General features: G+C 38.4%; 1 protein-coding gene and 2 long non-coding RNA genes across 4 annotated transcripts; 2 read left to right on the forward strand and 1 right to left on the reverse strand.

The window, feature by feature from the left end:
- Positions 1-5,608: 5,608 nt before the first annotated feature.
- LOC306984590 lies at positions 5,609-85,767 on the reverse strand. Of its 2 annotated transcripts, XR_013794566.1 has the most exons (5): positions 85,724-85,767; positions 84,653-84,836; positions 81,769-81,876; positions 6,748-6,896; positions 5,609-6,474 (listed from the first exon to the last, which is right to left on the reverse strand). It is a non-coding gene; the product is annotated as an uncharacterized lncRNA (long non-coding RNA). The 2 variants fall into 2 exon arrangements; XR_013794567.1 differs by lacking the exons at positions 5,609-6,474; positions 6,748-6,896 and adding an exon at positions 48,620-48,805.
- LOC306984574 lies at positions 12,323-13,855 on the forward strand. The gene is made up of 3 exons (XR_013794560.1): positions 12,323-12,460; positions 13,169-13,215; positions 13,721-13,855. It is a non-coding gene; the product is annotated as an uncharacterized lncRNA (long non-coding RNA).
- Positions 59,108-62,199, forward strand: pou4f4 (POU class 4 homeobox 4). Its single transcript, XM_079586140.1, has 2 exons — positions 59,108-59,392; positions 59,829-62,199. The coding sequence occupies exons 1-2, from the start codon at positions 59,273-59,275 to the stop codon at positions 60,735-60,737; spliced, it is 1,029 nt and encodes a 342-aa protein (XP_079442266.1). The 5' UTR covers positions 59,108-59,272; the 3' UTR covers positions 60,738-62,199.
- Positions 85,768-144,179: the final 58,412 nt, after the last annotated feature.

The following is a 144,179-nucleotide window of genomic DNA, read 5'->3' on the forward strand; positions in this document are numbered from 1 at the left end:
TTGTCACATTGTCATCCGTTGTTCCAACTTGACCCAGTACTGCATGATGGTGTTCTCAGGGTGGGAGGGCGATTGATGAAAGCTTCCTTACCTCTTGACTTGAAACACCCAGCAATCCTCCCGAGAGATAGTGTAGTCACACGTCTTATCTTGGATTACTGCCATGAAAAAACTCAGCACCAAGGCAGAGGACAGACCCTCAATGAGTTGAGAGCAAGTGGTTACTGGGTTGTTGGCGGCAGCAAAGTTGTGGCAAATCACATTAAGCAATGTGTTACGTGCAGACGAGCTCGCAGGTCAACAGAGATGCAAAAGATGGCGGATCTACCAGCTAGCCGTGTTGAGCCCTCTCCACCTTTCTCTTATTGTGGGATAGATTGTTTCGGACCATTTCTCATCAGGCAAGGTCGTAAAGAGCATAAGAGGTATGGTCTCATAATCACCTGTTTCTCCTCAAGAGCAATCCACATAGAGATGCTGGAAGATCTCACAACTGATGCCTTCATAAATGCCTTGCGGTGTTTTATAGCTATCCGTGGAGCTGTAAGAGAGATCAGATCGGATCAAGGGACAAATTTTGTTGGGGTGAAAAATGAGCTGACAAAAGCTTTGAAAGAATTGGACAAGGACAGATTGACTGCTTACCTATCCCAGAAGCAATGCGACTTCATAATGAACGTACCTGATGCCAGTCACATGGGAGGGGTTTGGGAAAGGCAGATCAGAACAGTTAGGAGCGTTCTAAGCTGGGTTCTTTCGCAGAGCTCGGGGAGATTGGATGATGCTTCCTTGAGAACTTTCTTCTATGAAGCCATGTCGATCATTAATAGCCGCCCACTCACCACAGATACAATTAATGATCCCAAGGGGCTAGAGCCACTCACTCCAAACCATTTACTCACCATGAAATCCTCCATTCCTCTGCCTCCACCAGGGAAATTTGTTCAAGAAGACCTGTACGGAAGAAAAAGGTGGCGGAGAGTACAATATCTGACAGAGCAATTTTGGAGTAGATGGAGGAAGGAATATCTGACAAACATCACTCTCAGACAACGGTGGCATACTCCAAGACGCAATGTGAAGATTGGGGATATCGTCATCGTCAAGGAGGAAGGGGTTCCGCGCAATGAATGGAGACTTGGAAGAGTGCTTGACGTTTGTGAAGATGAAGATGGCCTGGTGCGAAAAACCACAATACAAATAGGAAATAGAAAGTTAGGGAAAGAGGGTCAGCGACTTACTAATCCATCCATTCTTGAGCGTCCTATTCACAAATTAGTGGTACTTGTAGAAAACAATTAAACCCTATGCAATGGAACTAATCTATTTACTCTTACACAAGTTGAGAGTTTAAAGTACCAAGAGTTTAAATATTAGACTTGATGTCAAGAGTCAGAGAACATTCTATTTGGTTCTGAAATTACTGAATTTATTCTAACTTTTGCATAAGTTCATCATAAATTATAGTAATTTGGTGGGAGTGTAACTGTCAAAGGACAAGTTTTTTGTTGATATGTGTATTTATGTTTTTTGTTATGAATGAATGAATGTCAATTTGAGTTTTGAATTTAAAAACAATTGTGATCATTCAGAAGCTGATATTTATAATGTATGTCCTTTGTTTAAAGTTAGGGGTTCTTTAATATTTACGTAGAGAACGTAATGTGTCACATGACATGGTTCAGTTTGGAGCGGGTCTGCGTCATTCTTGGGTCAGAACAAATATGATTGCAGAGAAACGACATGTAGTCGGGAAAATAATTGCTTAATCTGCATGGTTTGAGAGGCGCACACGGTAATTTACCTTTATATTTGTTTCATAATGTTTATAATGTTGTTTATATTACTTTACGTGCACGATGTGATGTGCTATTCATGATGTTGATTGGATTTGTCGTATTTCTGTTGCCACATTCATTTGCATATCATCGGACATTGTCACGAGAGAGTTGTAAAGGACTGAGAAATGCATATTTTGAATATATGTTTCCATTTCTTGTAGTTTTCACGGTGTCGACGGTGTCTACAGAAAAGAGAGAGAGATAAAAAATAAACAACAAAAGACATCTGTATGAAGCGTGGCCTTTATTCGTCAAACCAGTGCAGCTATAATGTATATATATAATTGTATTTTAACAATTGCTATAAACAAACATCTAAACCTTTCCATTATATTTGTTACATTTCAATTAACATATTTTTTTTCCATGAATTAAACCATTTTCATCTAATCCTGACCCACACACACGTTCAGTTCCTCCCTGTGCTGACTGTCCAGACATGCACACTTATATTGATGCTTTTATGCCATAAGCTCCATCAGTGACAGATGTAGATTAACTAGACACAGACGCACAGTAAAAAAAAAAAAAAACACACACTGATAATGTCCCGTTCTCACAGCGCAGCCCTTCATCGGCCTCTCCTCGGGGTGGATGCGCAGTGAAGATGGAGCTTATAAATACAATCAATTTCTAAGACAACACACACACACACACACACACACACACACACACACACATAAGTAACAAAATACTAGTCTGACATCATTCCATTACAATTCTTGTACAATATAGTTGTTATTAAATTATTTTCTGTATTCTATAATTGCAGAGATTTTCAGCAGTTTCTCTTTGTTTCACAGTAACAGTAACACAGCAGGGAAATAGCTGTGCTGTAAATCAGTCAGAGCCTCCAAGACATTGCTGTAGACAAAAAAGATGTGTGAACATTCCTAATAGTTTATAAATCACTGCCAAATGTGATTATAAAGAATATGCTTTTGCAAAAATGAATTATGTGGTGTGTGTGTGAAGTTTTGTTAAAACTATTTAAATATTACACAGGAAAGAAAAAAACGGTACTGTGAATACTCAGAACATTCTCTTGAGTAATAAGAAATGATGATGTTTGAAAACACTATAATTTTCATATAATAATATAATGTAATAATTTAATATTAATATAGTTTTATAGTTATAGTGTTGACTATACTTTAATATACTATATGATATATTTAATTTAGTTATTTTATCATAATTTAATATTCATGATTTTAAGTTACTAACATTCATGTCAACTTTTCAATGTCTGATATGAAGTAAAAATTTACTTTATAAAATAAATGTAAAAAATTCTTAAAAATGTATTGAAATGGATAGTTTTTTTTTTTTTTTTTTACTGCTTAAGTTTAGTAAATATCTAGAGGTAAATATGTAAATATTATATATTGCACATAAAAGTTATACATTTTTACTTTCAACATACAAACTGTGTGATTAGTTTCCACGGTTGCATAACCTCATTTGTAAAAACTACAAAATCTGAACTCCGTGTCCATGATTGCTACACCCTTGGGTTGTGCCCATCTACAATAATTCTGCTTCCATTCAGCGAAACAATATAAAGTATTATAACAAGTAAAAATTAGAGCCACACCTTTTCAAAACAACCATTTTAAAAACAGTTTCATTGTGCAGATTAATGAAAGTTGATAACGCCCAATACTATAAAAAAGATTTCTATATGAAAAAGGACGGAACTTGATAGTGACAAAGACCTATAACAAATATTTCCAAGTCAAAATACTACATATTCTACACTATCCCAATTCTACATAGCATTTAATTTGGCAACTGGCAAGAGTTATTATTAAATAGCCTATGTTATTTATCAAAGTTGTGTTTTACAGTTTTTCTCATTGTTTACACACAAATACTGGTACTTGAGACACAACATGTAACTCATGCACCAACCCCCTGAACCAATTCTGCTAAACTACAAGAACAATTCCTGCTTTACACTCAAATTGCAGTTCTATCAGAAAGACTCGGGAGAATAAATGCTGTGACAATTAACATTTATTAAGAGCTCAGCAAGCAATCAAGTTCTTTGGCGTAGGCCCCGTCCGAAGCTTGCACTCCTAGGGTTCGGACTCTGCGTATCCTGCCTGAAGACGAAGGCAGGGGCGCAGCCGACCCCCTGCAAAGAAAGGGAAGGAGCCATCTGGTGGTGGTGGGGTGGATGGAGGAGAAAGACATCTTGGTGTTATGTGGAGGATGGAGGGAAGGACCCGTCTTGGAGGTGGTGGGGAGGGTGGAGGCGACACCATCTGAGAACTCAGACGTGTGTAAGTACCAACCTTTTATACCAAAAGTATTAGGATATGATTGGATGAGAAGGTAATAAGTTACGTAACAATTGAGTCTTCCCGGCAGAACTTGCGCTAGAGCTTCATTTCTAAAACACACTTTTTTCAAAACACTACACACGATTCTCTGCATTTGGCACAATTTTCATTCAGAAAATGTATTGTTTTCACAAGGAACACACTGCCATTCAAATATGCACACTGACTCATCACATGGACAAACAGAGCTTTAGCATAAAAGGGCAACAGGTGAGCTCTTCAATGGAGCAATTGATGCCAACATTGGATTAAAAAAAATGTTTTTACTGTAACTGTATACAGTAAATTCTTCTGTTGCTTTGTATGTAGACCACTGTATGTACAACTTTGTGTTGGGATGTACACTGTGTTGTTTTTGTGAGGGAAATAAAATATATTTGTTACCGTGTATTTGTGTGTTTTGAGTATAGAAACAATATTCTCAAATATTTTACAACACACTTATGTATGTACTGTCTGTAGTAAGCGTAACACTGAACAAAAAAAGGCCTAAGTCATTATGATGAATGGAGAAGAAGTGTTTTCCATTCATCACAGTGTTGCATTCAGCACATCAGTGTTCAACTGGTTCTTATAAATGTCTATTCATATGATGGTTTGTGTGTGTCATTTAAAAACAAAATACAATTTTGAGAATAAATAACATTGTTTTGAATGTAAAGTTTAATTTTGCAGGAGAATTGAGGGGTTTTGCCCATTGTGTGTGTTTTTTTTATTTATTTGTGTGTAGAGTTCTGAGAATATGAGGCATGCTTTCAGAAAATGTGTGTAAACAATCGAGAAAAACTGTAATGTACAATTATAATGTAGTTTATAACAACCTCAATCCCAAGAATCTCAAGAAGTCAGCAAAGTTAAGACAATAATGAAACACTTGAATAAGATAATGAGCATCACTGTCAATCAAAGTAAACATGAGGATATAAATATGGCCATCTAGAATTGCCTTAATGTATTATTTAGTGTGTCCGAATGTTGTTTTAGAATTTTGCAAGTAAGGAATTCCAAACATAAAACAAACACAACAGAACTACTGTATATAAACGCTATTCACATGAGCATGTTTAAACTGGAGGATTTCTACTTTCATTCATTTGATACGCTATACTCCACATAGGAAGAACAGACATGCCAACTAGATTCTGACCTGATGCAGACATAGCTTAAGCGGACTGATAGCATCTTGTTCTGGAGCGAGGTTTACGTAAGTAAGGTCACGTGAAAATAAGCGGGGCAGCCAGAAATCTGCCCCAATGGCTGTGAGAGCGCGCTACAGTTGCATTTTTTTTTTACCACAGATTTACACTGGAAATGTGTCGGGGCGCTGTAGAGCCAAGAGGGCTCCGAGACTGGCTGCCCCGCTTAGTTTTTATAAATACATGCCTGCCGAAAGGAGGCTGGCGTGCACCACTTATTCAGCTTTGTTCTTCGGAGCCGAAGCACCACATCTCTTATGAGAAGCGATTTTCCATTCACCTTAAAAGGAAACGACGCTGCTCACAAGCATATTCAGCGTGCACAGATAAGTGCATGGAGTTCCCCATGGCGCATTAGATGTCTTTCCGTCTGTGTCACAGTTATGACTTCGGAAGAGGAATACTCGCCTGGACTTCCACTCTCGGATGTGATGGCCCAGTCTGAGGCTGACGCCAATTTGGCAGCCATGCTTGGCCAGGTGGTCGCGAGCATCAGGCTTGTGTGGACTCTTCTGCCCTGCCCTGAAAGTTTATGGTTGGATGATTGGTTCCTGGTTTGGAGCACAATATATTTTCCCGGAAATGCATGGAAGTCATGGAAAGCACATTTTTCTGCCAAAACACTCTGGCTTTTCCACTGTCAATGGTGGGGCGGTGTGGGGATAATCTGTGGTTCCACAGGTGGAGCGTGTGATTGCAGTGCATTTGTCAAAATGACACCACCTGGAGTAATCGTCCGAGGCTCCCAATTCCTGGAGGAATCGTCCTGGGCCATCCTGCAAGTCTACCAGGCCAAAGCAATGAAACATCTGCACAAGGGCAGTTCCTATTCAGAGGCTGAGTGACGACTACGGCCTACACGTCACGTAGGTTACGGCACAGGCTCTGGGTCGAGCTATGTCCACATTCGTGGTCCAGGAGCGCCACCTGTTGCTTAACCTGGCGGTGATGCGGGATGCAGAGAAAGTGCGCTTTTCTCAACGCCTCCAACACCCAAGGTGGCCTTCGAAGTGCTCCTGAGAGGGGCGACCCAGGCCAGTGACCTTCTTGCCAGCCCCAGGACTGGGAATGGGCCTTACTCCCGATACACTGTAAAAAATTATTTTCATGATTTGTTATCACAACTTTTTATCTTTTGTCAAATCAACTTCGATAACTAATGTGTGAAGATAGCATACAATTTTGAGTTTCTGTTTTTTAAACCATTCTTCTTCATTGTATTAACTAAAAAATTTTATAACAACGAACTCAAAATTTTAAAGCAACAAGGTAACTTGCTTTTTTAATTTAAACCAAATTTTTTTTTTACAGTGTAGAGGGATGGGAGGAGAATTTTCTTTTCCATTTATTTTTTTTGGTCACCTTTCATGGTCACCAAAAGAGCAGCTTCCTCTTTCCCTGGGTCCAACTCATACACTTGATGCTTGTAGTCCTCGTCATCACGACAGCCAGACATAGAACCTTCGAGGGGACAAGAGCACTTTGCCTCGTCTCGTTCTGGTGCAACAGGTCTGCGCAGAAAGACATGTAAGTGTAACAGGCTACAAGGAAGCACATCTTCTTCAACCGTCATCTACCCCCTCAACTGCGGGCCTCCGGAGCAAGGTAGGTGTTCTGGTTAGAGGTCTACACAGAGCACCCGAGACCCGAGGACCCAGGACCCGACCCAGGACCCGTCTATATTTAATCAGGAAATGGAGGTTACAACAGTAACCGAGACATTTTTGAAAGTTTTGTTGTTGTTGTTGTTGTTTTATTATATTTAAAAGTTTTTAATCAGAAATATATATTTTTTCTTGATAGCAAAGGAAATGTATCAAACAGTTTGTTTTTCCAACTAGCCCAGAACTATAGAGAGAAAAGCTCATTTAAATGAATAAATTCTGCCTAATATTGAACTTCTGGCTGCATCCCAATTCACATATTACTAAATGGTATGGTTTACTAAAGTAGAGCACATACTTTTGCCATTATGGGCACATCATGTCTTACAATAGCGCTGTGCCACTCTATTCATATCCAGTCATTATATTTCATTATAAATATAAGATTTAACTGAAAAACTCAAAAGAAAATCCAAGATGTTGTTCTTCAAGCTTGATACTACCCTCTGCTGTACAGCTGAGAAAACATATTTTCACATTACCTTTTGTTGGTTTGTTATAAGCTGAATCAAAACATTGCAAGCTGAAACAAATCATCTATTTCATAATTTCAAAATCAACTGACACTCAACATGAAGATCTGTGCCAAAGCATTAAACACTAACTACAAGTCGTGCATGACTCAATCAGATAAAAAGTCAGAGTCATTATAAAACGTTGACAGACATTCACAGTCATCACAGGAAACCATTCACTTCCTCAATATCTTCGCTTCGCTTCAGCCAACACTTTATTGCTGAAATATCTAAAGTGGTTTTCCAGCCCATTTTTGTGTGATCTAAAAAGCTTAATAGTTTAATTTGTTTGTATATCAGCCCAAGGTTCAAAGCATACATCTCTCAGCAAGTTTTACACTTCATCATTATATTAATCTTTTATACTAAAACCCACAAAGCAAGAAGTAAGCAATATGCACTTAACTCTATCCTTTCTCAATATTGTTTTAATTTATACAGAACATGTATTCAGCAGTTTCTGCACTCTGTCCATAAGCGAGAGATCTTATTTCACAAATAAATAATAAATAAAATAAGAAAAACATTAATTTCAAATAGCAAAGGATAGTGATTTAGTAATGAAGAAACATAACTCACAGTTAAATAAAACTGTTATAAATTGTTAAGGAAGGAATCATATCCTGTAATGTAAATGACTGAAGGTAAGAACCGGGAAGTCTAAAGAAGGGACTTTGACCTGGCACTAAATCTATCATCCAGGCAAAGTGTAATGATGAATGGAAAGACAGACAGAAAGGTTGATAAGATAAACTGATCTCAAAAACATTAAGAAGCATGTACTAATTCGGATTTCATGCTGGGTGGAATTTTCTAAACAATGTGCTGCTGATGGACACTTGAGAGTATTGATTAGCTATTGTTTCAGTGTTAATCAGTTCATTTAGAAAAATCTGCTGTCTCTTAATATGCAATATTTTAGTGGGAAGCAATGCCATCGTTCAGTCAGAAGTGAGGATCAAGTTACTGTGTGTACATGATTTGGTTACTCTCACATTACCAGACTTTAGACTATTGGCATCAAGTCTGGTCAACATTTGCAGCTTATTCTTTCCAATCGCTTTCTACTAATACAGGATATTTGTTTGTTTGTTTCTTTAGATATACTTGTACATTATAATATATTTTATTAGACATTTAAGATATGATTGTAGAATTGCCTGGACAATGATATGAACGAAAGCATGATTTCTGGCCTGTGATTTACACTGTATGTCTCACTTCAGTTGAACTTGCCATGAGCTTGCACCTGTACAATTACATTAAGCTGTTCTGTTTACATGGCCATCAATATGTTCTCTTGATAAATGTTTCTTTAAAAAAAAAAAAAACAGACCAATCGGCACGCCACTATTAAAAAGAATCCCTGAAACGTTCAGGAATTCATTTGGGCAAGTGAAAGAAGATGGGCTTTAAGAAAAATGGGAGTTTGAAAAGTACCTAAATGTATGCTCATGGGTCAGAGACTGTGTAAGAATGAAAGTTACTGTAGTTGGTCTGGTGGCATCTCGGCTTTCCAGACAGCAACATAGTGTCGGCCCAGATCCGTGACTCGAGTGGTGTTTTGCAAAGAGGAGAAGACTTTTTCCACAACAATATCATGTGCAATATAATGTGTGATTGTGTTCTGTTATCTAAGATCAACAAACATCAACAAATATTCCTTATACGTGCAAATGTATCAAGTTATTGTTATTCTGACATGTGAAACTACCATCAGTTTGTTTATGTTTTATGTGACATTTAAAGCTGCAGTCCGTCGTTTTTCCTCTTTGTCGCCATCTCTGTTAGAAATCTGCAATTGCAGTTATTCGCGGAATTATTAACTGTGCGTGGGTAGTAAATCGGCATGAAACAGCGCGGATGAACACAATGTATTGAGGCTGCCGCGTCGCTGTGGATACTGTAACGTTACTGTCATCAGCAATCTCAGAGTATACTTTTTGAAAGTGTCAACATTAGAATTTTCATCGGAAAATGTCATCTGAACAAGTAAGTAACATTCACTTTTGTTCTGACCAAATTCGGGGGGTGGGGGGAAGCATTGCAGTAGCTATATCATGCTGATTAAATCTAACGATTGCTTATATCACGTCAAAACGTGAAAAATATATATATTTTTAAGTCTTTGGGTTTTACAACTGGTGAATCTCCAGTTGTCACTGGTGATTGTCGCTTTAAACTTTCGGGATCCGCCATACCAAGTGCTAAGCTAAATCTCCACCATCATCCACACACGCTATATAGCCGACTAGCCGGGGACTCATTCTCTATGTGTACAGAAGTGACGTAATGACGCAAAGACATGCTCGAAATTCCCGCGGAAATCCACCAGTACCACTGGAATTAAAATCATTATTACAAGCTTACCGTTTTGAATCGAGGTAAGGCAAGCAGATCGTTTTGAACACTGGCTGGTTACGTTTTTTTTCAAAAATGTCTTTTTTGATATTTTTAAACCCAAAAAAGTGCCGGACTGCAGCTTTAAGGTAGATAAATCTAATCAAATATAAATACACACATGAAAATTAGTGGAAAATGTCACCAGTAATTAAGGTTGGATTATTTAATAGACATAGCCTAGTGGTTTCACAGACAGATCTTAGATTAAACCAGGTTAAATTAGGACATTTATAGCTTTTATTACATTGCTAGAAGAAAACAAAAAAACATTATAAACCAGCTCAAACATGCATTTTAGTCTGAGACATAAGCCTTGTCTGAGAAACCGGCCAATAATGTGCTAAAATGTGATGAAAATGCACTATAAACCTATTTATCAATATAATCTTAGGCTTGTTGCGAGGCTTTACGTAAATTTCACACGCAGTGACAGATCTGACTTCAACTACGATTTAAATAGTTTAAACTTTAAGTCTCGAGTTCTGTTCTGTGATTAAATATCACAGTGACCAACGTTTGTAATAATTCTTAAAGGTACACTCTAAAAAAATGCTGGGTTGTTTTAGCGAAATTTTTGGTCAAATATGGACAAAAACTCAAACGTTGGATCAAAAATGCAATTTAAAAATGTAACCCAATGGCTGGGTTTGTCCATATTTGACCCAAAATTGGGTTAAAACAACCTAGCATTTTTTAGAGTCTAATTAACCATTTCAAAATGTATGTCTGTTATAAAGAGAAATAATCACCCCCAAAAAATAACAAAAATACCCCCCCCCCATACACACACACACACACACACACACACACACACACACACACACACACACACACACACACACACACACACACACACACACACACTCGGGGACCAACATGCTTTGGATTCAGTATTCAGTGGTTGTCAGTGAAATGAGGGGGTAGGGAGAAGTGCTCCCTAAGGCTCAATGGATTAGACACATTCTCTCTGGAGGGGTCATTAGCCCACACTGATTATCTAAAGATCCAGTGACCTGCCTCCTCCCTCTCTGGACACCCTTCACCCCCATGGGGTTCAGGTAAAAAGAGCAGGGGGTCTGGACAGACGAGGAAGCCTGTCATCTGATATCACTGTCTGGATTTTGTGTTTACAGCTTAGACTGAGGAATAAATACAAGATGACGATGGTCCAATAAATAAGAATGATTATAATATAATAATATTAAGCAAAATAATGCCATACTAATTATAACATCAATCGAGCATGACAAAGATGAAAAATAACAACTCTACAATGTATTATTAGTGGTGCTTGCTAAGTCAAGGGAACCATTATTATTAGTCATACATTTGAAAAAAAATTAAAACAGAATAGCAACACCTTGGCAAGTCGCCACCACACTTAATGGATCCTTTTCACAGACTGTGATGATGTATTTCCACAATAATTACATTTGTAAATTTAGCAAAGTTATATAGCCTATATATATTGCGCCATATTTCCCTAGGATAAAATGACAAATGGTCGTCAACGCATTAACGCAAGTTTTTTCCTCTATTGGAAAATGTTTGGAATGCAACAGTGGAGTTTTTCTTTTGCAGTTTGAGCAAACGGGAACACAATAATTATATTACTCTAGAAGAGTAAATGACTCTAGAAGTTCACCATGTTGTCACTATAAAAAAATTGCTGCCTTAAATTGTTAAGTACAGTCAACTTGGATGTTTAAGTCATTTCACCTTAAATTACATTAAACTGATTTAAAATTAGTCGAATTTTGTATAACTTATAAAAAAGGTTGAAAATAGCTTTTTTTGATTAGTTAAAGCAATGTAAAAACATACGTTGTCATAACTTATTGATCATAAAAAAATTGCAGTGTAGTCTGAACTTGTGAAAAAGGTCCACGTGGCTGCAAGTTTTTCATAAACAAGCAGATCTGACAGCTTTATTAGACATTTTGGGAGTAAATTTGGGGAGTAAATGTACCAAATGCTGATTTGGTACATTTACTATTATTAGCAATGCTGAAAACAGTTGTGCTGTTTAATGTTTTTGTGGAAACCACACTGTAAAAAGTGCTACACCCACAAAGTTGGTTTTATATACTTTAAATAGTTGTAATCTAGTTAATTTTATTAGTTTTATAATAAAAAGTATCAAAATACTTCCTCTTGACTTAAAATATAGTAGTTTTTATATAACAATATATTTTAAATAAAACCAATGCAATTTATTTAGGTAGTGATTTGTATGTGGTTGTTGTGTACAATAAATGTTATAAAAGTGAGTTGACATACACAATTTATTTGAGCAGCTGTCGATGTGGCTGGTGCGTTCATAAAACGTAAATATTTTACATTTTGTATAAGTTGGCATCCCTTTTTCATTGGCGCGCACTTTGAAGAAGAAGAAGATGATTGGCGCGGACTTTCCCAGGCAGATGCACTATCTTCCTCGGCACCTCAACGGTTTGTTCGCTGCAGCGAATCTGTATTGGACTGTATAACACGGTAAGTTGAGCAAATTTAGCCGAATGACTGGTGATGTAAAGTCACGCGAAATCGCTTAACATTAACGTTACTCCATTAGGGAGCTGAGGTTATAGATTTGCAAATTGTACTGTAGCTAGCTATACTGCACACATGGCAAGCTAAGATGGCTGCACAGCCGATCGACAGACAACAGCGGTTGAGACCGTGTTAATATACAATTACATTTTATACATTTTAAATTAAATTTAAAAAAAGTGCTGTAGTCATGCCTAGTTATGTGTTTTAATGCACGTTTCTAGCAGCACCTGCTAACATCATCGCCACTGTAACAACATTTGTTTTTAAAAAAAGGCTGAGGTAATAATTATTTGCACAAATGCCCTAGATTGCACATAAAATTTTGGGATCATATGCGATCGAAACGGTCGCAATTTCGAGCCTTCAGGCAATAGTTGTGCGGGCAAATAAGGGAAAGTAAGATGGTGTTTTATGGACAGCCGGCAAAACAAGGTAACGTTAGCCGTGTGTCAGAGATTCTGTTAGTAACGTTATACTTTTGCATTAGTAAAGCAGATACACAGATTAAACTGTAGAGATGTATGCTTATTAGTCTGTCTGATTTTAGATAACGTTATTTGATCCACGTTTTTTTTAACGTTTCTTAAATAAGTTACATTTACCACTGATTTTCAATCTTATTCTAACAAACATTTTCCTGGTCTTTAGATACCCAAGCGCGTTTGTTACCTGGGGTCTTCAAGCTTCACATCCAGGTAAGAAAAACTTCAGAATTTATACAAATACAGCTATAACTATTCACAGGTAAGTAACACATAGGTAAAATTCTTTCGACGTTTTTATGTACCAACCACCAATAGAAGGCAGATATGATCACCTTTTCTGTCTCCTCCCCACAACAAACAGTAAAAATCACCAAATAGAGCAGTTTATTATCAGTCAGTCTTTCCCTGAGGCAGTTTGGTAAGCTGTCAGTTGCCACTAACATTTACTCAACTGTTTTTCTGTGACCATTTAAGATCCTGACATGTGATGACTAAAATCCTTAATCTAGTTAAATATATTGTTGGACTAAAAACTACCAGGCTTTAAAATGTGTATCATAAAAATTTAATTGGAGAAAAAGTCAATTAAATGTGGCTCAAAGTATATAACTGTTTTTTGTTGACATTTTAATACAAACAATTACATATTGCAAGAATGCTAGCTAAACAATGCCAGACTGAATGTAAAAATATGTTGTTTTGTCATCTTTTTAAGGCTACATCATCAAAATGGAGGCAGCTGTAAAATTTCGAGTCATCCTGGACAATAGAGAAAAGGAGAGAAGTGGTCCTGAGATGCCTGATTGAGTACATGGGGGAGAGACAGGAAGACCTTATCAGTGTCCACCACGTATGTATTGGGCTTAAAGCTACTTGTCTATTTGTCTGTCTGTCTGTCTCACTGAGCACAGGTATGTCTAAAAGACATCTTTTCAACATCTTTGTCACAAAAGTTGTATGTTGAAGAGACGTCCACTGAAGAGCAAGAATGAAAGTTATGACGTCTTTTTTTGACGTGTTCTGTCACCCGTACCATGGGTGCAGCAGCGTAATGATATGACGAAGCACTTGCCGTCAACAAACCAACGTGACGACCTGCTTGCACACGAGCGTGCCTTGTAGCATGGAGACATTTGTGAGAGACAATTTAGATTACATTTACTTTGGTGCTGATCCCGAACCGTAATTATTTGGAAACCTAATTTGCCGCCTAAAAACTACACAAACTTAGTCCTGGTCATGTTGGAAGTTACCGAGCTGGGGACTATTTTCAGGTGCTTCGTCATATCATTACGCCTGCACCCATGGTACGGCCGCACAGTTCCTTGATTCTTACGCCGGAATGAGAGTAGTTCCTAGCCATATAGGCTTGGAAAATCGCAACTTTTCATTTTCCGTCGATCTTAGTACACGGTTTAACTATAGAAGAGTCAAGTTTTAAATAGGAAAAATATTGAAACTCGTTGGTCATTTTGAAAGAAATGCTACTGGACTCATCAGAATCAATGATCTATGCTAAGCTATGCTAAAACTGGTACCGTCAGACCCGGAGTTCGGCTGAATGGATTCGAAAACGGTAAAACTCAACTGTTTAACTCTGGGGGAGTTGTAAAATTGGCCTATTTCCAAAAAAAGTGGAGTATCCCTTTAATAAACAGTAATGTGATGAGTAATGGGATAGGCAAGGACAATTGCATTGTTTTATTGTAATGCATCCTTTGAACCAGAATAAGACAACACTCATGCTACAGTAGATCATGATAGTTTAGTACCCACACTCTATGGCATTGTCATGGTAGACTTCACTCTGGTCACATGCTCTAGTCACAGTATCAGTCTAGTATCCACCACCTTTAGCAACAAAAGTACAATTTTAACTTTGTGTCTTCTACCTGTCTGCTATATTCATCTCATTACCTGTTTGTCTGACCAAACTATTGATTCTTTTTTTATCTCCTCCAATAGAATCGTGCTGAAACAGGTGCATGCTGAACTTGGCAGTTGCCCACTGCAAATTTACATGTGCCATCATCCCGACACGATTGGTATTATCATAGAAGGACAGCCCGTGGTCAGAGATGTCAAACCTGTCGAAAGCATGCTGCCTCCTGTTTGGACATACCTATGCTCTCGACCTCAAGTATCCCTCAAAATTGGTGTATACTTTTGAGATCAGAGGCTTTTTGTGGGATTGGACCCCATGCGATTTTTACCTTAAAGCATGTTCCTTTAAGACTCAATTGACAGGTACAAGTTGGTCAGGTAATATAATTTCCATGGTTATTTTTGTTCAAAATAAACAAAAAAATGTAATAATGTTTGACATTGCAGTTCCAGTGTGATACAATGTGATTTTATGGCTCACATTTAACTTTATCCAAACATTGCAGATTGAGCAGTTTTGATATTTCAATGCACTTATACAGTGTTTGTTTTATATTATAAAATGTGCGGGCACATTTATTTGCTGTTTTGTACTAAAAGTGACACTGGTTGACATTAAATAAATGTTATTGTCTTCAATCTATCTTCTCATCATCTTTTTCTTCTTCAATTGAATTTGTAATTGTTATTGACAAATTCTAAAGGGATTCAGTGCTTAGAATAGACATTTAGATTTATTTTCTGAGGTTATAGCCAGGACTCAATTAAAATGTTTATTCACATATGATTAGGTTAATTTGACTAAAAAAATAAAGTTCATAAAACCTAATTAAAATGAGTAGAGGTTACTTGTAGCAACCCATAAATACATTACCTGTACCAAGAAAAGTAGGTTTATCTAACTGAGTAATACTAGTACTATTAGTTAACTCAACTTGATTTTATTGCATTCATATTAAGTAATGTTACTGTGTTCAATATACTTAAAAAAGGCTGCAAGTTGACTCAACCTAAAACATCCAATGCAGCCACTTGCCTCATTTTTTATAAGTTAGATCTAGGTATTACTTTTTACAGTGCAGGACATTTTCTTTTTCAAGTTCAAAAGAACTTGCATTTATTTGAAAAACAAATGTTTTGTAGCCTAACATTAAATGTCTTCCCTGTCCTTTTTTAAATCAATTTTTAATGCATCCTTGCTGAATAAAACTATTAATTTTCAAATCAATGAATCAATCAATAAATGAATGAAGCAATCGGTCGGTCAATCTTACTGACCCCAAACTTTCACGGTAGTGTAGATTCAAACGTCTTTTGTTGCATTACCAGAATAATGTCTCCAGGTGGCAGTAGATGACCAGAATTCAGTGACTGGACCGAAAGCAGAAAGTTGCTTCTTGTTTGTCAAAGACGCACTTGGCAAACAGCCATTTTTATATTAGTGACATTAAATGTGTGCTAATTAGCACCTGATGTTCTCTTCATTAAGATCACTCAAGCAGTCCCACTGAGATACTCTGCATCACATTACAGATTGTCAACATTATGCTGAGCTGCTTAATGAAGAGCAACCCCCCCCCCCCCCCAACTCCCACCACACACATACACAACACACACATGCGTGTATAAACATAAACAAACACATAATACGTCACATTGCTGCTTGCCTTGTTGCTTGATATCTTGAGGTGAGGGAGTCCTAATTAATTAGTGTTGTGTGAATATACATTTTAACTGTGTGTGCTTTATAAAAAATGGCCCAAAATTCAGATAAGAACTAGCTCATTTACCTCCCTTCACATGTGTCAAACATATGTATGATTTAAAAAAAAAGAAACTTTGTATCATACATTTAAAAACACAAATGTGAGCATGCACGGTAATTCCCTCCACGCATGGCACAGTCAGTGAGGGTTCATAAGGGCTGGAAGTCCAGAGTCTTTCCTGCTCTAATCGCTCCGGCACCATTAGCACAGATCCATTAGAGCACTCGTTCGTTCTCCATCTTCCTCCACCCCTCTCTTTAGAGCACCTCTGAGACACTCACTGCAGATCACAGCATACAAACAGGTGCTCGGGTGGCTTTCTTTTTGTTGCACGTGCCATTTGTCTGTCCAAAAATTCAGTTTTTCTAATTTCATAAAAAATTTATACTACACAAGTTACTATGCAACTTCTATATCAGCATATAATTCTGAGTAAAAAGTATTTATAAAAATTAAATAAAAAAAATAACATGCATTATAATAATATCTGTAACTGTATTCAATATGTGCTGTATTTGAAATCACCCCCTATGCCCTCATTCGCTATTCCCATTACTCCACTAATATCCACTTGAAGGAGTGAATGAAATTGAGTGAGTGAATTCAGACACTGAGTGCGCCGGAAGGACTGCCGCTTTTGCATAGTTTGAGCTTGCTGTTTAATAATCATTTGAAACGTAGCAAACTGGCAGCTCCTGTAGTAATAAAAGGATTTATCTTAATCTCTGCCATGGAAACTGTCATGTATTAACATTAATCAAACAATTTAATAAGCAATTAAAAAGCAATTTATACCTGTATGTATTAGACCAGCGGTTTGTAAAATTAATTAATGGATGGAGGGGTGTAACGATACCATCATGTCACGATTCGATACATATACGATACATATTCGATACATATACACAATACGATATTATTGCGATACTTCAATCAAGACATGATAAAAGATGAACAAAAATGTTACCCTTGATTAAAATTATAAATTTGATATTACATTGGGGTGTAAATGAACAGGCTTGTACTTGGTGCTGGAAAGCCAATACTGGGTTTCCAGTATACTGACCGGTACAGGACAATACTGACACCAGAATAAGAATATTCATGATTCTGAAGCTAAAAATACAGAATTATTTTAGACGAATATGCGTGCGCTCTGTCACTGACTAGATATATTTAAAATAATGTAGGCCCATTTTTACTGGTAACATTAGATATTTGTCATTATCAGGACCTACAAATATTCCCCCATAGCATTATTATACATTATATTCAACATTAGATATAGCAGTTTAATGTAGTAGTGACACTAAAACTTTTGGGTGACCTATCCACGCTACATATTGTTGAATTTTTGTATTGCGATATATTGTTACAGCCCTAATGGATGATTCAGCTGCAGGCGCCATCTTCTGGTCAGACGCTTACATCCGAATGAACGAGACGGAAGAAAGTTAGAGAGGGAAGGACACAAACAAATTGGATGTAGTGTTTAATAGAGTTGTAGACCAGAAACGACAAGCAAAAGTCTATTCTTTTGGAAAACCTTTATCGAGAAGTTCTCCCTTTCATGATAGACATCATAGCTGTGTCGGATCTAAACGGCAACATTGGCTCATCCCAAAGCGTTGAATTGAGTTTGAAAACTTCCCATCCTCTGATCTAACGCTTCAAAACAACAGCTTGTCTTATATATGGCCGCAGACGCAGATGGAGATGGAGCGGCTCTTTGTTCCAGCACAGCGGGTATCTGATGTTACATAAGTCCGACTCAACACCTGTGCCGGCATCCCGAGAAGAAGGGCCTGCTACGGCACAAAGCCGAGGAAACATATTTATTTCATTGCAAGATCAAGCCTTGTCCCTGTAGTAAAATTCCCATACAGTGTCAGCTTCTGAAGATACATTTTTCATAGGGCACCATGTGCCTTTCTGTCACTCACAGCTGCAGGGCATTGGAACCACAGGATTATATGAGGGGAGGGCAGAGGGAGGACGAAAAAAGGAAAGATTAAATATTTAAGTCTCACTCTTCCACAACACCAGGAGCCACTTGTTCGGCAGTCTCAAAAGAAAGGGGCCGAAGCCCCAAGATCAAGGGGTGGGTGCCGGGGTCACTGCCTTGTGGACTTTGGAGGCAGAAAATCACATGGCCTGTCCGTCAATCCAGGCCTAATGATCTCCTGCGATGTCATTATTCTCTGCGGTTCGGGACCGGGATATCGAAAGGCCTTATTGGGAAGGAGCGGATCAACATGTTGCTGTAGTGAATTTGTCAGGCTGATGCTGGTGAATTGAAAATGGAGGCCAATGTAGCTTGTCACATCACACACAACAGCCTGTCAAAATAGTGAGCTGACTCACTGAGCATCATCAAAAATGAATTGCAGCGTGAGCTTGACATGCTGCCACACAAACGCATGGATCTTCACACACTCCGATAACACTATAGGGCTCAAACTGTGGCCTGTTGTGCATAGCAACACTGACTTCTAAAATCTAGACTATTCCTCGCTATTTCTACAAGGAATATTCTGGGTTCAGTCAAAGTTAAGCTCAACCGACAGTGGCATTTTGTTGAGTACAGCCGAAAATAATTGGACAAACTTTACAAATAATCAAAGCACTTTCAAACAAGGCACTTACTGCACAAAAAAAGTTAAATGGAGCCAATTTTTTTGGATGGTTTAAATACAAAAATGCGAAACTTATAATTTTATAAAAGCACTCATATTAATTTATCTCTGTTAAACTATTATTTGAGCTGTAAAGTTATTATTGATATTTTTACAGTTGTTTTAGGGTTTTAGATCTGCTATGCTGCTTTTGTTACTGCTGCTGCAAAGTATGGAACTTGCCACTGCTAATACACATGAATTGCCAACGCTAGCTCATGACCAATTCTGAGTGAGTACGAGGCTTTTTCGTACGAATTTGTACGACCTCACTCGTACGATTTGTCTAAATCCCAGTGATGGGTAGGTTTAGGGGGTCAGGGGTAGGTGGGAACCTCTTAAAGTATGTACGATTTAGCAAAAAATTTATGAATTCGTATGAGTGAGGTCGAATTAATTCGTACGAATTAGCCACCTCGTAAAATTTGCACGAATTGCCGTGAGATCGGGTTGGAAATGCTGCTATGAGCAAATAAGACATGCTGCAGCTGTACAAGATACACGAATCCCCCCGTATGCAGATCTATACAGGTGGAGCTGGGGAAGGTGGAGGGTTACTGAAAGCCGCACCGCACTGCGAACAGCAAACAATAGCCAAGAATTTGAATTTGAATTTAAGCAGCAAGCTCATTGGATACCAATACAGTGAGAAGCAATAGAGAATAATGTAATTGCAAGCTGGTTAAAGAATTTTCTAACATGCGCCATCTAGAGTTTCATGATAGAACTTTTACAAAAACAGTTATGCTGCTTGATACTGAAAACTGGTATTTGTTATCATATTATTTTAATTTGTTATCAAAATAGTAAACACACTATTAGCAACAAATGGCGTTACGCATCGGTACGGTTCGCTTTAGCTCGGTTGCTTTTCCACTGCAGTTAGTACCGCTTCAAAGTGGGTGGGACTGATCGTTAATAGTTGTAGGTCCGGTGATAGCCGTGTGCGGCTAAGAGCTGTACTACTTCCGCTCCTCGGCAACCAACGAGAGGAACGTCTGCACCTCGTCCACTGACCACGATTCAGCCATTTCTTGTTTGATTTTTTAAAACTTTTTTTGTCAAGTAAATACTCTAAAAACAGGTGCTACCGCGTTGGCTGTTGTCTGGCTATTTAAATCTAGCGGGTTTAGTGTCTCGTGTCGCAAATACAATGACGCTGAAGTGACGATTCTGTCTGACCAATCAGTGATCTGCAGTGTTTTCACGTCACATTATAGTATCGGTACGGTACGCTTGGAACCTCAACAGAGGTGGTACCATTTAAAGCGAGCCGAAGCGAGCCGTACCGTACCATGCAGTGGAAATGCGCCATAAGTGAGCCGTACCGAACCGAACCGTACCGTACCATGCAGTGGAAAAGCGCCAATAGTGTCGGCCCAGATCCGGGCCACAACTGGTACATGTGGATTCAAAACGTACCAGGTGTGGGCCGGATCTGAGCCGACACTATGTTGCTGTCTGGGAAGTGCAAATAGTTTGCTGCAAATTCCTGTTTACTGCACTTTTTTATTATTTGTTATTTACCTATAGTGGCTAATGAATCGGTAGTCTCGCGCATTCACAGAAAACAGCTTACTTCCGCGTTGCAGAATAATGTGGAGAGCACCACTTTTACTTAAAATACTTCAACCGAATATCCCGTAGGAATCGCCATTGAGACTTAAGATCAGCTAGTAAGTAATCAAAACACCCCTCTACACTTTTTTCACTGGAATTTTATTTTGCCCTAAGTCAGTGCACTGCTTTTCATATGGGCGAAAAGGGAATTAATGGATTATCTTTATGATACACATTCAACGAGCAGTTTCACTATTAATAACGGCTAAAATCGTTTTCTGCCTTACCAGAGAAGCTGCAAAAGCTGCTGATCCCTCCAGTCTGGAGAGATGTAAATGTAATTCATGTCAGAGAGAGTTTTTTTTTTTTTTTCTACTTGAGCGAGAGGCAGAAAACAGCAGCGAAAGGCTCCATTAATGGGACCCAGGCTAAGGGCCTTAAATATTGCATAGACAGCAGAGTGAATCATTTCCACCTCACTCTCTCGGCAGTGTGCCCCGCGATTAACACACACACAGGTCCACAGGTCTCAGGTCTCGTTAGAAGGCCAAACCTGACCTCTATAATACTTTTTTTTTTTCTAATAAAGATATTTATTACAAATCAGTTTGTCTCTTAAAGAAGTGATTGTTTTTGTCAATGTTAAGCCTTCGTCTATCACAGCAGTTTTTCCGACAAGTGGAAGACGAGAGTGGAATACAGTAATTAATATTAATTTTTTTATTTGTTATTGTTACTAATACTTCGATTAACACTAAATATGGAAATTTAATGAAATGAAGGCAAGACAGGCCAGGTAAATAAGGTAAACCAATTTACTAATATCACAGTACTTCCCCAATTCCCCAATTGTATCTATCTATCTATCTATCTATCTATCTATCTATCTATCTATCTATCTATCTATCTATCTATCTATCTATCTATCTATCTATCTATCTATCTATCTATCTATCTATCTATCTATCTAATATATCTATCTCTTCACTGTAAAAAGATTCTAACCTCCCCAACTCAAACATTTCTAGTGACTGGTCACATCTAAATTTTTCAATTGGCCCAAGTCGAATTCTGCCAATTTAATTTTATCAGTTTGCAGAATTTCACTTGGGCCAATTGAAAAATTTAGATGTGACCAGTCACTAGAGAATTTTGAGTTGGGGAGGTTAGAATATTTTACAGACATACCGGTATTTGAGTTAAAGGTTTTGCAGAGGGAATCTCATCACTTCATGATTCAGAAAATACTATCAACAGACAGAAACATTTTTTTAGGAATAAAATGTTGCATAAAATCAGACAAATTATATATTAACAAACTCCTCTGTAAAAAAAAAAAATACAAATATATGGAGATTTATGGCCCAGTAAAAGGAAAAAACTAATTTCGAGAAAATAGTCTTTGAATATATTCATTATTGTTTAAATCTACAGACGCAAAAAGATAAAATACAATATTGGGAACATTGGTTTCCACTAAATTAACATATTATTAAAAGCCTAACCGTCCAAAATTAAAAAATGTACCACTGCATGAAATAAATGTTTTTGCCTGTTGTGTCTTTCTTATATGTGTTCTAGCTAATGCTTCATTGGTTTTGTGCTGTATATCTTTCAAATATCACTTCTGGTAAGCCTAAATTAAATATAACATCCACCTAAGGTAAAATAAAGAAATAACTTGAATTTGTTGAAACTGTGTTTCAGTGCCCATCTTTTCATATGAAACCAGACATGAATTTTCAGGACATCAGAGATTTCAAATGATTAAATGTTGTTTTCCATCATTATGCCAGAACACACTGTTGACACCGATAATAGAGCGTTTGGGCGGAGGTGGAACGGTTACTGGCGAAAAGAAGGACAGGCATGAATAAAAGGTGTGTCAGATAACCACACAAAGCTGACAGACAGCAGCTCAGCATATGTTCCATTGGCCCCAAACTGTAGCGTTCACTGAAGTCATCAGCCTCCCACGATTTGCGTACTTTACCCCATTCTGTTCCCTTTGAACACACTCAGTAGGGCTCTCCATCAATCCCTCATTATTAAGCCACTAGTGTCGTTACCCAACCATCAGATGATCAATAAATGAACCGTGCCGACGGCTAGCGCTCATTCTCATTGTCTCTGTGGAAGAGAATAGGGTTTTAAATACAAATATTTTCTAGATGTTTGGAGCTGAAAATTAGCGTTTGGCAGAAATGATGTTAAAAAAGAATGCTTAATAAAATAAATAATTCTTGCACTTCCATTCCTATTTATTTAGCTCCCAAATAAATAAATATATATATATATATATATATATATATATATATATATATATATATATATATATATATATATATATATATATATATATATATATATATTTTTTTTTTTTTTTGCTCAGTTAAGTTGCACCTTCCACAGATGATTTACTTGGAATTGAAAATTCAAACATCAGATATGCTTCACCTCAACAAACTACGACAAAACAAATTTTAACCCAAAAACCGTTCGTGGCCAACATATTTGCATGAGGACTCTCATTGAACCGTCAGGGTGTTCCGGGGAATGACAGGTTTGTGGTTGCAGTTCCTCTTTTTGTTCCTCTGCAAGATTAATCTCAACTTTTTATCAAGCATTGTCCAACTTAAGTTAACATGGCCATATGAACCGTGCAGCTCTCACGCTGTTGTTGTGCTGTAGGGATTGACTGGCTTCAGGGCCTAAACATGCCACCCTGAACTCACTTTATATTCCACATCTGCTGTGGTGGGAATGACAATGAAAATGTGGCATGTTGTTTTCTTTTCCAGTGAGGCACAACAATAAGATTACAGCTCCCATTTAAAATCTGTCACTGGTCTATTATAAGGTAGTTTTTTTTAAAATATGAAGCCACACTGAATACAATGGCTTGTTCATGCGGCGCAAAGCAAGATGATTACAAAAAAAAAAAGTAAAATATACCTGCACGAATCTACATACCTCGTCCAACTAGTCCCGAAATCAATAATTAATTTTTACTTCATTTTAATATACACTGCCGTTCAAAAGTTTTGGACCGGTAAGATTTTTTATGTTTTTAAAATAAGTCTCTTCTGCTCATCAAGGCTGTATTTGTTAGATTAAAATACAAATAAAAAACTGTAATATTGTGAAATATTATTACAATTTAAAATATCTGTCTTTATGTGAATATATAGTAAAGTGTAATTTATTCTTCCTGTGATCAAAGCTGAATTTTCAGCATCATTACTCCAGTCTTCAGTGTCACATCCTTGAGAAATCATTATAATATGACAATTTAATGCTCAACAAACATTTCTCATTATTATCAATGTTGAAAACAATTATTTAAATTTTTATTTCAGGATTCTTTGATAAATAGCAAGTTCAAAAGAACAGCATTTATCTGAAATAGAAAGCTTTTAACATTAAACACTACCGTTCAAACTTTTGCGGTCAGTCAGAATTGTAATTACATTTTTTGGGGGAAAGAAAAAAAAAGAAATCAATACTTTTTATTTATCAAGTATTGATTAAATTGGTCAAAAGTTACATTAAAAACATTTAAATGTTACAAAATATTCTATTTCAAATAAATGCTGTTCTTTTGAACTTTCTATTCTTCAAAGAATCCTGAAAAAAATTGTACACAACTGTTTTTAACATTGATAATAATAATGAATGTTTTTTTTGAGCATCAAATCATCATATTGGAATGATTTCTGACACTGAACACTGGAGTAATGATGCTGAAAATTCAGCTTTGATCACAGATCAAATATATATTAAAATATAAAACAGTTATTTTAAAATGTCATAATATTTAACAATATTACAGTTTTTTTGTTGTTGGATGCGGTCTTGGTAAGCAGAAGAGACTTCTTTAAAAACATTAAAAATCTTAACGAAAAACTTTTGAACGGCAGTGTATTTTGTATCTTACCTTTTATAAATGAAATATAATACAATTAAAAACAACACAAAACAACTCAAGTTTGTGCAATGCAAAGCTTAAGGCTATGAAGCAGTAATCAGGAGTTTATTGAAGAAAAAGTTAATAGTTAGTTAATAGAATTGGACCCTAACCTAAAGTATGACTGTTGTTGATTATTATTTTTAAGAAAGAAAGCAAGAAAGAATTGGGAAGTATTTGGAATTGAAAGTATTATGGGGTGTCCCGCTCGGTCCGTGCGCGTTTGCCGCGGGGTCCGGTGCCGTCGCACCAGTTGCACCGCCCAAAAAACGTCCCTGATTAAAACACGGGGTTCAGAGTAATCTGACACGATTTTAATCATGAATTCCTTTATGACCCATTAACCCGCAATATGAACTTCCCCACTTCCACCCCCCTCCCCCCATATATTGCTCAAATCAGCGTTGTTTAGATCTATCATTGTCAACACTAACATTCATTAGACGCCTTAAATGACTGCTATGTGATGGAGTCGGATCAGGGTCCCTAAGGATCTTGCTCTGTGATCCAGGTAATGCCGGATCACGGCTGGATGACGGGGCCTCGCTAACAAGAGGGGACTGTGTCATCCATCTTGGGAAGTGCTCCACAGACGTATTGATCCGGCAAAGGCGCAACTCCCATGAAAGCTGTTCCTTGACGGATTTCTTACCGAGAGCACGTGGCGACAAGGCTCTGGAGATGTCTCTCCTTGTCCCAGAGACGAAGCGGAATGCCGTGCCACTTGGGGGAAGGTTTCTGGATGTTCTTCCCATGTCAGGACTCAGGATTCCTTCCAAGTAAAGTGGACAAATTACACGTGGCCAGTCGATAGCGGTCACAAATAATCTAGATGCACAAGTACTTATTGACACAAGCTTCAATAAACCTGCATGAGTGGATTTAAATAAAATACCGCCATTAATCAGCACGCTTTATCACTAACCACAGGTTAGGACCAGTGCCAGTCTTTCTTACTATCAAAGACTGACTGGCTGAATCTCTGGATGACATGAATAATCACTTTCGGATATGGACCGCAGGGTACCACATTTGTTTGTGGCTAATCAGCCATGCATTAGCTAACAGTTTGATGCATTTAAACCAATCTGGCAACAGCTCTGGGCATTTGGGAATAGGGCCGAAACAATCTGCAATATAAAGAGGCCATCACAATATGAGATCAATTTGGTTTTTTTTTAATATACATGTTCTATAAACTCATACAAGACAATCCGACAAAAGTCTGAGACTTGATCCGTGGATCCGTCCACATTAAAATTTGACTTTTTTTTATTTAAACTTGAAAACAAACAAAGTTTTAGCATTTTGATCAATTTAAAAAAATGAAGAAATGTTTTTATTTATAGTCTATTGATCAAATACAATCAAACAAATGTTATAATATTATTGATCATGTGAATTCCAGTGTGCAAAAGTTAGCTTTGAGCCCTGCTTTCATTGAAGCACAGGGGAGACAAACCACATGCTAATTAATTCTTAAATTATTATGTTTATGCTGGCAATAAAATGTATTGTATTGTATTTATTGTATTGTAAACTGTACATACAATAACAGTCAAAAGTTTGGAATCTTTTTGATATATATATATATTATTTTATTTTCATCATATTAGAATGATTTCTGAAAGATCATGTGGCACTGAAGACTGGAGTAATGATGCTGAAAATTCAGTTTTGCATCACAGAAATACATGACATTTTAAAATTGTAAACAGTTCTTTTAAATTGTAATAATATTTCACAATAGTAGTTTTTACTGTATTTTTGATCAAATAAATGCAGCCTTGGTGAGCATAAGGTACTTCTTTCAAAAACATCAGTTCCCCCTGTGGTGAAAATCAAGACTTTATATGTCTATGTGTTGTTTCTCATATGCTTAAAGACAAACCATGTACAAATTCATAAGTCAACACCATTGCTGAGTATTTTCTCCTTAAAACTGCAGTGAACCAAAGACCGTCTCAAATTTGAGAAGTCTCAGGCCCTGTTACACGTACATAGTTATTTTGAAAAACTGAGACATTTCCCTTCGTTTGTCCCCTTCGTTTACAAGCAAACGGAGAATTCGCCTCTGAAAACGATCCTTTCTAAAAACTCCGGCCAGAGTGGAGATTTTGGAAAAATTAGTTTGCATGTAAACTTTGAGTGAGTTTTAGGCAGCCGACATCACAGTATGTGACTATTTTCGGGATTCTGATTGGCTAACGTGGGCTTGAGCTTCTCGTTACACTGCCACCTACAGGTTTGGCATATACACGGGTTCATGTAAACAAACACTTTTCTGAAAACTGACAGGTGTGCAACGATGTTATTTTTGAAAACGGAGAGGGCTGAAATGTCCATTTATGAAAATAGCCGTCCACGTGTAAACGTAGCCTCAGGTTTGAAATCGCTGGTGTTTCCGATGTCACAAACTACCTTGTAACCAATCAGGTAAATGAGTGATCGTTTACTAGTGGATCTCTGAGCTGGTGTGAGTGAGTGGAGGCGGGGCTAATTTGCATATTCATAGAGCCGCGTATACTAAATGAGGCAAGGGTAAAGAGTTACATTCAAGCTATTTTAAGGCGTGAAGAAACTTTCTTTCAAAGAAAAAACATTTAAATGTGTAATTTTGGTGATCAAGGATGAGTTTTAAGGGATACAATTATTGACTCCAGGAGAATGTTTAAAAATATATTTTTTTATTCTACTTACCGTTTGACCGGTGGTGTAAATCTACAGTAGAAGGGCATTTACAACCTGGTACTAAAACTATGAAAGGATAGTCCTTAAAAAATTAGTGTCTTCAAGAGAAGCATGAGTCATATGGTCTTGTCCGCCAAAGCATTATTTCTGTTGACCACCCTGAGGGCCCAACAATAGTGGAACAATGCATGTGACTGACTTTACAAGCAAACAGACAGAGGGCAATTCCTTGAAAAGTGCAGTTTAAATTGCCCACCAACGCTTCAGTCAGTGATTTGCCTATACCTCACAAAAGAAAACCCAAGACAATGCTGCAAGCCACGCGCAGCAAGACAGAGGGTGTAACATTGCACACTGTCCGTTTGCCCACACAAAGAGTGACAGAAACACAGAAAGAGAACGAGAACAGCAGGACAAGGGAGATGACTCTCTTCATTCTCTGTCAGGCTTCAAAGTGCTCATGCATCTGCAACAGCTGCTTGACCGGCACGCACAGAGAGATTAGGCATTTCTGAGCTCTTCAATTTATGTCTTCTCGTCGATTTGCCATTCTCTCTAATTGTGGCACTCTTACTGTTTTGTCCACAGTGTTTGAAAGCAGTTGCCCGAGGCAAGTTAAATATGAAATCTGAATAGAGAAGAAAAATATTGCGGATCTACTCAAGGGTTGGTGATCAAGACTATTGAACTTTGGGAGTTATTGAATACACTGTATGACGTAAATCAAAGAGATGCCTCCGTCTAGTTTATGTCGTACAACAAATGTATTAGTGAAACATTTCAAATAAAAAGAAACAAAACAAATGTTTTTGTTGTATTGTTTGGTTTGAGGGTCTGCAAAGTAAAGTAAATTTAGATGGTTTATATTATGGCTAAATAAATATAAAAAATAAATAGAAATAAAAGTGTATCTGATCCACCCCGTGAAAGGAATGCAATATAAAGTTACTACTACATTCAACGTGACCTGTATTAATATCTGTAAGAATTTGTACATGGCTGCAGTTAAGTGTGCAAAGTGTAGTTCTGGAACACATACTGTGCATTGTTGTTATAATGTATAAAAATCAGTGTATTGGACAGCTTCTAAACCTTAAAGCATGCTTCATTATGGGATATTACAACTATGAATATGTATCTGTTTGTTATCTTGCAAATTCTCTCTCTTTAGCCAATATTCATGACTCTAAAAAGTTTACATTTTAGAAGCTCCGTTCATGAGGGTAAGCAATTTTGTGTGCATCTACCAAAACCTAAAAATATGCATGCATAATTATAAATACTGATGACAGATTAACATAAAATGTCTCTATAAAAGGCTTCGGTGCAGTGAACGTGAATAACAACTCCACATGGACTCCTGCAGTGGCAGATTTGTTCTGCACTTGTAGTTGCTGACAGCGGCCCATGGGTCCTATTGTCTCTCTGTTCTCACCGCTGAGAAGCGAGAGCCTGGGGTCAAAGTTGAAACGGGACTTGCCAAAAAAACTCGTTGTTCCACAGCTGACCCTTTTTACCCTTCTCACACAGGTTCTTTTCAGTGGAGACCCAAAACACAGCAACACACTTTGTTCTGTGTCAGCTCAACTGTAGTTTAATGACTAGGCTAAGCATCTAATTAGATGGGGAGAAACACCACCCCAATATGGTCTATGTTTCCTCAATTCGTCCGGGCAACTGGTGTCAGGCTTCCCAGCTGACAGGGCCCCACGTGACCCTTTATGAATGGCCGTGGGGGTAGAGGCCCCCTGGACACCCATCATATGGCAGGCCTGAGGGGAGAGGAGGAGGTGGTTACTACAGGGGCAAGGCAATAAAACTAATAGAGATAGTTACAGTCAGACCCTGTCCTCCACTTCCCCTCGGGCAGCTTTTTTGATCATCTAGCCCTCTTTTACAGCACTCGCTCCATTTTGAGGTACCATTTTAGGTCTGTGTCCAGCTGTGCTACTAGGCAACATAGTACACTCTTAAAAAAGTGTTATTTAGAAAGTCAACTTTAGACATTCTACTGACTATAAGTAACTTTGCAACTACATGTTCTCTCATTAATTTGCAAACATGTCAACTAACTCTCCTTAGTAAACTCTTAGGCTATGGTAAGTAGAATAGGTTGACATTCTTGCAAAGTTACTAGTCAGATGTCTGTTGGGGAAGCATCAAAATAAAGTGTTAGCAGATATTAGGCAGACATTCTAATAGTAGCTCATATGTTGATCAGTTACTCGTAGAGGAAGAATGTCTAAAGTGGGGACTTTTGAAATAAAGCGTTACCAAAAAATGGTTCTAAAAAGTACAAGATTAGGGTTCCTCCAACCCTTGGTCGTGAGATAGCTTTGGGTTCTTCGGCTTGTAACAATAGATCTTAAAGTAAGGACACATCAAACCGATGCCAAAGATCTATCGCTGATGAAAGCCGACTGTGTTGTCAAAAAAGCTGCGCTTGAACACACCATCAACTAGCATGCGAGTACTGCATCTATTTCCGCAGATATATTTGTCTATATTCGTCATTCAAAAAGGGAAACCGACACTGCAGGCTTCAGATACACAAATCGTAAACAAAGCAGCACGTGCTTACCGTTTTGAATATCAATCCTGCTAATCACTTTCTTTATTCCACTCCGCTCATGTTAATATTGAAAGGAACACTCAGGTAAGATGACATAAAATTAGAACAGCCTTCAGACCGTTTTGACTTTTTTGCTTGCTGTTTTGCTATTATTCTCATGCACTGACTCATTTACTAAGCTGAACAGCCAATCAGAGTTCTCTCTCTCACTGACGGCACGACGCTGATTCTACATGCTGACTAGAAAACTATGTCGGCCAACGCTCAAAAACGGCCCACCGTTGCCCGATGGCAAATCGTCAGCTTGGTGTGTCTTGGTGTGGCTTTATGAGCGAGAGAAACAAGTGCGCAGCCATCTTTAGAATTTTTGGATTTGAACTTCTATTTTTGTGATAGCTCTGTATATTTTCTATGGCATCGGTGTCGAAGAATAATTAGCTAGTGAAGTGGATTTACCTATTGTAGAGTTAACGAAAGTTATTATGAGCATAAATGGGCTCAAAGCCCACGTTTTAACAAATGTCAGTAGACCGGGTAGATATTAAAACGAGCGGTTCATTCATAAAATCGTAAGATCTTACCTTCATGCTGTGGAAATGCAAATCAATACAAACCGGAAGACAGAACACAACGAGTGCAGTGCTGAATAGGGGTGGGGCTACATAAAGTCTATAGAACTCTTTTTGGTGCTAAACAGAATCCTTAAAAAGAACCATGCTTTGAAAGACCAAACGTAGCTGTTGTGAATTGACTATATGAGCCCTTCACAATGTTAAGGAAAAAGTTATATAAAGTCATATAAATGGTATAGCTTTAATGTTTTTGTGACTGGGCGTGGTTATGCATAAACCCAAGTTATATTTGAGAACCCTAACAATATGGATTATAAATTTAGTATCTCTGTAACTTGGTTGATTGGTGGAGAAGAGGAGAGAAATGCCCTCAACCACTGTAAAAATTGCTGTAAAAAAAACCGGCCAAATTTTGACAGTAACATGCTGTTTTCTATTAAAACAGCAATAAACCGTAGAAAAATGCATTCTGGGTGATATTTGTACTTTTCGAGAAAGTAGCCTACAGGAATATACTGTGAATTAACAGCACTCAAAGTCGACACTCAGAGGCTGTGTTCAAAATCACACCCTATACCCTAATTCACTATTCCCTACATTAGTTCACTAATATAGTTCACTTGACTGAATGAATAATTACATAGTTAATTCAGGTAATTTTCTAAGTTAATTTAGACACTGGTGAACACCTGCTGTTAACAAGCAGAATCACTGAAGGAAAGAGGAACAAGAGGAACAGAAAACAAGATGAAATCAACTGAAGATAAAATATATTAAATATCTGAAGATCTCAGCAGAGGAGGATTAAACAACTCCACAAACAGCATTACCAGCTTCACTTATTGCAGATTTACTTTATTTCTGTCAGACGTCTACAGAAGTTCTTATTAAAAGGTGACAGAGGTGTAGATGTAATTTTATTTTCATTTGATGTTACCATGATGGTTTTCAGTGTTTGCTTTAGTTGTGCTCTTGACCCTTAACTTTTGAACATTACTCTATCTTTGACTGCCGTAGCTGTGTCTTCAAAATACATTTGCTATGGCAAAAAAAGCTGAAAGAAAACATGATTAGATGACAGTGACTATTTGCTTATGGTCACAATCATCGTCATCTAGTGGCTCAATTTACTGATCTTTTTTATCGTATACAGCATTTATATGGGTGATATTTTGTATTTTTGATCATGGAATCACTGGAATTTTACAGATAAGTACTATCTGTAAATCCGTTTTGACAACCAAAAAACATAATGGATTTGAAAAACGTTTTGAATGTCTATATCAGCCAGACACATAAGACATCAATAATCGGCGTATGAATCTCAACAATGGTGACAATTAAAGTTTCATGCTGCAATGCATGTTGGGTACCAGCATAGTAAAAAAAATAATCGTCAATTACTCCCTGCATGCATTGCAGCATGAATAAATTGTGCAGCAGCATTGTCTGGTTATTTTCTTATTGTCTTATCTGCTTTTATTTTCGCTGTTGGTTTTGTGTTGACTTTTAGTAGCGCGTTTTATGATGTTCCGATTTTATATCTTTTTTGTTGATTGTCACCATTGTTGAGATTCATTGGCTGAGTCTTGATGTCTAACTGAAATCGTAGTTAGATATTTATTTAGTGAATGATGAGTTTAAAAATCCTTCTTAAATTATTGTGTCGGCTGCTTGATATTTTGCTTTAGTTTCACAGTGTAGTAATATTAAATTAAGCTGTATTAAAAGACATATTTTTTATAAAGGATCAGACTCTGGATGAAATCGGTGAGCTGAACATTATGTGATGACATAACTTTCAAAACATAGCCAGGAACACCTGATCTCATTTTTGTTGGCTTTGCTTCTACCACAACAAATGTGTCTTATAAACACACAGTTAAAGGAGCCAAATAAGAACTAATTTGAAGTCAAGTCATTTATTTTTACCTCACATTCTTTCTTGTGTGACACACCTGAATGAAAGGCTCACTATGCGGGGTCATTATGCAGGGTCATTATGCGGGTCATTGTCTTCTCAGGTGTGAAGCACTTACTATTAATGATGTGTTGGATCAGTCACGCCCCTGCGCATATTGCCTTCCCAAACAAAAAGTGTTTTACAAAATGTAAATCAATATATTGTTTTATGTGAATGATTAGGCAGGATGATTTTCAGATAATTTTGAAGGAAAAACTCTAGGCGACAACATCCATTACTCAAAAGTTCTGCTAACACATATTTACTATGTGTTTTGTGGCGTAATTTCAGACACTTTAATTTTTTGTTTTTTGAATAACCATGCATAAACATTATTCTCTCAAAAATACAAACATGTACATGCATGTTGCTCACGTATTATGGTAGCCCTGTTTGTGATAAATAGAGTGAAATTACACCTTTGCCATTAACCCGTTTAATCCCACCGGTCACAATTGTGACCGCATATTTTTTCTTATTTCTGGAAGCTCTAAAAGTGTTGTTATCGGCTTTGGGCAAGAAATTCAACGTTTAAAAGAAAAAATTGATTGTTTTGATTAAAATTTATAAATGTCATGTGACTGGTGTGAAAGGTCACATGACTAGATCAGTTTATTTCCTGCTTGCACATCTAGAAGAAGATGTCTTCCTCACACTACTACAAAAAGTAGTATATAAAACATCTTAATTAACAGATAGAACTATCAAATTGTGTACATATATTCTTTAAAGGGTCTACTACTGATATATTTTGAGAATTATACTCCTGCATATATATTTTGCTCGTAAGACACGTAAATTTGTTAACGGTCACAATTGTGACCGGTAGTATAACACAGTGTTTCAGTTGAAAACACAGGTTTTGGCTGTTAATCCTAGTTATCAATTGTTTATTATTACACAGTTTAAAACTATCAGATGTGTTGGACCTTCTAGACGTACGTGACCCCCCCCAAGTGCTGTGTGCAGCAAACAGACGCAATTAAAAGTGCCTGATAGTGATGGATCAGATAGGGAGTACCAGGGTGAAACGGCCTATTTGCCAGGTAGATTATTGAATGGCGATGCAGAGGTGAAACATCTGGAGGATGAGGCAGATGTTCATGAGAACCAATTGGTGTGCGCCACACATCACCACAAACAACCCTTTCTACAATGTACGGCCCATCTTTAGTGCACTGAATGAGTGTACACACATCTCCCTGAAACTGGCCTATAGGCAGGGCCCAAGTGTAGTCCTTGGTCTACTCTTGCCCATAGAGGTCTAGCCGAACAAGCGGAAGTTCATCCAGGGTGTAACTTTGTCCCTGACAACCTTTTCATCTCACTAAACCTCCTTCGTGAAATGACAAAGCGAAGTTATGGATGTCTTGGAATGTGTTGCGTAAATAGGCCTAATTGAAGAATTTGTATGAATTCTGACTATGTTGTTTCCCACCGGTCACTATTGTGACCGAGTATAAAACCTAATATTTCACTAACTTAACCAAAATAAAATCAATAAGGGCATAAAGTTTGTGTGTTAGGGAGGTCTAAGGAGTAAAATGCATGTATTCAAATTGCAAGAAAAAATTTGGGATTAAACGGGTTAATATGTTTATAAGCAACTAAAAAAAGCACAAATGTCAGGGCATGTCAAAACATCTCAAGGACCCCAAAAACACCTTGGCCCCCAGAGGGTTAAAAAAAATAAACTAAAAAGAAAAAAAGGACAGTAGGACTGCAATTATCAATTTAAAAGTTAATATGTATATACATTTTAAGAAGGATTACGTGTGTAAAGTATAGTTGGATCGTTGAGCTTCTGGAAATCAATAATGAGCAGGTTTTGAAATAACTGTTTTGACAGATTCAAACAACAAAAGGGCGGGAATAAAGAACACTGAACTTCAGCATGCAAGGGTTTTTCAGGATGATAAGGTACTAAAAATAATTGGAACTATGTGTAAAGAACCTTTAAAGAACCATCTTTTTACCTAAAAAAAAAAAAAAAAATGTGTATATTCATTCCAAAAAGCCTTGAGCATTCAATAGCATTTAAACATTCTGCACAGGTGCACGCTCTACAAAAGGATGTGAAAATGCTTTCAGACAGAGATAACAGCACAAAATCACATCGCTGGTGCTCACGGATAAAACAGGTTTGATGCAAGAATTTCAGCTCCCCTGAAATTCTTTTATGAATTAGATGAAGTTTACCCCAGATAACACAGGCCTCGTCCTTCAGATGCACACTAATACAGCCGCATGAAAAGACAACAGCTCGTTCTTGTTCTCCAGAGGAAGAAATGACCAAATCAAACACTATTTGAGCTGCTACACAAATACTTCAAGTGACTTTCCAACATGCAAATCGAAATCATTTTCCTCAGCAAACACAGGCACGCACAGTCGTTGAGCCGGTGTGAAACACATTTATTTGTTGACGTTGGCAATGTTTTTTTTCTTTTTTTTTCTTGCAGATTTGCAACCTTGTATTGGATCTCTTCAGTTAGAAAAGGCTGGGTGGTTGCCCAGGCTTTACAGAAGTTCCAAACTACAGACAGATGGGAAGAGAATATCAGTTTCCTCTTTTGTCTCAGTGAGGAGGATTAGGAAAGGATGAGAGCAGGAGGTGGAGAGATTAAAGACATAAGAGCGACAGAATGACCGGCTCTTAGAGAAGAGCATTCCACAACACAAACACCCTGAAGAGAGTCTGCAGGACAGTTATTCAGAAGGAGACGGAAGCATTTCATATATGCTAGCGGAATAGATACATTAATAAATTAATAAATATTTTGTTTTAGGTTTATTTACTTTAATTTAATATACTTTAATTTAATTTGTGTATAAAGATTTTCAGGTAAAATAGCTAAAAAATGCTTGAAACAAGATACATTTTCTTGAGAAGCAACTCTGCATAAGATATCAAGGCTTGTGTTCATAGATTAGAATATACAGTATCATGAATATAAGCGTATTTTGTCTTGCAGCACTGGCAGATTTGTTCACTCGTTTTTAAATTGTTTATAAAACAAGTGTAAAAAAAGAAAATTCACAAATAGAAATAAAACAGATAAATAAATTCCCTGAAAAACAAGTCTTAATATCTTATGCAGTGTTGCTTCTCAAGTACATGCATCTTGTTTCAAGGATTTTTAGATAGTTTTTAACTAGGAATTAAATAAAATAGGATTTTTTTTTAATAGGATTTTAAAGTGACATGTTTGATAGCCATAATAAAATTTAATACACCACAAAGCAAGCACTGTGAAAAAGATTCAATGGATCTTTTACAGTTTTTCTCAGTCGCTTTGGTACATTTCTCGAATCATCCTCGACATTTGCAAAACAGTAAGTGCATTTCTCAAAACAATTCGTGCAAATAGCAAAACACCATTACTTGCCAAAGCCAGACTCATGCTCAAAATCCTTAGTTCATCTCTCAAAAGCAGACATCTGTGTCAATGAACATGTCAGTGCCATCAGAATGACAAGTCCTTGTGTCATTGTGTACGGATAAGACAGTCAAATTGCTTAGTCATGTTGTCAATATAACAGTGTACTCTGGAAGGATGTTCTGATGTAAACTATGGCCAAAGTTTTGATGACAGTTACTGTATTGTAAATTGTAGGTTACACCTTAGTGTATGTGGGAGTTTGATTGCAAGAGACTGGACAAGATTCACATTTACGCTTTTACTGTTTGTACTGTAATTTGTTGACAGACCATGCCATTGCGATACAGAAAGGAAAAGACACTTTTGGGAAACAAGGAAAAAACACACAGAGAAAAAAAAACTGTACATGCAGTGCTGTAGGAATTACCGTGTAGTCTTCCTCCTGACGTTCCTGTCCGTTGGGCCACAAACTCTCATCCACATCCCAACGAATATTTTCTATATTATGTCATATATTATGACATATTATGACAACTTGTTCAACCAGTTTGCATGTAAAGACTTATGCTATGAACTAATGCCTAAATGTTGCACTGGGGTGTTCATGTCCAGCAAATCAATCTAATAAAATGAATTAAGTCTTAATTCCTTAGTGTTGCTTTTGGAGCACATGCATCTTGTTTCAAGGTTTTGGAGATGTAACTAGAAAACAAAACGTATTAAAACAAAGCACTGATAAAGATTTTATAAATGTGGCACTAGGGTGTTCATGTCAAGCAAATCACTTTAATACCGTGAAGGTAAAACTAACCCGATCTCACGGCAATTTGTATGTATTTTACAAGGTGGCTAATTCGTATGAATTCATATGACCTCACTCGTACGATTTTTGCTAAATCGTTCATATTTTACGAGTTGCCCTATTCGTATGAATTCGTACAAATTACCTACCCCTGACCCCGGCCCTAAACCTACCCATCATTGGGGTTTAGACATATCGTACGAATTCGTACGAATTTGCCTCCTCGTTGGTGGTTGGTGGTGAGATAGCGTTGGTAAAACACGTAATCAGTTAATCCAGTCTTTACACTATTCTTCCCCTTCCCCACACCCTCATTTTAGCAGCATAGTCGTATTGGCGATGTATTTACACAGTCATCTCCTTTAGACATATACTAGTTCCATATCCCAGTGCGGGACACAACAACAAGGTTTCTCGGCCCAGCAGCCCACATTTAGGCAGAGCTCTTGTTAGGCGCTTGTTGATGATGTTAGCATGCTGGAGCTCACGGCGTCCATCCCTGACTGCCCTCTGGAATGCCCTCCTGATTGTGAGAATGTGTAACGAAGCAGTGCCATTTATTATACATCAACGGCATCACTTATTCATCTGCCCTGTCTGTCTGTAAACACTTCAACAGCCTCTGATCGACACAGGCCTAACCTGTGTGTGTGTGTGTGTGTGTGTGTGCGTGTGTGTGTGTGTGTGTGTGTGTGTGTGTGTGTGTGTGTGTGTGTGTGTGTGTGTGTGTGTGTGTGTGTGAGAGAGAGAAAGTGAGTGAATTCACACTGTGTTATACACATTTTGTTAAATGTCTGTTGTATTGTTTGAGCTACAGATGGTTCAATATGTTGTCAGCATCTTCTTCAACAGATATTTGTGCTTGCCAAGATAAAGTCTTGGAGTTAGTGCCATTAATTATTTAGACACAACAATAAAGTCATTGTTTGTTTACTGTTTAAGTTGAATAGCATTGCCCGATGTATGTGCCCTTGCCTTGCTAGTTGTTTGGAATAGGACATACTGGAGATAACAGGGTTAAATGGTCGGATGAGTGGGAATCTCAGTCATTTTTAGGGAACTGCATTGGCAGGTTAGTCCACTGCCAGCGCTGCCCGGTCAAATCCATGGAAGCTTATGCGAGCTTATCCTCGGATTATCCCGCAAACTGGTAATAGATACAGCTTGCTTAAAGTGCGCTATCATGAATGACTGAACATGAATGATTTGTTCTCTTGTAAAGGAACTTAGCCGTTGTAATGACAGCACCTCAGTTTTTTTCTGGTTAATTGTTTTACTGTAACATAAAAAAAAATTGTCAATAATGCTGTCACGTTTTGGTTTTGTTCATGTCATGTTTCTGTCTTGTCATGTGATCCTGCCATGTGCCTTGTCATTGGTTAATTGTCTGATCATTATTCACAGGTGTCCCTTGTCTTATCATTAGTCAGTGTATTTAAGCCCTCATGTTTGCCATGTGTCTCAAGTATTGTTATCTGTAACCACTGTTATTTTAGTAAGTTTCTGTTCATGTCTTCCTTTTGAGTTTTGTTTGGTTTTGTTTATTATAAACTGCACTTGGGTTCTCATTTACACTTGCCTCCATTGGATCCCTTTTACAGATGCTCAATATTTCTATAGCACTGTTAATAATTAATTATATATTCAATAACCAGTCAAAACAGTTTACTCAAAACGGAAACTGTTTTATTTTAATGCACATAACCTCACACGTGCTGTAGGTATGGAACCCCATTTCTGCCTTAACAATAAAAAGGTTTTGTTCAATGGCATTCTGTATCCATAAGGTGTTGTTTCTGAATGCAAGGTGGCAGAAGAAAAACCAATGAAAAGTATCACTGATGTAGCAAAGAAAACTGTTGAAAATCAGTATTCAAAATTAGAATGAAGAATTAAGGAAAGTTACAAGAAATTACAAGACATCTGTTTTTGTCCAAACTGTTGCCAAGACTATCAAATGATTAAGGGAAAAATCGCAAAAAAATGTTTTCATCTTAAATGCTTTCATGTCATTGTTCCACAAATAATCTCCCACGGCACACACATGTTTGAATATCAATCCAAATTTGCATTAGAACCCTTGTACAAATACAGACCGTTGTGCCGCATGTGTTTGGTTACTCTAATGTTACCGCTGTTGATCCTTCCTTATCTTTTCAGGCATCTGATCATTTTATAAACTGTTGTAGAAGAAAAATAAACTGGAGAAGAAAAAAACTCATGCTTTTGTGAATAAACAGTGAGGACGGAGACACTAGAGTCCCTCTGTTCCTGTCTTCCCCTCTGCTTCTGTCAATGCCTTCCCTCTTAATGGTCTCTGAAGTGCTGATACAGTATCTACAATAACAGCATTTTAATGTGCGAGTGAGTGAAAGGGCTTGAGCATCACTGTGGATGTTATAAAAATCAACAATATTGAGTTTGTGAGCTACCACAGAGATAGAGACCATTAACATAGGCAGCAATTATAGATAAATTTCAGATAGATAGATAGATAGATAGATAGATAGATAGATAGATAGATAGATAGATAGATAGATAGATCAACGCTATCTCACGACCATTTCTTACGAATTCGTATACGAGTGAGTACTAGGTGGCTAATTTGTACGAATTCGTTCGAGCTCACTCGTACGAATTCATACGATTTGTCTAAATCCCAGTGGTGGGTAGGTTTAGGCGCGGGGTCAGATGTAGGTCATTCGTACGAACTCATACGAATTGGGCAACTTGTACAATATGTACGATTTAGCTAAATATTTCTGAATTCGTATAAATGAGGTCGTATGAATTTGTACGAATTAGCCACCTCGTAAAATACGTACGAATTGCCGTGAAATCAGGTGAGTCCCATTGTTTTAACATATTCTAAACTTTAAAAAAGAAGCCAAAGCAAGAGGTAAACATTTTTCATTGTATTTTGTGTACAAAAAGCAGAAGGCAAGTGCCACACTGGCCTCTGGTAGTTCTGTTAAGTGCAGAAGGCTTTCCCTCTGTTTTCTCCCTTTACCTTGCTCATCATTAAAAATTAAAAACTCCATTCCCAGCTAATTGTTAGCAACAAGACAGAGTGTGCTGCCTAGCGGAATTAAATTAACCCATTAGCTGCTGTCTCCATTAGTTCAAGGAACCTAGTTGGTTCATAAGCATATTTTTCTCTCCCTCCCTCTCATTCATTTGCTTGTTTAACATTTCCAAAGAGTTTCAAATAAAAGGAGAGTGTTTTTTTCTCCTCACTTTTGAAAGATTCTTATTGAGGATGTTTATATCAATTTGATTACTTGCATTTTGTTTTGTTTTTTTTCCCTTGCTGTAGTAATTTCCGATTACTCACCTTATTGCAGTCATTTACTCACATTAATGTCGTGCCAAACCTTGAAGAATGTTTCATCCATTGTGTCCAACAACATTTTGGATTGCGACATTTTTCAAAAGACATTATTATTTTGAGTGAACTATCACTGTAAGTCCGTAGAAAATCAGACATTTATGATGTTTTCTGTCATGTTCAGTTAGATACATGTAAACTGGGTCATATCCAAGCACCCCAATGTGTCCCCCCAGCTTGGGAATTCAGTGAGCTTTTTCAATTGCAGCCTAAGTTTATTGTCAGTGATTATTAAACGAGACAGCATGCCACTGTTCCACTGCAACTCCCTCGACATCAACACGCAGAGAAAAGAACAACAACAGTGACAGAAGTGGGGGCATAAATCAGTGGTTTGGTGCATCACAGCCTTTGATAGACTACAATCACTCACTCACTGAGGAAACAGATCTATGTCATCCCAGCTGAGCTCAATGATTATATATTGACAGGGAGAAATGCCCTACTTAATCCCCACTTTAGCCAGCCTGATGGAAGAAGTCTTACGTTGGTCTCAAGTGACCAGATAAAGAGGACTGAGACAAAACCATCTCATGAGTCACTGCAGGGCCGATGTGAGTACGCACAGATACCGCATATATACGGAGACCGGATATAGCTGTGCTTTTCCTAAAGTAGCTGCTATATGTTCTTCATTAATTGTGTAATAAATAATTCAATATAAACATCTATTGAAAACAACAACAAAATACTTGACATTACAGTTTTTCGTGATCGCTAACACAATTCATGAAACAATTCACCATTTTCTCACAACTATAAACACAATCTCAGAACCACACACAAACTTTTACAAACCTCAAAGTGTCTATAATATTTTAGTCAATTCATAGAACTCTAATGAAAACCTCTAGGATTCAGGAATAATATGGAAGCTCAATGTCTATTACCGTAACATAAGAGTGCAGATACAGTAAAATACAGCAATGAGCAGAGTTACTTTTAAAAGTAATGTATTACCAATACTAAATTATTCCCTAAAAAGTCATGCAAAAAAATGTGTTATGTTAACCCTTTTCTCACCCGGGCGGCTTGCTTGATTGTTTTTTAATACAACAAAAATAATACTATTTTTGGCAAATGTAATGGCCTTTTCACACCAAAAGTGAGATGAACAAGCCTCGGGCTGAAGGAGATGCACATTCACTCCTGTACAGTAGATGGCGCAGCTCAAGCAAACCTTTCAGCTGTGCTGCCATTTTGAATTACAGAAGAATAGGACGCAGGAAAGAAAGTTCAACGCTCTTACTTCTGCAATAAAAACAAACAAAAAGGAACAAATGTGATGTTTATCTAAAGTTATTTTTGATTATTAATAGAGTTGAATTGGATCATCGAAGGTCAGCAGCAAAGACATTGGATAATAAAGTGAGATTAAATACATAAAGTGTGTTTTGATAAATGTGTCTTTGTTTTCAGAACTGAATGAAAACGTTTGGGAAATTGTGCCAGCTGAATCACTTACAGTGTGTTAGCAATTGAGAAAATCTATGTTAGCATTGCAGTAACCTGTCTATGTGTGTTACAGTACTTTTACCATTGCAATATAATTCCAATTACACTGTTCACAACAGCACATCACAAGTTTTCTGAGTCTGCAAATCAATCTGAATGGACAAATAATGGTGTTAAAAAGTAGGTAAACAAATCCCCCAAGATATCATCCCTTTATGTCACGTCAAAATCAATCGTGAAATGGCTTGAAAAGATGACCTGTGAGGGTATTTTAGTGAGCAATCAGCTTGATCGTGTCTGTGACCATTCCTGTGTTCTTCTAGTTATTGGAATAAAAAATAAATCTTATTAGGTACTAACTTGATGAGAAATATATTTGGTTTCATTAAAGGGGATATGTGGAGTTTTCAGCGGCAACTAGCGGTTATGTTTCAGATTGCAACCAATACGTTTACAAGCGAGTGCTCGTGGGCGTGCTTTTTAATTTTTTTTGTATTATTGTTAAGTGGAGTTGGTGTTGGAGTCTGTATTGTGCTGGTCGTTTCTTAGTATTAGCAGACTCCATGTCATAAAGTTGCAGTGTCGTCGCTGTTGAGTGCGAAGTCAGTAGACGAGGCACTCGTTTTCAGACGTAATCTAAAAAACGTTATTATTGCTATTACTCGTTTTCAGACGTAATAGCAAAACCCGCCAAGTGGATCATTTTATTGTGAGATTACAACCCCTTCACACACAGGCAATACAATTTTTATTAATTTTAGTAGAAAAACTCCACATAGCACCTTTAAAGAGAACATTAGTGCGCCTACACTTAAAATGTTCTAATTTTGTTTCGAAGGTCTTCTAAAATACGTTAGTAACATGCATCCAAGGTCAAAAAACACTTTTCTCATAAAATGCATTGCAGCATCGCCTCATTTCTCACAGTGTCTGAAACGGTTCGATAAAGGATTCAGTCTTTCTAAACCCCAAACCCCCAACCAAACTCCTCAAGGGTTGAAGGCTTCAGCTGCACCAGCAGTGTTTGAGGGCGGGTCAAAGATGTTTTTCTCGGGCAGCCAATGAAGACCATAGGTGGACATTATGCAAATTTGTTACAAACCTCTGTAGGTTTGTGGAGGAAGTAAGACCGGGAATTACTGATGACTTGTTTCAGGCAGTTCCGAATCGGGTCTTTCTTTTGGGAGACAATAACATAACAATAATAATTTTGCAGACCTTTTACATTCACAAACAGCTTATGTTGTTGCCCATTTAAGGGTTAAATCTGCTGGTTAAATAACTATAAGTAAACCATTCATATGTAATTTCCCCCCAAAAGTGCACCACTGTGTCTTTGACTTGTCAACATCTGGCTCAACTAATAGCATGAGTTTAGGGTGAGACTAACTGTCAATCTAAACAAAGGATGGGTATCAGATAACCCTGTTTGCGATTCTTTTTGGTGTTGCAGAAATTGCACGGTACATCTTTAATGACGAATCATTGATTTAATATTTTACATTTACAGTATAGCATTCAGCCCATGTATTCCACCACAAAAACGTGTCAGTTTTCATAACAGCAAAAAAAACGATCTCTTATATATTTGCGTGAGGGCCACAAATGAAAGGGGACAATAAATGTGTCAGTATCATCAGTTTTGTCACAGGGGAGGCAGAACAAGAGGGTCGCTGGAGACCCGGCTCGGGCTTCTCATGTGCCAGACTCCGATCTGAACAGAACCCCGGTCTACTGACCCGTTTCCTGGCGGTCCAGGGGAATCCGCATTCAATAAAAGAAACCGCTGCAACCTGCCACTAATTAAACACCAACCTCATTAGTCTTTGCTTTCCTCGTCTTCGCCGACTCCAAAAATCTCTCTCTGCTGTTTATTCTCGGAGTTTTATGAGTCAACTCTGTTGTGGTGAGTGGGTAAAGTGGTTAAATTTGATAAATGAGGCAATCTTTAAATATTAATTATGCATTAATTACATTCATAAGACAAAACAAACTCCCGGTTAAAGATTCATGAGGAGCCAGCTTGGCTTACTTCCTATTCTTTTGTCCAATGCAAACATTGCGAGGAACTGAAGGATGCTGTTTTTCGGCAAAATAACACACAGAAAAACTGATTTTTTTTTGCGTGTAGACTAACAGCTAAATAAAAGACATGGAATAAGAGCTGGACAGAGAGAGTTGCAATATTGTTCCTGCTCTCTGACCTATGACCCCCGTCTCGCTCCTCCATCTTGGATTACAGCACATGGTGCTTTCCGCGACCCCATGACCTCACACAGATATGAAGTGGCAGTGAACGCGTCACAGAGAGAAGTTATGAAACCAGGAACTCAAACATTTTGTCCGTGTGTGGAGTTATAAACGTAATTTCTTCAAGCTAAACCGCACCCGGTCCTTGTAACCACCACTGTCAGACAGAAGACAGAAATCTAAAAAGAAACTCTGCCCCTCGTCTTGTAACGTGCCCCTCTATCCCACATCTCTCTCTTGCTCCTAAGTTCAACCATGCTTCCGTCTCTAATAAATATTTCACAGGTGGAAAGTTCAGTAAACAGAGTCATGAAGGGGTGTGAGTTGCTGGAGAGAGAACAGAGTCGCCCTGAGGACCGGTTTCGGCGCGTGGGTCGGCCTCTGTGGCACCATTAGATGCTTGGGAAACACTATAGTAAGATACAACCTCCATTCTGTCCCAGCAGCATCACCTGTCACTCATATTCTCTGTTTTGATACAGAAGGAACTTCATTTTAAATCTCGAGTGAGGCTTTATGGTGAGCGCATTTCTGGTTTAACTGAAAAACTGAATTATTGTTACTCCTTTATTCACCAGTAGTAGAAATTCTCTTTTTTTGTTTGTTCAGTTGGATGAAAATGAATATGTCAACATGCTTCACCATCCGTCTTCTGTCTAATGAGATGATCAAAGGCACAGGGCCTTAATGAAAACTCCTCATAGAAGCTTCTGTTCTGCCTTTCTGAAGGGGTTTAGCTCCGGTTTTTCTTTAGAAGCTGAACTCCTGGTGGACCCAGGTCATTACTTGCTTAGTTTAGTTTCCTGTGGTTTTATTTCATGCAAACGCTAATATAACACATTCAGAGGTTTGCATCTGTGTAAATATGTGCTTTATCCAAATATAAAATAGCATTCCATCCTATAAAATGCCATGTAAATCTGACAATGAATGCATTCATTCAGTGAAATAAACTAATTATGTTCAGCACATTACAATGAGTTTAATAATGCTACTGCAACTAATATTTGACAATGTTGATGAATATTGGTAAATATTAAAAATACTATAGATAATGCTAAATAATAATGCTAATGATAATAATGGTTATGATGATGATGATGATAATAATAATAATACAAAATAGTAAATATGATACTGACTACGATGATTATTTTTAAAACAATAAAATAGTAATGAGGATAACAATATATTGTTTGTTCATGTTAGTTCACAGTGCATTAACTAATGTTAACAAGATTTTATTGAAATTAACATTAACAAAGATTACTGTAATAAATGCTGTATAAGTGCAGTTCATTATTAGTTCATGCTAACTAGTTAAATAATCTTAACTAATGAACCTCATTGTAAAGTGTTGCCAAAATAATAATAATAAGAAGAATGCTTATTATTATAACAATAAAAACAGTAACATGGATAATAGTAATCATAATATCCTCATATCTATTTTTTTTAAAGGGGGTTGGAGTTGCAGTTCTGGCTCACTCGGTGCCCTAGGCAAAATATGACATGACCAAAGAAAGAAAAACAACTTTTAACAACTAGAATTCTTTATGTCAGCGACCGACGCGTTAGGTTAGTCATGCACTTGTTGTTCAGCATTGCTGGGGGACCTGGGTTCAAATCCCACCCTAATTTATAATTCATTTAATTATCTAAGAAAAATGCAACTGAACTCGACAGCCAGTGATCAGCATGAATGTTTGCGTATGGAAAAGAACAGAGTTGATATTTTAATAAAAACTCCTGCTGTGTTTCTTGGGAAAAATTGCCAAATGAGTTATGAGTGACATGTGAGTGCGTACAGTAATCAAATTGCAACTGTATTGATCTGGATGAATTTAGCGATAGAAACTGATGATTTCTACATAACCAAAAACATTTTTACTTCAATAATATTTTAACTTAATTACCAAAAACTGCAAATAACCTATTTTTAAAAGATGCCTTTAAAATGGCTTCTGGCCACCCCAATTAAAAATGTATTTACTCACCCTCAAGTCATCCTAGGTGTATATGACATTATTTTATATAGTTATATTAAAAATGTCCTGGCTCTTCCAAGCTTTATAATGGCTATTTCTGTTTTGAAGTCCATACAAGTGCATCTATCCATCATAAAAGTGCTCCACACGGCTCCGGGGGGTTAATAAAGGCCTTCGGAAGCAAACTTTATTTAAAACTTAATAAAGTAAAAGCTTTCGGCCAAACGAACATAAGGATTCGACTTGAGTCTAAAGCACAACTTATGACTATGGAGTAATGAATATATACGAGTAATTTGACGTACTGCTGACATTTACGCTACGCCATGACGCTCTACGCTACTTCTGATGTCATAAGCTAGAATTTTACTTTGATAAATATGAATATTTTTCTTACTCAAACACATCGCTTCACTTCAGAAGGCCTTTATTAACCCCTGGAGCCTTGTGGAGCACTTTTATCATGGATAGATGCACTTTTATGGACTTCAAAACAGAAACAGCAATTCACTGCTATTATAAAGCTTGGAAGAGCCAGGACATTTTCAGGACAGGACTTTCAGACGAACTCCGATTGTATTCGTCTGAAAGAAGAAAGTCATATACACCTAGGATGACTTCAGTTCACTTACTTAAATTAAGTTATGTGAACTTGACAATTCTACATTACTTAATTTTTTTAATAATTTTTATGAAAAAGTTATGAAGTTTTTTACTTCATAATTTTAAGGCAACGGGTTTCCTACAATTTTTTGAAGTTAAGTCAACTGATCACTTTTTACAGTGTGGGCTAATTAAATTTTTACTATTTGCGTCTAACTGGTTTCTAAAACGGGGCGAAGCCAAAAATAAAGTCCACGTTCAATACAACAAGCCTGGGGTGGAAAGGAAAAGACAGAGATAGAGATGCGTGTGTGTGTGTCGGGCTATTGGGCGCGTGAGGGGGGTGAGGGGGGGGTGAGTGCTCTGGGTGCGAGCGCGGTGACAGCAGTGAGAGCTGTGCTGAAACAGTAGCCGACCCTGGCGGGCCAGCCACACAGGCTGTGAGTGGGCCCTTGCTCCAGGGAGGATAATTGGAGCAGCGCAGGGAACATATGGCCGAGCAGGACGGCCTGCTGCTGCAGCAGCTGTGGACTGGTGCGAGAGATCAGAGACACATTAAAGCGACTGTTTCCCACCCCTTCCCCCTCGCTCTCTCTCTCTCTCTCTGCCTTCCATGACTCTGTACTCCTCCCCCAGCTCTCTTCCTCTCTCTGTAAACGCTTATTTAAATGACAGCTCTTAACCGACCACCACCCCCGCCCCCGCCCCCCCCCCCCCCCCAAGCCCTGCTCGCATGCCCCCAGGCAGCTCTTAATGCAGAGGAGCAGGGAGAGAGAGGGAGAGAGTGGGGTGTGCCGCTAAACTTCTCTTTTCTTCTATCTCCCTCCATCTCGCCTCTGAGACGTAATGAGAGCAAAAGTGGTGGCTTGTTATACCTCCGTGTGTCTGTCTTCACCTAAGAGGCACCATCACAGGAAACAGCAAATGTCATGCAAAATATATGAGGCTTCTTCTTGACATCATAAACACATCAAATTGGCGGCAACGCTGAGCGGAGAGGTTCGGCATCGGTTAACTGCGCACATTGACTTACAGTGCTTTTGATTTTGACAGGGATGAACAAGAGCGCTATTTGCCTCTGGTGAAATTCATTGGGAAATTATGAGAAAAGCAGGTAGGGTGGCATACATGTCTGACCTCTGACCTTTCAAACAGGTAGTTGGTGGAAGGTACAACACTTAGATTTTTCAGTCAAATTTACATAGACAAATGTTGAAACATAACATTCAAATGTTAAACAGGGTTGTTTAAGTAAGATTTTAACTGAGATATTTATACTTTCCGTCTTGTTCTGGGAAATTTCACATGAGGCATGTGTACACAAAAACATATACATTGGGTTTCCATGTGATTTATGGGGATTTTCCATAGACATAATGATTTGTATACTGTACAAACTGTATATTCTGTATACTACACCTACCCTATACATCTAAACCTACCCATCACAGAAAACGTTCTGCTATTTTAGATGTTCAAAAAAAGTTAATTCTGCATGATTTATAAGCTTGTTTCATCATGGGGACCCACAAAACTTAAAAAATCTCCACAAGGTCAAAATTTACACACACACACACACACACACACACACACACACACACACACACACACACACACACACACACACAGAATAATTGCTTGTCTGATGAAGATTCTGACTGGCATTTGTATTCAATTCCTGAAATTGACACTGAATCACATTTTTATTAATTATTTTACATTTATTTCAGAAATTATTTTTTAGATAACTACTTTATGATTATATTAATATATATTGGTATAAGTAGTTAAAAAGTATTTATAATCATTTTATATCAATATTATTGCTAATCTAATGATTGTATTAGATTTATCATGTTATGTAATAATTGTATTCATTTATAAATTATTATTTTAAGAAAACGTTAATTAACAAAGGCCAAAACAGATTTAAATAAATGATACAATAATATGGTACTTTCTCGTTTTTTTAATTCAAATCATTCACTTTTATTCTGAAGTATTTGCAAACTTATGTTGCGTAATGTTCTCCATAATAAATGCTTGCATCAGCACTTTCTGTGGATATTGTGCTGGAATTCATCAAGCCGTTGAACAGTGGCATATTTCTGCCCCGAGAGCATTACTTACCCTGTTACCATATCCGCTGTCTCATCATGAAGTATTAACCATGTTTTAGGAGACAGAAACGATGGAACAGAACTATAGACAAGTTACCCCCACTTCTCACGAGCCACTGAGAAAAATGTGTCCAAAACAGAGAAAGGGACTGCAATTCTTTCTGTGAATGAGAGGATGGGAAAAAAGAACAAAGTCTGATATTTAAATAATTGATAATGAGGTGATGGTTAATAATTTACATGAACAAATCAGAGAAGGTGGTAAGTTATTAATCTTTCAGCTGCACACCTTAGCCCGACGGGCCGATGTTTCCTGAAAACGGAGCACAGTGCGAGGGCCAGGCCCAAGGCCGGAGGGTATAGGAGACCCCGTATTTCCAATACAGACAAACGGTTGAACCACACTTGTTGAAAACACACCACGATAAGCCACAGATATTCACACTAACTGGAATCCAGAGTATCTGACAACCATCAAAAGGGAACTGTGTCACACATCACTGAACTTATCAATTCTAAGAATCACATATGCAAACATAAATGTATGCTTAAGTTGTTTTTTTCTGATCGTTTATCTTTAGGAGAGCAAACAAAAATGTAAAGATAATCTTCATTTACTTTATTTCATGCCAATCATTTGGCAGAAAAAAAAGATAGCACAACAAAATATTGGTCGTACATGGTCGGCTTAACTTAGTTACATAACTGGGAATACAATACAATAACTTTAGAGAGTCCATGCATTTATTATACTTGTTTAGATTACTTAAACTCTGGTACATCTGAGTCACATATTGCTCGCCTTCAATTGGTCCAGAATGCCACTGCTAGATTTCTACAGAAAAGCTATAAAAGTGGCCACATGACTCCCATTCTGAGTGCTCTTAACTTAACTGCCTGTTCATATATAGAATTGATTTTAAAATTCTATTTTTTGTGTACAAAACCAAGCTCCCAACTATAGCTGAACCGCGGCATCCTTATACATACAATCAGAAACTTCTTTTATAGAGATTAGAGGTCAGATTGGCATTCTCCGTCGATTTAAAAACGTTTTAACTGGTGTCTTTTGTGTTCTTATAGTTGGATTTTTATTGTGGACCTATACTATGTCCTTTAAGTGTTTATAATTTAGATTTTTTTTTTACTGTGGCCTTTTGTACAGCACTTTGGTCAATCTTGAGTCTGTTTTAAAAATGTGCTATATAAATAAAATAACTTGAACTTGAAAGATCGATTTAAAATTTTAAAAACCAATTTCCACAAGACGTTTGGTTTTGAAGATAAGTGTAAAAATTATATCTAGTACTGGCCAATATATCAGTTATTGGCTTCAAAATATAATTACTTATCAGATCGGTGAAAATAGTTTCATTTCATCTTTTCATTTTTACAATTAGAATTATTATGACCATGATTCATAATGCATAGGCAACATTTGCTTGGCATGTGCTGATCTTCAATGTCCAAAAAATATCTCTATATCGACTGTTTTTCTAACTTTATCTCTTATGATGTAATACAACTGAATCTTTTACCAGGCCTCTGTAAGTGTATGCACTGCACAAGACATTCGTCAATGTTTTGGCTTGAATCATATGTGCATTCATTACTATATGATAACAAGCCATTTATGGTGATAAAAAGCCATTCATAATATGGTGATTTTCACTGCGGGCTGAGAGGAGTGTGTCGTCGACGTATTCATATGTGACGTATTACAGTGCAAAGTAACAAAGGCCTCCTCTGTTTCAGCTGAGTGAGCAGGAGGTGCATCTGCTTGGTACGCTAGTGATCTCCCAAGCCGGGATCGGATGAACGGATGAGAAAGATGAGAAAGAGGAGCCGAGCACCTGCAGGACTCCGCCCACTGCATCCACTTTCCCCACGACGCTACGGCATTTTAGAAGTTGCCAAGCACCAGCAATGGCGTTGCCAGGCAGGCGCTGCATTATTTATGATGCTGTGTTGCTCTCTCACAACCATCGTGCAACCTCACTGCAAAGGACGGACACAGGAGCAAAAAAACACAGGGGCATGAACGTACCCCACACGCGTGTGTTGCCCGAGTTAAAAATTTCACCACATGCAAGATGAGAGACATCAGTCAAACCCTTCCGGCAAGCTAGAAGACAGCGCTCACCTGTTTTGTGTGTTCGCGTGGCTGGTCTTGCTGCAGTGTTGTCTTCAATAGAGCCGATTCTCCAGGCATCGCCCTTCATGGATGGACTGGGCCTGTTCTTTGGCCTTCCATCCGAAGGCAGCTGGTTCCACGTCGAGTAATCGCTCGTAGCCATGAACCCATCAGAGTATTGACCGCTTACTGATGAATGAACATCCTCCAACTGGCACTGTGCAGACTGTAATAGTCCTTTGAGACGGTTAGGGTCAGCCATGAATACATATACGAGGCAATGTCCAAGCAAAGCATCCCAGGGCCTGGAGAAATGAAGTATAAAACAGGGGCAGGAGCAAGCCACCGCTTTGAAAGGCAGACAGGAGAGTGTGTGCATGGGGTAGAGCATGGCTGGAAGTTTATATGTGTTCTCCCTGAACCAGGGGACTGAATAAATAATACAATAGATATTCCTCTGATGAAGTCTCGCTGCGGCATTCATAATTATTTCATTGTTGTGGTAATGAGAGCGGTGTCCCGCTGCACTGTCAGGTACGAGCGCTGTGCCTCCATCAGGATTACTGCTGCATTTACACCGGACCTGTTCACTCTGATATCAAGAATAGGTTAAAAACAGAGTAAAGACACTAAAAAAAAAGACAGACTAAAGGTAAATGCTGCCAACCACAGCATGTGTTGGGTGTGGGTTGGGGTTAAAGGGTGAAAGCTGAAGGAACCTCTGGAACGTGTGTGGTATCTGGTGTGAGAAAGTGATATGGGGAGTTTTTGTACTGTGGTGATATGAATGCCAGACTGCTTGGGATTCATTGTAAAGTCAGGCTCAAGTCCACAGGGGAGGGTCTTGGAAAAGAAGGTCAGGACACTCGTGTGCATCCATTTTCCTTTCAATTCATGAAGACAAGTGTGCACCAACCTTGGAGCCTTGGAGAAGTTTTTATTTCGTGCTGACAATGACATCTTAATCTTAGGATGTTTAAAGGACCAAACTGACCCGATAGGGTATGGTTTTCAGATGATTTTGATATACATTAAATAAAAAAATTAACCTTCTTTATCACTACCCCACATCTTTGTAAATACATGAATTATTAAAAAATATGGTTTATGACAATGTCAGTTTTTTTTAAATCAAGTTTTGACCCATTTTATGTATTCATGTAGGTTTTTTAGATAGTGCATTCTAAGGTTAAACTCGTTTTCTGGTCTTAGTTGTTTTCCTAGTTTGGTTAGACTAGTTTTAGACTTATTGTATCAGCCTAGCCAGGGGTGAATTTACCGAAAGCACCGTTACCCAACTATGGTCGCAAGTTCCGTCGTGATCAGCATAGTTCAACGAGTTGGCGTTTCTCGAAACCATCGTTCCAATGAACATTCGCAAGCTTAGCAAAGTTGTGTGGTTGGAACGACAGCTCTCGACCTGTGGTTAGAAGCATAGTTTCTTGTTTTCATGATATGTGGACTCAATAAATCCTTATCTTGAGCAAAATGATCAAGCTGACATGCAGTACAATCTGTATCTTTTATTTAGAATACATACAAATGTCATTTAAGTCTTTTAGTTTGTCAAAATAGTATTTAAAGCACCGTTTTTGAAGAGTGCGCATGTGCATACGTGCTCTAGTACATAAGAACGAGCCTATGATTGCATCTGGAAATAAAGCAAAATAATGGTTGAACGACCACTTTGCGACAATATGGTTTCAGGACTAGCTAGTCGTGACTAGCTACTTGATTTCTTCAACGATGCATCGTACTATGGTACTTAAGCAGCAAGTTACGTTGTTGAACGGGAAACGCACCCCAGGTTGGAACCCTTAAACCAGCTTAGATCAGCAAACCACCTTAGGCTGGTTTATGTGTGTTTCTTCAGAATCATAATGAAAGCCAAACCATGTTGAGGAGCCAAAACATCCAAAAGCCGTCTTCATATGTGCTGTTAACTTGTGCTTCAGATGGAGTCTTGAAGATTGAATCTCAAACTCTCCCTGTGGGAGAGGTTTCTGGTTTATTAAAGCATGACAAGGGGACCCTTAAAACCCCAGATCAGAAAGGACATGCAAGCAAAAGCCTGGGGTTTTGAGGAGAGGGTGCTCTCCGTCGCCTAATCCTGTTAGCACTGCGAGGAGGAGGGTGGGGAGCACAATGGGACCCCGTCCTGCACCAGCTGGGGTCCCGAGCGCTCCTACCCGATGCAAACCCACCCCCTGTTCCCCAGAGGCTTTCAAAATCTGCTCTTCAATGTTCCTCATGGTGTTGCGCTGCTCACCAGGCCACCTGCAAAGACCCTCAATACCATTACCTCTACTCAGTGGACTAGGACGATAAGGCATCAACTGCCCATATCAGTAAAGAAGTGTATGTGTCTGCTAAAGAACCCAAATTACATCTAGACACCATAAAGGTCAAGTACAAGAGGGGTCAGGGCAGGGGCATATAATTTAGTAGGGACGCTAGGGACGTGTCCCTACCAATATCCAGTGACACTGATATATCCCTAGCAATAATTTCGATCAAAACTATATATTGATGTCCCCGTCCCCACCAATTTCAAAATCAAACCTATGCCACTGGGTCAGGGTTACAAAGACATCAATTCAAATCTTACTGCAATATTCTTACTCCTAACTTACTTTTTTTTTTTATCGAAGAACAAACTAATGTGACGTCATTTTGAACAAAATCAGGCCAAAACGAACTTCGTTTGGAGTTTTTCGGGAGTTCGAAACAGCTTGCCAAAGCGAACTTCAGGAAAAGTTTGCTACAGCTGCTAAACACCTTTGTACTACGATTGTTCTGTGGCGATTACGTAACAGTGTGTGGCTGCTGAGTTCAGCTGGCTGAGTTCATGGTTGGAATAAACATATGGCAGGACTTTTACTTTCTGACCCCTGGACTTTACACCTCTGGCTAACAGTAGCTAACAACTGCTCACGCATTTCGAACTTCAAAACGAAGAACGAAGAAGACCTTCGCCGTGAGTCTATGGGAGCCCTTACAAACAAGTCCTTCAACACACCTTATTAAATCATGGATTTTCAAATCTACCGTTTGATGGTAGCAGTTCATTACTCAGGACATGATTAGGATCACCAACAATATTGTTGGCCATTCTTCATATATAATAATCATAATATAATTAATTGAGTTTCCCAAGAGTTTGGCCAACAATCTGTGAGCAAATAATGTTTTGATGGAACAACTTTGTATTTAAAGTATTGGATAAACACTAACACCATGTAGTATTACAATACTGCAAAACACTCGTGAGAATCAGAAGGAGAACTTGCCTGCTTGCCCCAAAAGAAAAAGTCCCTAAACTTATAAAGGGAATCCTGTTCTCTAATGGGAAAAAATTACATGACATGCATAGATAAACAAATGCGTATGTCATCCCGCATCCACCAAAAGCTTTTGAAAGTACTCATTTGCCCTTTTCTGCTCTCTTTATTTTCTCATTTCTCAGCTCATTACTCACATCATAAAGATTCCAGCATGTCTGCAACATCCCTTACACACCCTCCGCTACAAGCATCTCCAAACAAACCAACAATTAACACAGCCGTCCTTTGAAGTGTCCGACACACAGAGTTAAAGCAGCAGCTCCATTTGAAGAGTCTAATAAGGGCAGATGAAGCAGAGGAATGGGGCCAGGACTTAGAGGAACGCATGCTTAAGCAGAGGGAGCAGGAGAACAGGGAGGGTGGTAGGGTGACTGGCAGCCTCTACTTAGACAGATACACCCACAATAAAAAAAATCAATGAGAGAGCATCAGTCGGCATTTCGGTCAACGCTCTGAGCGGCATGCATAAACACACTTGGCCTCAAGCAAAGACATTAATATTTTAATAAATAAAGAAGAAAGGAGATCCAAGACAAATGTTTCAGCTTTGGGCCTTCTTCCTCTTTTCATAGCTTCTTATTTGGCACTAGCGAGCGGCTGACGGTTATGTAAAAGTCACACAACGCATTCAATATGCCACACGTCTTCTGGAAAACAGTTCCTATACGCATAAAAAGATCCTTTTCTTTCTTTGTACTGCTCTAAAAACTACACTGAGATTTACATATCATGAATATGCCTTCACCATCATATTTACAGCATTTTGCTTGTTTATTCTTTTCCCTCCTTTGTTTTACTGTTGTAGAACAAAAAAAAAAACATGAGTGACACCAAGTTTGATTGTATGCAAATGTAAAATTACATGCGCGGTGGAATATTAAGCTAATGCTATTGCTGTAGCTGTGTCCTCGGAGGTTTGATTCAGAAGAGATCGACAAGACACTGTGAGCAAACTCTCTGCGCTGCCTTTCAATCGTTGCCATCATAACACATGCATGTTAGAGCAAACCAACCTATAACTAGTAAAAAAAAGAAGAAAAAAACATTTTTCCAATTGATTTCAAGTCATCCCCATCAATACCATCGCATTGTTTTTACCTGACTAAGGTCCCAGGGGCCTTGGCTAAGGGGGGTGGGGGTGGGGGGGTCTTGAAGCACAGCACCCAGCATACCGGGGAACAAGTAAACAGGCCTGTACTTAGCTTTTACACGCCAATTCAAGAGCACAAGCTCTTTACGTTCAACTGCTGTAGGGCTCTTCTGCATAATTCATAACCACTCAGTTAATCTATTGATCCAGACTTAGTGCAGCCCATCCCGTTTGGACGGCGAACGGCAGGTAACAGCGGAATGGTGCAAAGAGAATTACGGGGTGCCAAGGAAACTATGCGGATCGTAGTATATGTGCACACAGGAGGGATTCCGAGAAAGAAATCGGGGAAAGGAGATAGAAACGAGGCATGAAAAGCGACTACACCAAACAACTTGACAAGGCCTAGAAAAGGTTAGCGAGACACACTGATTGTATCTTTAAGGAATCGAAAGTAAAAACAGGGATCAGTGGTGAAGGGTAAATAGTTTCATTTAATTTAGAACAGCGATAACAGACATAAATCCCAGAGGAGAAAAACAACCAGGACCTGAGAATTTGTTCTCTAAGTGTGGAACAGAAAAATACAAATCTTCCCATCGACGCTTCACATCCCATCCAGGTCAGCTTACCATCTGTGTCGGCTGCCATTCATTTTTAATGTCTTTTTGGCCACTGCCCCATCAGGTAATGAAGTTTTCCTGTTCCCATCTTTCTGCTTACTTTCCTCTCGGACTGGCAATGTACGAATCCCCCACCCCCCACCCCCCCCCCTGCCCACCCCTCTTTTTCTTTTCTTTCCTTTCCTTTCCACCAAAATCACTTAAATCAAGAGCTCTTTCAGCCTCAGTGAACGGAACCAAACAGCAAACCCCAACAACCACCACACACAGCTCTCCGAGGCGCATGCTTGCTTCTATTTTCTTTTATTTCCCAGGTGAACATCTTGCACGATCCTTTGAATATAAAACTTACTATAAGACAAGTATCCAAAAAGTCAAGTCAAATGACAAGCACGAGGACATCTTCCGCAGAGCTTCGGAGTGAGGAATCACCCCGTTTCGGTAACTTTGTACCTTTAATTTGTGCTGGCAGACAATAAAATATTTACCAGGAACCCTAAAGGCAATTACATTAAAGTGTGTGCTTAGACACCCCTTCCCTTCGGCAGCCCCACAGTGTGAACCCGCTGATTTGGTGAATGGTCACATATCTACAATGTTAGATTTTACACGCTATCAATAATTCACCAATCACGAAATGGGGGGAGGCTTGAGGGGGCAAGAATGGAAAAAAGAAAGTGAGGAGAAAAAAAGAAAAAGCGAGGTACACGCGCTCATGTGCATGTCCATTTGCTTAACGTACCAGAAATATTTACTTGTGTTGACGTCTTGCTTTCGCTCTCTCTTCGGAGCTCCGGCATCACACCCACACTCCCATTGCATTTGCGCAAACAAAAAGTCTGGCTGTACTCAGATGGTTGGTGTACAGTAAAACTTGAGCGATTAGTCAGGGGAAGCAGAACAACAAATAAATGAGATTAACCATTTTAAAGTGTAAAGACAAAAGTCTGCATACATATGGAATTCTGTCGAATATATTCCACTACGTGTTTTTATTTATACTGTGAAACACAAATATCCACAATTTAGTCCAACAGATGTGCGTTTCCCAAAAGCATCATTAGTCAACTAAGGTCACACATTCTGTTGTTAGTCGTAGTTCCAATGAACATTCGTAAACAGCATTGTCTAGTTGGAACTACAGCTCTCGACATCTTAGTATGACATGGACGCTTTTCCTGTTTTCTGTGAACTATAGAAAATAACAGTCTCAACACCTCAACTTATGATCTGCAGTAGGAATCCTAACAGCCAATACCCCCAATTCCCCATTTCAGCATTAATATTCATTGAGGAAAATGTTCCATTAGCAATAATCAAGCACTTCCCCAGGCTTGTTTGCAGAAAACTCATCAGGAAAATGACTGTGACTCCGTGTCGGCAGTCTGAAAGAGAAAGAAGGAGTGACGTGAAAAGAGGGAACGACTCAATAGATTCAACAAGTATGGCTTGTGTATCATCTCGGATGCATGTCTGTCTCTCTATCTACATGTATAAGCTCACTCTTTGAGCCCTCTTCTCTTTTCCAGACTGCCTCTCTCTCTGTTCTGTCACTTTTGCTGTGCCTCTCTGTCCGTCCCACAGCATTTGGAGTCCCCAGTGACAGTGGTTGCTGGGGGAGAGATGGCAGCATTGATGCATATTTGATGAGCGGGTGCCAAGGCCTTGCCGGAGAGCAAGGCACGAGGGGACGATGTTGCTATCTGCGTCTGCATCTCAGGTTTCTGAGTCACACTCGCAGAGACTCCTTCTCCCATTGTGGGACTTTATTGTCCATGTCTGGGGTTTCAGCACCAATTAGAGTGATAGATATAGGCTCTATACAAGCCAATCCAGAGCAGCTTGCATGCACTACAAAACCCAACACACAACCCACTTTGAAGAGGTGCTGATCAAACAGTCAAGGTCCAGTAATGAAGTTCCCATTTTAGCAGCTTCACTGCATGAAGGGTAATGTGATCTATTCACTGAACCAAGACTTTTTGACATCTCTTAATTATGGTAATTACCACATGGCATGAAAGCAGCATAAGTTTTGGTTCAGGAGGAACTGCAAAATGGCGCTATGTTTCTTTGCGGCGCTCTGTGACTGTCTGTCTACAACTCTGCATTGCCTCATCATGGAACGCCTTGATGATGTGTGATGTCAATACATAGGTTGACAAGCAGGTAAGACATCCAATCAATGCATTTGGACCGAATGCAATGATTGGACAAATTTTTTTTTGGTTCTAAAACATTATATTTAGACCACTTCTGTTATTGATTGCTACGGTATCAGGGCGTTAAAATAGTTCCAACCAATATAACAAAAAGTGCTTATGAAATTAATTAAATCACTCATTCATGCAAATGGATGGTGGTACCAGCATTTCATTTGTCAGACTGAGGTATTTGATTGACTGCTCTCATTTGTTTGACCTTTGTTTTTTTATTATCAATATTTAATTGTACATGGGCTCTTATCATCCCAGCCTATTTATGCTCTATTTGAGAATCCATATTGTGGTGCATAGGGCCTACCACAAAGTAAATGAACAATGATTAATTCATGTACCAAATTGTTAAGGCTGGCCACATTAAGGAAAAAAAAAAAAACATCACTTGCTTCCACAACACAACAAAACTGATCATAATTAAGAGAAATATTTAGCAAATGTATATATTCAGTCATTAATTCGTTTTTTAATGATATGATCAAATTTGAGTTTCATATTTCAAATCCAACTATATTTATTTATTTGGCAGGTATTTTTTTTTCTTCCAAAATGACTACCCAAAAAGTGCATTTAAGAATGACATTAGTTTGTGTTCCCTGATCATAAATGACAAAAAATGATAAAATGTCAGTAAAAATTTATAAAAAGGGGTTGAAATGTACTTTTAAAATGACTAATTAGCCGTTATTTTCATTTGAATCTTTAAAGTATGTTTTATGAGGACCATAACAATTCATATGGTGACAGACATTTAAACCAAGCATGTGTGAACATAAAGATCGCAGTGTTCACAACAACCAATCTAGGGCGACCTATCAAAATCACATCACCAATGAAAACGCACCATGAGAGTCTCAGAGTCAGAGCCACGCCTTCTTTGCTCCAGCGCACATGATGGGGAATGGGACCAAACAACCCGGAGGCGTGTTCACATCCCAAACTTACCAATAACAGTTGAGGGTACAGTAATAGTAGTTGGGCGGGACCTGTACCTATCTGGGCGGGGCTAAAGGAGACAGCGTTATATTTTAGGTGCCTGCGTAAATTCCTACTGTATCACAGACATTGACAGCTCGCGCCTGGCTACAGCTCAGCCAGAAAAGAAGACTTTCTCAGGCATACCTTTTCAGTTTTTATCATCCAGATTAGACACTGTACTGGGGTAAACCGGAGATAAACGAGGAAGACGAGAAGCGACCCCCTCACACCTCTGCCAAAATGATGTCCATGAATAGCAAACAGCCTTTTAGTATGCATCCGATTTTGCACGAGCCTAAATACACACCTCTACATTCCAGCTCTGAAGCTATCCGGCGAGCATGCTTGCCCACGCCCTCGGTAAGTTTAATATTTTATTCTGATGTTTGTGATTCATGATCACCGTAGTCATTTGCATTATAAGTGGTCTAAACTTTTCTCCGCGTGACAAAAAAAAATCGAAGTGCGATTTAAATTATGTCGCCTAAATAAGTCTTGCACTTATGGCTGTTTTTTTTTTTTTTTTTTTTTTTTTTTTACTGCGTTTATTTGTAACATAGAATCATAGAAGTTACAAAAATTATCGTTTAATTAATAGCAGTTTGAATGCCGTTTTAGATGATTTGCTAAAAGTGACCCAATTTGTTCCCATAAACTTTGTATAACACTGTTTACCAAAACAAATAAATAAATGCTGGTTGCACAATCTGGTTAAGTTTTCCTAAAAAAAAAAAAAATTATTTGGAAACTGAATTTGCCATTGATAGCCTACTTATGCTTGCTCTCTGTCCCATAGTTGCAGGGTAACATCTTTGCCGGCTTTGATGAGACCCTTCTCCAGAGAGCCGAGGCGCTGGCGGCGGTGGACATGGCTCAAAAAAGTCACCCGTTCAAGCCAGATGCCACCTACCACACCATGACCACCATGACGAGCATGACCTGCACTCCTACGTCCTCTTCTGGGCACCTTCATCACCCGTCAGTGCTGACCTCTCACCACCATCATCCCCACCACCAGTCGACGCAGGGCCTGGAGGGTGACCTGCTCGACCACCTCACCCCGGGCATCTCCATCGGAGGCATGGGCTCCGACGTTTGCTCCACCGCTTCCCACCCGCACTCACACATGTCAGCAATTAACCACATGCAGCATCACCACCAGCAAAGTATGAACATGCACCACCACAGCCTGGGCTCGCACACCTCTCTGGGCGGCGTTGGAGACTCCGAACCTGATCCCCGGGAGCTCGAGTCTTTCGCCGAGCGCTTCAAGCAGAGGCGGATCAAACTCGGGGTCACGCAGGCCGATGTGGGTTCGGCGTTAGCCAACCTTAAAATCCCCGGGGTCGGCTGCCTGAGCCAGAGCACTATCTGTCGGTTCGAGTCTCTCACTTTGTCCCACAATAACATGGTCGCCCTCAAGCCTATCCTGGAAGCGTGGTTAGAGGAGGCAGAACGGGCTCAGAGAGAGAAAATGGCCAAACCGGAGATTTTTAACGGCGGGGACAAAAAAAGAAAACGCACTTCGATCGCTGCTCCAGAGAAGCGATCGCTGGAGGCTTACTTTGCCGTCCAGCCGAGACCGTCGTCGGAGAAAATCGCTGCCATCGCCGAGAAACTGGACCTGAAAAAAAACGTGGTCCGCGTGTGGTTTTGTAATCAAAGGCAAAAGCAGAAACGGATGAAGTTTTCGGCTACGCACTAGGCCAGAAATAACGCATTTAAATAAACTTAAAATTGAAATAAAAGTGAACAGAGATGATAAAACTCTTCAATGGTGAGGCGAAACGCGTCCCACGCAGGAATTGGGAGCTGGGCGTCAACATCCCAGAGACAGAAACTGTCCCTAAAAGTTTGTCATGGCATTATGTCAAGAACAACGCGCTCTGGAAGACGACCGAGAGGACAACCAACATCAACTAAACGTTGCAATTATTGTACAAAAATCGAGAATTGAATAATAATGATTATTCTCTTAACTCAAAACAACTCTTTTTATATTCATCTGTGTACATATCTGTGAATACACTGCACCTCTTTGTGTGAAGAACGCATCAAAATTCTGTTTTTTTTAAGGATGAAAAGAAAGAAAGCTAAAAACGCTGTTGTGCAAAAGATGTCCCATTCTAGAAACCATAGTGTTATTCTATATGCTCCTGAAGAAATTCATGAAGGTTCTGCTGTGATCCTTTGCATGGTTTACAAGGCGTTAAGTGTTCATTTACCGTTTGAAAATTCCATTCATTTTGATGTATTGCAATAAGAGAGAACACGCACAGGCGAACGCACGTACACACGGACATCCTTATACGTTTCTGTGTCTACCTCATGATTCCTGACGTCTTGACACATTCATGGTCATTTTGGAGATAGGGCATAAAACTAGATTTTTTTTAAACAATAGTTTTCAGTTTGGACACATTTTGGGTAAAATTAGATAGAAAACACGAAGCGTTGTGTGTTGCAACTAATTTCACTTCAACGATGCTTTGACAATCAAATTATTTAATAATTATTTTGTGACTACCCCCCTCTACTGTACGTCTTAATCTAAATTATTATTATTATTATTATTACACTAAGTTTGTAGATGGGAACATTTCATTACATATTCAGAGATTCATTGCACTTTGTAGATATGATTCCGATTTTTCTTATTTGTTTTGCCTATTTATATTTCTACTTCGTTGATATTGTCGTTTACTTATTTATTTGAGCTTAATTTATTTTGAATACCACACATGGTTCATTTGTGAAAGTGTGCTTAACTGTGTCTGTGTACGCGACAGAATTTTCAATAAACCATGCACGTCTTACCTCAGTTACTGCAGTGTGTTTATGACCCTGAACTTGCTTTATTGTTGAGTCTTCTTCATTTATTGTGCTTAGTATAACAATAATTATTAGGTATGTCGTTCTCTAAATAAGAGGACACACATGCAATGATTTACTATTTCGTCCCTTAATCATTTCAGGTTTATTTTAAATCAGAATCTTCGACCTTCATGATGATGATTATTATTATCGTTTCAGTTGTTGCTGTCATTATGCCTCATAAACACGCGATTATTTGGTGTGTATTGTATTATCGAATACAAAGACCAAGCTAAAGTAAGCAATCGATTATGTCGCATTAATAACGAACGAATAAACTCATTTGAACAGTGACATGTCTGTAGTTTCCTCAAATATGTGAGGTTCCTAGTTTCTCCACAATATTATCCGAGCTGATTCGAATTAAAACAAACCCTTGAAATCACGTCCATATACATTTCCACAAGCCCAATTAAATCCATCATTTATGTATGAGGAAACTCCGAATGTGTTTCTTTTATAACACGTTACGCTATTTAAATTGGTCATTGTAAAAGGAAAAGTTCGGTTATTTTAGGAGTTGTCAAGTTCGGACTCTCTTTGGTGTTCATCAGGTGGTTTTGAGTCCGTAAATCTAGTTATTTATGAATAATAAATATGAAGTGTTATGATACTATCGATTTTGCAAGTGTTTGTTAAGAGGAAGATATCCTATTGCTGAACGGATGTACAACAAGAGTTGTCGTCCTTTCCCCCGTGGAGTTCAGTAGCCTAAACTCATTCATTATCCTCAAATAAACAGGAGGTGAATTCCTACAAACAATTATTATATAAATATATATAAAAAAAAGTCTTAAACAAAAAATGTGGCGAAGAACAACCAAAGACTTTAGAATTATTTGTCATAGCCTATATAAAATATTATATTATAACAACACACACACACACGCAAATACTCCTGCGAAGTTCATTTTTACGAGTTGGGAGTGTTTTTCGATTTGGGAAGTCGGAGCAAGATGTCGGTATATTTGCACACACACAAACAGCATGTTTTTTAAACTCTATTTCTAAAATGAAGAACAAAAATGTGCATCAAGTGTTTTTTTGCTTTTTGTTGTTTTTTATTACCGGTAATTTATGAAGCGACTGTGAACTTCGTCGTTACATTCATGTTCATATTGCAATCATGTTTTGTGCAGGTGGTTAGCTTATTTTGTTGCAAATAAATAGGCTACCCAAGTATTTCGCCACGTTTCTCACTGACACGCCCCCAACTCGTGGGCTTAAAGAAAACCCCGAGCTTCCCACTCGTTTTTAACAACATTGTGGTGGCGTTCACGTATCAACTCGTAACTGCGATTTTCCGACATGACCTGAACGCACCATAATAAATGAAAAGTAAGTATAGGCTACTACTATAAATAAATAAAAATATAAACGAAGATTTCGAGTAGATATTAAATTATTCATCTGTATAATAAGACACCTAAAAAGATTTAAGATTCTTATCAAACGACAATTTATGCCATGAGGCTCGGTTTAGTAAGGTCGTTCACAAAAAAACAGTGCGGCTGAGTAGACGCACGAGGTAAAGCATATTCCCACGACACTCTGCGTCAATTGTTTGATTTGAATAATTCACATACTGGAGGTTATCGTTTCTTTTTCTTTTCCTGCTGAATACAAAAGGCAAGAGACAAGTTACGCAAAACCGAATCGTTCAGACCCATGTCTTTAAAGACTGAAGGCAGTGGAAAACTTATTTGAGATAAAACGCATGCATATGAGAGCGATTGTGACTAATATTGGGTAACTATTTATTCTTACAGTGTCCTTGTTACACATGTTACATTACAATAAATTGTGCATACTTAAATAGGCCTACAACTAACCTTATTTACTCCTAACCCTATAGTATTATTTACCATTACTCAATTACACTGTAACAATGACAATAAGGTGTCCGTATTACAGTGTAATTATATATTTAAGTACAGAGTAATATTAAGCAACTACATGTATAGGGTTAGAGTAGGATTATGATTTGGTTGAGGGTTAGTTGCATGTAATTGTGCATAGTTTACTGTTATTACAATGGTAAGTGTTACCAAAAATGTGTAACCCAATATCGTGACGCTATTATATTTAGTGTTCTCGTCAGCACAAATCACAGTTTGTCTATAGTGAAAGGAAACCAAGCTACAGTTGTTTGCATCAATATCTTGAAATATGCGAGACAATATACTCAAATTGGTATAGCCTATCGTGCTCAAATGTGCCCACAATTGAGGATTTGCATATCTCTCACCAAATCATCTACATAATTCATCAACCGTTGAAGCCACGCAACATATAGACGTCAAATGCGAGGCAATATTTTCACTGAGCAGTGGTTACTTTATTTTGTAAAATGCAGCTGGAGTGAAAAATATGTGTAAGTGTATATAATTCCGCTCTTAGATTTACATTCCTCCCCATGGTTCCTTACAGTCTTGTGTTTTCCATGGAGCGGAAAGCGCATTTTCATAAATAGACCTTGGCCAAGCGCTGCGTATAAAATTTTAATGAAGCCAGAGTCTTGAGTGCTGCTCGACTGAGGGCCTTGGAGAATCAGCTCTCTGGTACATGACTATGGCTCCCTCTTTCCTCACAAACATTGCAGCAACAAGGCCCGTTCGACCGGCTCAGTCCATTGCTCGTCGAGAGTAGCAGTCGCGAAAAAAGGAAAATTGAGAATTACTGCAGCAACATTTCATTTATTTCAGCCCAGCCGTACAGCCGACTTCGAGCGAGGCAAATAAACTTCCCTCAGTGTTTCCATCCGCGTTGCGCGCTCCCTATGTTTTGATCCGCGTGTGCGCGCTTTACGGTCAGATCACACCTCCGGCACTGGAAGCTCTAAATCAGTACAATGCAATATTTATCAAGCGCGTTAATATATAAGCCCAATACAGCGTTCAAGATATCACAGTTCTCAAACTGAGAGAAGCGCAAGCTTACGAAAGCGCCTAGCCTGAAGTCTGAGCTGGTTGTTGACTGCCAATCATTGTGGATGTGTACTTAAAAATAACCAACATGCGAAACTGAAAGACAAAAGTCCTAAATGAAGGTGGAAGGGAGAGCAACTCAAATTGATCCTGACAAGGTGAACAAGGGAATCTGTGTAACACTTGCTGTCTTTAACAGCGGATTAGAATAAATATATACATATAACTGTGTAATATGATCACTCACGAGCACGCCACATCACAGACTGGAATTATGCATATTCGACGAGTATTAAAACATGGCTGTTGTAATTAAGAATCTTGTATACTTAATCAAGCCTAATGAATGACAGAAGCAGCCGGGGATGATCAAAAGACAGATCTGAATATTTGGCACTGAGACAAACTGTCTGATAGACCATCAAAAACAATCGAAGCACAGTAATAAACTATCATGTAATTTGGCTCATGTCCAGCTTGCATAAGGATGATGTCACTGGTCAAAATGAATTATCAGCTTCATGCTATTAAGATGTAAAAGTCTTCATTTAAAATATATTAAAGGTCACACCTGACCTGACGTGTGTCGTCAGCCTATTTCATTTACATTAAATTTAGTTGCACGTCTTCTAAACACACTTTGTTTTGTTCTATTATTATTGTAATGATTATTTATGAACACTAAAGTAAAAAGGGTTACACTTTATTTTAAGATCATACAGTGTAATTATATATTTAAGTATATTCATTATTTATAATTATACAAAATTATACAAAAATAAAACATGTAGCCTACTTACTATAGGGATATAGGATTAGGGTTTGGTTGAGGGCAGGTAATTATGCATAATTTACCGTTATGGTAAGTACAGGACACTGTAAAATGAAATACTTAAACCTCAAAAACAATTACATATTAAACACATTTACTGTAGGGGATATTCTATTCATCCCTTGGTGTAGAGGCCGAAATGTGAGACTCTTGTAAATGTTTTATTGGATTTTGATCGGTCATGATAAGATTTATAAAACAGTCTTAAGAATGTCGTGACTTTTTCGGCTGAGGACTTTGTATCAATCTTCATTCATGCAAAAACTATTTTGATTTTTATGTTAGTCTTCGCTCTGCTAAATGGAATGCAAATCACATATTCTGAGCCAATGAAGGATCAATCCCTATTAATCTGTATAAACCTAAACCCATTAACTGTTTTCTTTGAATATGATGTGGCGGGACGTTTTAATTCACAAAAATATGAAAACGAAAGACAAATTTACTGCATAAGGCTAAACAAAAGGAAAAAAAATCTAACAAAAAGAAATCCATTTGAGACAAATGTGTTTTTTTTTTTAAAGTAATGTAATAAAATTGGTTAAAATGTACGTTTATGTCTTCACTGACCCATGATGGAGATTTGAGATCTTCCACGAGCACACTCTAAAATCCGAAAGCCCGCATTATGCGAGTGCTGAAAAGTTAAAGCGTGGGAAGCATGACTTTTTAATGACGATATATGCGACTCTTCCGCGTGCAGGACGCTTCTCCTCGAGCGCGAGCGCGGGCGCGTGCTCATTCCAACACGCGCAGAAAACAATGAGGGAGGCTGTGCATTTTGTCTGTCACAGAGAGAAAAATACAGAACAATGCTATTGTTTAGTTTTGAAGTGAAATCGGCATATTTTAATTCCTAAAATGTGTACCTAAAGTGTTTAGCCTATGTTTTTTTCTTCTTCAATAAAAGAGTCAATAAATTGAAGGACAATTGAAGGTAGAATTGTGTTGTTTTAATTCGGTCAAATGCGGCAATCAACAGAGAAGAAAAGTACAACATAATAATAAAATAATGGTAAAGATAGGCTACTATGATTTTACTTGTTCGTTAACTTTAACGAAACTGTAATGCCACCATTACAAATTACAAATGTAAGTATAAAACGTAACGTATTCAGGACCTTCAGGACCACGGACAGCAACTAACAAAAGTTAATTGTACAACGCAGTGCTGGAAATGTCTCAATTATAACGTTTTTTTTTAATGTCAAAAACATCTCAAGGCAACATTTCTCTATTCTATACATACTTTGCACATATAGGTTAGCCTAATGTATTTTTATATTTAAAAAAAAAAAAAAAAAAAAAAGACGCATGTTGTGTTCCTAATAAATATCAAATCAGAAATATGAAAATGTCTGCAAAATTACAGAAACAACACACACACACACACACACACACACACACACACACACACACACACACACACACACACACTGATATAAACAATAGACAGTGACAACGAAAAGGTCTAGAACGTATAGCCTACAAATAATGATTAAAAAAACATATTTAAGATAATGCTGGTATGTGTATTATTGGGCCTTCTGTTCAAAAGTATGTGTTTTCCCAAATGTCACAAAATCAAAAGGAGATCAGTTATTAGATCTATACGTCCATGCTGATGAAATAATTCCACTTCATATGTAAATCAAAACAGATGAAATGAGTTTCTCACATTTAATTCAAAGAAATATGTTCAAAGTAATGCGTATAAGCTTCTAATCATGTCCCATACATAATTTATTCTAAACTGACAAGATACCCTAACACGGTCCGGTACTACAAAATAAAATCCCGTTTGTAGCCGGACACCAGTTAAATAGATTCGTTTAGCTGAGGTACAAAATTAATGAAATTAAATACACTGACGGTGGGTAGATTTTGAAGATGCACCTCAAGTACATGCTTCGCAATTCATTCATCAAATACACGGTCAATAACCAAAACCAGAAAAGTCAGCAAAATAAAGAGTTTAAAAAATCAGTCAGTATTTTAATTTGAAATACACGAAATATCAAATACAATATTGACATTTAACATAAACTTTGACTTGTGCTATAGTTGTCTATAGTTATAGTGTATATAAAAAAAATATATATATAAAAAAAACTTGCTCAGTCTTCACAGACAGACGAGGAGTGAGTGCTGAGTGCACGGACCACAATTATCTGCCCTACATTTCGCACTTCCCAGTAGACAGGCCTCATGTCCGCCTGCTGCAGAACCCCGGCTTGAAGTGCAACGTTTTTTTTTTTTTTTGTATCGGCAATGAATAATGCAAGGCATGAAGGCCAGCGAGTATACATTTAAATACCAATTTGCTTAACCAGTGTTTTCACCCTCCGCCAGCTCCACTCAGCCCAGTCATGGGGAGTTCGTGCTGGTAATTAACAGCGAGGAAGGCAAACACCTTAACTAGAGGAATATGATCATTCACGCAATCGCGTTTGCTTATAGCGCAAGAAGTGTTCTCAGAAGAGCAGCAGCTTGTTTGTGACCTGCAATCGTGTTATAAAGCATATCATTTCCTTCAAATTTGATTGCATTCCAAACTTTTGTTATGGATTCATAACGGGACCTTTAAAGTGGCGAAATGTGGAAAATTCAATTCTACGCGTATTCGTATACTGTACGTAGCAACAATTGGTAATAGGCCTACTTTATTTTACAGTGTCCTTGTTACATATAACATGTACTTACCATAGTAATAACAGTAAATTATGCATAATGACATGCAACTAACCCTTAACCAAATTATAATCCTACCCTAACCCTACATGTAGTTGCTTATTACTCAGTACTTAAATATATAATTACACTGTAACAATGACACCTTAAAATAAAGTGTAACCCACTTTTTTGGGGGGAGAAAAAAAAAGAAAACAAACGAAATAAATAAATAAATATGTTATGATGGAAAAATACAGTAACAGAGGAGCCCCTCTTTCAGGCAAAGTGACAGTGACGATTAAAAATGTCATTCATTTTAAGCACATTAAACAGCACATTTAACAGTTGATGGTCAGTATTTGACTGTAACAACCCTTCTCATTTGCATCAATAAAAAAAAACATTAATGTACTGGGAAAAGTCTATGACTAATCGTAAAAAAAAATAATAAAAAAAATGTTGCTACCTTAAATTTTTAAGCACAATGAACGTGAAAGTTTAAGTAATTTCACCTTAAATTACATTCAACTGACATAAAAATAAGGGTAAAATCTTATATAACATAACAAAGTTGAATATTGCTCAACTTATTTAAGTAAAAACACATGTTGTCATAACTTATGAATCATAATGTACAGTGTGAGCATAGAATAAATTGTACTACTATAAATACAGATACCCAACCGTTCTTAAACACTGTCAAGCAATGAGGCCTGATGGAGAAGATAGAGATATAGATAGATAGATAGATAGATAGATAGATAGATAGATAGATAGATAGATAGATAGATAGATAGATAGATAGATAGATAGATAGATAGATAGATATAGATAGCCTGATGGAGAAGATATAGATAGATAGATAGATAGATAGATAGATAGATAGATAGATAGATAGATAGATAGATAGATAGATAGATAGATGGATGGATGGATGGATGGATGGATGGATGGATGGATGGATGGATGGATGGATGGATGGATGGATAGATAGATATAGATAGCCTGATGGAGAAGATAGAGATAGATAGATAGATAGATAGATAGATAGATAGATAGATAGATAGATAGATAGATAGATAGATAGATAGATAGATAGATAGATAGATAGATGGACAAGTAAATAGATAGATCAACGCTATCTCACGACCAATTCGTACGAATTTGTACGAGTGATTAAAAGGTGGCTAATTCGTACGAATTTGTACGACCTCACTCGTACGAATTTGTACGATTTGTCTAAACCCACGTGACGGTTGGGTTTAGGGGCGGAGTCAGGGGTAGGTCATTCGTATGAATTAATACGATTTTGGCAAATCGTAAAATATGTACGTTTTAGCAAAAACGTACAAATTCGTACGAGTGAGGTCATATGAATTGGTACGAATTAGCCACCTCGTAAAATTCGTACGAATTGCCGTGAGATCGGGTTGGATAGATAGATAGATAGATAGATAGATAGATAGATAGATAGATAGATAGATAGATAGATAGATAGATAGATAGATAGATAGATAGATAGATAGATAGATAGACGGACGGACGGACAAGTAAATAGATAGATAGATACACTGTAAAAAATTGCGCTGTAAAATAACAGTAATTTAGTGGCAGCTGGGGTGCCAGCAAAGTACTGTTAATTTACAGCCCTTTACCGTTATTATACAGCTCTCCTTTTTTACAGTATGTTACTGTAAAAATACAATGGAAGGTAACTCGTAACATTTGGGAAAACGTTTGCTTCAAACTGTTCAAGTTTAAAAACAAGTATTTATTTAGATAGATAGATAGATAGATAGATAGATAGATAGATAGATAGATAGATAGATAGATAGATAGATAGATAGATAGATAGATAGATAGATAGATAGATGCTCCACTCTTTCGCACGTATACTGTATCTCTCGCTCGACAGATAGGCGCAGCCCAATGTGCCATACAGAGTAAACACAGTCAGTCCTCCCTAACCAATTGTTATTCATAGAACGAATAAATATTTAATTCCTTCTAAGGATACCTTTTGTTAACAGAATTACCAACAAGCGTTCCACAATGAATTCACATTTTACCCGCGGCATTGTGGGGCCAGTGTGTGCTTTATACCTGTCGGTGTGTGAGGACAATATGCAGTAATAACGAGGGGTTCCGTCCAGCTCCGGCGGTGCTGGTGTTTCAGGAGGACGCTTCGCTGTTGGCCGCCTTGTCCCGTACAGACACTCGCTCTCTTTGTATTCACTCAGGCCATGAATAATGAATTGATGAGCGCTAATAAGTGCCTCAACAGTCAGATTAATGAGCACGCTGTCTATTAATGAAAATCAGCGATGACTAAAGGATTTGACGATCTCTGTAATTACTCGAGCTCTGGGCGTGTTTGGAGAGGAAATCAGGAGCAATGCCTTCAATGTTTGTAAAAAAAAGAAAGAAAAAAAGTAGGGCCTATGTGTACACAGTTAGTCCTGACAGATAGATTTTACACCAGATTTTAAACAGAAAAAAATGGTCTTTATACTCCAAGGGAGAAAGTTTTCAAAATTTGAGAATTAAGGAAGGACGCAATGTGGATATCAAATCTGATAAGTCAAGTCAAGTTGTCACCTGTTGTTCTGCTGAAGTTGATGCTGGTCCGTCATAAAGAGATCATCAATAATTAAATTAGTTCATGTCATCTATAAAGCAGTTCTGCTACAACAACTTACACAAAATTATGTCATTGTCCAGTTCAGTTCTCATACAACAGTGTCAGTACAGTCAGATCAATAATATTGTTGAATGTTAAGTGTCCCCAATAAAGCAAGCCAGTGGAAAGGAACCCAAACTCCATCAGGTGACAGAATGGAGAAAAAAACATTGATAGCATTCAAATATTCATCCAGTTCGTTTTGCTTGAAGATCAGATTCATCACGTATGGAGACGAAGCTGGACGCATGGTTCTTGTGGCCATTGCTGAGCATCTGTGCCGATGGCAGTCATGACGAGGGGTTGACGTGCCGACCCTTTAAAGATTTGACTGGACAGGATTCAGTTCATTTCAGTAGCTAAGTGTATTTGCTTGAACAGCCACTGGAGATTTACTCAACGACCTGTTCAGGCCGCGGAGTCTGTTGGTTTGCCATGAAAATTTAAACAGCCCTTGGCACACCTTTCCCGGGTTTTTTGGGCACTGATAAAATTCACCCTTTTCAAAACACCAGGTTTAGGCGTGCCAAATTCCCTAAATGCATGATGGGTAGGCTATCAGACATGTGAGGAAACCCTCCTTCAAATGTAGCCTATTTATGTCACGGTTTGGGTTTTGTTCATTGTCATTGTCATGTTTCTGTGAATTGTCATGTGATTCCCTGTTTGTCATGTGATCCTGCCATGTGTCTTGTCATTTGTTAATGTCTTATTATTGTTCACAGGTGTTCCTTGTTTTGTAATTAGTCTGTGTATTTATGCCCTCATGTTTGCCCTGTGTCTTTGGCCCCGTTTACACGTACATGTTTATTTTGAAAAACGGAGACATTACCCTTCGTTTGTTCCCTTCGTTTGTTCCCTTCGTTTGTTCCCTTCGTTTACACACAAACGGAGAATTCGCCTCTGAAAACGATCCTTTCTAAAAACTCCGGCCAGAGTGGAGATTTTGGAAAACTTTGTTTACACGTTTGCATGTAAACTGAGAAAAACCGATGTCTCTGTATGTGACTATTTTCTGGATTCTGATTGGCTAACGTGGGCTTGAGCTTCTCGTTACACTGCCACCTACAGGTTTGGCATGCTCTAGACGGCATATACATGGGTATACGAACACTTTTGAGAAAGGTAAAGGGTGAAATGTCCGTTTATGAAAATAGCCGTCCACGTGTAAACGTAGCCTTTGTCTAGTATCGAATGTTTCTTGTCCATGTCCTTGTTTTCAGTTGTCATGTCTTGTCATGCCTTTGTTTTGTGTTTGATTACGTTTGTTAAGTAAAGTTGTATTTGGGTTCTCAACCAGCTTGCCTCCAAGAGCATTCGTAATAATTTAATAGGTAATAGATTTGAAAAACGCTATATTAAACGTGTAATAGACTCAATAAACGCGCATTGCCAGACAACCCAGACAGCAACATTGGATTCCACACGTAGCAGATGTGGGCCGGATCTGGGCCGACACTGTTGATGTCTTGTATGGAAGCTGACTTTTCATGGAATATCTGTCAGGTTTTTTTAATTATTATCTTGATATACACAAATTGTCCATTTTAGCGCCTCTGGAAAATGAGCTAACAGTATAGTAGGCTACTTTAATAATAGAATGATAAACTATGACAATATACATTTTGTCGATTTATCGCCTGATACTGATTCATAACAAATGTCAGTAGCACACCTCTGCCATGGTTACCTGGTTACAAAACGACATCTGGACCCTGTTTTATATTCCCGGGTTCGAACGCGCAGGATAAACTTCTTTAGAGGTTGGTCCAAAGTTTCTATGTTTATTTTTGAGGTGTTTTACAAATTTATCACTATAACTGACATCAGTGTCTTGTTTATGAACCGGTTTACTGGAAAAGGATAATATAACTAAAAACTTAATTTTATTTGGGAAATCAAAATGTATATTAACTATATCCAATGGTAGACTATTTTCCACTTAATTAAACTCTCTGACGTCAATACAGAACAATAGTAAAGCTGTTAAGACATCTCAGCTGTTGAAAAGGACAGGCTACTTAGTGTATTAGATGTATGATTGATTTTTGATACAAAATGCAAAATTGGCCTCTTCATTTTTTTACAGATTCAAGTGTTTTGTATGACTATGTATTCCCCTGTTGTTATTGTTATTGTTAATGCAATAAAAAAGCTACAAAAGAGAACATAACAACCCTCCCGTTCTGTCATTTAACATCCATGTTTAAATTATAAACAAAGTCAAATTTTACTTTCCTTCCTCAAATATATTTTTTAATAGATTTATTGTCCTGTAATTAATTTATAATTTGACACTGAGACTTGTAACTTGTACTGTCACCTAAGGTGGAGGTGATGTATGATAGTGATTTCACCCCTTTAACTCATTCTTAATTGTTTATAATGATAGCATTACACTTCACCCGTGTTATACTCCTTGTTTTACAGGTTGTCACTCCTAATCTCCCCAACAGTCTCTATTGATCCCGACACCTATAAAAATACACGTGCCAACAGAATCAGGTAAAAGTAATGTTAATTTTTTTTTAAATAGTGGAATACTTGAGATATTAACTGGAACATCATGCTGGTATAAGCAAAATTCCTTGTACTGAAATGAATCGCCCCAATTAAACCTTGGAATACTGCTGGTCACAGTGGCTTTAAATTATCAGTGAAAGCAGGACCTCCATTACGAGAGCAGAGGGTGCGTATTATGGTGGATTTAATATTAATGGATTTTATTAGCTTGACACTAGCATATTCATGAGAGTCTTCTAATGGAATAAAAAAAAAACGAGAACTAATGCTCAGTGACAGTAATGATAGATGGAATCGCCATATATTTCATTGGCTAATGTTGAGTCAATGCTGTTTCGTGTTAGTCCATCTATCTATCTATCTTATCTATCTATCTATCTATCTATCTATCTATCTATCTATCTATCTATCTATCTATCTATCTATCTATCTATCTATTTACTTGTCCATCCACTATCTATCTATCTATCTATCTATCTATCTATCTATCTATCTATCTATCTATCTATCTATCTATCTATCTACAGTATCTATCTGTCTGTCTGTCTGTCTGTCTGTCTGTCTGTCTGTCTGTCTGTCTAATATTTATATCCATCCATCCATCCATCAGTCCATCCGTTTTAATTTGTTTAATTAAAAACAACAACAACAATCCCCTAGTTTATTTTGCTCTCAACCTAAGACTAAGGTAAAGGTTTCTGGAAATGTACAGGATGTGGACGGAGAGCAGGAGCTGTCTTCACGAGTTGTACCTTTGCTAGGCTATGAGATGGGGCTGCTGAAAAACACACATCCTTTTTGATCATCATGAGCCCCTGAGTGCACTAATGCATCTGACTATTAGCATGTTTTCCCGGACGCCACAGGCTAACGCCCTGCCTTGCCTTTGACATGTCAAAACTGATAACAGTCAGAGCTGGCCCTGCTATACAAGTTTGAGTGTGTGGGCACTGTACACTTCACAAGCTCCCATACTGAGGAAGGCCCATTTTACAAGTGCACGAAAATCCTGATGGAACGGGAGCGATACATATCATGATCTGGATTATACAATGAATTTTTAAATTGATTTTACTCTGCTTTAACAGATATGTCTCTGTTAAATGTAATATTTTGTTGTAAAAAATCCATCTGTATGAGGTCAAAGACAGGCAGCGCTCATTCAGAAAATGAGGGGAAGAAGGGATAGATTTCCTTCTGCTTCATGATGTTATGCAAGATTTATATTTGCTGAGAGTCAGCTACATTTTCAGTAAATATTTAAGGTCTCTTTTCTGGAGTGATCCTTTTTTAACAAAATGCTTATTCAGATTCAATCAAAGCAGTCGAAATGTTACTAGATTTAGTTTCTGGTCCAAATTTGAATATTAAAGTTAATATAATGAATCCATGCATGTGTTGCGGTGTGAATGGTCTGCTTTACATTTCTCATTTGTATAGCATGTAAACACTGGCCCTAGACACACTGAAGAAGAAGAAAAAAGACCCTGCAGGTCTGAAAGTGGGTGAACCGCCAAGCAACGAAAGAGTCTGCCCCCGTGAACACACGTCAGGCTTTTTTTTTAAGCTTTGTTACTCCACAACAACGGCCGAGATGGGGTGTACAGGAGCGGAGAAGAAAGCGAGGACTGCGAGCCTCAGAGAAGGCGGTGAGCAAGTCGTGAATGCTTCAGAGAAAACGAAGAGCGAGACTATGAGTGAACCGAATAAAAATTCCCTTTACCTTCCTCTTGTACTCCCAGCCCCATTATTTCTCCTGAGTTACTTTCTTCTGAAATCACCCTGAGGCTGAGCACTCTCCTGGGTGGCTAGCCTGAAGCCAGCCTTGTTTTCACATACTGGTAATAATTTCACTGGTGGAGAATGAAGGCTTTTAAAAGATCACCCCCCCCATCTCCACCCCGTCATAGCCAGAATCTGTTCGTGGAGCTCCGCACGCTTCAGTCTGCATCGCACGTGCCTTTAGATGTGAACCCGCACCCCCTGTTCTGACCAACTCGTACCCTCACTCCTGCTCACATTCAGAACGTGATCAGTCGCTCCCTGAGATGCTCCTTCGAAGCCCTTTATCAGAACCACGGCTGCTTTGTCCAAAAAGAGAAACCAAGACAGCCAGTCGGGGGGTTGATCTCGGGTCTTCAGTGGATTCATGCATTTTGTAAAGATACAGCGCAGTCTGCTGTCCAATTTGAAGCTGGCGCCTTCCGTATGCGGTTTTATGCCTCCGCCTGCACATCAAGTCTTTTCTCCTGACATGATTTTTTAATCTTGCCTTATCCACCATCCACTGCAATCTAGGCAGAGGGAGTTTGAGAGTTTGAGTCCTGCAAACTGGAGTGTTCTGTAATGGGCTCAGTGCCGATGATGGCTAATAAAGTGGAACAGTGGCTCAGTGCTGCCTTAAATTAAAGAACTTCCTAACCTGCACTGACTCCTTCACATTCATTAGTTGTTGAATAACTTTCAAGACTGGAAATTACATTCAAAATCAATCACATAACCTGTTATTGGCTTCATTTGTACACTGTAAAAAAAATAATCCTGTAAATTTACGGTAAAAAAACGGCAGCTGTGGTTGCCAGAAATATACCGTAAAAAATACAGTAGCAACATTTTAGGTTTTACAGACTTAACTTACTAAATTTACAGTAAAAAAAACAATGCATTTCATTATTTGATATAATGTTAATTTACTTACCTATTGAAGTTCGATTATTCTGTTTAAAATACACAAACAGCCAATCACAGTGGTGGTGAGTGTCACATGATGACTCACAATCACAAGCAGCTTTTCTACAAAAAGGTTAATACAATAGAAGCTGCACAGTGTCATTCACACAAACACTAAATATGGTAACACATGAAATTTTAAAAATGCAATAAACATTAAATTAACAACATTAAATGTAACATAAAACCCTAATGTGCATAACTGATTAGAGAAAACAAAGAAAAACTTTGAACAAAAATGTTATTATTTCAACAATAATACATAAAATGTGATGAAGTTGTCACGCAGGGAATTATGGATTTTCAATGTAAATTATACAATGACTTGTTCTTTTTCACTTCCAAAAACTGAAAATTTTACGGTATTTCACTGTAAAATTACATTAGATGTATGGTTAGAACTATCATAGTTATTTACCGTATGTAGTACAGAAACATTCTGTTAACAAATTAACTTTTTTTTCACTGTCGAACTTTCTTAGCACTTTTACCGTTAAAATCACGATCATTTTTTACAGTGTAAGTTATAAACAAGACTAATTAGTTTCCTTCGCCTCGGCTGCCGAACGTCAGGTAAAGGAGGCCTGCTGTGCTTGAAACGTGAGTATTTTTGGCATCCTAGTGGATCAACATTAGGGACAAGCATTGGGGGACTGATCACTTTCAAGGCACACAGTCGACTGAGCGATTTGTGTCGCACAAATGCGTATTGATCTTCCTGCATGTTCCACGACACTAGCTAGCAGCACGGACAGGTATCTGCTGCTGTCCTGCCACGGAAAGAAAGATCTTTTATTTAGCTGCTGCTGCAACCCGCTCCGCTCATGAATTATGCAGTCGCAGGCCCCTGTAACAAGCTCCAGCTCAACTCTACACCTTGTGTGTGGCTTAAAATATAGATAAAAGCTGAACAGTGAGGTACAAACGTAGTGTTTTTTCTCTCTCTCTACGCAGGACAGAAGAAAGCCAGTGGAGGGAGAGGTCCATGGCAATTAGAGGAGGCTTGAGCACAACACATCTGATTCACTTCTCTATACCCCGTTCGCTTCGGAGGGAGTAAATACGCTCACTGAATGAATCAAACGAAATCAACAACAGCAGGGGGAAGCGCTTTAGTCTGATTTTGCAACTGTGCGCATTGTACACGTCTGTGATATGACTCGATTCATGTTATGCAACAGCTGCTGAGTATCGGCTACACAGAAAAGTAGTGTGAGGTCTAAGTAAACATGCTGTGCCTAAAAGGATATAATGCATCTCGCGAATGAATAATGCCAGAACAGGGGAGACCTGAAACTTGTTTCTTTGATTTTGCGGTTTGGAAACTCTGACAGGCCCATTTAGGTGGGTAATGTTTTTTTGTGTGTTTTTTTAGCACCACTAGAGGCTACGCAGTGTTGTTCGCTAAAACCACATTCCAGAGACATGATTGCTTGTGACATGTTATGAAAAAATTACACTATTCAACTTTGATACATACTTCTGGTTATGACACTTCAGGCTTGATCCTGGTAGCTGACACTGATATTGCAAGCGGATTATCTAATTGTTATAATCAAGCCAACCTGTATGATGGTACAAACCCTGTATCTGTGACGTTTCCGTTACAATCAGAGGTCAACATACAAAACATAGACCTGAACTCCTCAACAGGAGTCAACTATCAAAACTAATCACACAGATAAAGTTACCTGACACCACAACAGGCTAGCACCAGTTATAGGTGCTCAATGAAAATGTTGATGCCGGATATGACAAATGCTTTAAAAAAAATAAGAATTAGTTTCAAGGAACAGGTTAAATAATCAACAGAATGACACAGATGCCATTATTAGGGCTATCAATAGGAATAGTAGTATTTAACCTGCAACATTCTTTTGAGCAAGTGGATTCCTAGGCGGATCTGGGCCGTGTCCAGTTTAGATGGTGTACCTGCGCCTAGACACGACCACAACGCATGATGTAGTCAACCAGATCTGGGCCATATCCAGATCAGATGGAGGACCTGCGCCTAGACACGACCACAACGCATGATGTAGTCAGCCGGATCCGGGTCGGATCCAGATCAGATGGAGAACCTGTGCCTAGACACGACCACAACGCATGATGTAGTCAATCGGATCCGGGACATATCCAGATCAGATGGAGGACATGCGCCTAGACACGACCACAAAGCATGATGTAGTCAGCCGGATCCAGGCCGTATCCAGATCAGATGGAGGACCTGTGCCTAGACACGACCACAACGCATGATGTAGTCAGCCGGATCTGGGCCATATCCAGATCAGATGGAGGACATGCGCCTAGACATGACCACAACGCGTGATGTAGTCAGCCGGATCCAGGCCGTATCCAGATCAGATGGAGGACATGCGCCTAGACACGACAACAACGCATGATGTAGTCAGCCGGATCCGGGCCATATCCAGATCAGATGGAGGACCTGCGCCTAGACACGACCACAACGCATGATGTAGTCAGCCGGATCCAGGCCGTATACAGATCAGATGGAGGACCTGACCTGTGCCTAGACACGACCACAACGCATGATGTAGTCAGCCGGATCCGGGCCATATCCAGATCAGATGGAGGACATGCACCTAGACACGACCACAACGCATGATGTAGTCAGCCGGATCCGGGCCATATCCAGATCAGATGGAGGACATGCACCTAGACACGACCACAACGCATGATGTAGTCAGCCGGATCCGGGCCATATCCAGATCAGATGGAGGACCTGCGCCTAGACACGACAACAACGCATGATGTAGTCAGCCGGATCCGGGCCATATCCAGATCAGATGGAGGACATGCGCCTAGACACGACCACAACGCATGATGTAGTCAGCCGGATCCAGGCCGTATACAGATCAGATGGAGGACCTGCGCCTAGACAAGACAACGCATGATGTAGTGAGCCGGATCCGGGCCATATCCAGATCAGATGGAGGACCTGCGCCTAGACACAACAACAACGCATGATGTAGTGAGCCGGATCCGGGCCATATCCAGATCTGATGGAGGACCTGCGCCTAGACACGACCACAACGCATGATGTAGTGAGCCGGATCCGGGCCATATCCAGATCAGATGGAGGACCTGCGCCTAGACACAACAACAACACATGATGTAGTGAGCCGGATCCGGGCCATATCCAGATCAGATGGAGGACCTGTGCCTAGACACGTCCACAACGCATCCCTGAAGTGTCAGCAGAGATTGTGTCAACCAGACTCTCCCCTGTGAAGGCCTCATCGACACGAGAGCCATCGGCACTGATCCTCAACAAACCCGTCTTCAGAGGTGGGTAGTAACGAAGTACATTTACTTCGTTACATTTACTTGAGTATTTTTTGGGGAAAATTTTACTTTTAAGAGTAAATTTAAATGTGGGTACTTTATACTTTTACTCGAGTACATTTCTAATAAAAAAACGGTACTTTTACTTCGTTACGTTGAGCGACGTTCCTCTCGTTACTTTATTTTAATGCAGTAAGTGTTGTTAAATGCGTAGTTTATTCCAAGCGCGCTGTATCTTTTTTCTGGGCATGAGCGATGCTCAATTCACAAATGAATCACTCTTTTGAGTCGATTCTGTTCAAAGACTTCATCAAACAAGTGGGCAGATCTGTCTAAATCGGTTCGCGAATCAGTTTGTATGATCTGTTCAGTTTCCTGCACGCACTGAATCGTCTGAAGCGCTTTCAATTCACACTCGACTCGGAGTCGTAACAGGAAGATTTAAGAACATCAAGAAAGCTGGATGAAGTGGCTGTGGACCTACAGTACAGTCAAGTGAAAGCAAATCTGCAAATGCATAATTTTTGCCAGCGATGAAGATCTCTATTATCTTCGTATGCTGAGGACGATATTCGATTTAATTTCATTCAGGTAATACATTTTACAACCAAACAGAGTATTACAATATGATAGCACTACTTCAAAGTATGACATTACCCGTTTTTTTTGGACATAGGCCTATACATTACTTTATACAATAAATAAGCTACCATTGTCCACATATGAAATGAACACCCGCCATCCCGCGGTAATGTGTGTGTATTGCGCAGTGGCGTGCGAACTCAACTTGAAAACGAATGCCTTTGCCTGCCTTAGACACTGTTGACCAGTTTAAACATGCATGCAGAAATATACATTTGATTAGCTACATTTTGGAGAACAGACAGAAGATGATCCGTCGATGTGCGTTTGATCGTCGTTTGTGTTCAGATGTTCAGTAGCGGTCAGCGCGAGCACATGTGAAGAGTTTTAACTCTTTCTTCTCGGTGTCAATGTTTCCCTTTACATGCCTTTAAATGCAAAACTCTGCAGATTCACTATATTTCGACATTGTCTAATAATCCAACTGTAGTTGTATAAGTTACTATTATACAAACCAAAGGACAGGCAATGATTTTCGGGCTACAGATGGCAGAAATAATGCTTGTCTCTTCTGTTTTGTGGCAAAGATAGCCTATCTAATTATGATAATAATAGTCATTTAAATAAAAAATATCTAAATAATATCATGTTTTATATATATATATATATCATATATAGGCCTATGATCCGAAGTAACTAACTATAACTTGAGTAGTTTTCTCATTGGATACTTTTCTCATTGGATACTAATTATGATAATAATAGTCATTTAAATAAAAAATATCTAAATCATATCATGTTTTATATATATATCATATATATCGGCCTATGATCCGAAGTAACTAGTAACTAACTACTTGAGTAGTTTTCTCATTGTATACTTTTTTACTCTTACTCAAGTAACTATTAAGATTGTTACTTTTACTTTTACTTTGAGTAAATATTTCTAGAAGTACTTGTACTTTTACTTGAGTACAGTTTTTGGATACTCTACCCACCTCTGCCCGTCTTCATACCGGCGTGATGACTCCGATCTCCAACCAGATGGAACTGGATAATATTCTGAATGTTCTAATCCAATCTGACTTCTGACCTATAATGCTGCCTGAATCATACACAGTTTCTTTGTTGGCCAGAAGAGAACAAGACTGAGCCTGTTGTCTCCCAAAGTTTTTTTTCTCCATTCTGCCACCTGATGGAGTTTTGGTTCCCTGGCACTGTCGCCATTTTCACCTTTTTCACCTTTGGCTTGCTTAGTTGGGGACATTTAATATTCAACAATAACGGCTATAATTACAATATATATATAAATTAGCTATAAATTAACTAAATTACTAACTTTTTTGCAACAAAAATGAACCATCACTGAACTTGCTTAAGCTGGAGTGTGCTATTTTCTTTTAGAAACAAACTTTGTTGCTTTATTTTTTTGTTATCACTGTAAACCTGCTTTGAAACAATATGTATTGTAAAAAGCGTTATATAAATAAAGGTGACTTGACTTGGAAAGTAAGTAATCTACTTTGAGCTGTTGAATCTATAGTGAATAACTAAAATAAACTCTCACAGAGTCAGTTCGACCTATATGTAGTATAATAAATGCACAGGGTACCTGGAAAAGTAGAAGTCTTCTTGTAACTTCAATGCAGAAGATTTTCTTTGCTACTCTCTTCCTTCAACTTGATAAACAGCACTGGGATCTTCTCTTCGTAAATGAACTCTGCAGATGAATAATGCATTGCAAAGCAATTAATTCACATTGATGACTCATTTATTTATTGATTACCCCCTGTGTAATAATGGAGAGGGTTAAACGTCAATCAGACAATATCAGAGGCCCTCACTAGCACATCAGAGGAAGTCATTAATTTATTACGGAAATAAACCGTCGGAGCAAACCTACCAAATCTGCTAGGGAAATGTTAATTACATGCATCCAAGTTAAATAAACTTTGGGTTTTTTTTTTTGCAGGAATGCTTATAAAGAGAATATATAGTATATGATCATAGAAAAAAAAGTAATGCACAAAAAATTGACTGAGCATATATGTGATTGTAATGTTATATTGTACGCTATAGAATATGTGACTGATTTCTTCCTACAAAATGCACACTTCATAAAGATTTTAACATGGTGGGGAGCAAGCAAATTTCAGAAATGTTCATTTTTATAGAGCGAAATAATGTGATGACTCAAGAACATGTTGCAAAACTTTAGGATTCTGTGCTTTTAAAACTGTAAAAAAAAAGAAGAATTTTGAATAAACCACCACATCTTTTAATAAGGGCTCCCGGTCCATCTCTCTCTCTCCAAGAGTGATGTTGAAAAACCAAGCCATTTCAACCTCCTCCGGCACAGATTTTCACATATAATTATAACAATCCAGCGCTAGAAAAAGGCATGTTCAAACGCTGAGACACTGGACTGACATCATTCGATCAGCATGGCAGCAGACTTCCAGAAAGATGCTCTAAATCAAATGCTAATCTGAAATCAGTCCTACCAAACAAAACTGATCTAAGGGTTGTCACTTGGGCAACCTCGTAAAGCACTTAAAGCATTTCAGAATAGCCAGAAATGGTCCAGATGTGGAGCTGCACCGCTGGGACGGCGACCACACACCAATCTGTCACATTGACAGTAGAGCACATAAGTGGGTTCAACAAGGCAAGTCCCAGATCCTCCCCCTGTGGGCTGAGCAGACAGCTCTGATGCTCTGAATCCATTAGTGTGGGCTTTATGGGCAGGAGCGCAGCGGCCACTGGCTTCAAAGAGTAAACTAATATTATTACTGCACTTCTTCACACATTAAAGGTAGTCTTTCCTTTTTAAACCGTTTTGGAAGATATGTTTTTAAGTTACATACACTCACATGTATAGTTTATCTTCATTTTATATAGTATTTATATAGTTTGTATTAATATTCTGGGTCCACTTTAGACATAGCAACTTTGCAACTACGTCAACTTATTCTGCTAACCCGAACCCTAACACCTAAAAGTCAACTAATACTCTAATAAGAGTTAGTTGACATGTAGTTGCAGAGTTATAGTTAGTAGACCAACTCAAAATAAAGTGTAACTACATTTTGAATTGGATTTATTTTATATTTTAAAGGGTTAGTTTACTTAAACCTAACCCTAACCTCACACTCACGTCTTTCCAAACAATTGAAGATATTTTAAAGGAAATCTCAGAAGTCTGTCCCATATGTGAATAAAAGCCTAAATTAAACCAGCGATCGTGTCTCTTCAGACACATCTCTTGCATCCACACCACTAGGTGTCACTATAAATATAAGACTGCAATGTCAGCCAGTGAAATATATATATATAAAAAAAACGTTCACCTTTAAATGATAATAAATGTGAGAGGTTGTGTTCAATATGAGAAGTCCCTTGGTCACAGTTACCTTTCAGGGTCAACTCTTGTGTTGCTTTCAGTTTTACTTACGTATGTCTATTTACTGCTAGATTTACTTTGTCCGTCAACATGCTTTCCTCAACCACACACACATATAAACAAACGCATACTATTTTTGACCACCCCGCACGTGTGGTCTGGAGTGGAGGCACGACCAGCCCAGTCACCTGAAGCAACACTGCTTGCGCTGAATTATTAATCGCTAATATCATTATGTAGTCACTACTTGTCATAACAATCTAGGCAGGCAGAGAGAAACTCAATCTGCTGTGGCCCATACAGACAATGCCTATTAATTATTGATACAGACTAATTGGCTACAGGATTTGTGGGGCACAGTTACTTTTGTTCCTCTCACTACTTGTGCTGCTCCTTCAAAAAAAACAATATTATCAGAGGCCAACCTCCCCATCGCCCCCATGTCAGCAAATTAGCAGCCGTGTCGTTCCCCTCTCCTCCTCCCAGCCGTCTTTCTTCTCATGCGTTTTCACAGGGTTTATTCATTCTCAAACTTCTGCCGCTGTGGATGTGCAGGTCTGACATGTGATGCAGACAAAATGTGTGTGGGGTGGGAGGGGACATTTTTATTTCGTCCTCTTGAAACACACTTAGTACATGTATGGATCATTCTTACTTAACTAAGATAAGGTTTTTATTCTATTTTAATATTTTTGTGAGTTTCAAAAATATGATTGTAAAGTATAAGCGAGAGGAACAGGATTGTAACATATTGGAAATAAATTGGAAATATTGGGAGCCAAATTAAAATTTTGTGTTAGCATTGTTACTGTACATCTCTAACTTTGATCAATATTTCTATTTTTATTAAACACCAAACTTCCACTATGATACCTGCTTGAATGATCCGAAACAATGTTTTTGCAGACTATATGCATAGCCAAAGACCTAGACTTGCACACAACAAACATTAAAAATGGCATAAAATGTTTAGGAATACACTGATGTATGTTTGTCTTAAATAAATAGCGCTTACAGTAAATGCGTATAGTGAAAAAGTCTTTCATTTTTTAAATTAAAGTTAAGACAGGAATGTAACTGAACAAAACTTTACCAATTCAAAACAGCAACAACTCCACTTCCTCATCTTCAAAGACGTGAGATATTGACCTTCTGGCTTCCTCAGCAGAAAAATAAAATATTCTACACAATACTGGCTTTCCTCCACATGTTGTTCAACGAAGCACCAGACATGACCAGCCTGGCCAATCAGACACCCAAACCCTTCAGGAATGATCCTGTGACAGTGTGAAGGAGAGAGATTTAATACAATAGAAAGCTATAGATATAAAATTAGGCACTGAAACACTCCTTCCTGCAATGTTATAGCCTAGTTATAAATCATCTTAATGGCTCAAATATGGGCTTTCTCAGATTTCTAAAATGAGTAGCTGCCTGTCATATGGGCACCCGAGTTTGAATATCATTTGTGAGACTTTCTGACTCTGTTCCTTCATTATTTCCCCACTGCGTGTCAAAAAGGTTAAATAAAATAAAAATGGTAACACTTTACAATAAGGTTCATTAGTTAACATTAGTTAATGTATTAACTTACATAAACTAACTATGAGAGTGTAAGAGTGAAATACATTTGAGAGTGTATTGGTTAATCTTAGTTAATGTTAGTTAATAGAAATACAGCTGTTCATTGTTTGTTCATGTTAGTTCACAGTTAACTAATGTTAACAAATACAACCTGATTTTAATAATGTATTAGTAAATGTTGAAATTAATATTAACTAAGATTAATAAATGCTGTGGAAGTATTGCTCATTCTTAGTTCATAACTAAGGTAGTCAACCAATGATAACAAATTAACCTTAAAGGGATAGTTCACTTTGAAATTAATTTTTGATATGTTTTAGCTTAGAAGTAAACATATTACTTCTAAGCTCATTCTCGGTCGGCATCCACAGTATTTTCAATTTTGATATTTTTAGGTCAAACCGTTGTTGTCTGACAGTCATATCATGCAGGTCTATGGGGTCCACCTCAAAGAGCATGCACGGAGAAGTCCAAATTAAACATGACTTAATGACTCGTAAATGTAAGTACACATTGATGGCCTAAGACACGAAACGAGCGGTTTGTGTGAGAAAACGAACAGAATTTATATAGTTTTTACCTCTTGTAACACAGCCACGTCCAAAGTGATCTGAGGGCGCGAGCGCATCCTGGTGTGTGACGTGTGCGCAGACTGGTGCATAGATGTATACACTAGAAGTCGCCTTGGCTACGGCAGTTCATTGGAACGAATGCGAGACAATGCGACATCTAGTGTATATATATCTATGCACCAGTCTGCGTACACGTCACACAGAAGGAAGCGCCCGCGCCCTCAGAGTACTTGGACGTGCCTGTATTACAAGAGGTAAAAACGACATAAATACTGTTCGTTTTCTCACACAAACCGCTCGTTTCGTGTCTTAGGCCATCAATGTGCACTTACATTTACGAGTCATTAAGTCATGTTTAATTTGGACTTCTCCGTGCATGCTCTTTGAGGTGGACCCCATAGACCTGCATGATATGACTGTCAGATAACAACGCTTTGACCTAAAAATATCAAAATTGAAAATACTGTGGAAACAAAGACACCTACATCTTGGATGCCCTTGAGGTAAGCTAAAACATATCAAAAATTAATTTCAAAGTGAACTATCCCTTTAAAGTGTTACCATAAAAATACTTCAATTTCATTGAATCAACAAAACGATGTATTAAAGGCTAATGTTGAAGATAAAATAAAACATATAAATAATTAAACTTACTGAGAAATACCAACCCGATCTTACGCCAATTCGTACGAATATAACGAGGTGGCTAATTCGTACCAATTCATACGACCGCACTCGTACGAATTTGTACGATTTTTGCTAACTCGTAGATATTTTACGAGTTGCCATATTCCTATGAATTCGTACAAATGACCTACCCCTGACCCCGCCCCTAAACCTACCCATCACATGGGTTTAGACAAATTAGCCACCTTTTAATCACTCTACAAATTCGTACAAATTGGTTGTGAGATAGCGTTGGAAATACAGAGCGTACTATACAATGTAATTTAAATAAAACACAACAGCTCATGCTACATGTGTGTAGCATCTTTGTTTGGATCGTGATTAAATGCAGTGGTTGCCTCTAATTTCTAAAGGCTACAGATATTTTTTGTTTAAGGCCAGTTTACCTGTTAGAGCAAATAAACAACAAATAAATTTGCTTAAAAAAAAAAAAAAATTCCCAACCAATATCGGAATTGGCCAATTTGCTTGTAAAAAAAACAATAAGAATTGGAATCGGCCATGAATACATGATACTACATGAAACTAAAATCCTATATAAGGCTATGACCGCCATGAATACTGACGTCAGATCAGGAGTTAAACTGTGTGCTTGACGCACAGTTTGCGTTCACCAGCGGATCAGAGCCCTCCTTCTGAGTGACTGCCTTCAAAAAGATGAAGAAGAGAACTCAAGCCTCAGATGTTAAGAAGCATAATCTTGAATGAGTCAAATTTATAGTTCGCAATATTCGACATTAGGCAAAAAATGCTGTCAATTAACCTGAACTTGCATTGAACCGGGAATATTCCTAAAATAACATTAAAAAAAATGCATATCAGAAGACTTGTTTTGTGACATTTAATGATTGTGTTCATGTTGGAGGTTATGCAGGTCAGAGACATCTGACAGGATATTGCTGAAACAAGACTCCTTCCACGGGACGTCCTGTTGTGCACCCATGCCCTGCCCCCTTGGGGGAAAAAAAAACACAAAACAATATTCACAATCCACTTCACTTTCCCAACGAGAATAAGCAAACATAAGGGACCCTCTCCAAATGATGTGCAAATTCCACCCTCTGGTCCCCCAATGGAATAGTCATGTCACAATAAAAAGCCTTTCCTCCTGCTAATCTGCTTTTTAGAGCCCCGTCACAAACGCTAATTTCCATAATCGAGTCGACAGGTGTGGAAAGGGGTGAAAGAGCACAGGCTAAGGTAGAGAAGAGAAAGGTGAAAACAGAGTCAGGGGACGAGCGAAGGTGGGGTGAGAGGAAATGGATGTGGCGGTGGAAAGTGAGCGCTCATTTTTTTCTTCCTGCTCCTAAAGGATCATGGGTCTTGGGCACGAGGGCTTGATTAGAGCTGACAGTCACACCTGCCACCTCCTCTCCGTCAGTCTGCAATTACCACTCAGGTCCCGGTCTCAAGGAAGTGGTCACATTAAAAAGCCCAGACCAGTCTGGTCTCGCTCTCTTTTTTTTTTTTTTTTTTGCATACGGTGTGTCACTCAAAGAGCAACGTGGCTCACATTAGAGCTGAGGGCACGGACCCGAACGCAGCCTGCATTAGCGGACGCATGCAGAGTGAGTTCACGGACGGCACTCTCATTCCATCATACGCTTTCTCGGCCCGCTAATTGAGGTCCTTTTAGATTCTCTACAAAGGCCTATCATGGAGTGCAGGGCACAGGAGAAAGATCATACAGTTCTCGGGAAGGACTGGATCTGCATAAGTCTGGGTCACTATACTTGGAGTTAAACCCTCCATCTCATGCTACTGGAAAACAAAGCAAAATGATCCAGAAGAGACTAACAAGAGGTCTCAGGTTCCTCTTGAACGACACAACAAATTACCTTCCAGTCATGTTTGATTTAATATATCACAAACAATAAGAACACTTTTTGAATAATTTACAAGCCCTGTGGGTTTGAACTAATCCCTAATGCTCAAAATAATTAATTGGTATGAACAGTATGAACAAATTAGTTAAATCAAATGAACCTTTATGAGTATGTAGAACGTTCTTTTTCTTTTGAGTTCACAAAACTGACACTTTTTAAGTAATCTGAATGTTTTCATTGTTTTGAGTTTAATTAACTGAATTATTTTAATTTAGACAAACTTAAATTTAACTGAAACTGGACTACTTTTTTCCTATGCAGCGTGCTTTGCCATGACACTCAAAAGGGTTAGTAAATGCTAATATTACATTATACATTACAAAATTACGTATTAAAAGTCTTACATCATGGGTTTTTTTATGCAAGAATAATGTTAAGTGGGATATTTAATAGTGTTTAATTTAATGATTTGTTATGCTAGTTTAGAAGAGTTTCCGTTATGTTGGGTTTTTTATGGGGGTTACCATCATGGTGGCAAGTGGTGCATGAGCTTGGTATATTGTACCAGATATATTGTACCCATAAAAGTTATATATTCCCTCGTTCAGCAATTGCTATGCTATGCTAATGCAATCAAAGAATTGTGTTCCCAATTAGCAAGTTAGCATTTACTGAATTAGCTAGTTAATGCTTGCCAAGTTTCCACTACTAAAAATATTTAAATTGATATTACAAGATAATTTTAAGTTAAATGTAGGAATTATCTTACTTAAATATGTTTAGAGTAATTGAAATGTATGAGTGCAAAATAATCTGCAAGTTCTTCTTAAACTTTGAATTTCTTAGCTTGTAACTGATAACTGTTAAATAAATAAATAAAAATCTTCATGCCTAAAATAGCTTGAATTTGACTCTACACCATTGCCTCATTTAGTACACGGTTATATGAATATGCAAATGAGTCCCGCCTCCACTCACTCACTCACACCAGCTCAGAGATCCACTCGTTGATGATCACACGTTGACCTGATTGGTTACAAGGCAGTTTGTGACATCAGAAACACAAGCAATTTCAAACCGTTTTTTGGGGACTTTCTTTGGTTCACTGCAGTTTTAAAGAGAAAATATTCAACAATGGTGTTGACTTATGAATTTGCACATGGTTTGTCATAAAAATCATATTAAAAACACCACAAAGACATATAAACAATATTAAAACCTTGATTTTCACCACACTTTAAAAGTTCAAGTGAAACAATGAATAAATGGAACCAAACACTTGACAACATTTTAAAACCACCAGAAGTCAAAAGCTAGCATTGACATCATTTAAATGTCCATTGCATTAGGGGCACAATGACCGCAAAGCACAGTCTACTCAGCAGCCGGTTCCCAGAGCACAACCAGCGTCCTTGACAGTGTTTATGCCCAATGCCCACATTGTGTGTCCTTGACTCGAGCATGGAAGGGGTGGCCCTCTCTTTGGGACGCTGTGCCAACTCCAAGCGTTCTCTCATCTACCATCTCCAAACATTATTTTCCCTCCCCGCTCAAGAGGAAACTCAAAGGAACCGGAGGCCTTTCCCAGCGGGACACATTAACAAGCCCATCTAGTTAAATTGAGCTCCTGCATTACCTAATGTGTTCGCCAACTCCAGGGGTAGGAGACAGCGCATCCATAATTGATCACATGTGCATCTTTTTTTTCTAAGGCAGCTCTGGCTGACAGAAAGGGTAGCTTTGTTGTAAGCAAGCCAAGTTAAAGAGATGTTTATTAGAGCTTTTTTTCCCTTTATCTTCGCATGCCTTTTATAAAGACAAGGTTTGCAGGGATCGATCGCCGTCCTGTCAGAGCGCTGGGTGCCGTATCACTCATCCCTGCGAATGCCAGTCTGCTTCATCTCTTGTGCTTGTGTAGGAGCGCATTTGAATTTCACAAAAGTCATTGGAGATTTGATGTAGTTTTTTCCCTCCACTGCATCTACACAACCCACAACCCAACTGATAAGCCAAGGTCAGAGAAAAGCTTTTGCATGTTTCACTATAAAGGATCTTGCCCCCTTTACACCTTACTAAAATAGACCTGATTTCAAGATGTTCTAGAAAGAATCAGAACAATTATCAAGATGTCTTTCCATTTAAAAACAATTAGTGAATTACACAAAACCTCTGATATGAAAAGTTAAAATGATCTAGTCTCTGCCTTAGACGGGACCACCCACACTACTGTGTGTGATGCACAACTTCCAGCTGTAAATTTGGAAGACATGGGGTTTTTTTCTCTCTCAGTCTGCTGGGAAACTGTTTACAAGGCTTCAAGATGATTAAATAAAATCTTAGTATTGGATTTGCTAAAGTTTGCCAGGTTGCCATCTATCTTTAAAAGAATTTAGTTTGAGGCAATTCACAAAAAAAGTTAATTAGATTTCAAGAACTGTGTGTGTTCAGAGTTGTGTCTGTGAAATAATGTGTAGCCTACTTACTTCTGGACAGCCAGAAATTCTTATCAAACAGACTGCACATAATTTCTTATTTTTTCCCCGAACAATCATTTGAAGAAACTGCTGTACCATCTTTATGTGCAGTTCCATTATTGTACTATTAAAAATAAACCCACAAACAAACAGTTAAATAAATGAATTTGTCAAACAAGTCTTCACTTCATGTTTGCAGATCTTGGCCAAAAGAAGTGATCTGAACCTAATTTTATGCAATAGAGCCAGGTCTATCTATACAAGAGACTAGTCAAATGTTCAATGTTCATGTCCTAATGCCAGTAATGTATTTGTTTGTGGACATTAGTTCAGAATTAACCTAATTTTGATTGCCTACTGACATGAATCCGTATTTCTTTTTCTGTTTTAACAATACCATTTGTTGTTGCTGTAAAATATTTTAAAATGGTTTTGTATCAATTTTACGGCACTATTTGTCTGTACACACGCAGAAATAAGGCCAAGCTCTTATGTGCAGAACTATTATGTAAATGCATCATGTTTGTAACACTCCCTGGTCTCTCTCCACATTGTGAAACATTTATGCACTCTTCAACAGAATTATAAATAACATTCACATACCTTATGTCTGTGTCTTTGCCTTATTGATCACATTTTACAATGAACAGAGAAAATATAAGGGGGAGAATGGAATACTTGTAGAAAAATGAATGAGAAAAAAGCAACATTTATAATATTAGCATGATGCTTTTATCCAAAGCGACTTACAAATTAGGAGAACAATAGAAGCAATCAAACCAACATGGCAACAATATGCAAGTGCTGTGACAAGCAAAAAAACATAACTAAATATGTGACCCTGGACCACAAAACCAGTCACATGGGCCCATTTTGTGAAATTGAGATTTATACATCATCTGAAAGATGAATAAATAAGCTTTCCATTGGTGTATAGTTTGTTAGGATATGATATTATTTGGTCGAGAGACAACTATTTGAACATCTGGAATCTGAGGGTGCAAAAAAATCAAAACATTGATTAAATCGCCTTTAAAGTTGTCCATTTATGTCCGCGATTGTGCTGCATTCACTCACAAAAATAAATGTTTTATATATTTACGGTAGGAAATTTACGAAATATCTTCATGGAACATGATCTTACTTAATATCCTGATGATTTTTGGCATAAAAGCAAAATCAATAATTTTGACCCATACAATGTATTGTTGGCCATTGCCACAAATATACCCGTGCTACTTGTGACTGGTTTTGTGATCCGGGGTCACATATATAGAATACAATAGAATAGTAAGTGTTAGTATGAATGGGTCAAGTGTTGATGAAAAAGATGCAATGAAGATTTCTCGGAAATGGCTAAAGTCTTGGCTGCAAACAGACAAACTATTTTGGAGATTTTGGTCTTTCCAATATGAAAGGATATAGGAGCTGTAGTATATTGGCACGTCCTGATTTTGCCAAGTTAGACATGTTCCTGTCCTAACCCTATCCCTAAACCCCACAAATGATCCCTAAATTCAGAGGGAAAAGATGAATAACACGGATGTAGAAACACCTAGCCCTGGCTGTAAGCCTAAACGGTAAACACGGTAACACTTTACTTGACACGTGTATAAGACTGACATGACACCTTCACAATCATGACATGACGCATGTCATGAATATGAAGGAGGTTTTATGCATGTTTATGACAACTGTCATTAAGTGTCATTCGCTCAATTAAGACATTTTTAATGCAAATATGACATTGTTTGAGATGTCTTTGTGATAACAACTTGAAATAAACCAATACATCATAACCTGTCAGTGTCTTGGTAATGACAACTTGACAATACCAAGACAACATAAATTGTCATAAATATGTCATAAACATGACATAGCAGATTAATTATCAAACTTAAGAAACCACTTAGCTTTATGGGTTAACACTACAATATTTTTCATTTTAATGACAAATTCAATGTGTACCACTGTAGTTGAGGTCAAGAAAAGTATACATGACACTGTTATACAATTGTTTGAGAGAGTATTAACACTTAATGACATTTTAATGACAAATTAAATTTGTACCACTGTAGTTGAGGTCAAGAAAAACATTCATGACAATGTTATAATGGCCTCATGACAGCCAATGTCAAAACCAATCACATGACAGTTTAATGTAAAGTTAACCCATAAAGCTTAGTGGGTTATTAAGTTTTCAGACATATTTATGATGGTTATGCTGTCTTGGTGATGTCAAGTTATCATGTTAAAGACACTGACAGGTTATGATGTATTGGTTTATATCAATTTATCATGACAAAGACATCTCAAACAATGTCATATTTGATTTATAAATGTCATAATTGAGCGAATGACACTTAATGACAGTTGTCATAAACATGCATAAAACCTCCTTCATATTCATGACATGTGTTATGTCATGATTATGAAGGTGTCATGTCAGTCTTATGCACACCCCTTCAAGTAAAGTGTTACCACATAAACAGTAAACTGTCCCTCAAATCTGATTGGTTGATTGGAATAGTGTTCCAGGATCAACAAAGATGTTGACCCAAGAACATGTTGTGTGGAATCAGGTTCTGCGGTATATTGTCCATATAGGAAATAGCTGCCATGGGGCATTACTAGATGTCTACATAAAGGGACTTTGATTCCAGTACAGTATCTCTGCAGAAATTTGGGAAATGTAGGGATTTATGTCTAATTTCACTCATTAATGCTCTTGATCATCTCATTTGCATTTCCATTCACCGACTGGCTAAAGGACTGGCTAAAGTTCAGTTTCAGTACAAACTCCTTCAAGGTGATGTGATCTGGAAAATCCATATTCATGGTGTGGAGTGCTTACCTCTTAAACTTCACATTCAAAAATACATAAAAGCCATGTTCATACAGAGTAACACGAAGACGAATCAGAGCAGAGTAGAGTTCAAGGCATCTGAGTCTTGGCCTGCTTGAGGAGTAGAGGAGCAGTGAGAACATTTGCGGCAGGGGCTCTATTGATTAGTTAGCACAGTCTTGTCTAAACCTATTCCGGCTAAACGGGGAATTAAAGCTAACTGTCACATTTCTTGTGCAGAAGACTCATTTATAATTCAGTGCATTCCCCGGTCGTCCCCTGCACCACATGCAGCGGCAGGCCTCCCTCCTCGCTCGTCCCGTCTCATTACGAGCTGCTTTGAAGGTGATCCCAGTGTGTCAACCATGTAAATAAGCACCTCCTCAAAGTAGAACACAACCTCCTCCAACTCAACCACTAACTCAACCCTGGAAAATGAGACGTCCAGGGGTCTCGGTTGGAGTAAAGTGTCCGTTAGCTTACCTGAAACTCTCAATCATAGCTCATGAGGACCTCACGATCAGTTGCACATTACTCAATAACTTGCCTTCAAATCATATCCCCTTGAGTGGTGTTACATTCTGGAGAAAATTTAATTATGCATGTTAATGAATGTACATCCAAGGAAGGATCAATGATATGTGAAATGGCAGGAAATAAATTGGATGTTGCCTTATTTACTCACATTAGACGTGGTTTCCACATCATTTACTCTGAAAAACAATCAAACCAACAGTATGAATATCTAAGAGCCAAGCTATTTGTTGTGGCACTTAGAGCGAGGCACTTAGAACAGACCTTTTTCACATTTCATCATAGCTCGGTCAACTAGTGGTGAAAGGGATACGTCAGCAAATATGATTTCTGCGTCCGCATAAGATCCAAAAAATAGAGGTTGATAACAGCAGTCAGAAAAGAGAAAGATGTCAGATGCACCATCCCTCAGCCGATGTATTAGATACCTTTGCATCAGTGTTAACTAGTTATTTGTAATTTAATCCTAAGGCAATATAACAAATTATATTGTTATAAATGTATTTTACTCAAAACAAAAGAAAAATTTGAATCTTAAAAAAAAAAAAAAAAAATTTAATTGTGTGTGCTTTTTTCTGCTAAGGTGTACTTATGACCTGATAATGTACTCACCATTTGGTCTGAGAAGTCATTTATTGACTGATCGATACTATAAAGAGCTAGGGCACACGGTTTTTATGATCACTCTAAAAGAGGGGGGAGGAGAAATAATATTTCATCAGGATGCATATCTGAGATTTTTTTTTCTAACCTAAACCCATGGCAGATCCATATTGATTTTCTTAGATGCAGCATTGCACTTTGCCTTTGCCACCATTAGAGCTGTGCTCCGATACAATACAGCAGGCCCACAGGTTCAACATGTTGAAACATACTTCAGCAAAAATCCATCAAGCCTGTGGCCCTGGGTTTCACTCGCCCGAAAGAACAGGCATAGCACGATTTATTCCACATTCAGCAATTTCATTCACACAGCTCTCCCCACACATGGCCTAATATAAACACAATAAAGGGATGGATTCAATCTGAAATAAAAATATAAAACATATATTAGTCATCTAATATTGCTGTATTATCTAGTGTTAAAACCTGCTCCTGTAAATTTTTGCTCCAACACATCTTGGTGTACCTCTTCTAGTGACATTCCCATAAGCAGAAGAAATCCAGCCTGCTAAGTAGTTTCACATCCATCCAGCAGGAGGCACTATGGATAGACAGTCTCCATTCCATGTCTATAGTGCTTTGCATGGATCATTTGTGGAGCACTAGGAGATGTGATGTGAATCAGAGTGTTGACAGCAATTTTGTCTCTCAGCTGTTCCCAGATGACTGGCCGAGGGTGAGTCAAAGAGAGGGAAGGGAGACCAGAATCCATGGGGGGACGGAGTGGCTTTGGAGTGCTGCTTAATGGAGAAATCAATGTGCTTCAGAGCCCAAAAAGGTGGAAGTGTGTTTGTGTGTATGTGTGTGGGACGGGTTACTAGATGGTTTGACCAAGGTGGGGAGGAATGGGTGGAAGGGGTCTGAGGATAGGAAGGGGCAACCATAGAGCTGAATGGCCTCATGAATTAGTAATAAGCTAATCATCACCAAAATGAGGAGCTTTCCTGAGATGTTGGTGGTGTGATGGGGACCTGGGCAGAGGAGATGGGGGTGCTATGAGGAGAAACTACTCAATGAGTATGACCACTTTTCACTCCCCTGCCCTCTTGTCTAGAGTCGGCTGTGCCACGGCAGCTGGAGACTCTCCAGGTAAAGAGCAGCCTGGGAAGAATGTATTTTCAGCCAGCGAAGAGGAACAACAGTCTTGTACAATGAGAAGCAAGCTGAAATATTGATGAGGTTTTTACGTTTTTGCAGCAAGGTAATTGTTTCTTTTTTTTTTGTCCCCCGCCTGCTACTACGGATGCCATCACCTCGACTCATGGTATCTCCATTGCACCGATCCATCAGGCCAAAAGTGGCCCCTGACACATGTGACAGCAGCGGTACCATGCTATATAAAAACATGCAACAGTCCCTGCTAATGGCCAAGACAGTGGCTAAGTCAGGGCTTGAGGTTATATTCAGAAGCAAAGCTTTTGCATTCCTACAAAAGAGCTTGTGCAGTGCAAGACATGCTAAAATGCTCTAAAAAAAAATCTGTACTCTGTTTTCAAGTTGAGAATTCACCAAGGGACTCTACACAGGTGTACAACTAATGAAATGCTGGCTTTAGGAAATTAACTGGACTGATATAGTGCTCTCTCTGGTATCTATTTTTAAATAAATTCCGCACCCGTCTATTATTGTTGTATACTAAATTTGAGATTTACCCATTGCTAAATGGCATTTAAAACAAAACATATTGGATTGTTTTGAAAGCAGATGGATGCTTCACGTCAGGCTCTTCCTTTTTAAGAAAGAGTGTTCTTGGCAAGAACAAGCTACAAAGTGTGCCAGAGTTTGTTGACAGTCAAAACTGGATAAACTTACTAAGTAAAGGAAAATATCTAAACTTAAATCATGTTCCATAACTGAGTGCACCATATAAAAGCATCCAGACGTGGTCTAGAGGTTCAGTTGTTGTTCAGACCAAACAACAGAATAGTAAAAACGCGATTCAAGTGACATGTTCAGACTGTAGGCAAATCGGATTTATTTTATTTTCAGGCAGACTGTCTGCACTATTAACTGCAAGAGATCAAATAAGATGTGTGTGTCCAGACATGAATCAACCTATCTGCTTGGGTTGCTTTGGTAACAACGTATGCATACCTACGTACTGTATGTGACAAGGCTTACATGTACATAAAAAAATGGAGGTGCCGCATCTCGTTCTCTAAATAAGCGCCCTGTCAAGGCACGGTGCAGAACTGGTAGACTGGAACTGGAAACTGGTATATATTGTGATGTTCTATGCTGTAGTCACAGCAAATCTTTTTGAATACTGTTTGTACTCCAGCATTTCCATCACCGGTTTTGACTTTATCATTGTGTGTGTCGTGTTAAGAGTTACTCAAAAGACAATTTGAAGTTCGATTTGAGCAGCCAGAGCATCCAGACTGAGACGCATCTGTAAATTGCATCTGCACCTTCAAATGTGGTTTGAATCAGACTTGAATAAAATCTGATTTCATGTGTTTTTTGCTGCAGGCTTTCAAAAACCCATCTGGATAAAATCTGGATATGCAAAAAAAAATCTGACTTTTGCTGGCAGTCTGAAAATGGCCTTAGAGTATTAGATCAGAGAAACTGCCGACCTTTGGGGATTTGCAACTCTCTCATTTGGGGATTTGCACCCCGGCTCAACACTAGGGTTCTCCAATCCTAATTAAACACCAGTGATCCAGCTAATCAAGGTCTTCAGGATTACCTCACAATGACATGCTAGTGTGTTGGAATAGGTTGAAGCTAAACCCAGCAGTTCTGTGGGTGAAAACGCCTGGTTAATTAGTAAGAGAGGTTAGAGGACAATGGCCAGGTTGGCTCGGGTTGACAGGAAGACGATGGTATCAGACAAACTTACGCAGCAGAACATCTCTGAACCCACAACATGTCAAACTTTGAAATGGATAGGCAACAGAAATCCACACCAGCTTCAACTCCTGTCAGCCCCCAGAACAGGACACTAAACCTAACCTGGACACATCAGGCTGACCAAAACTGGTCTGCAGACAACTTGAAAGTTATCACATGGACTGATAATTCTTGATTTATTCTGACATACAGATGGTAGGGGAAGATATTGGCATTACCAACCTGAATCCACAGATCCATCCAACCTAACCATGTCACAAAACATACATCACCTCAAGCCGGTTCATTTACAAGCCATAAACAAGAGTTTGGGCACTCTATTGGCTTCCTGTCACAAAATCTCAATCCAACAGAACACCTTTGAGATGTGATAGAATAGAAGAGTCATAACATGAATCTGAAGTTGACAAATCTGAAGCAACTGCCTGATGCCATTACATGGGCAACTAAGGAATATCTACCGTACTTTGTGGAGTCCATGCTGTGGAAAAGTATCAGAGAATACTTAAAAACAAACATAAAACAAAAACTCTTACTTGTATTTTTGTATTTAACACTTCAACAACAAGTCCCCTAAAAGTCAAGATTCTCTACATCTTCCAACTTTTGTTCCAATTTCACTATAAATAAATACTACTGCAACAATAGTGTCATTTTAAAGGGTTATTGTGAACAGCTGAGAGATATACCTGAATTTAATGTAAAGGCATGGATCTGGTGAACAGAACTGGAGCCAAAGTGAACATCTATCTTTTCTCTCTCTGAAGCCCAGAGCGCTCAGTGAGTGCTCGGTCTGCAGGTGGTGAAGGAGCAAAGGGCAGGCGGAGTAGAGTGGTGCTGCCGGAGAGAGGCTGATGGGTGGGGATAGGAGGAGAACAAGGCCTGCTACACTCAGCTACAGGAAGGCTGCAATCAATAATTCACATCATCTGTCACCACGCGCTCCACTGGACCACTCAACAAACAGCACAGACAAATTAAAGTAAAAACACGCAAGAGTCGAGCGGCCCGGCTCATCCACGTCTATGCACTGAGGAAGACAATGTGCGCAGATGGTTTGGATAACGTAATCGCATGAGAACGGGTAGATCAATCATGTGGAAAAGGAGGACACAAATACAAAAAACACATAACTGATCAAATATTGAGCAGTTATGAGTTCCAGAAAGGCTCAATTATTTGTTGATTGTACTCTATCTATCTATCTATCTATCTATCTATCTATCTATCTATCTATCTATCTATCTATCTATCTATCTATCTATCTATCTATCTATCTATCTATCTATCTATCTATCTATCCACAGTATCTCTATCTATCTATCTACAGTATCTATCTATCTACAGTATCTATCTACAGTATCTATCTACAGTATCTATCTATCTATCTATCTATCTATCTATCTATCTATCTATCTATCTATCTATCTATCCACAGTATCTCTATCTATCTATCTATCTATCTATCTATCTATCTATCTATCTATCTACAGTATCTATCTATCTACAGTATCTATCTATCTACAGTATCTATCTATCTATCTATCTATCTATCGTAGCCTATGCAAACATTACTTTCTCTGCTCTTTTGTTTAAATTTTGTTTCGCGGCAAACAAATTATAATTCACAGCAATTCGTACAGATTTTACGAGGTGGCTAATTCGTACGAATTCATACGACCCCACTCGTACGAATTTGTAAAATTTTAGCTAATTCGTACATATTTTACAAAACGATCAATTCGTATGAATTAGTGCGAATGACCTACTCCTGACCCCGCCCCTAAACGTATACCCATCACTTTGGTTTAAAAAAGAAATCATACGGATTCGTACGAGGCCGTATGAATTTGTACAAATTTGCTACATTATACGAATTGGTCGTGAGATACAGTAGCATTGGCTTATTTACTTACCATTTCCCTAGTCAGTGTAAAAAGTCCTATAGTCCTACTTTTACTTAAACATAAATATCTCGTAAAAAGTTGAACATGGGATTAGATATCCAATTTATAATGAGACAACTGACATCCCAAACAAACATTTCTAACCTGACCTTCACATGTCACTGGCTGTCTCATGTAGGTATTTGAATATAATTCTGATGGTGATTTTGGGCTCATGCAGATATGAGAGTGTGTGCAAACAGCGAACAGGTGTAATTTCACACTCCGTCGAGTGGCTGCTCGAATCCTCTTTAATAGCCACACGCAAGGCTCTGTCAATCAGCAGAGTTCTGAATTTTAAACACAAACAGTCAGATCGTGTGTACAAGGTGCTTCCTCCCCCACAACTTCTCATTTTCACCACACTGGGTTCCAAACATGCCAATAGACAATGAAGTTCTGCTGTTTGTGTGATAGTTTGTGTGAGTCAGGGTAAATTGTACATTTCAATACAATAACTGTCATCAAAACTTTAGTTTACATCAGAACATCCCTCCAGAGTACACTGTTATATTGACAACATGACTAAGCAATTTGACTGTCTTATCCGTACATAATGACACAAGGACTTATAAAAGATATCTGCTCTTGAGAGATGAACTAAGGATTTTGAGCAAGAGACTGGCTTTTGCAGGTAATCCATGGTGTTTTGCTATTTGTACGAATTGTTTTGAGAAATGCACTTACTGTTTTGCAAATGTTGAGGATGATTCGAGAAATGTACCAAAGCGACTGAGAAAAACTGTAAATGATGCACCAACCTATGTTACTGTATGTTATGTTTACACGCCATCATTACAGTCTGATAATATCTTACAAAATACCTACAAGTTCAGACTCACCGGCATGAAAAATATCAAGTGTATGAAATAAATAAATAAAGAAGATTTTATTTATATGAACCATTACTGATCTGGAAACAGATACAAATTTTGATATACAAAGAATTTAGGTAACAAGGTCCAATTAAGGGTCCAATTCTCACTAATGGACTAGTTGCTTATTATCATGCATATAACTTGGATATTGGCTGTTTATTAGTACTTATAAATCACATATTAATGCCTCATTCTGCTTGATCATATTCTACACCCCTTAATCCTACCCAATAACTAAACTTAACAACTACCTTACGAACTATTAATAATAATTGGTAATTAGGAGTTTACTGAGGCAAAGATCGTAGTTAATAGTTAGTTAATAGTGAGAATTGGACCCTAATCTAGAGTTTGATCAAAATTTTAATTGTAACAATTTAAACTCCTATTTCCAAAAAAGAAAAATAAGGGTATAGCTACTAGAGGTGTACCGGTACACAACACCTCAGTTCTGAAGTCACGGTTTGGTATGTTTTCGTTAAATCAGGGACAAAAAAACAAACTATGTCTGTCTGAAAATGTATGATTTAAAGGTTTATGAATTGCATTGCTTCATATAAAGCACATCCCATGTTTAAGATAACTTTTCGACAGCAGCTCTCTCACTCTGTGTCCTTTGTCATTTTTCAGATTTAATATAAATAAGATAAAAACAAAATTGTCCCATCCTAGGGGGCAAACTCTGAATTTGAAATTATGTTCCACACACTGAGAAAGACTGAACATGCAGTGGTTAAAACAACACTGTATTTGTTTGGTACACATGGGTACCGAATCGAAAGGCCCATACCAAAACTTTTCTGTACAAATACATGTACCGTTACACCCCTAATGGCTACTGTTAAAACATCAGCTTTATGGAGACCTCCAGTACATTCTCCTCAGAGGCTTCTGAAGCTGAACATTCTGTAGATGAGCACTTTCAGAGGGGGTTAGCTAAACCTCAGTGGTCAACAGTAACTTCATGCATGCACCACCTCCTGACCTACACAGACTCATCAATATTTGAGGTGGTACTTAACGGACAAAACTGAGTGAAGACCATGCCAGGGGCACCTGGGGCGGACTGGGAGGGGATCTCATGAGGACAAGATGGGGTCAGTCTTACCAATGGGGCCAGAACTGACCCAGAAAAACATCTGAACCAGAGCCTGTATGTAGACAACAAAATGTGAAGTTTTTCTACAAATACCTCAAGCAAAAAAATATATATATATATATCTCATGCAATACACTGAAGCACAGCATCTATGAGCACTCATCCTGAAACACCGCTTCCTGTTGGATAGAAAATTATTTCCATTATTGTTAATGTATGGATATCCTATAAATAAACATTTTAAAAGACCAGACAGAAACATTGATAATCACACTATAGCAAGATATGATTACTTATCAACGTTATCTAAAGTCACACAATTACACATTTGACAGATGCGTTTAACCAAAATAACTGACATATTCCATTAGTCAAGCTATAATAGAGGCGTTGTTCAGCAGAAGTTTTTTGTGCAATTGGAAAGGCAAAAAAGTTCTCCATGCAGATTTAGCTTGTGTTCAAGTTGGTCTCGCGAATTCTCTGCACTGAGCAAAAGAAAGCAGCTTGGATCGAAAGTGACTTCTGTGTGGTCGGTGCTTTATGCATCACTTCACTATTGACAATAGACCTTTTTTAACCATGAAATTTTACTGAAAAATCATAACCATTTGAAACTCTCTACATAGGTAGCAACTCCACACAGCAAACAGAAAAGATTCAAGTTTTTAGTCAGCATGTTGTTAAGCTATTGACGCAATACTTTAAGCGAGAGAAAAAAAAAGCCTAGAAACAAACAAATGCTGGTAGTAAATTTTATGCCGTAAAATAGTTCAGTAGGGATGAACCAATTATTAACTTTCATTGCGAATCTGATACAAGTTCCCTATTATTTTTTTATTATTATTATTTATTATTTTAAGTCAATTTATTTGCTGTTTATTTTTTCTATTACAGGCCAAACTGGCTTTTCACAAAAACACATCTGTAGCTATATAAAATGATAGGGAACCACTGCCTTAGTAATGGAGGCCAGCTAGTTGTTGCTGTGCGAGTAAACCTCAATCCTCTGGACTCAATAGGCGGTCTAGCAGCAAGAGATGCGCTGCAGTCTTTAGCCTCCTTGTTAAAGCGCCTGACTCCCACGCCGGAGACCCGGGCTCGAGGCCCAGGCAGAGCGGAGTGAGTAGGATCCGGTGACATTCATGGTCCAAACAAATATGCTATACACAATGCAGCATGAGCAGTTGTTTTTGCATTTAAATTAAATTGTATAATTTCATGATTTAAAGCAATAACAGAATGGTCTGACTTTAAACGTACGTATTATGCCCATTTTCACAAAATGTAAAATAAATCTATGGCGTCCCCAGAATGTGTCTGTAAAATTCCAGCTCAAAATAATCCACAGATCATTTATTATAGCTTGTCAAATTTGCGCCTTTTTGGATGTGAGCAAAAAAACACTGTTTTTGTGTGTGTGTCCCTTTTAATACAAATGAGCTTCTGCTCTCCGCCCTGTTCAGAAGAGGGCCGATCCTTTACACAAGTTTTGGACACTCCGGCAACAACAAACACGTGAATAATCTCATTCATTCAAAATCTCAGAAATAACTACCAGTAGCGGAGAGCAGCCTTACAGAGAGACTCTTAGACTGTAACTTTTAGACGCACCTGGACGTTTCTGAATGGTTAGTGGATACATGTAGTTGATGTGGAGTTACATTTATTAATCTAATTCTAATCGACTTACATGTACCGTAATGTTGAATTTTTACACAATTTGACAGTTCCCTGAGATCTTTATAAGACAGCTGTGATATTTTTTGGTCAAATAGTGTTCAATGCTCGTCTGTGCAGCCAACAACAGAACAGTTGACATGCTTTGCTCGAACTTTTGCCATCGCGTTAGAACTGGTTACACTGTTGTCGCTTGCGAAAACCAAATGGCGGCGCTGTGGGTGGAAACGTGCAGATTAAGGGAATATACCAAAGGAAATATTCGAATAAGATCAACGCTGAGGTTAGTGGAAAATAAATTGCCATCAAAACTTTTCTGAAGACATTTGCTTTCAGAGATACATTTAACCCCAACACCAATTAAAAATGTATATTTTTCTTCATATATTTCGTGCAAACAGTGAGTTTGTTGTGCCTGGTACTGTATTTTCTCTGCTGGTGCGTCCCTGCTCTCCTCTTTGCCATCGTCTTCAGCGAGTCCCGTCTCTGGCCTGTGTAAAAGTCCTGTTTACAGACTTTTGTAATATTTCCACACAAATTACATTTTGGGAAATGAGTGCAATCTCTGTGAAAGTTCAGAACAGAGATCATCCCCAATAAAACTAAAAACCGATTCCAATTTGTGGCCGGTCAAACGGTGCATCTCTACTGATTAGGTAGGTACTTTGGGAATAGAAACATGTAAAGCCAGTGCACCCACGACGACAGTTAGAAAAGTTATGGTGCAAACAGATAAGGACATTACATATCTCATGTTTCTCTCTCTGCTGTATATAAAATAAAAAGAAGAATGCTCAAAAATGAACCATTCAACTGATATTGAGGAAAGTGGGCAGTGTTTATGGTCCTCACTTGGCTGAATGGTCTCAGATAACAAAATCAATACTGGTGTGCGTGTGAAACCAGGCCTACAGGGGGTGTGGCACAACTCCCATGGCAGGATGATGCACACACATCAATTATTGAGCGGTCCAGGCACATGCAATGCTCGGAAAGGTCAAAGGTCAAACACTAGCACCCAGTGGTGCTCAAGGTGCGACACTCCAAAGCAAACAGAAATTATCTTCTAGTTGGCAAGGACTGTCATGTCCTGGATGTTACCCATATTTACCTGTAATGATAGGCTAGATATTTTCATCAAGCTCGACATTAAATGTTAAAATAACTTGTTTTTTTAAATAAAAAAACACTAAATGGCCAGAATTGCACCCTAAAGAGTTTCTGCTGAATGTTGCACCACCCAGTAGGCTGCACAGTTTGAGCTGAGTGAGGATAAGAGGCAACATTCTTCATCAACTTGGTCTGTTGCCATCAACATGCCACAAGTACTTTTCAAGCACACATATGAATACGGATCAGTAGCACTGCTCTTTCACTGTAATATGTCAGATGTAAAATCAACAATCATTCAAATGTGGTTTTGGGGATATGCAAATACTCAACCTCCCACATGCAAACGATCACCAGGAAGCTTTTGAGTTTCATTGCACTTCTGTTTCTTTCGATTTGCCCTGCATGAACTTTTTGTTCATGCCATTGGTCCCGGGTAGCTTTCATAAGTAAAACCTTTCATGCCTTGATCTCTTGTATGTCAATGTCAGGATAGATTTAAGCCAGTTAGGGAGGTAAGAGAGCTGAGGTTAAAGATGTTTGCACCTCTTTTGGAGCACAACCAGTGGTAATCATGCAGACATGCACACTTTGCTTGAATCTGAACCTTCAATCATTTACCCATTACTTTAAGTAATATCTGCAATCCGTTTGCAGATCTTTTTTCTTTTCTAGTCTGTCATGGATATTTCAGAGTTGAATGAGATATTTTGATGGTTCCTTTAACACATTCTGTTGACTATAAGCAACATTTTACCTACATGTTTGCTAAGTGTTAGTAGAGTATTAGTAGACTGGTAGGGTTAGGGTTTTAATAACTTTACATGTACTTGCAAAGTTACTTATTGTTAGTAGAATGTCTGTTGGAGGACAATCACAATATCAAGTTAGCAGATATTAAGTAGACAGTCTACTAATACTATAGTGAGAGTTAGTTGACATGTAGTTGCAAAGTTACTTATAGTCAACAGAATGTTCAAAGGGGACAATAACAAATAAAGTGTTACCAGATATTTTGTATTTATGAAGCCATGGGCTAAGTATGTGTTCATTTGTCCCCACAGCAGACGGTGTATCTTATCCTTCATGTGATCTGTTGTATTCTTAAACACAGGGTTTCCTCTGACCACAGCCAAGGTTGAGTGGGTTCTTTACAGCAGGCCAGAGCTCAAGTTCAGGGTGAATTCCTACACTAGTCAGCATTATTGTTGCATACACGGCTGGGGCTTGTGCATGCACAGGTCTGAAACAACCAATATTAAGTGTATGATTGGGAAATGCATCTTCAGTCAAGTAGGAATCAAGTAATTAGAATTCTATCCCAACTAACATTTAAAGCAGGCAAGAGGTCATTGTTATCTTCTTCTTTTGTGTGTAGTTTTAAAGGTCATGTTTTGCCTGGATACCCACTCCTCTATTTACCTAACCAACCCCCCCATCAAAATACATACCCTATCCTACCCTATGCCAGCCCCAACCTCTGGGTCCATTAAAGGGACGGCTGATGCATGTAGCGTTAAAGGGGAAGGCAGCCCAGTTGCGGGCCTCATGTCTGGGCCAGGACTGGCTCATGAAATATTGAGAGGTCGTGTCCCTTCTTGGAGCTGGCTCACTCATTCTTGGTGGAGGGAGGCTGATAAATATTTTAGACTGCAATCTCCTGCTTGACAAACTCTCCCACATGATTGGGCAAGAGCGTCTCTGCTCCCCCTTGCTCCGTCGCTCTGCCCCACCACCACCCACTTTGGCTTCTTTTTTTTTCTTTTTAACCAAATTTCATTTATGGGGAAATTAATTACGCCCGGTGATTTTGGCGAGCAGACCCCTCAACCTCCTCGCTTATGGGGCCTCCTGGGGCCCCCGGTGGTCCCATTGAATGAAGTAGCATCCATTTTTTATGAAGAGCAGGTTATCGTATTTAGTCAGATTAAAACAGGCAATGAGGAGAGGGATCCAGAGAAACAAGCAAAGCATCTTTCCAAGTTTCATACCTGCTTTAGTTAAACTCAACTCAAGATTTACTGTACAAAGAGAACACCTCTGCCACGCGCACACACACACACACACAGATTATTTGTAAAAAAGATAATCCAGTTGTGGTCATTTATTTTAACAGAACAGACTGCAGTTTTTAATCACACACCTGAAAGCATCTTTATGAACAAATGCATTGAGAATCTTAAAATTTATATCATAATACTAAAATGTCAAATACATTTACTGTATTTTGAAGTAGACGGAAGTGGCATAATACACTAAATAAGCAGTAAACTCTTTTTTATATAATATAATATAATACAACTTAATATAATATAATTAGGGATGTGCAATAATTAATCGCATCCAAAATAAAAGTTTGTGTTTACATGTGTGTGTACTGTGTATAATTATTTTGTATATATAAATACACATGCATGTATATACCGGTATTTAAGAAAAAAGTGTTAATTCTATATAAAATATTTATATTTATTTATAATATAAATTATATATACAGTATATACATGCAAATATTCCTTAAATATATACATGCATGTGTGTGTAGTTATGTATACAAAATAATATATTATGTAAACACAAACTTTAATCGCGATTAATCATAGCACAGCCATAAATATAATATAATATGTGACCCTGGACCACAAAACTAGTCACATGGGTCACAATTTTGAAATTGTTAGGATAGGACAATATTTGGCCGGGATACAACTTTGAACATCTGGAATCTGAGGGTGCCAAAAAATCTAAACATAGAGAAAAAGCACCTTTAAATTTGTCCATTTATGTTTGTGATTTTGCTGCATTCACTCACAAAAATAAATGTTTTATATATTTACGGTAGGGAATTTACAAAATATCTTCATGGAACATGATCTTCACTTAATATCCTAATGATTTTTGGCATAATTTTGACCCATTCAATGTATTGTTGGCTATATAGCCACAAATATACCCGTGCGACTTGTGACTGGTTTTGTGGTCCAGGGTCACATATAATATTTCAAAAATAAGCATTTTATCTGAAACTAGACCATGTGTGGAATCATCTATAAAACAAATCACCGATAGGGCAGCGTTTAAAATATAACTAAATCTAAAGCAATTGACAAAAAAATCTTCTGGTAAAGATCCAATACAGGAATTCAGAAATGTATCAGACACACCGCCATAATAGCTCACAATTATTATTATTATTATTATTTTTGTTGTTGCAAGTATTTTCACACTAGGTTGAGGTTGTTGTTGTTGTTTTTTTAATGGAAAAAGGGAGAAAGCTAATCTTAGCAGGTAGCAAGGGTTTGTAGTTGCCAACTTTTTTTGTTCTGAAAAATGCTGGAAAAAAATAATATGTTTCTCTGTATCGCCATTGCAAAGATAACAGAGCAGAGAGATAGAGATGCAAGCGAAATTAGTTTTACTCAGTAAGCCCTGAGTGGCATTGTAGAGAGGTGCCAACGGTAAGACGGCTCACCTGGGGACCTTGCCATGTCAGGACAGTACCTGGCACCCCGCTGCTACAGCCTGTTAAATGATGCAGAAGCTACCAGACAGTCCTCTTACATGGGAAGGCCAATGGCACGTTAAAAACAAGTGGGCAGGATGAACATCCGCCTACTCAGCGGGGCCAGGACAGGGGCCAAGGGAGGCTTTACCTCAACCAGAGCAAAGTTTTGTCAAGACAGAGAGAGAGAAAAGAAAGAGAACGAGAAAGGAGGGGTTTCTTTGTATCTTCTCAAGATGAGATGCAAGCAAACAGAAACAAATTCCCTGCCGGTCCCCACCTCTACAAATTTTTTTCTTCTCTACACACACCTGATATGACCTGGTAAACACGCACATACAGATCCACTCAGGCATTCAAAATCATGGTTCTGTGAACACACATACACACAGGGCAGGGCAGAGCATTCATAACATCCATGCTTTAAAGGACAAGGCCACAGGGAGAGTCAGTGAGCGAGAATCGATGAGAAAGCCGTGTCTTTGTCAGGGAGGTTAGGATCCCCACTAAAGGGGCAAAAGGAAAACTCAGCAAAGCGGAAAGACAGCAGCCGTCCTACTGCTTCACTCCTCTGGGTCCACACTATACCCCAATCTCCACCTCCAACTCGCAAACACACACTCCCACAGCCAGTGTTGTGCCGACACAATCGTGTGTCACAAAACTTGCAATCATCTTTGAATAAGATTTATATTTTTACTATTTATTTGTGCATTTATATAACTTCCTGAAATTATCCCACAGATCTTTTGGACACGTATTTGGGCAAGAAAAAACTAAAATGTCCATATGGAAGAAAGCAATTTTATTCTAATTCACAAACTTGCTCACTGTGTATTCATGTTGGTTGCATATGGTCATGAAAACCATCATCAAGAAATGTTCCAATTTAGGATACATTTACACGACAACGATATGCATAAAACGGAGAAGTTTGTCCTTTGAGTTTTCCATGTATAGACGGAAAAAAGACCATTTTCATTGTCAAAATGATCTCCATTCACACGGATCCGCGAAAACGAATAAAAACACTGTATTCTGCTGCCGACCATTAGATGGCGATGAAACACAATAGACTAAACACGTAATATGCATGTGCATGAAGTCATCGGTTTAACCTTTCTTTCTTAACAGGTTAAAGATTCGCGTTTTCAAAAACGTGCACATTGAAACACATTGTTTTTTTTAACAAATAATATGAATTATTTTCATTGATCTCATGAAACATTTAAAGGGATACTTCAGGATTTACGCTAAACAAGTGATGGGTTAATGTGCGTTTTAACATTGCTAAGAAAATTCCCGCTCCTCTGTGAGAGATACGAGACTGGTGCGTCTCACAGGTGTCGTAATCACGCCACCGGTCATCAGTAATCACGCCACCGGCCTCGCGTCGTTCTCCCGCGGCGCTCAGTCTCGTCCTGTTCGCCACAGTAAACATAATCTTTGTAAAGCGACTGTAGAACGCAAAAGCCGAATCCCGGACATTTTGGGCGGTCTCGAAATCCCGGGCAGATTTGTCACGGAGACTCACTCACTAGTAGCCTAGCCTTGTTGTTTAACTATGTGCTCTCTTACTGGTAGGCGTGGCCTCGTAGGGCATTGAAGCAAGTGCATTCTGGGAGTTGTTGTCTTTCATCCACATGAGCCACAAATACATTTTCTGGCTTTTCTCAGTCTAGAAGGCTCCAAATAAAAAAATAATTTCACATTTCTACCACATAAATGACCCATTTTAAATACACATTCATCTTTACAGAGATGACGTATCCCTTTAATCTCATAAACCTGACAGCCTGAAAACTGCATGTTAGTTGGACCTCATGACTTGATTTGGAGCATAAAGGGCTTTCAAAAATTAATAGTGAAGCAGAACTACTTTGTTTTTTCATCATTATATCACAGTATTAGTTTTGACCAGTTATGATATTGTGATGCATCACAATGTATTGAATTGTGACACATCAGGGCTTTTCACACTCCGCTTAACCCTCTTTCAACTTTGGGTAAAGGAACATTTCACACTTGTATTTTAGAAGCGGGGTAAGCACTGTTTTTACATGTGGTTATTGTCATGATACATGGATCAGACAAATTGGTGAACTGTACACAGGTCTATATCACCGCAGTTATGAAACCCTGCCCCGGAGCAGTGTTAGGACCACAGTGTTAAAACCCTGCATTTCGGTGCCAAACATGTACAGTGTGAAACGATGCAGTGGTGCTAGAAACTTACAGCTAGATGCTAGGCAATTGACAGCCAATCGAGTGGCTCATATTCATGTGCTTTGGACAGTCATGGAAACGCTGCGTGTTGTACTGTATATAAACAGTCATTTCAGTGGGGTGACAAATGTCAAATGGTGACAGAAAATGTGACAATTGGAGTAAAGAAGAGATCGTTTCATTCTTACTTTTATAGTCCGAAAAGTAGGGCTGTAAACGATTAATCGCGATTAATCGAAATCCCAAAAAATAAAAATAAATTGTGTTTCCATAATATATGTGTGTGTATTGTGTATAATTATTTTATATATATAAATACACACACATGCATGTATATATTTAAGAAAATGTGTTATTTATATATAAAATAGTTCTATTTATATATAATATAAATCATATAAAAATATATATGCATTATATAAATGCAAATATTTGTCAAATATATACATGCATGTGTGTGTATTTATATATACAAAATAATTATACACAATACACACACATATATTATGTAAACACAAACTTTATTTTGGATTTCGATTAATCGCGATTAATCATTTACAGCCCTACCGAAAAGTATTTATGTAAACAGGTTGCGTACTGCGTTTGTTCAATCAATGACACGGACACCGCAAATATGCAAATAATAACTTCAGTTTAGTAGTCTAAACGCCAGCTTATGAACACCAATAATTAATTGTTAACCCTGTGTAAATTATGAGCAATGTGAAACGTGAGGCAAGATAACCCATTTACCCGCGGGGCTGGAATGACCCAGGGTTAACTATTTCAAATGTGAGAAGCCCCATCATGTAGTATCGTATTGTGAGGTAGTCAGTCCTAGCCTTACTTACAAAGCCAGAGAATTCGAGTACTTGTACATGTGTACACAACCATAAACATACAGTACATAGACTTGTTTTTAGGTAGCCTACTGCATGTCCTGCTTGAACATTTCAAATCAAACACAAACAAGCCTTACATAAAATATCAAGGCCATTGAAAACATAAGAACGTGAATGACCATGAACGACCATTACTTTAACGGATAGAACATGAAAATACTAAACAAAACAAAGTGCCCTTGGAAGCCTCCATCTGATTCCTGGCATTGGGAGCAACAGAAAGACAAAGAGCCCTGGGCTCCCAGAAGTCCATGCTCTATAAATGCTTCTATGTCCAGAACCTCAGTACCAGAATACACCATTAATGGAACTGGTCCTATGCTATACTAGTAAATTATGAATGGAGGGTTATGTTTTCCAAGTCACTGCCTGCTGTCCACACAAAAGTGCAGTGATAGATTCATAATGAAAAATGCTTGTGACATAAATGGGTCCAAGGCCGTGAAAAAACAGGAGGATTTTTTAACCTTTGACGATGCATCACTTACCTTATGTTCCTAATGAACAATCTCCAGAAAGGCATGTGAATTAAAAAGCTTCATTTGTGACATACTTTTTATAGACTATACATTTTGTTTCTGTTTTGTGTAAATTAAGTATCTGTTAATCGGCAAGTCAGGTGCGGACAACAATTCAAATTCAAAAGTGTGCAACCGTTGCCCACATCTATTATAAATCAAGAATAATTGATTTGCATCCATTGCATCTAAAAAACTGTCAACACATTTGTTTATTTGTTAATTTTTGTACAAACTGCGGTATAAGTCCTAAAGTATAAGTAACTTTCTGTGGTAATTCCATACCATAAAACCATACCATCCTTTAAAAAGGACAAGTTCGTTATGTTACACTTAAAGTCCTGTTTTCAGATCGTTTCTGATGAAATCGAACGGTTATGATTAAAATTTGGACACATGCTGCTGTCCCGAGATTTTTCGTGAAACTCACCGAGTGGTCAAGGGGTGTTCACTGATATGCTCACACAAAAATCGCTGCAAAAGATGCTTTCCAACGGGTTTTATCGTAGTTTTTGTCTTGTATTGGATGTGCTGTGAGGTACAAGTCAATGTAGTTGGACAAAAACTACGATAAAACCCGTTGGAAAGCATCTTTTACCACTCTACAGATAAAGCATTGCGGAAAATTTGCGTATCTACCCCGTAGTGATAAAATAAAATAATATTCTGTATCAAATTTATAGGCAGGACAAGTAGTTTGTTTAGGCTTGGTTTGTAGGGAATTACAAACATGCGCACATATATTCAAACGCACATAACTATAGAATTAATTCTTGATGCGCACGTGAGCGCCATCAGCGTTTCTCACAGGTTCGCGTTTAAAGTCTGTGTAGAGAGAACGGTGTCGTCTTAGCGGCCCCTAATTTAATAACAAATTATCCTTTCGACGGAAGTGAATCAATCAAAACTAACTTTAGCTGGAAAATAACATTATTCAAGAACCGCTATAAAGCCAAAACAATCTGTTACCTTAAATTATACGTTTATCTCTGTAAAGCAGCTTTGAAACAATCTACATTGTTAAAAGCGCTATATAAATGAAGATGACTTGACTTGAATTGACTTGACGAAAGTTAAATGCGTTTTAGGAAGGATATGTGCACCTATGCAGCCATTGTGGAGGTGGGGGGGAAAGCGAAAGAAACCGAAAATTCTCGGGCCAGCAGCATGTGTCCAAATTTTAATCTTAACCGTTCTATTTCATCAGAAACAATCTGAAAACAGGGCTTTAAGTGTAAAATACTGAACTTGTCCTTTAAGATGCACATGGATTTGAAAAGTCAAAAATGACAAAAAAAAATCTGAAAAAAGTAATGGCAGAGCCGGACAGTAACGGAGTACATTTACTTGAGTACAGTACTTGAGTACAATTTTGAGGGATCTGTACTTTACTCGAGTATCATTTTTGGGGAGTACTCATGACTTTACTCAAGTATATTTGAGAGGCAAATATTGTACTCTTTACTCCACTACATTTCTATCCATAACCGTGAGTACTGAGTACCCATTACTTCTTCTAAAAAAAGTTAAAAAAAAAGGAAACCCTCAATGTGTTGTTTCCCTCTCAAACGTGACTGGATTGTGCAGGCGGCCAGGCGCCACTGATTGGGACAGCCTATCAGCAATCAGCTTTCAGAGGTGTGGTTCAGAGGTGTGTCAGAACATTGCTATAATGCCTTCTTTGCTGGTTTAGGTTTATTGATTTGATTGATGAAAAAACAGAGAAACTCACATGTACACACAATTGTTAGTTCACATGTGGGTGCAAAAAATCCATTAACACTCTAGCAGAGGTAGGCTATGCCTTCAGAGCGTTGCCATTGTGTTATTGCCTTGTGGGCAAGTGCGAAATGTAAAATAAAGCAACTTGGTAAAAAGATGAAAATAACTTGATTTTACTTTCAATTCCTTTTACACTATTCAATGTATTAACATTAAACATTTTCATAACTCCATGTAGGACGTTTCTGTACATAAATGTAAGCACTGTGGCAGTAGTAATGCAATATTTAGAAAATGTACTCTTGATACTCAAGTACTTTTAAAAACAAGTACTTCAGTACTTTTACTTAAGTAGACATCTGACTGTAGTACTTTTACTTGTACTTGAGTAAAATTTAGCAAGGGGTATCTGTACTTTTACTCAAGTAATGAAGCTGTGTACTCTGTCTGCCTCTGAGTAATGGTATCTATTATGCCAGCTACTGTTATTCTCACAACACTGGCCACATCAATAACCATTGGATCTATACTGTATCACCTGAACTTCAGTTCTACCAGAAAGATTTGAGAGAATAATGCCGTAACCAGTATACATTTATTAACAGCTCAGCAAGAACAATATGATATAAAGTTCTTTGGCGTAGGCCCCGTCCGTAGCTCGCATTCCGGGTACGGAATCTTCATATCCTGCCTGAAGACGAAGGCAGGGGCGCAGCCAACCCCCGGGAGTTATAGGAAGGGACCATCCTGGCTGTGGTGGTGGTGGGGAGGATGGAGGTAAATGGAAGCGTCAGCATCTGCGAACTCAAACATGTGTAAGTTTCGATCTTTCATACTACGAGTATTTATAGCACGATTGGATAAAGAGAAGGTAATCAGTGACGTAACGATTGAGTCTTCCTGGCAGAACTTACGCTAAATCTTTCATTTCTGAATCGACACCAACTGCAATGTAAACTTCTCATCCAACCCATCAGCCACAACAAATAACTGTTAAAATGTCAGTTCCCAACTGTATTCAATCCTTAACACTAAAGGATAAATCCACAACAACAGCATTATCAAAATGCACAGCCATACTCCAGTCCCGAGAGACATCTTCCGTCAGACAGCGGCAGGAGGGTCGTTTGAATTCCCTTTGAAAGACTTTGCTGCTTGTGTCTCCGTAAGCACTGTCCCCTTTTGAGGAACTGTGGAAAAAAGAGAGGAGCTTGAAACGCAATCAGCCTCATCAGAAGTACTTTGAAAGTGTTTAGATTAATGCAATTAGCAGTGAGTTAAAGATCTCCGTCCTCCAGACGATCCCCTCAAGACATGGCCTTGAAGAACATCCTTTGCACAGCAGAAAAGAACCCCAGGAAAAAGACTGTCTTGTTTAAAAAATTTAAAAAAAAATGGTAGTATGTAAATATACTTACACCATACACCTTGGGAATAATCAAGTTTTAATTTAGCTGCTAATTTAATTAGCCGCCAAAGCCGCCCCTAAGCCTCCCAGAAGCTTTTTCTTCCAATTTTCTTTTTAGTGAGAAAGCAAGAGAGGGATGGTCATATTAAAACGTACAAAGATGAGAGTTAAAGTAAAAAAGATTCCCATTTTTAAATGATTTCAGTCATCAAATGTCACAGAAACTTAGAAAATGAAGAGAAACTGTTCCTTATGTGATGGAGTCAATAATCCTGGTTTCTTCACTGTGCAAAGACATAATTCCAAGTGAATAGGATCAATCAATAAGTGACAATCATGTTATTAAAACCAAAGGTAAATGAGAAGAAGGTAGAGTACCAACAATCATCTCCAAATTATTTTCTATTAACTCAGCCGCCTGAACTGGCATACAACGGGGCAGTGTGACTGAAGGTGGATTGGAAATGGTTATGTCTGTTTGGAGAAGTCCAAATCAAAGGCTTGGGTGGCTGGTGTGTACGTGCGTGTAGAGTTCGATGTGCTGGGCTTCAGCAGGCGCACAGGGATGTGTCGAGTAGGAGGTGAAACGAACACATGCCACTCAGTCTGCAGGCAAGGGGGCCAGGGGCTTCATTAGAGGGAGCCAGAGGCTGACCCTGGCTGCCGCAGGGCACAGATCAGGGGGGGTGCAGGAATCTCTGGATATCGGGGGCGGTGGGGGCTGGGGGTGCGAGAGAGACGAATGAACCACCAAGGAGCCTTTCCCCTGGGCTCCCCTTCTGCCCGACCTCCCGGATCTCTGGACGGAGCAGAAAATCAACAGCGTTCCCCTTTGAAGCTGTCTCCTCCTCTGTTTCTCTTTCTCCACGCTCCCTTTCTCCGTGGACCTCATAAATCATGCATGCAACACACACACACACACATCATATTTTTGCTCTTTCTTTCTGTCTTTCTTTCATTCTTTCTTTTTATGAAAGACTGTCTTTCGAACAAGGCATGAAGCATGCAACAAAGGACAGGAGTTTATTTGTGGCATGGCTCCGTGGTACAGCCCATTATCTGGCATGTTTGACAAATTACTTAACATGACTGCACTACTGATTTGGCAGTAGTGGGAATTTCATGGTGCAACCACAATCCTGAAATTTAACAAGCTACTATTAATGAGCAAGCAAATGCTCCTCAAATGAGGAAGAACAGATCACCATACACAGCAATAAGGGAAACAGTGCTATCCAGAAGAATCAATTAGAGAATACCAAAAAAAAAAGACGGTGGTTCAGATGAGAAGGATGGTTATTTTAATGCAATAATTGGCATGGAGATAAAGTAGCTAATTGCCATAATGAAACCGAATTTTTAACATGAAAGGCTAGTAAATGAATCGAGAAGCGCATCTTGAAAGAGCGCTAGGAATCTTGGGAGACTTTCAAAGATGATCTTTTATTCCTCTTCAGAGTGCAATTCTGATGTGGAACGTCAGCAAAAAAAAAAACCTTCCCCGACTAGTGGTGTCAAATCAGAATAAAGCCCCTCTCTCCTGCCATTCAGGAAAAGAGGAGGTGGGAGGGGTAGAGAAACAGAAAACAGAAAAAGTTAGTTGGCTCCAAAACATCTTTGAACGTGTAAAAAATGGTGTCCCTTGGCATGCAACTCAGATCAAAGTGAGGGAAAATGAAATAATCATAAAGAAATATAAGAAGACAAAGTTTTTAAGAAGGGGGCAAAGAACTTGTGGCGGGAAACTTAGGCCTAGCTGTAACTGAGAAACTTATGGAGGACAGTATACAGTATATATCCTGATATGCCATTGCACATGATACCGGTGCTCTTGTGGGTAAGATCCTGTATGAGCATTACCTACAGTATGTCTAATAAAGTATGTTCAGAACTAAGACTCTGTAAACTCCTAGACATTGAAATAATGGGTTGTAACATAAATTGGGGGCTTGTCCAGGATCCAGAAGTTGTTAAAATTATATTATTTTATATTGCTTCAACTATTTTTAAATGGCTGCCAGAAAAATCCACAAGAACAGAATGAAATGTGAGAACTGTAGCTGTACTTAAAACACTGAAAAGACAACTCAAAGAAATCTGCAGAAACACAAAGAAAATCAAAAGTATGCAAATTCATTGCACATACTAAGACTGTATTCCTTCCTAGAATGCCACATGCCCCACATGCAAAAGTTATGAATTCAGACTATGTCCCAAAAGGTTTTTCTCTCAAGTGCTTTCTTAGGCTGTTACCATCTGTTTTATTCCTTTCTTCAGGAGTCAGAGTTGCCTACGCTTCGGCCTGGCCTTGTATGAAAAGACACCCCACTGTACAAGAATATGGCACTACAGAATATGTGTCCAGACCTTTTCTCAATCATGAAGACTCTCGAATCAAGTTTGAACCGCTTTCCAAGAAGTGGCAAGACATCAGAATTAAAAGTGATGACCAATCAGTTACAGGCTAATTATAAACCCAGATACGGCTGTCGAGCTCTATACCTCAAGGGATACAACTTAAGATCTTCCGACATGAGAGAGATGAACACCATCTGTCTCTGGCCTGTTTATTACAAGATGTGTATATGTGTGTGTGTGCATATGTCTGTGTGTTTAAGGTTGAAGTGAATGTCCTGTTTAGGGTTTCAGACTGAGCTGACTGAGTCCAGTGGGTTCATCTTAGATTGGGGTGCGCCAGCTCAGGACACCACCATTTGGCATGATGTTTGCTCAGGGTAGAGACACTGTCCCTGGCCGAGGGAAAGAGAGCCTTTTAATAAAACTCCTTTTGATTGATGTGCTCTTATTTCAATCTTATGATCAGTGATTATCAAGGATAAATAATTTAGGGTACTAAAAACTTAATAAAGAAAATACGACGAACCTCATAATTTAAGTAGAAGGCATCTTAGAAGACGGGAGGGGGTTTGATGGATGGGAAGATGACAGAATGGATGTGTGGTCAGCGGGGGCAGAAAGAGGTGTGAAGGGACATGGACAGTGAGGAAGGTGGGAGGAGGAAGGAGGAATCGAGATTGGGGAGGAGAAGAGGTGTGGCAAATAGGACCAAGGGAACCAGGCCCCTAATTGGTACTTAAACACTTGCGCTGCTCCGAACTGTTGCTATCATAAGAAATTGATGAATTAACTGAGAGAGAGAGAGAGTGAGTGGGAGAGAGTGCGGGAGAGGCTTCTAAATCTTTTAAGAGGATAACTTACTTGGGCAAAACAGCTGTTTATGCATTATTTGTGCCGAGAGCCATTTACCACCGTTTAAGAAGGAACCAGGGCCCAGGTCTGAGGAGACACCCAGTGGGAGTAAGTTCTGGAAGGACTTAGATAATATCATTTACAGAAAGAGATTAGATGAAAAATTCATCCACTAGTAATTTTTTTTAAAGGCCTAAAAATCTGAGGCCTCAAATATAAAACTTTAGAGATGTCATCCTAAAAGTGTGCGTACGCACTAAAGCTATATATATTTTGGGTTCACACAAAAGTTTTCAGATTTATAAAACCCAGTCAGCGGAAGTTGTGCGTATAACATACTGTATACCCAGTTGTGCGTATATGTATCTCCATCCCATCTCCTCCCCGACATCACCATACTGTATATGGAGCCTACAATGCATATTTTTACTATGCATATCCTCATCTGCATATAATTTCCATATGCATATTCCTATTAGGAAAATATCAGATACGGACTATAAATACTAAAAAGTATTGTCATCTGACCTTTTCAAACCGGCCAATGGACCGTTTACGACCAAATGAAATTGCACATCATTGATCATTGTTCTTGAGAAATACTTTGAGAAATATAAGTCTATGCGCATAGCACTCTTTGCTGTCATTAAAACATTAAAAGGTAGCATGTCATTGGAAAGGTGTTCAAAAGCAGCAAATTCACTACAAACATCTAAATTCAATTCTAACTTCAATATTTTTGGGATAATGACTTTATGTAGCCTAATTTGAGAGTTTAACTCCATTAATGAGAGTGAAATATTTTATATATGTGTATATCAAAATGAAAACAGAGTTTAAAATCAGTCTGTTTTCTTCATTACTTCGCTCACTTCGGTAAGAGTGCGTTTTTATAAATCCCAATATGTGCGTGGAAAATACATCATATTTACATCAGGCGGGTCCCTGGACTGTCATTCTTTTAGCAACAAAAAGCCAAAGAAGAAAAACGAGACACATCAACATGTTTTAAGAAAGGACGTCACACCCCTTGCCAAATGTGGTGTCTAATATAACCCTGCAAACTTGACTTTGATCAGAGAAGATGGTGAAGAAAAAAAAAAAACATTATTAGAAAGTGAGTCTATCTTACTCAAAACCAGCAAAACAAGTGTTAGCACGATATGTAAGAATGGAGAAATTCTCTTTGATGGAGAATTTCTTCAAATTCTACTTTTTAGACTCCAGGTTTAGATTATATTCAGGATTGTGAGATAAGTGTGTGTGTGTGTGTGCTGTATGCCTGTGCTGTTGGTAACAGATAAGAAAAAAACAACTGGAGCAAACAGGGCATTGCGAGTGCCAGTAATGCATGCGTGTCACCTGAAGCCCCCAGTGCTGCTCCTCTACCTCCTGACTGCAGCTCTGTTGTGCCTCAGGGTGACAGACAGCTCCATTTCAGCTGCCGCTGACACTGATTAGGTCTGAAAGATGAAAGTTTGCCCTCTGTTTGTTATCTAACACATCGCTTTGTCCATCAGATGCCTGCGGGTGACCAACCTGTGACAAGCCATGAGAGACTACCTCTGGTATACAGCCATAATGTGGACTTCTGGACTATGGGGGAAGGTTTGATACAGCAGCATCAAGACAAAATAATTTCTTCAATGAAAAATGTCTGTAATATTTAATGAATTCATTGTTACCTCATTCACCTGCAGAATGACTGAAATATTTTATATAATTTAGTATTTGCTTTCCAAGCAGGACGATGACTTGTCAGTTCTTCAGTATGAGAATAAACTCACCGGTCAAGACCTCAAGAGTTCACTCTGAGAGAGGTCTTCCCACATTAACCGTCCTATTAACCGACTATGCAAAAGAAGCTGAAAAACCCACCACAGGCTTATGTATACTACAAACAAAACTGGCAAGAGTTGAATTAATTTCAACTTCTTAAAATCATGTTGCACATGTTTCTATTGGTCTATCGGAAAACATATTCATATGGTACTGTTTTTGCCATGATTGCTTCTGAAAATTAAATTCCTGGATATGAACTGAGGAAGCAAACATAAATCCAGAATATATTTTCACAGAAAGAAAGTAGAAAAAAAATAAAACAACTGGAATTCAGTGTGATTTTTTAAATCTAGAAATTAGGGTTTGTTAGATTCCATAATAATACCCACACAACCCTTAAGCCAATCATCACGCTGGTCTGTGCCGGGGGTTAGCCATGATTGGCCAACAATTTATTTTCTCCCCACAATTTATTATCTATAAAAATGAGGGTTTGTCAAGAATCAATGGCTTAGAACAATGGCTTGACAAAGACTTGTCTGACAACTTTATTAAGATTAAAAAGTCTTGAAGGTTTAACAGGCCAGACAAAAGGGTAATTGAGTTTGAAATGTCCCCTATATAAATGTGTACCTCATTTATAGAACAAACTTTAAGGACAATTAATTTCCCAGAATGCTGTTAACTTTCTTAAATTCCCATTCAATTTCTTCACAGTTTCAAATTTTAAATGATGATTTGAAACAACGGCAAAATATTCTATTCTGAATGCTCCCCAACCCAGGTCAATCTGAAACGTTTGAAAGATAATCAGTTATTAGAAGTGTCGACCTCAGACACCACGCTCACAGGCCCTGTTTCCAGCAGGTATTAAGATGCGTTTTGGTTGATCAGATCACAAGTGGACGACACCAAATACAAGGAGAAACGGGATGTTAAACGCTTTGAGCTTGTACACTTTCGACCACTTCCAGAGGTAGTTGAAAATGCATTCAACCAGATTGCTCTCGTAGTGGAAACGCTCATGTGTTTGAATGACTTCTAACAGCCACTAAAGACCGCCTACTCTCCGCATACTGACCTAATGCGTATTCATTGTGGGACGTGATATTGGGAAGCGCGCTTGTCAGACGGCATTTAAACTTGACGCAAGCAAAGGGACCCACTCGTAGAGCCTTCCCTCGAAGTAATCAGGACAGAAGCGGTCGAGAAGTGGACAAACACCATGTGTAAACAGATATGTGTCTCCCTCGTCCACTTGTGATCATATCAACCAAAATGCATCGTAATACCAGGTGGAAACACGGCCACAGACCAGCCACACTCAATTCGCTAAACATCTGATGGATCAAAATAATCAAAAAGGTTTGTCTAGCTTCTAAATTCAAATAAAGTATCACTTTTCACAATATACATAGTTCAAAAAAAAGCTAGCTTTACACAAAGAGCAGTTTTAGGTTTGAGAGATATATCGCGATATAACAATAATATAAATAATCCTCCGAATTTAGATCTATCAGTAACATTGTCGGGCACACGCCTGAGCATTCAATGCAACCAAAGTTGCAATTAAAAGGAAGTAGCGTCTGTCGTTTTCACTGGAATATCGAGTTGTGGCATTGACCGGAGACATGCTCCAAACAGACGTGTACCAGGATAGACTGTAGTGGAATAGCTCTTGACAAAGTTCACACCAGAAATAACTGGTGCTTATTCATTTTAGACCAACTTTACAGACATCTCCGACTAATTAATTAGGTGTTTTCATGCAGATTATTGCAGCATTATTTGCTTTAACTTTTATGCCGAACATGAATGAATGATGTATGCTTGCAAGCCGGTCATTGTAGTGATATTTACCCATCCATAAACTTCACACTGAGCAAAACGAACTCTGATTAGTCACTTTACATGTCAGTCAGACGGCATCTAAATAGGTGGTCCATGGCCAATTGCAATGGCTATAGAAACCAGACCATGGCTGCAATCAAAATTGCATTCTTCCTTACTATATGGTAGGCGAAAAAGAGTATGTGACAAAAAAAAAAGAAATGTCCAAATTCACTGTACTCATAAAAGAGTAGGCAAAAAGTACCCGGATGGTCTACTTCTTCCGGCGAGATTCTGAATTGTGCATATGGACACTTTACTATCCCATGAGGTCACGGGATAGGAGTTGTGAATGGCATTGAAGCGAAGCAACTGACGCTGGTAGGTCACATGATAATGACAACATAGCGAATGTAGTACGTCCAGATTACATTCATACAGAAGGTACTTTTTAATTACTTATTCAAAATAAGTACCAGAGAGTATGCGATTTCGGACACAGTCCTCAGGTCATCAGGCAAAGCTCTGGCTACACAAGACAACTTACTTGGATACTTGGTACAAAGTAAACAAGATATCCATGAGAACACAGTATATCCTGCTTTGCCCTCAGACTTGTATACAATTTAAGATCTACTTGTCCCTAAATGTCATGTGAAAAAGGTGTCACCTGACCCCTTCAGCAAAATTGATAAGATTGTATGATGGTACTCAAAAGCCTAGCTTACTGCACATGAGATTAACATAACTGTGGTGCTTTTAATGCTGGTGGCCACAACAGATTGTAAACAACGTTGCCATATTATGGTTTTGACTTTGACACTTATCTGGAGGACCGTTCAAGACGGATCAGTTTGCTCATCAGAAGAGATTCTTCCTCTCCAGTTACCCAGATTCCACAATAATACCCACATAACCCTTAAGTGGCCCTCTCACCAGTAACATCATCATGCAGGTCTGTGCTCGGACAGGCCGGGGGTTAGCCATGATTAGCCAGCAATTTATTCTCTCCCCACAATTGAGAGGCAGGGCACCCACATGGTAATGTGTTTAAAATGTCAGTGGAGAGGTAAGGATCTCATCAACCTTTGGTCACCCGGCCTCTTTGAATATTCTTATTGGCATCATGCATTAGTAATGCGCTTTTGAAAAGTAAGTCAAATTTAACCTTCCCTGTACCTGGCCCCTGTCATGAATATTAACCGGGCCTATTATGTGTACATGATCTGAAAGAATTTAACCCCACGGCGCCAGGCTCCCGTGCCCAGCCACCTGGGCAACAGAGGGGGAGAGGGGAGGGTGTTTACCATATAGAGATGGTGTTTGCCCAGGCTCTCGGATGCCTGGCCAGATTAATGGGTTATCAAGGAACAGTGCCCCAGAGATGGGGAAGCATTGACGGGTCTATTGGAGAGTCAGGCAGGGTTGCACGAGAAAGTGTTTGTTCAGGCACAGGGAGGTGCAGATGCTAATTCAAAGACTAATGTACATTGTACGATGAAATAGTGTGGGCGGGGCCTAGAGTATGATGCGTACATGGAGTCACACAAACGTTTTTGCAGTAGAATCGGAAATAAACTCACGAAGACTCGATTTGAAAACTCGAGGGTAAGCGAGATCAGACCGTAACATTAAAAATGTTACGTTAAGACTCCAACGTGCTAAAATGTCTCTAAAGGTTCCTGGGTAATTGAATCTTTGTACTATAATTTGTCCACATTCTTGTGCCCTGATAGGGCGGCAAATGATTGGAGACACAAAAGAACCCCAATTCCCATAGGTCTGCTCAGGCCTTCTTATCTGAGATAATGTGGAACAGCTTGGGTCTGTCCTCATAAAAGTCACGCTGCTCTGATCCTGTTGGAAAGCTTTAAATGAGCCAGGTCTTATTATGATCTGTCTATTGATTTGAAGAAGAACAAAGAGCAGTCTTTCCCTCATTAGCAGAAGATGAAGTCATAATCCACTAGGCGGGCTGCCGTCTTGCTCTGGCTATTATTATTCTACTCCATCGCTGTTGCTACACTGCGCTGGTGGCCAAATCTTCCCCGAAACACTCTGAATCAGTCATTCGGTATCTGTTGGTGTGGCATCTGCCTTTAATTGCCAGTTTAATATATGCACAAACGTATCAAGAACACCCAAGTTACAGACTCACTACACAAATGTGAACATTTACACCCAGCAGCATGTGCTGCTTGCTCCCTGCCACAAAATCTGAATTTAGATTATCTATCAATCAATCTGCCTGTCAATTGCCTTTCCTCTCAACATTCCTGCTTTTCCTCTGGTGTTTTTAGCTGTGCTTCATTCAACCAGGGATTTCAGCCTCCTCCTGAATTCGAGTTGCGCTATCGATCGACGAGGGGCCGGACTCACAATGCAGCCCGGGCCCTGTTCGGCCCTGCATCTTTCAGAGGGGGCATCGATCCTCCCTCTCTTTTCCACCCTCTCTATCTTTTTTCCTCTTCAAAGCTTTTTATTCAGCGAAACAGTGAGTGGAAGACATGGGAAGTAGAGAAGCGGATAGAACAGGAAAAGTGGATCGTGAGGCCGTACATGCTGCCTAGGCCCTGGATTGCTAGGAATATTAAGAATCAAAGAACTGCACTTGCCCATTGGTCATAGCGATATGTGGTCGCCAGTCCCACGGTGGGAATCCGTTCAGATGAGCCCAATGTGGGGCACTAGTGGGCATGTCGTCCCCTTAGACAATTTCACAGTGGGTCTCACTATCACAGTCAATTTTCTTGAATATCTTTCCACACCAGTCAAAAGCTAAGCCACAGTCGGTACAAAGAAACATATCTCTCATTCATGTCTCTTTTCTTTGCTCTCTCTCCAGCCTTTGAGGCCTGTCTCAACCAGTATGACAGAATACGGATCAAACATCGCTTTTCGAAAGCGGAGGAAGCCTAAAGTCACATCTATTTAGTGTTGCGTGCAGCTGTTTGCACTATGTCAATTGCTTTCACTAGTAGAAGAGACGTTTAAAAAAAGGAAAAAAAAGAACAGAATTGACACGGGTGCGTGTCTGCCGGAGACGGATTTGTAAGGTTAAAGCTGAACCATTAATAAACAGAGCAAACAAAGCACTAATTAACACACAGAAGAGAAGGAAGCTCCCACGAGGCCTGCTTTAAGTCATTAGCAAGGCTGCATATGTATCCGCTAATAAACTCTGCTAATGCTAAAGCCTTTTGCTCTTTTGAATAGATCTGCTAAAAGTTGCGAGGTATCAGCCAATTACTTTTTTAAAGCTTAGTATGTCAAAACGATGTAACCTGAAGCAACTTTCACATCAAAAATAAAATAACGGACCAAAACAATATACTTTTTATATCAACGTAAATCAGTTATAATCTGAGTTAAGATTCGTTGAGCCAAATGCATTAACAGTGGAAAGTGAATACTCCACGCCCTAAAACACACACACACACATTAAAACACAACTCCCTCACACACGCATTTTTCTGTGCAAGTTCTCAGTAATTTGATGTTCCAGCGCGGGAGATTGTTGGCTTTAATACAAATCATGTTTGAATCGTTTCTTTAAGACCTTAAGCCCTCCCTGGGCATCAGGAGGATTCAGATAATGAGGTCTGCTGGGAATTCAATCATTTCTACATCTGTTGAAAAATGGAGGGGAAAAGAAAAGAAAAAAAAAGAAGAAAAATCAACTCTGTCTCAACCTCCCCCCCCCCCCCCCCCTCCCCCAAAAGAATCAAATTCATTTTGAGGATTAATAATAAAAATAGACTCTGCTCTTAACTCGCAGACTTTTGTGCTCTCTAAATTTATTGGCCTTGAACTCCCTCAATACTTCAGCGTTTAAACTCCCCAAACAATTTCATGCCCACGTTCCCCCCATCAGAAAATAAATAAATCCCTCAGATATCGCCTTTCAGACACCTCTTTATTACGTTCCTCTTCATTTGCCTGCATACACTTGATCTTCAAGGTTTTTCACAGTTCGCCTGTAAACAGCCAGTAGATCCTGGACCGACATGCATGTGAGTTTTATCAAACTACGTCCAGATGATGGTTTAAGTCATTTGCTTCTACATGTCAACATAACTTTACAACTGACATAATGTATAGTTTGAGGGGGAAAGTTCACAGTTTCAACAAAGAGGCTTATCCATGCAATTTGTAGCACTAGTCAAGTGTCAACAATGAAATATATTAAATAGGCTAGCCTACTGTATGAATTATATCAAACACAAAAAAACAAATTGCAGAAACCTCCAAACAACCACTTTAGAGATGTTAAGCTAGCACTGACAAACAAACAATAAAATAAAAATAAAAAATGTTCAATAAAAATGTTATTCCTGAAGGTCAGTCATTTCCCATACATTTATCCAGATTAGAAAGCATAGGCTATTCCTTGTCCAAAGCCCAAAGCAGTCCAATGAAATTAGGTATAGGCCTACATGTAGGCTACTAAGGGACTTGTATTCAACAGGCTGTATTCAAACAGCAAACCTTGATTTTAGAGTTTAACAGGTTTAACAATTATGGTTTGGGATTCTAATACATTTGGAATTACGTCATTCACATATTTTGACAATATCAAAACATTAAAAAAGCAATCATCATACAGAACGTATAGTAGTAGTACAACGTGAGAGAAAATTAGCCTTCAACAATGCTCTGTATATTTACATTTGAACCATTTCTGACTGTTAACATTAAGACATTCGACATCAAACTGTACTAACAATACCTAGACAGTTACACTGGTAATATGTTGTCATTTTGGTATGGTAAAGTATCAAGACACCCTTTCAGTCCCTCTCTAACACCGGAGCCGTTAAATATGTTTTTCAACGGCTCTGTCTAACACATATGAGCTCAGGAAACTGTCAATGTAACATTGTTGAGTTTAAGAAAACAAAAAGAAAACGTAGGCCTACAAACAGCCATCAAAATATTTTACATTAAAAGGGGGCGTACCAACTTACATTAAAATGCCTTTTCGCAGGAAAAGAGCGCTAAGAGTAGTGGGAGAAAAGCAACATGCTTTACTGACTGGACATCAAATTATATCATCTTAATCTGGGATTTAGTCACAGCAATTTTTCAACAGCAACTGCGCTGCAAACGCGTGAAAACACATTGATAATAAAACAACACTGCCTTCTGTCGGTGACATATGGTAACAAACTCTATTAAACTCTCACGACAAGCACTTGTTATTATGAGCCTTAATGTATCTGACATAAATTAATATGCGTCTGTGTCTTATGCTTTAACGTTACATTTTACATGTGATTCGGTGCAAATATAAAAGTTTAATAAATGTCCAACTGTGTGCTGTGTGTAGAGACACCCACCGACCGCTAGATGGAGACAAAACCCAGTACATACAGAGGTCGAGGCGCAACAGCGTCACGTTTTTGATGTGCTCATTTCTTTAACTATTAAATCCTCTTTTTTTTAGCCTTGTATGCATGTTTGCATGTTTGATCTGGTTTAACTGAAAGCAACTTGCACTGACATAAGCTAAAATATGTCAGTGCCATTGTTGTTTTGTCTCAAGATGCACACCAGTAATGTTTTTTTGTTTTTATATAAGGCACGTTTATAAATGCTTATTATAAATGTCATATTTGAACTAAGGCCTAATCCTTGCTTAGTATAAGCCCTGTCTGTGAAACCATGCCTAAAAGTTCAGAAATAAGTTGTGGTAATACAGTTAGTGAGGAAAAGTATTATTTTGAGAAATGACCGATTAAACATTAGTTAGTATAGGTGAAGAACAGTAATAGAGGAATTATATACATGAGTTTACAGTCTAAAACAGATACAATATGATGATTAGTGACATTAATTCCAGATACATTGATTGGCAGGAAAGGACAAGCAATTCATATAGCAATTCATGCCCGAAATGAGAGATTGTGCTAAGTATTAATAGGCCTATATATTTAATGATGGGCTGACAATCATCTAACTTCACCCTATAGCTTGAATCTAGATCAAGTAAAATGAATACCTGAACATATTAACAGAAAAATAAAGCATACATGGCAAAGGTCTGTTTAATAAACAAGACCAATAACAGATTGCAAGGGAAATGCTTTAGCAAACTTCATCATCCCCTGAGCATTCTGCAATCAAGCTGTGTGAATGAGGTAAATAAATAAAACTGCAATCTAATACTGTGTTTCCTGCGGAGGAAATGTGTCTAGGATAAGCATGCCACTAAAGTATGCCAAGCTTGAGTACAAGCCAGGGTCAGACAACACAGGCCATGTGCAGATGGAGCGTAGGACAGATGTAACCAAAAAAGATGTGGAGAAATACACAGCGTGTTTGTTTGGAAGTCAACTGCTGTAAACTAATGCATTTGTGATGGCATTTTTACAGCTTAACGTACACATTTAGGAAGCACAATGTTCCTTTTATAAAAATGTGAACATGTATCTGCCTATGCAACTGCGCCAGGACCTTCATATTCCCTAAAACGTTTGGTGTTGACAAAATATGCATCATGGGGGAAGCTCAGGTCACTCTTGGAAAGCTGGGATGTTGATGGGGGGAGGGCTGTATAACCTCTTCCTTCCTCTGAGCTCAATGGCTCCCCTAACAGGCGACCTGGGGCCTCTTGGTGGAGTGGTTGTCATCGCCTGTTTCCGGTCTGCAAGTGTGGGAAAGTGGACGAGGCCTCTGTTGAACCCCCCCGGCCCTTCTCTCGGCCTGCTTCCTGACCACCGCTAAATATACCAGGCCTTTTGTTCCGCACGGGCCCAAAAATAAGCTGGCGCTGACATCAAACATGTTCTTTCCAAGTTCCTCCCGATGGCTTTATCGGCCACTGACGTTCTTCCCGCCTGGCAATGGGCTTCGCACTTTCCTGAATGGTGTGTGAGGTAGCAGGAATGGAGACGAGAAGCGGGAAGAGGAAATGAAAACTACATGAATGTGTCCCTCGGAGTGAGTGTATTATCAGGTCGATTATACAGCGACTGCACACTCAAGATGCGTATCGTAGAGCTAGTTTTGAAATGTGATGAATTCTTAAAGCAGTCATATGATATGCAGATTCCTGTGAATATGAGAGTCAACATGCCTTAAAATTAGCATTATCAAATAGACCTTGCTAATGCTAATAATATTTGGTAAAAAAAAATATTTAGTAATATTTACAATGCATTTTATTTCTGTAATGCTGACAGCGTGACAATTGATTCTAATTCTTCACAAAAGGAATCAAACATGATTATATTTTGTATATATATATATATATATATATATATATATATATATATATATCATATATATATGTGATTTGACAATTACATTAAAGGTGCTGTATGTAATCTTACTAAAGCATAAAAAAAGACAATACTAAAGCATAAAAATACCATAGTATGTTTCAAATATTTAGGAAACATGCTAAGTTTACATACTGAAAAACAAAGCTACAGTTAGTTATTCTACTTTGAAATGCGTTCCGTGTTGGAATGTCTGTTTTTGTTTCCGTCTGTGTGACTCCGCCCACTGCCAGTTCACCCAATAGTATGTCGACACCTCGGGATGCCAGTTGCCATAAAACACAGTGTTTATTCAGCCACGGAAGCCAGCAAACAAACTGGGTCAAAGATCGCAGATTCTACCCGACCTAAAAAGCCTCGGCATCCACAATGAGCTCTACAACCAAACGCATATTAATAAACGCATATTAGATCAATCAACTTATCAACTTAGAGGGTAACTGAGTCCGAAACTCGCATCCGGGTTCGATTTTCTGCGCTTTTCGCATCCGTAACAAGCAGTTTAAATGGTGTTTGAAAGGTGCTTTGACAATTCAGAGCCACCGAATCACGAATACGAAAAAACGCATACGAAATTTTCGGACTCAGTGTGCAATGGCCTTAAGGCTCAATGTCTTTCCTTGTGAATTGTGCTCATTCCTATTGCGTTCTCAATCTGGCAACACGAGTGAGCGTCAAGTATGAGGAGGAGGGGGCGGGAGAAACAACCCTCTCCCAATATTTTGAATTTGGACTGCAGTACCTATTTCAACCAGTAGCTGCCAATATTACGTACTGCACCTTTAAATTAAGTAGTTTGATCTGTGATTTTTCTTTTTACTGTACTTTTTTGTCTGTCAGTTGTTTGTAGGTTTTTGAGTCAGAAAGGAAACGTACGTTTGTTTTAATAATTATTTCCAGAATTTTTTTTTTTTTTCTTTTCAAGCAGTGTTTCACCACTTTCAGGTGTATTTCAACACATCAAACATCATTAATCTCTTTGCCATATGGAATAGGTGCAAGTTAGGGTCAAATTGTATATTTACAATGATTTATTTACTATATAATATTACATTATCCTTTATATTTGTGTATGCTACATATATCTTTCTTATGATTGAACAGAACAGATTTGAGAAATGGATGATCAATTGTTGTTTTCCATTATTTTATAGTTTAAAGGGATAGTTTGCCCCCCAAAAAAATCTCATACTCAACCTTGTGTTGTTTCAAACGCTTCTTTCTTCTGTTGAACACAAAAGAAGATACTTTAAAGAATGTTGGTAACCAGACCAACATTATTTTAGCCTTTGACTGCCATAGTATTTTTTTTTTTTTTTTTTTTTGCAAAGTCAATGACTTTCATTTTTGGGTGAACTACACCTTTAATATTAGGTTTGAGTTTTTCCCGTTAACCTTCAAGTGGAATGTGCCAGCTTCCGAAACGTACATAATTTACAATCGAGAACATCTGTTCATCGTACTGTGGTCCATCATCCCGAAATCCCCCTTTAAAAGACTGAATGGACCTACACTTAACCTGCAGTGGAAGGCAGTGAATAAGAGTGAGTGCTCAGATTTGATAGAATGCACTCAATAATTTATCCAGCTGCTCTTTCTTCAGGACGGTCGGAATTCACCATTCATTTTTTTGCAAGAAAAATAAAAAAATGGTTTCCTCCCCCTTTGTACGTGCAAAGAGAAGGAAAACAGCACCAAGGCTGGCTTGACCATCACAGTGGCCGAGACTTCCTGCTTTTGAGCCGGCCACCTATTTATGCGCTTTGCCTTTCGGAAGGACTGGATGTTTCTATTCTTTGCTTTTCCTCTCCTCAGTCTGAGTCACGCATCAGGCTTGTTAAGATTCTGGTTATTGGTGCTGTTCAAGCTGAGTAATCATCCAGGCTTTGGTGACTAAAGCTTTTTTTTTTTTACTCTGCTTGGTACATCCTTTCACAAGATGCAATGGCCCATTTGTAAAAGGCATCATTTTGTCTTTTCAAGCTGAGATCCTGTTGAACGGATCTGTTAGATGATTGACTAATATTTCCGTTTGCAGGTTATAAATGTGACCACAAATGTGAAAGCATGGATTGATGTGAGTGGAACGGAACAGATAGTGTTTTAGTGCTCTCTCTCTCTCTCTCTCTCTCTCTCTCTCTCTCTCTCTCTCTCTCTCTCTCTCTCTCTCTCTCTCTCTCTCTCTCTCTCTCTCTCTCTCTCTCTCTCTCTCTCTCTCTCTCTCTCTCTCTCTCTCTCTCTCTCTCTCTCTCTCTCTCTCTCTCTCTCTCTCTCTCTCTCTCTCTCTCTCTCTCTCTATTCCTCCTGATTTCTCTCTCGCTTTACCTCCCAGGTCAGTGATCATGTCCGGTCAAAATGATGTGCTCAGCAATTTGCAGCATTTTGAAAAATGTGAGGAATGCACCAGCGTTTCCTGTTTCCAGCTTCCAGCCACGCAGGATTAGACACACCAACACACAGCTGGTACATCAGCCTTCATATGCATCATGATCACACGTTTAAAACCACAGTTGTTTAATGTACTGTACATTTATCACATCTCGCTAACCCATAATATCATATGTATAATAACGTATAATTGACATTGACATTCTTTCATAGCTCTCCAGACAGCAACATAGGGTCGGCCCAGATGAGGGCCACATCTGGTACACGTGTATTCGACACGGCCCAGATGATGTCTCAGTTTTATTTCATTAAAGACTATTCCCGGGTTTAATACAAGTTAAGTTAAATCGACAGCACTTGTGGCTTAATGTTGATTACCACACAAATTTAGTTTTATTTTTCCCAGACAGAAACATAGTGTCGGCCCAGATCCAGCCGTGGATCCAGATGTGGGCCGGATCCGGACTGACACTATGTTTCTGTCTGGGTTCTTTCTTCCTCCTTTTTAAAAAACAAAACAAAACAAAATCTAGGGTACAGTGAGGCACTTGTAGTGGAAATGGGGCCATTAAGCAAATAAATGCAAATAATATGCGTTGACATGATTATAGCAGGAAAACCGCTTACTGACCTTTTCTCTATAAAGTTACAGTATTTGGTTACACTTTATTTTAAGGTGTCATTGTTACAGTGTAATTATACATTTACACACACTACTATGGTAAGTACATGTAACATACAAGGACACTGTAAAATAAATTTTGCAATCCAATTTTACAACTTAGCTGTCATAACACCTAAACCCCTAAAATGAACAACTTTACAGCTCAAATACTAAGCACATTTTAAAGGAATGAATGTAAGTGCTTTTATTAATATTAAATTATTATTATAAAAATACGTTTTTGTGCTAATCAGCCTCAATTGAGCTTAAATTATATTATAAACCAATGAATAATCTTTTAAAGCATCAAGTTAAATGTTGCCATATGTAAAATAAATTTAGGAAAAATAAAATTTAGGAATTAGTGGTGGCATATCATAAAAGTATAGAGCGTATAGAGTTTCAAATGGATCGCGCAGTCCTTGAAAGTTTTGGATGAAAAAGTTTCATATTTATTTCACTTGAAATATTGCCGAATCTAAGCAGTTTGTGAAGTTGGGATGTTTTCTGAAACACTTGAGGAAAAATATAAGGTTATGTGGGTCTTTTTTCTGAGAATAAAAACTATGTGTGTTTTAATCAGTCTTGTCCCTCAGAACAAAATCAAATGAATTGATTGTACGGATTGCAATTGTTAAACATCACATGAAGAGACCAGACAACAAGATTTTATCCCATCTTCCCCACCATATCTGAAAGCAAATGACTCCCAAATTCATATTTTTATTTTTTTTTTAAACCCAGACTCGGCCTAAAATAATGTGGGGCAGCCCTCGAAGGACCTGGGTCAGCTCTATCGCTGTGAGAATCTCTCCCTTCTTGCCCCCGGGGGAAATGTAAAACAGCTCTCTTTTTTTAGACAGCGGAACACAAGAGGATATTGGATCACCACAATCGAGAACATCTGCAGGGAGATTTTGCACTGCTCATTCCCGTGTGTGTGTGTGTGTGTGTGTGTGTGTGTGTGTGTGTGTGTGTGTGTGTGTGTGTGTGTGTGTGTGTGTGTGTGTGTGTGTGTGTGTGTGTGTGTGTGTGTGTGTGTGTGTGTGTGTGTGTGTGTGGGAGGGGAAGGACAGGCGGGGGGCCGTTAAACGAGAAACACACAGATGATGACAGAATCATGTTACAAAAACACGCATGTATAGCATTCAGCACATGCTATCTTGTTCCTTAGAGGCCACACAAACTTTCTACAGATACTCTCTTTCTCTCTCTCTCACACACACACACACACACACACACACTAATGCCCTATAATGGTAGTGCAGTGTGTGCTGCTTCCCTGGCTGGGGCCAAATAACAGATATTATCCTCATCATAGTTTGGCCTCTTTGCACGGCTGTAGCAAGGGCCATCAGAGAAAAACAGCCACTCGATATGCGCTCGCGCGACCAGGAGAGAGAGGAGAGCTCAGCGCTTCCGCTGTTGAAATGACAGGACTGCATGGATCGAGCAAGGGCAGATCTATATTACAGCTGCAGCAGTAGATCCATACTGCCATTGATTGACTGTGGGAGCACACACAGGAATATGCATGTAGGCCATGGCGTGGAGTTGAACGACTGTAAAAATAAAGAAAGACTTTGAATGCTTATGGAAAAAGTTCTGTTGCAGCATCGATGGTATAGTAGTAGTTGTAGTAGTTGACATACTTTTGTACAGTTGTCCTACATGCTACATGCATCCTTTAATCCATCTATCCATCCATCCATCCATCCATCTTTTTATATATGTTAATAATATAGGTTCATTCATATTCATGGTGGATATGTTATGTGTTCATGACTTTAAAGACTTAAAGGAACACGCCGACTTTTGGGGACTTTAGCTTATTCACCGTCAGTGTTGGGGAGTAACGGAATACATGTACCGGAGTTATGTATTCAGAATACAAATTATGAGTAACTGTATTCCGTTACAGTTACAATTTAAATAGTTGGTATTTAGAATACAGTTACATTGTTGAAATCAATGGATTACATGAGGATACTTCTCTGTTTCACAATCTCTAAATAACATTTATTCAATATCTAAAAATAAATTAAAGGGCACCTATTATGGAATTTTGAAATGTACCTTTCATGTAGTGTGTAACATAGATCTAAGTGAACAAAAACATCCTGCAAAGTTTGAAATATGAAAGTGCACCGTATATAAAGTTATTGTCTTTCAAAAGTGAGAGTCGACTCTGAGTCATTTTTATGAATCGTTAGACCGAAGCTTTTTCTCTGACTAGATGACGTCAACTTGTCAAGTTATTTGAATACGATACGCCCACTTATTGCGCTCCAAGGCCAGCAGGGAAAACATCATGGCGACGAGACTGTGTTCTGAAGTGCAGCTCAAAAGCAAACTTTTTTCATCTGCCCAAGGAGGAGCATTTGAAGACTAAGTGGCTACAATTCACTATACCACAGAAGTATAGTCTGAGCCTTGTGCTTTGTTCGCGTCATTTTGAAGACGATTGCTTTTTAAATATGCAATCAAACTTGGATTCGCGAGTCGGCTGATATTGAAGGAAGGTTTATTTCTAAGTGTATTTGCATCAGCTTCCTCCTCCGTATCACAACCTGTAAGTGTTATTAATAATTTTTGCTTTTATATTTTATGTAGCATGCTTAATAATTATTTTGTTTGTTGTGTAAGCACCGTTTAGCTTCTAGGTCTTCAATGACAATTGTATTGAGATATGTGAAGTGTTTGTCGTTGTTTTCGGAGTTGTCTAAAGAATAGAGTAATACCTCGTAGTAACGTAACTGCATTTTTTTTTTTTTGTAAAAACGTTATGTTTATGCATCGGGCTAACGCAAACAAAGACTGATTGTGCTTTTACAATATGAACTCTGGGCTATGCTCGCTAACATAACATTAAATTCTTTATCTTATTTTTCGTTTTTTACTACAAACTATAAAGCAGTGGACTATAATCATTATTATAATACAATTTTCTTGATAAAAGCATCATTGCACTCCGTGTTAAAAATAAGTATTATCTCTGTAAACACTGCTGGGTCATCTGACCAATCAACGCAGATTAGCGTCGCGCAAAGGAGGGGTTTGAAAAACGAGTCGTTGAACGATTCATTTGGGAGTCGGTGAGCAAATCAGGTAAAAATAAATGCATATTATACGAAAACAAAAGTGTTTTTTGTCATTGCATGCATGTAAAACTGTTGTTGGGGACTCCCACAACAACATTAGGAACATTTTAAATGTCATAATAGGTGCCCTTTAAGGCAACTTCATGCATTTCCCAGAAGCCCCAATATGAAAACGAAAAAATTTGCGGTTTGCGTGATCCGTCACATTGAGTCGGAAGAGCAGCAGCGGTGGGAGCTAGAGGTAGAGATGGAGCCGAAACAGAGCCAGGGTAAAAATGCGTTTATATCTGGGTAATTTAAACAGCATTTCACACTAAAGAAAGAGGGAGAACGAAATATAACTGTGCAATGCAACCTCTTACCAGCAATCAACCTCCTTTCAGCGTCCAAGAATCCACGTCCAACCTGAAGAAGCATTGTAGGCCTAAGTAATTTTTTTTCTTTAAATTAGCCAGTTTTAGTCGTCTGCTGTAGTTTTTGGTCACCTTACTATGTTATAGTTGTATCAGGTAGGCCTAGCTACCAGGGCTGTAACGATATAACGTTATGATATGAAACCGAAATCACGACAATTTTTTTTCTAAATGTCGACAAAAAACTATTTCGAAATGACGGTGTTTCCATTAACCGATGTTATGAGACTAAAACTTAATTTTTTCCTCTCGCGATAAGTAAAATCATTACAAAAACCATGGCAACGGACTTTGGTAGGTTTATAGCCTAGGCTACTGTATTCCAGCCACTGCACTAGCCATTATTATTAATCGAAGGAGATGTAGCCTACGTTATGCGTGTTTTCAAAGCATTAATGGTAAGGAACGATCCTTATTATACTTGTGAGCGGCACATATGAGGTGTTTCTGGGTGTTTCTCCCTCATATCTGCTTTGAGGTCTTGATTGTGGTATTTATTTGAGGATTAGAATCCATTATTCCTGTAATTATTTTGTCTTTTATGAATTTAATAAAGAACTCTGTCTCGTATTATTAGTGTGTCATTCTTAAAGAAAGAACATTAATGTGAATATAGTCAGCTGTAACGATCTGGACATTTTTTTTATGGAAGATGTACAGAAACAGAATATTTTATACACACTTTTAACAGCTGAGTAAATAAAGAAACTGAAAAGGGAAAATTGGTAAATTCTTCTCTTTTTTAACCAGGCAAAACATCTTTTGAATAAACACCCTTATAGTCTTTGTTCCTCTACAGCAAATTTTGAAATATTGCACTTTCAGGGAGACTTGGGCCTAACACGTTCAGCCAGTGGGAACAGAAAAACACACCAGAATACGTCTTTTTAGTAAGCAGGATTTGATGGCCGCATTCCTACACTTCTAAAATGCAATTCAATGTGGAAGTAATCCAAGTATTCAGAATACGTTACTCAGATTGAGTAACGTAACGGAATACGTTACAAATTACATTTTTGGGCATGTATTCTGTATTCTGTAACGGAATACATTTTGAAAGTATCCTTCCCAACACTGTTCACCGTATCCCCCAGGGTTAGATAAGTATAAGAAATACATACCCTTTTCATCTCCATGTGTGCCGTAACCCTGTCTGACGCACCTACCGCTAGCCTAGCTTAGCACAAAGACTGGAGGTAAATGGCTCCAGCTAGCATACTACTCCCAATAAGTGACAAAATAACGCCAACATTTTCCTATTTACATGTTGTGATTTGTATAGTCACAGTGTGTACAAATAGCAAGGTCACATGAGACACAGCCATCTTCTAACCAAATGCATACTGGGAACTATATTCTCAAAGAGATTTGCTCGCAAGCCCCGTGGTGAGGAGCAGAGAGTTCGCTCAGAGTGTTGCGCTAATCACTCCACAGAAGTAGCAGTGCTTCGCCTTCTGAGAATATAGTTCCCAGTGTGTATACGGTTAGAAGATGGCTATGTCTCATGTGACCGTGTTATTTTGTACACACTGTGACTAAGCTTTCCTGTAGCTCAGTGGTAAGAGCATTGCATTAACATCGCAAGGTTGTAGGTTCGATCCCAGGGGATTGCACATACCTATGTATAAAATGTATAGGATAATGCAATGTAAGTCGCTTTGGATCAAAGTGTCTGCCAAATGCATAAATGTAAAATGTAAATACAAATCACAACATGTAAATAGAAGAATGTTGGCATAATTTTGTCACTTATTGGGAGTAGTATGCTAGCTGGAGCCGTTTACCTCCAGTCTTTGTGCTAAGCTAGGCTAGCGGTGGGTGCGTCAGACAGGGTTACGGCACACATGGAGATGAAAAGGGTATGTACTTATCTAACTCTGGGGGATACGGAGAATAAGCTAAAGTCACAAAAAGTCGGCGTGTTCCTTTAAAAATGATGTAGAATTTACTTTGTAAAAAATCACTGGTAAATCGCTAATAATTGCAAAGAAACAGCAAGTAACACATTGAATTAAACATGACATTCTGAAATGGCATTTTTAAACATGGTAAAATACACCCCAATAATCAGTTTTATTTACATAAATGTAAATGTTTTATTTTTTTTAATGTCCCCAAAAACGCAATAATATCATGGTATACCACATCCAAGAAACATGGTTATTCCACTTTTTTTGTTAGTAGAGATAAATAAATGGAGTGAGGGAGACAAAAAAATGAAAATCTAGTGAAAAGGGAAGAAACGTGGCTTAAAACACACAAGTTTGAGTGGGAGCTGGAGGAGCAGAATTCCAGAGACTGGAGAGCCGTGGGGCCGGCAGCGGAAGTGTGCTAAAGCTCTCTCCAGTGACCCCTGACCTTGCAGATACCATTCCCATCAACTCCTCCTCCAGCTGTCTGCACTCAGCCACCCAGCAGGCCCGCAAACAGTCCTCCTCCTCTCCTCTCCTCCCCCACTCCCTCGCTCTTTCTTCCCTTGTGCTCTTCCGTCTCCCCCGCTGCACATCACTCATCCACCACGCCATCCTTTCATCGAGTACAGTCCCACCTCGGATGGATGGCTATGTGGATAGATAGATAGATAGATAGATAGATAGATAGATAGACAGATAGATAGATAGATAGATAGATAGATAGATAGATAGATAGATAGATAGATAGATAGATAGATAGATAGATAGATAGATACACTCTAAAAAATGCTGGGTTGTTTTAACCCAATTCTGGGTCAAATATGGACAAACCCAAAAGTTGGATCAAAAATGCAATTAAAAAATGTAACCCAATGGCTGGATTTGTCCATATTTGACCCAAAATTGGGTTAAAACAACCCAGCATTTTTTAGAGTGTAGATAGATAGATAGATAGATAGATAGATAGATAGATAGATAGATAGATAGATAGATAGATAGATAGATAGATAGATAGATAGATAGATAGACTCTAAAAAAATGCTGGGTTGTTTCCACCCAATTTTGGGTAAAATATGGACAAACCCAGCGGTTGGGTTAAATTTTTACATTACATTTTTAACCCAACATTTGGGTTTGTCCATATTTTACCCAAAATTGGGTTGAAACAACCCAGCAGTTTTTAGAGTGTATCTATCTATCTATCTATCTATCTATCTATCTATCTATCTATCTATCTATCTATCTATCTATCTATCTATCTATCTATCTATCTAATCTATAAATCTCTATTTTTATTTAATAATTGAATATTTCATATTTCTCAAGGGATGATGCGAAGAAACTGCTTAGGATTTGAGTCCCACAGGGTTGATGAAATTAGTTCGGTGGGAACTTGTTAGCAGGGAGGAAATCTCCCATCTTTCCCAAATTTCCTCTTTCCCACCATCTCATTGGCCACATAAGAGCAGCAGGACAGATTTCAGCCAACCTGACTTTAAAACACACTTCACACACTTTAACACAAACACCGCCAACCTCGAACCGATCACCACAACACAGATGGGCCCTCGGCAAGTCTACAGAAACTCTATCACAGCCAATGGCGTGCAGTCATGTCTAGACAGTTTATAATTGAGATTAATTTACTTGGACCATTCCCATCCATTAACAAACTGAAACGAGGATGAAACATTTTGGACAATTTTAGGGAGCGTTGGATGTTACCCATACAGCAAAAAAAAAATATATATATATATATATATATTTGAAATATATGCTAAATATGTGTTGTACACATACATTTCTGAAATTGAAAATATATTTAGTTTTAACGTGCATATACCAAAATATATTTCAGGGGCAAGAAAACACATTTACAGTAAAATGCATTTAGGCTAAATGCAAATGTGGATGGAATCCACGATCCAATAAAGATCAAAACGCTATTTTGCATCCAATTTGCATCCAATTTTAAAATTTCATTCTAAAATACACTGATCAGCCACAACATTAAAACCACCTGCCAACATCTTGAGCTTTTGCTCATGTTCCTCAAACTATTCCTCCACACTTTTGTTGCAGTGTGGCAAGTATTTTTATTTTTTTTACAAAGAACGTTTTTCTTTAAATGTGAGATTTGTAAATGTATTTTCTTGGTTTGAAATATATGGAGGGCAAAATATATTTTTAAATGCTTTAAAAATATATATTTTTATTTTTAAAATTTACAAAGAATGGCCCAAAAATGTCTTGGTATAAAATATATTTGCATTATTTATTTTTATTTTTATTATTATTATTATTATTATTATCATCATTTTTGCCCTTTATTTAACCAGATAAAACTTTCTAAATCTCTTTTGATGAGCAACACAACATTATCAAAAAATAAAGAAAGAAAATCATGACATAAATTAAACATTAGATTTCAAAAATAAAAAAATGAATAAAGTTCAGTTTAAAATAAATTCAAGTGTGTATGCTTTAAATGCAAAAACAATTCAAATATATGACCAATGATGCCCAGTCTTTCCAAAATCCCTGTGATTAGGGGTTGTAGGCTGGCTCCGCTCTGCCCCGGCACCGTGGCCCTCTTCAGCCCCTCTCAGCTCTCTCTGGCGCCTGCTTCTCCATCACACCTCCACCTGTCAACAGCTCCAGCTCTCCCCCAGCCTCTGAGGCTCCAGCTCAGGCCTGCACACACACCACTCTCACCTTTTGGGAGTCACCGTGCTGGAAGTAACCATGCATTCAAAAATGTCTTTTATTTAAGACACTACATCGTGATACTAATAGATATCATCATACTTCCACCAGTTAAATAATCACAATACAGTTTTTCTCAGTCGCTTTGGCTCGATTCTTGAATTACATTTTTTTTCCCTCAAAACAACAAGTTCACATCTCTGAAAAGTTAGTGTGTTGTTCTCATTAGATTTGAATTTCTTATTGATTTATGCGAATCGCGTGTGTTTTGCCACGTGTGTAAAAGAGTGAGTGCATCTGTCTACAATTTGCACAATAGCACAAGGCTTGTTGATCAATGCTGAGTCGATTCTCAGTGAAATTGTCACAATCTTCGCTTTTAAAAACATTCTTTCATCGTGTGAGCTATCACATGCAAATAGAGTTTTTCAAAGTATATATGAAATAAAATAAATAAATCGTATTTATTCAGTACATTTATTTTTGTTGAAATGTGCTACATGTAAACTGAAAGGTTTTCTTGTCAAGGAAGATATGTAAGAGTGTGTGGCGGCGGTATTAGAGGAAGAGTATAGTGGGTGAAAATGAACAAGCAACTGTCAAGTAATTTTTAGTTGGCATGTAACACATTTCTACCAAAATAAGAATACAAATGTTCATTTTCTTTTTATAAAGTATAGACTTTTCCAAGTATTTTTTTTCCTATACTGTTGAAATCTGTCTAAAAGGCTCATTCAAAGAGCATTCAGCTAAAACTGGCATTATTGTGAATAGAAAGCAATCAATTTCAACAAAATAAGTTGAAAAAACATGACATTTGTATATAACAAATATTTCCATATGTGGCTCGCACGATGACAGAAAGCAAAGCATTGGCCAATTTGCTGACACAATAACTACTGTAGATTTTGAATGAATTAGATGGGTTTTTGTACTTTTGTACATGTACATTGACTGGTGCTCTCTTATATGTTCATGACTTAATACAATAACTTATTTTTGAAAGGTTGTGTTTAAATATACAAATGACACATTATTTAATTAAATATGCACTAATTTCCACACATTTCCGGAACAGATATCTGACCACTGGAGACAACCAGGTTCAAAATTCTTGTTTCCTTTTGTTGACAATTTAGAGTTAAAGGTTTTTACAGAGGAGGTTATGGATATCACTTTTTTATCACAAGAAACTTCAGCCAAAGAAAATAACAACATATTTTTGGGAATAAAAATCTATAAATCAGGCAAAAGTTATATGAACAACCTGCTCTGTGAAAAAAAAAAAAGCTTCAGTATATAGATAGGAAAAAATCTGGAAAGTTTGGTGTATGTAACTGTACGTATATTGAAGTGGAGATTTTGGACTCGGTAGACAAAACTCATTTTGTGAACGTGGCCTTTAAAGATATGTACTGTAATTGAAATCCACAGATGCAAATATATAAAGTGTAATAAAATAAACACTTCATTGTGTATTTGGGATATTTTCATTCCACTAGTCTGAGAGAAGACAAGCTATGGAAGAAAAATACATGCAGCCCAAAATTGCAAAACTTGCAGTGTGTGAAAAAAACAATGGTTTTCCAGTAGTGTCTTGCCTTAAGGCACATGGCTCGTTTACATGTAAGCTAATACAGCGCAAAACAGAAGGAGCTGCAAACACACATGATTTTGAACTATTTAAATGCAAACATCTAACTTTAGAATAAGAGCTTTGATACCGGTTAATTATGTAAGTGATTTGTAAGCCCTAATGCTGCTGCTTTTAAGTGGAGTGTTTTTACATTTGGATTAGGGTGTCTTAGAAAAGGTCCATTTTCACACACCGCTGCACTGTGATTGACACATGCATGGAGCTCTGACTGACAGCCTCTATAGCTCCATCCCCGACCCCTGGAGTGTCCTCAACAGTGCCTGTCCCCGCCAGACAAGGCCCTCATAGGGGGATTCACTGGTTACAGAGGCCATGAGGTCAGGATGGTAGAAGATCAACCGACCCCATCCCTTCTTGCTCTTTATTAGCTGGGTTAAAGGTTAAGAAAGCAAAGAGCATCCCTCCAGAGTCACTTTCTTCTTGGGTGAAGAAGTCTTTTCTGACTTTTGACAGTCCTGGTTCACTGTATCTCATGACACATCTTGATGAACCCTGTGTCATTGCACATAACCTCTCGTATGAGCACACGTTTCATGAACAACCCAAACTGAACTGTATATATGAACTAAAAACCATAATGCAAAACAGCTTTTATAAACCCTACTTTGATGTTTAAAATTTCACACAAATTTCAGTCTGTTCCTCACACAAACCTATCCAACGCTATCTCACAACCAATTCGTACGAGTGAGTAAAAGGTGGCGAATTCGTCTGAATTCGTACGATTTGTCTAAACCCCAGGTTTAGGGTCAGGGGTAGGTCATTCATACGAACTCATACGAATTGGGCGACTCGTAAAATATGTATGATTTAGCAAAAATCTTACAAATTCGTACGAGTGAGGTCATATGAATTCGTACGAATTATCCACCTTGTAAAATACGTACGAATTGCCGTGAGATCGGGTTGAATCTATCGCATGCAGCAGCTTCTGAAGAATATAACATTGGAATACAAATGGAACTTATGCTATTTTTTTTATATAATTTAAATAAGTCGGACAGGTTTGGAATGACATAAGGGTGAGTAAATGACTAAAAAAATTTGGTGAACTATCCTTGTAATGGGTTAAAAAAAAATACTATCAAAAACCGTGTCTGCAGACGCCAGACTGATGTATGTACTGTACATCTGAATGTACTCACACATAAAGGCAAGACTGTATTATTCATGCCGTGTCTTCTCATATAGACAAAGCAGAGAGAGAGGGAGGGCTATTAAGATGTCGGGGAACAGGCTTAATGCTTTTGAAGCTCTGGGAAAATGAGGCGTGGTTGTGTGTCTGTGATGAACAGCACAAATGGTGATACAAACACATCTTATACACACTCTCACACTTCTGAAGTAACACACACACACACATCTCTAGTCCCTCTTTTCCAAGGCCATTAGTACGAGCTGGCCTTGATTACTTATTTATGAGGCAAACAGGCAGAAGTGCGGGGAGTGGAGTAAAGAGACAGACAAAGACTGACCGGAACCCCTCTGCACTGAAACCAGTGTCCACGCATATACAGTATTTGCTACTTCACAGCATTTTCTTCTAAACAGATCACTTATGCACTTAATAACTCCTTCAGGTATCTACAGAATAGCCGTCAAACACCACAAAACTACAGATGCAACAGAGTAGAATTGCAGCTGTGGGTATACGTGTACTTTTAACAGATGTTTCCTAAACATCTCGAATCAAAGGCAATTCGATTTACAGTCAGAATTGTAAATTGTCACAGATGTAAAAACAAGTTTTGTACACAGAATATTTGAAAACGTTTTGTTTATTATCCATGGCCATATGGCCATTTCCACCAATCCTCTTTGAAAAAAGCTGAAATCATCACATGGGTCTTTTCATTCAATGTCTTTTTATCATTCACCCAAAATAAATACATAGCTTTTCTTGCAACCATTTAAATAAATATCTGTGGCTTTATGATAATATCAGCAACAAAAAAAGTGTAAAATGTATATATATATATATATATATATATATATATATATATATATATATATAATAAATTCATTTGTATAGATTTATATATATATTTATTTATATATTCTCCTTTAATTCTTTTACAACTTACAAGATGCCAATTGTACCAAAGCAATACTTACTAATACAACATGGTGAACTTTTAGTGGTTAACTTAGAGACTGCGGACAGCACCCGTTAGGCATTCTTGTAAATTGTATGTACCTGCACACTGAAACCCCACAGCATAGACGCTCCTTAGAGGAGCCATTCTTATGGGACGCAACTGTGGAGGAGAGGTATCTTCTCACTATTTCACACTGTGAAAGTTTGCCACACACTCTGATAGTAATGCATGTTATTTACTCTCATGCCAGTAAATATTGAGTAGTTGGAAAAACATATGATTGGCTCTGGAAGCTTGTGTGTGTCAAAATATTTTAAATCAGTTCTGAGTGATTGTTTCTGTTCTTAGGACAAAAGCAATTTGAGTTAGATAGATGTGACCAATAAGAGAGTATTCTCACGTTTTTATGGAAATGTACTGAACTGCGATGCAAAACAAGTGTTATGCACAAGGGACCTCTCCTCCACAATACAAAATCAGCATTATGGTTAGTCTTAAGTATTAGCCAGGTCTCTGACAAGGTTAATGTCCAACAGTAATATAAA

The sequence above is a fragment of the Phoxinus phoxinus genome, assembly GCF_949152265.1.
Source record: "Phoxinus phoxinus genome assembly, chromosome: 17".
NCBI lineage: Eukaryota > Metazoa > Chordata > Actinopteri > Cypriniformes > Leuciscidae > Phoxinus > Phoxinus phoxinus.

What these genes read in the sequence shown, in the direction of transcription:
- pou4f4 (XM_079586140.1), top strand. Translation starts at nt 59,273, where the DNA reads ATGATGTCCATGAATAGCAAACAGCCTTTTAGTATGCATCCGATTTTG. An exon ending in CATGCTTGCCCACGCCCTCG is followed by an intron (nt 59,393 to 59,828) that starts GTAAGTTTAATA and finishes TCTGTCCCATAG; the next exon opens with TTGCAGGGTAACATCTTTGC.